This window comes from Panthera tigris, chromosome D3, assembly GCF_018350195.1.
Source record: "Panthera tigris isolate Pti1 chromosome D3, P.tigris_Pti1_mat1.1, whole genome shotgun sequence".
Taxonomy (NCBI): domain Eukaryota; kingdom Metazoa; phylum Chordata; class Mammalia; order Carnivora; family Felidae; genus Panthera; species Panthera tigris.
Window position 1 is genome coordinate 78,142,993 of NC_056671.1, and position 144,179 is coordinate 78,287,171.

At 37.9% G+C, this 144,179-nt stretch overlaps 1 protein-coding gene across 1 annotated transcript; it reads left to right on the top strand.

Moving 5' to 3' along the window:
- Positions 1-49,369: 49,369 nt before the first annotated feature.
- LOC102958633 (glutamate decarboxylase 1-like) lies at positions 49,370-86,336 on the top strand. The gene is given in 16 exon segments (XM_015536799.1): positions 49,370-49,456; positions 58,466-58,733; positions 62,245-62,335; positions 65,652-65,764; positions 66,085-66,200; positions 67,747-67,826; positions 69,403-69,457; positions 70,381-70,445; positions 70,447-70,489; positions 71,694-71,764; positions 71,868-71,947; positions 76,021-76,190; positions 81,990-82,097; positions 83,474-83,541; positions 84,642-84,668; positions 86,171-86,336. Coding segments are annotated over 16 exon segments (1,608 nt in total).
- Positions 86,337-144,179: the final 57,843 nt, after the last annotated feature.

The window sequence follows — 144,179 nt, forward strand, 5'->3', positions numbered from 1 at the left end:
GCCGCAATACATCAATTTGAAAAGCCGAAAGTACTTGGAGGAGTATGTAAACCATGGCAACTTAAATGTAAAAGTATATTTGTTGAGAAGATACAATTGCGTGGAAAATTATATTCATCATTGTCGGTTAAAATTCATGTAAGATAGTGAAATAGGGAGAGAGCCTATGTAGTGTCAGCTATATCCCGACTACTCATTTTACATATTCCTCAGGGACTAAGGGACTTCTAAGTTAAAAGCAGTCTGGGAAGGATTTTGTAAATTATTATTAAAAAAATGTTTTACTATTGAAATATTGTTGGCAACAATGTTGTATTACTTTCGGGTGTGCAACATAGTGATCTGACAATTCTACGCTTTATACGGTTGCTCACCATGATAAATGTAGCCACCATGTGGCACCCTATAAAATTATCATAGAATTATTGACTATATTCCCTATGCTGTTCTTTTCATCCCCGTGATGTATTTGTTTTATAACTATAGGTTTGTACTTCTTAGTCCTCTTTCCCCATTCCACCCACCCTCCTCCCCCTTCTGCTCTGGCAACCACCAGTTTGCTCTCTGTATTTATGAGTCTGTCTACGGTTTTGTTTGGTTGCTCATTTGTTTTGTTTTTTTATAGTCCACATATAAGTGAAATCCTATGGTATTTTTTGTCTTTCTCTGCCGGATTTATTTCACTTAGCATTCTACTCTCTGAATCCCTCCTGCAAGTGGCAGGATTTCATCTTTTTTATGGCTGAGTAATATCCCTGTGTGTGTGTGTGTGTGTGTGGGTGTGTGGGTGTGTGTGGGTGTGTGGGTGTGTGGGGGGGGTGTGCGTGTATACCACATCTTCTTTATCCATTCATCTATGAAAGGACATTTAGGTTGCTTCTCTACCTTGGCTATTATAAATAATGTTGTAATAAATATAGGGGTGCATATATCTTTTTGAATCAGTGGTTTTATTTTCGTTGGGTAAAGGCCTAGCAGTGGAATTATTAGATCCCATGGTATTTCAGTTTTTTGTTTTTTGTTTTTTTTTTTTGAGGAATCTCTATACTCTTTTCCACACTGGCTGTACCAATATGCATTCCCATCAACAGTGCATGAGAATTCCTTTTTCTTTACATCCTCACCAACACTTGTTATTTCTTGTGTTTTGTTTGTTTGGTGGAGTGTGTGGCTGTTTTGTTGTTGTGGTGGTGGTTCATTTTGTTTTTTGTTTTTTGTTTTTGTGTTTTATTACTAGTGATTCTGACTGGTATATGGTGATATCTTGTGGTTTTGATCTGTATTTCTCTAATGATGAATGATGTTGAACATCTTTTCATGTATCTGTTGGCCATCTGTGTGTCTCTGGGAAAATGTCTATTCAGATTCTCTGTCCATTTTTTGACTCTATCATTTGTTTTGTTGGTGTTTAGTTGTATGAGTTCTTTATATATTTTGGATACTAATCCTTTATTGAGGTGTCCTTTACAAATATCTTCTCCCATTCAGTAGATTGCATTTTTGTTTTGTTGATGGTTTCCTTCACTGTGCAAAAGGTTTTTATCTTAATGAAGTCTCAATTGTTCATTTTTGCTTTTGTTTCCCTTGCCTGGGAAGACATATTTAGAAAAATCTTGCTAAGGCCGATTACTGCTTATGCTTTCTTTTAGGAGTTTTATGGTTTCAGGTCTTACATTTAGGTCTTGAATCAGTTTTGAGGTTTTTTGTTTTTGTTTTTGTATGGTGTGAAAAAGTGGTCCAGTTTCGTTCTTTCGCACATAGCTGTTCAGTTTTCCCAGCACCATTTACTGAAGACACCGTCTTTTGCCCATTGTATAATATTGATTCTTTTGTCATAGATTAGTTGATCATATAATTGTAGGTTTATTTCTAGGCTCTTTATTGTGTTCCATTGATCTACGTGTCTATTTTTGTGCCTATACCGTACCATTTAAAAATTTTTAATTTAATTTTAATTAAAGTATAGTTGACATACAGTGTTATATTAGTTTTACATGTACAATATAGTGATTCAACTATTCTATACATCACTCAGTGCTCATCATGACAAATGCCCCCTCTTAATTCCCATCGCCTACATCACCCATCCCCCCCTTACCCACTACCCTGGTACCATACTGTTTTGATCACTAGAGCTTCATATATACTTCAAATCTGGATCGTGATACCTCCAGCTTTGTTTTTCTTTCTCAAGATCGCTCTGACTATTCAGGTTCTTTTGTGGTGGTTCTATACAAATTTTAGAATTATTTGTTCTAGTTCTGTGAAAAATACTATTGGTGTTTTGATAGGAATTACATTAAATCTGTAGATTGCTTTGGTGATCATGGACATTTTAACAATATTAAATGCTCAGCTTTACCTTCTAATAGCAACAGATGAAACTCATAGGAACATAAAACTTATATGAACAAAAACTTTCGGGGATCCTCAAGATTTTTAAGATTATAAAAGTTGTAGATACCAAAACTTTTGAGAACTGTTGGTAGATGGGTTTTCTGAATTGACCCCATTTACTGTTAGGAATGACAAGCCCAAAACTTATATCCAAGCTCAAAACTATCTATGGAAATCATGTAAATATTTTTGTGACACATAAAATGAAGCATATCCAAAGTTCTTAGAGAAGATAAAAATCTACAATAAGAGGGCTTAAGAGATCAAAAAAAATGCAGCACATTGTATCAAGAAAAGAGATTAAAACAACCCATCACCTCTATTTAAATCAGATGAATGAACACACATAAAATGATAACATATCCTAGTTTTATACTTTGCTGCTAAAGAGAGTTCACTGTAGTTCACTACAAACTTCAGCAAATGAGAAGATTCAATCAAGTATAAATTTTATTTTGTTTTCCTTTTACAAATGGAAGTGTTCAGAACTGAACTTTCGGTTCCTCATATACTATACTAACACTCTTCAGTGCTTCCTCTGTGCACTTTATTTAACTAATGGGCAACCCTAATATTTATTAGCCCCCATATAAATTTCATATAAAACAATTTTAGGGGCACCTTGGTGGCTCAGTCGGTTTAAGCGTCTGACTTCAGCTCAGGTCATGATCTCCTGGTTTGTGAGTTCGAGCCCCGCGTCGGACTCTGTGCTGACAGCTTGGAGCCTGGAGCCTGCTTTGGATTCTGTGTCTCCCTCTCTCTCTGGCCCTCCCCCATTCATGCTGTCTCTCTGTCTGAAAAATGAATAAGCATTAAAAAAATTTTTTTTTAATTTTAGCCTTCTAGGCTAACATTGAATAAATTTCTACATTTTTAAATGAAAGGCTTAAAGTAAATTTTGATAGAGTGAAAGATTCCAAAGGGAAAAAAGTGCAAAGAAATGCATTGACTAAGATTTTCTTGGTTTTCTTAGTTTTTTTTTCTTTTTCTTCTCTCTTTTGTTTTATATGTTAACAATGATTCAGTTTAACAGTGAAAATACCAATGACGATGGACAGCATGGCTCAGTATTGCCCTCCTTTAGGTTATTACAATTTCTTACAATCCTCTGAGAGAGAGAATCTATCCATATATGACCATGGACTTTGGCCAGGAGGACCCTCGGTGCCGTGGCATCACAGAGAGCCCATTGGTTATGAAACAGTTGCTCTTACTATATAGATCACTCACTGTCCTTCTGGATCAGGAACAATATGGCACCTTTAACACCTTACAGGGGACTTTTTCATGGCAGGGCTGGCAAATGGACTTGTCATTGACTCTCACTTGTGGTTTCTTAGCCGTAACAGCCACAGTCAAAACAACCAAAGTATTTCTCCTGCCAGGTGTGGTCTTCTGCCTGCATATCATCACTGCCAGTACTTTGAAGTTCCTCACCGTCTCAGTATAGACTACCCCACCATTCACTTCTATTATTTCAGAACTGAATCATGGCAGTGTAGAGTTCTCAGCAGGCGTTACGGATGAAACAAGATCGGTGACAGTTTGTCATACCCAGTCGCCTCAGCATAGACGGTGAGATCAGCTCTCCTTATGCCCACTTTATTGCAAAGCAGGAGTGCTGACTTGTTCTGAGATTTGCAGATTTATCCGCTCTGCTCTCAGCAACTCCCATGCTCCTCTCCTCACCAGCAAGATGGATTCCATTAGTGGCTTGTTCATCCACTTCACTGGGAAATTTCACATTTCCTCTCAGAGTCTCCTTTGGTGTTTTACACGTTAAGCTCCCTCTGTTTTACCTCAGGGGAGGGCAGACACGAGCACAGCTTCTTGTAGGGTCTTGATCATGAGCAGCGAGCTGCCTTCCGAGCCGCTCCCCACAAGGCTAGGCCCTTCTGAGGTAGCCGCGGCAGCTTCTCAGAAAGGCCTGGAACATATTGCCCGGTTTGTGCAGATGACCGCCCTGTAAAAACCAACACTGTGACAACAAAAACAGCAAATGAAACAGAAGCAAACATTCTAAAATTAATACATTTGCCTGTATGGAAGATTCAGAGGCCTACTCATAGATGTATCTGGGAGGTTGGTTGTTTTTTTGTTTGTTTTGAGCATAAAAAGGAACTGCCAGAAGGAAAACAGAAACACCTAAGTACACACGAACACAGACCGGTTGCAAAGGAAGAAATATCAGACTATTAAATTACAAAACTAATGGATACATATAAAGATGCAATCGACAGTTTTTATAGGACATAATGTGACTCAAAACATCTCTAGCTCATCAAGTTGGGATTATTGTGCGATGTAACATAAAGACATTTTCAGTTATTAAAAGATTTAGATAATGTATTACTCTTATTAACTTCATGAAAACAACAGCAGCCACAACAGTAAACACAACACTCATGGATTGGGTAAAGACAGACACATAGAAAATGCAGACACAGACAGAGACATAGAGGTAGGCAAGATGGAGGCATAGACATTGGCACAGGCCAACAGTACAGGACTATGTAAAGGTCAAGTACAACATTGTACAAAGCTATGTACAATAGCTGTCTGCGACATGAAAAGCTTACTGCTGTCCAAGAGTTAAAACACACATGTGCACACACATGCATACAGCTCACACAGTAAAGGCAGGAAGAATAGAAAATAAGGAAGCATGAAATACCAAAACATAGAACAAAGCATAAGACAATGAAATGAGATGAGAAAGACCAAATGTATTACTTTCAAACTTAAAAAAAAAAAAAACAAAAAACTTAAGTGTAAAAAGGATAAAAATTTCCTGTTAAAAGATAAATGTTATTAGTGTCAAATAACAAAACCCAGATATTTGAATGTTTGCCATTTCCTTAAATGAAACACTACAGAAAGTTAACATGAAACATGTCTTTGGAATGAAAGATGTTAATAATAGAAGAAGCTGGCATTTGGTGGAGAGGAGCTCCTTGTATTATGCTTGTAATTTTTCTGTACATCCAAAATGGGTCTAAAATTACAAGTTTGTTAAAAAAAAATAGAATTCTATATACTCCATTGCAATTTGCTATTGTTTTGTATATCAACATGCCGTAGAATGTTTTCCGGTATTAACACTTACAGAGTTACACGATCATTTGTAACACTTGCCATAATCCTTATGTGATGTAGCTACACTTATTAAAAACCCTTTCTTGGGGTGCCTGGGTGGCTCAGTCGGTTAGGCGTCCGATTTTGGCTCAGGTCACGATCTCGCGGTCCGTGAGTTCGAGCCCCGCGTGGGGCTCGGGGTTGATGGCTCGGAGCCTGGAGCCTGCTTCCGATTCTGTGTCTCCCTCTCTCTCTGACCCTCCCCCGTTCATGCTCTGTCTCTCTCTGTCTCAAAAATAAATAAACGTTAAAAAAAAAAACAACAACAACGCTTTCTTGAATCTTGTGCCTCTGCAACAGCGTTGTGAGGAAATATCTGGCACAAGCATTTTCTGCTCTGGTAGTTTGAAACGACGCACATCAAAATGTCATAAGCAGCTACCAAAGGATGGAAAAGTGAAAGTAGTGCTTATTTTCATGTTTGTAATTTCGTGTAGTTTCTCAATTTTTGTGTATTATTTTTTTACCATCAAAAGAGTACATGATAAATTCTTTTTTACAAACATACATACATGTGAGTTGTTTTGGTTAGGAGGTGAAATATATAATAAAAGTGGTTATATTTATGTTGAAAAAGTAAAATAGGCAAGTGCTTGAGTCTCATAGAACATTGCACCAAATGTATTAAATAAACACTATGAGGAAGGTGACCTATACCTGTCAATCATTATGTGTCAATTAACTCTGTGGGCCTCCATGTAGTGGGCTTGGCAAGCCATAACTACCTGAAAAGGCTGCAAAATGTATTTCATATCATTGATTTAATAAATACACACTGACATTGTTCTTTCAAGTGCTTAGAACATTCGTTACATTTGATGACATATGAAACCATATATATAAAACACTTATAAAAACTCGAAAAGCTGAAATCATAAAGGCCAAACTTAGACACATCAATAATAGCACTTTAACTGTTTTCCTATCCCATATGTAATTCATATTGTTTATTTATAAATGGGTTCAGAAGGTTTTTTAATTTTTTTTTAACATTTATTCATTTTCGAGAGACGGAGTGCAAGTGGGGGAGGGGCAGAGAGAGAGGGAGACACAGAATCCGAAGCAGGTTCCAGACTCTGAGCTGTCAGCACAGAGCCCAACTTGGGGCTTGAACCCACGAACTGTGACAGCATGACCTGAGCCGAAGTCGGATGCTTAACCCAACTGAGCCACTCAGGTGCCCCTGCAATACAGTATTGTTAACCATCGCCCCCATGCTGTGCATCAGATCTCAAGAACTTACCTTCCATGATAGAAACTTTGTACCCTTTGACCGACATCACCCTATTTCTCCTTCCTCCAGGTTCCTGGCAACCATTGTTCCATTCTCTGCCTCTGTAAGTTTGACTATTTTAGATTTCATATCTAAGTGAGATCATGCAGTATTTATTTGTCTTAATAGACAAATGCCGTTAAATATAGATATGAAGTTAAATATAGATATGACCACAGTAGAACATAAATTGTCACAAGGGAAATTTTGAATGATTAACGAAGTTTATTTTCTTCTACCCCTCAAATTTCAATCGGCTCCCATTCCACACGTTCTCAGGTGACAGGAATGTCAATCTCAACATCCCAATATTTCCAACCCCAAATATTGTATTGCGGGTCCCTAGGAGATGGATGGAGCTGTGTAGTGAGGGATCTTATATGGCTTCTACTATTTTCTAGTAGTGTATTATTTCAATATTTTCATAACCTGTATAATATTTCAGAACTAGTTGAATACAAGCCCTGATTATTACCAGTCCTGTCCCTTAGGGAACTATATGAATTTGGAATAAGCAGCAGGAAAGACAGTGAGGTTAAAATTTGTTCAAAAAACCCTCAAAGACATGGTAAAATAATATACAAGAAAGCTAAATGAGCAGCAAATGAGGGAAAATAAAATATCTATCCTGATGAACAACATCTTCTCTGATTGCCATTTGGAAACTACAAGACATAGTTATATTTTCTAAAGTTTGGTTTTTATAAACTTTCTGAGAAGCCAACACATGTTTTTCAGTAGAAGATTTTTATTTATTGCACAAGAACACAGAAAACCCTGACCTATGCAATCGTGCTCTTTGTCTGTCTGGAACCCAAACTGACCAAGTGCTTAGCATACAGAACTCAGGCAACTAAAGGAAGGAAAAGCTGGAGAGTCCAGTAAAAAAAGGTGGTGCTCATAAGAGAAGTTACTCTTGATTTGCCATCATTAATTCAGACATTTTTCTTTTGAAAGTTAGAAGCAACTTTAAGAAGTCAGAAAGAAGAGTAGAAAAAGTCATGAAGTGGAAAATAATGGATGGCATTATCAAGAATAAGATTTACAATTGCCCATTTTTATACCGTCAGATCAGATTGCTGAGACTCAGAAAGCTGATTCATACGAAAGTAACCCATAAATGACACCTCTCTAACAGTGAAAACCATCAGTCTCCCTGCTTTTTTTTAATGTTTATTTATTTTTGGGAGAGAGAGAGAGACACAGTGTGAGCGGGAGAGGGGCAGAGGAAAAGGGAGACACAGAATCTGAAGCAGACTCCAGGCTCTGAGCTATCAGCACAGAGCCCCATGCGGGGCTCAAACCCACGAACTGTGGGGCCTGAACTCACCAACCGTGAGATCATGGCCTGAGCGGAAGTCAGACACTCAACCGACTGAGCTACCCAGGTGCCCCTCCCTGCTTCTAATATTCAGATACTGCCCTTTGACACAACCGAAGATTCTTGTAAGTCAATAAAAAATAAGCAACTTATCTATGAGGTCTCCACTATATACTTCAGTGGGGGTGAGCTAAAGTCCATTTTGTCACTGACATAAAGCTACCAATAAATCATGTACCCAGAAATACAGGGGACGTTTCAAATAATGCTATCTATCACATACATTGTGTCGGAAGTCAGGATTCATAGCAGCGGATGAAAATGTCAGCAGGCAGTCAGCAAAAGGGGATGTGTTCAGAATAGAATATTACCCTCACGCACTGCACTATTCACTCAGACACACTATTTCTCAGAACGGTGTAAATGCTATATATTTGCTGCTTTGTGGATGTGGCTTTGTGAGGTGTCATCTCATGGTGTACCCTGAAAGTCAGTCTTAGAGCCCGCCATCAGTTTCACCACATTAGAGTGATGAAATCGTTCCTGTGTCTTCTCCCCCTGCTTTATCCAAGCGCATCACCAAAGGGTGATGTGCCCCATTTGCGAATATACCCACTCACACCAACCATTAGCCGTGGAGAAAAAATGGTTAGAATCTGAGTGTAGCCCCATTTGTTCGCTTCATGGATTTTTAGGTCCCTGCAAACATCAGAATGTTTTCCTTATAAAAATAATTGTAAATCTCCAGGAAATAACAACAGCTAATGAACTGATCAAAAAGGATTTAAATAATATAACAGAAAGTGAATTTAGAATAATAGTCATAAAATTAATCGCTGGGCTTGAAAACAGTATACAGGACAGCAGAGAATCTCTTGCCACAGAGATCAAGGGACTAAGGAACAGTCACGAGGAGCTGAAAAACGCTTTAAACGAAATGCAAAACAAAATGGAAACCACGACGGCTCGGTTGAAGAGGCAGAGGAGAGAATAGGTGAACTAGAAGATAAAGTTATGGAGAAAGAGGAAGCTGAAAGAAAGAGAGATAAAAAAATCCAGGAGTATGAGGGGAAAATTAGAGAACTAAGTGATACACTAAAAAGAAATAATATACGCATAATTGGTATCCCAGAGGAGGAAGAGAGAGGGAAAGGTGCTGAAGGGGTACTTGAAGAAATTATAGTTGAGAACTTCCCTGAACTGGGGAAGGAAAAAGGCATTGAAATCCAAGAGGCACAGAGAACTCCCTTCAGACGTAACTTGAATCGATCTTCTGCACGACATATCATAGTGAAACTGGCAAAATACAAGGATAAAGAGAAAATTCTGAAAGCAGCAAGGGATAAACGTGCCCTCACATATAAAGGGAGACCTATAAGACTCGTGACTGATCTCTCCTTTGAAACTTGGCAGGCCAGAAAGGCTTGGCACGATATCTTCAGTGTGCCAAACAGAAAAAATATGCAGCCGAGAATCCTTTATCCAGCAAGTCTGTCATTTAGAATAGAAGGAGAGATAAAGGTCTTCCCAAACAAACAAAAACTGAAGGAATTTGTCACCACTAAACCAGCCCTACAAGAGATCCTAAGGGGGATCCTGTGAGACAAAGTACCAGAGACATCACTACAAGCATAAAACATACAGACATCACAATGACTCTAAACCCGTATCTTTCTATAATAACACTGAATGTAAATGGATTAAATGCGCCAACCAAAAGACATAGGGTATCAGAATGGATAAAAAAACAAGACCCATCTATTTGCTGTCTACAAGAGACTCATTTTAGATCTGAGGACACCTTTAGATTGAGAGTGAGGGGATGGAGAACTATTTATCATGCTACTGGAAGCCAAAAGAAAGCTGGAGTAGCCATACTTATATCAGACAAACTAGACTTTAAATTAAAGGCTGTAACAAGAGATGAAGAAGGGCATTATATAATAATTACAGGGTCTATCCATCAGGAAGAGCTAACAATTATAAATGTCTATGCGCCAAATACCGGAGCCCCCAGATATATAAAACAATTACTCATAAACATAAGCAACCTTATTGATAAGAATGTGGTCATTGCAGGGGACTTTAACACCCCACTTACAGAAATGGATAGATCATCTAGACACACAGTCAATAAAGAAACAAGGGCCCTGAAGGATACATTGGATCAGATGGACTTGACAGATATATTTAGAACTCTGCATCCCAAAGCAACAGAATATACTTTCTTCTCGAGTGCACATGGAACATTCTCCAAGATAGATCATATACTGGGTCACAAAACAGCCCTTCATAAGTTTACAAGAATTGAAATTATACCATGCATACTTTCAGACCACAATGCTATGAAGCTTGAAATCAACCACAGGAAAAAGTCTGGAAAACCTCCAAAAGCATGGAGGTTAAAGAACACCCTACTAACGAATGAGTGGGTCAACCAGGCAATTAGAGAAGAAATTAAAAAATATATGGAAACAAACGAAAATGAAAATACAACAATCCAAACGCTTTGGGACGCAGTCCTGAGAGGAAAATACATTGCAGTCCAGGCCTATCTCAAGAAACAAGAAAAATCCCAAATACAAAATCTAACAGCACACCTAAAGGAAATAGAAGCAGAACAGCAAAGGCAGCCTAAACCCAGCAGAAGAAGAGAAATAATAAAGATCAGAGCAGAAATAAACAATATAGAATCTAAAAAAACTGTAGAGCAGATCAACGAAACCAAGAGTTGGTTTTTTGAAAAAATAAACAAAATTGACAAACCTGTAGCCAGGCTTCTCAAAAAGAAAAGGGAGATGACCCAAATAGATAAAATCATGAATGAAAATGGAATTATTACAACTAATCCCTCAGAAATACAAACAATTATCAGGGAATACTATGAAAAATTATATGCCAACAAATTGGACAACCTGGAAGAAATGGACAAATTCCTAAACACCCACACTCTTCCAAAACTCAATCAGGAGGAAATAGAAAGCTTGAACAGACCCATAACCAGCGAAGAAATTGAATCGATTATCAAAAATCTCCCAACAAATAAGAGTCCAGGACCAGATGGCTTCCCAGAGGAGTTCTACCAGACGTTTAAAGCAGAGATAATACCTATCCTTCTCAAGCTATTCCAAGAAATAGAAAGGGAAGGAAAACTTCCAGACTCATTCTATGAAGCCAGTATTACTTTGATTCCTAAACCAGACAGAGACCCAGTAAAAAAAGAGAACTACAGGCCAATATCTCTGATGAATATGGATGCAAAAATTCTCAATAAGATACTAGCAAATCGAATTCAACAGCATATAAAAAGAATTATTCACCATGATCAGGTGGGATTCATTCCTGGGATGCAGGGCTGGTTCAACATTCGCAAATCGATCAACGTGATACATCACATTAACAAAAAAAAAGAGAAGAACCATATGATCCTGTCAATCGATGCAGAAAAGGCCTTTGACAAAATCCAGCACCCTTTCTTAATAAAAACCCTGGAGAAAGTCGGGATAGAAGGAACATACTTAAAGATCATAAAAGCCATTTATGAAAAACCCACAGCTAACATCATCCTCAACGGGGAAAAACTGAGAGCTTTTTCCCTGAGATCAGGAACACGACAGGGATGCCCACTCTCACCGCTGTTGTTTAATATAGTGCTGGAAGTTCTAGCATCAGCAATCAGACAACAAAAGGAAATCAAAGGCATCAAAATTGGCAAAGATGAAGTCAAGCTTTCGCTTTTTGCAGATGACATGATATTATACATGGAAAATCTGATAGACTCCACCAAAAGTCTGCTAGAACTGATACATGAATTCAGCAAAGTTGCAGGATACAAAATCAATGTACAGAAATCAGTTGCATTCTTATACACTAACAATGAAGCAACAGAAAGACAAATAAAGAAACTGATCCCATTCACAACTGCACCAAGAAGCATAAAATACCTAGGAATAAATCTAACCAAAGATGTAAAAGACCTGTATGCTGAAAACTATAGAAAGCTTATGCAGGTAATTGAAGAAGATATAAAGAAATGGAAAGACATTCCCTGCTCATGGATTGGAAGAATAAATATTGTCAAAATGTCAATACTACCCAAAGCTATCTACACATTCAATGCAATCCCAATCAAAATTGCACCAGCATTCTTCTCGAAACTAGAACAAGCAATCCTAAAATTCATATGGAACCACAAAAGGCCCTGAATAGCCAAAGTAATTTTGAAGAAGAAGATCAAAGCAGGAGGCATCACAATCCCAGACTTTAGCCTCCACTACAAAGCTGTAATCATCAAGACAGCATGGTATTGGCATAAAAACAGACACATAGACCAATGGAATAGAATAGAAACCCCAGAACTAGACCCACAAACGTATGGCCAACTCATCTTTGACAAAGCAGGAAAGAACATCCAATGGAAAAAAGACAATCTCTTTAACAAATGGTGCTGGGAGAACTGGACAGCAACATGCAGAAGATTGAAACTAGACCACTTTCTCACACCATTCACAAAAAGAAACTCAAAATGGATAAAGGACCTGAATGTGAGACAGGAAACCATCAAAACCTTAGAGGAGAAAGCAGGAAAAGACCTCTCTGACCTCAGCCGTAGCAATCTCTTACTCAGCACATCCCCAAAGGCAAGGGAATTAAAAGCAAAAGTGAATTACTGGGACCTTATGAAGATAAAAAGCTTCTGCACAGCAAAGGAAACAACCAACAAAACTAAAAGGCAACCAACGGAATGGGAAAAGATATTTGCAAATGACACATCGGACAAAGGGTTAGTATCCAAAATCTATAAAGAGCTCATCAAACTCCACACCCGAAAAACAAATAACCCAGTGAAGAAATGGGCAGAAAACATGAATAGACACTTCTCTAAAGAAGACATCCGGATGGCCAACAGGCACATGAAAAGATGTTCAACGTCGCTCCTTATCAGGGAAATACAAATCAAAACCACACTCAGATACCACCTCACGCCAGTCAGAGTGGCCAAAATGAAGAAATCAGGAGACTATAGATGCTGGAGAGGATGTGGAGAAACGGGAACCCTCTTGCACTGTTGGTGGGAATGCAAACTGGTGCAGCCGCTCTGGAAAGCAGTGTGGAGGTTCCTCAGAAAATTAAAAATAGACCTACCCCATGACCTAGCAATAGCACTGCTAGGAATTTATCCAAGGGATACAGGCGTACTGATGCATAGGGGCACTTGTACCCCAATGTTTATAGCAGCACTCTCAACAATAGCCAAATTATGGGAAGAGCCTAAATGTCCATCAACTGATGAATGGATAAAGAAATTGTGGTTTATATACACAATGGAATACTACATGGCAATGAGAAAAAATGAAATATGGCCTTTTGTAGCAACGTGGATGGAACTGGAGAGTGTGATGCTAAGTGAAATAAGCCATACAGAGAAAGACAGATACCATATGTTTTCACTCTTATGTGGATCCTGAGAAAGTTAACGGAAGACCATGAGGGAGGAGAAGGGGCAAAAAAAAAAAAGAGAGGGAGAGAGCCAAAGCATAAGAGACTGTTAAAAACTGAGAACAAACTGAGGGTTGATGGGGGGGTGGGAGGGAGGGCAGGGTGGGTGATGGGTATTGAGGAGGGCACCTTTTGGGATGAGCACTGGGTGTTGTATGGAAACCAATTTGACAGTAAATTTCATATATTAAAAAAGAAAAAAAAAAGAAAAAAAAATAATAATTGTAAAGTTTATAGAGGCAAGCCTTTTTGTTATCACGGACACTTTCACGGAGTTGTCAATTTCTTTAAACTTCCAGGGTGCTCCTACCTTAAGGGTAAACAACTGAGGCATTCAGAGTGGCTTAAAAGAGTGAATGGCTGACTTCACAAGTCCCAGCTCTGGCCCCTCAGGCGCCTGTGTGGCTTAGTAGGTTAACTGTCCCACTTCAGCTCAGGTCATGATCTGGCGATTTGTGAGTTCGAGCCCCATATAGGGCTCTGTGCTGACAGTTGGGAGCCTGGAGCCTGCTTTGGATTCTGCTCTCTGCCCCTCCCCTGGACTCTCTCTCTCAAAAATAAATAAACATAGATTTTTTTTTAAGGGAAAAAAAAAAGAATTCTGACCACTCATTCCTATGTATGTAAACTTTTCTCTCTCATGACACTTCCATGGGACAAGAATATTGATATATGTTCCCCCTTAAAAATGCGGACATTATAATGCTTTGGAATGAAGCACTGGGATTTTAATCCAAGCTCCATCACTTATTTACATAAATAGCTACATCCTGGGACCTCGTCTTTAAAGTGGAGAAAATAGGGGCCTCTGGGTGGCTATTGGTTGAGTGGCCGACTCTTGGTTTTGGCTCAAGTCATGATCTTGCGGCTCATGGGTTTGAGCCCCATGTCAGGCTCTGGGCTGACAGTGCAGATCCTGTTTGGAATTCTCTTTCTCCTTCTCTCTCTGCCCCTCCCCTGCTCGTGATCTCTCTCTCTCCCTCCCTCTCTCTAAAATTAAACAAGTTAATTTAAAAAAAGTTTAAAGTGGAGAATAAACATGTAATTGGAAGAAGGGTGGTGGGTTTTTTTTGTTTTGTTTTGTTTTGTTTTTTTGCAGCTCTGAGGAATCAGTTTAAAATCTAAATGAATTGACTAAAATAAGTTCTTATTGTCTTAAAATTCGCCTAAAATACTGAAAAACAAAATGTCTTTAAAATAGCAATGCCTAGGGGCGCCTGGGTGGCTCAATTGGTTAAGCGTCTGACTTCAGCTCAGGTCATGATCTTGCAGTTTGTGGGTTCGAGCCCCACATCGGGCTCTGTGCTAACAGCTCAGAGCCTGGAGCGTGTTTCAGATTCTGTGTCTCCTTCTCTCTCTGCCCCTCCCTCATGTGTGCTCACTCTCTCTCAAAAATAAATAAACATTAAAATAGCAATGCCTAGGGGATGCCTGGCCGGCTCTGTCAGTAGAACATGGGATTCTCAGTCTCAGGGTTGTAAGTTCGAACCCCACTTTGGGCAAGGAGCTTACTTAAAAAAATTAAATAGCAATGTGTAAAATAATATTTATCTGTTATTAATGTATGTATGGTTTAATTTCAAATTTACCCCTTTTCTACATCTGTGGCTTTCAATTTATGAAGTCAAGATCATCATTTTATACTTTGTATCTACTAGAAAATGTCTATGTCTTTAGGATGCATGGATAAGCATTATAGGGAAATAAACTGGCAATTATAAATAGCTTCGTGATTAGCATTGCTATTTATAGAATGAGTACTATTTATTAGTAATTCAATAGCTGATAAACTAGCGCTAAGGAATTTTTTTAAACAACAATACCCACAACAATTAGAATAGTGAATAGCACAAAGTAATTATTCACTAATTTTCTATCAAATGAAGGAGTGAATGAGTGAATATGGGCATATTATTTCATTAGATCTCCAGAATGATGTTTAAGGAGTACATTAATCTGCGATGTTAATGAAGTTTTCTAAGTGACCCAAATTCACACTGTAAGTCACCGGGTTTTTTTTGTTTGTTTGTTTGTTTTTTGTTTTTTTTTTGCAGTTGCCTATTGAACCATTCTCAAACAAGGGTTCCCTTCCCCGAGGAAGAGGGTTGCTGTCGATGGGTCTGCAGTAGAATCCCTGATTTGGGGCTGTTTCTCTAAGGTAGACATGCACTCTACAGGGTACTGGAAGTAGGTTCTCCCACATCCCTGTGAATTATTGGCCGTCTTTAAAGACTTTGTCTTTGAACACAGTCTGTACTCATGTCTGGTTTTCTTCTCAGTTAACAGAGAACACAACACAAAGTTACTTTGCTTCTATTTGCCATTGTTTCACAGGAATATACATCCCTCAGGAACTCACATGGGGGGCAAGTGAGGCCCTGTAATTTGAGCCAAGGACCTCTCTCAAGCTCACTTCTGGATGTCAGGTTAACTGATTCTGTTAAATGAGATTCAGTTTCTTAATGCAACTTTCAAGCATGTTTATGCAGTTAGGTTGGGCAATCGTTCTTCCTGTCCGTATTTCCTGTCGTGTCTAAAGTAAAAGTATCAGTCATAGATTTTACTTTTTTTTTTTTTTTTAATTTTTTTTTTAACGTTTATTTATTTATTTTTGAGACAGAGAGAGACAGAGCGTGAACGGGGGAGGGTCAGAGAGAGGGAGACACAGAATCTGAAACAGGCTCCAGGCTCTGAGCTGTCAGCACAGAGCCCGACGCAGGGCTCTAACTCACGGACCGCGAGATCGTGACCTGAGCCGAAGTCGGCCGCTTAACCGACTGAGCCACCCAGGCGCCCCAGATTTTACTTTTTTCATTTGTGGTTCACCTAAAGGGGAAAGAACAAATTTGTGAAGCCATTTAATCTCATTATACAAAGTTGTTTTAAATTTGCAAATGGAAGATGATTTCATGCTATGCCAAGAGACATAAATTGGAATTCTTGTAAAGAGAAGATAAGAATTTCTACAAGCTCATGAAAATAGCTTTGCCATATTCCATCATTTTAACCAAGCTAAGGATGGGCTGAGCAGTAATGCAAGGCTTTGTCTCATCCACCATTCATGAGAGAGCTCCAGATGATTTATACGCATCATTATTGTTTGCGCTTGGCAGAGGAAGAAACGTATATTCAGCAAGTCCAAATAGGTATCCGAAGAATTTAAGGGAGAAATCTAAACTAAAATGTTGTACTCTTTTATTCCAATTGGGATTCTCATCAAATTATTTCACTTTTAAACTTTCTGTTATCTCTGACTCTGACACATTTATCCTAAAATGCAAATTTTATTATCTCTCCTGCTGAACAACATCCGATGCTCTACTTTGTTGTTGTTGTTTTTTTAAGCGCTCACACCAAGGCTGTCTACAGTCTGACCACGACTTTTGTGATAAAACTAATGTCCCACTAAGCAATTTCTGGCTTGTTTGTTTCCCCCACACTTTGCATAGCTTTGCCTTCCTAAATGCTATTCTCCTTGATTCTTTCACTTTTGTTCCCCTCCTACTACATCATTAAAAATAACATTGGGCTCGAAGTCTTGATGCCTTTCAATTTTAGTTTCACAGTTTGCAAAATGAAGTTGAAATTAACCTTTCCAAGTTGTTAATAAGATCCAATGAGGCAGCGTGGAGGCAAGCACTTTATAAGTAATAAAGCCCTCTTGAACTGTAAGTTACATTTACTGGCTGTTACTCACATCACAGCAGAAACCTTCCTTGTGGGTGGTTTCTCTGTTTGCTTTAGGTCACACTGACGACAGTAATAATGAACGCTTCTGAATCACTTACTACATCCCTGACTAATGCTACGCCAGGCACAATTCTAACTGCTTCAGATATTTTAACTTGTTTATTCCTCACAACAGTCCTAAGAGGCAGGTTGTATTATCATCCTCTAACTTATAAGTGAAGAATCTGAGCCACAAAGAAGCCAATAGTTTTATACATCTACTAAATGGTGGACTTGAAATTTGAGTTCAAGCCACCTAACGAGAATGCCTTATTCAGGACTGTAATGTTAGTATGATCTGTGCGCCTCCCCCCACCCCGCCCCACTTTGCACATAAACACATGAGATTATTAATAGGACGCTGCAATTATACTGTTTGTCTACCCAGAAAGTTTATACATCCTTGAGAAGAAAAAACACATATTTCTTGTATATTACCCATATGGCAGAGTGTGTAATATATGCACATCAGTTACTTCATAAAATTAACTAATCAGAGGAAGACACTGTCTGAGGATGAGTTCCCTGGGAAACTGGTTATGAGACAGAAATCTGAGTGTGGGAGGTTTATTGGGGAGCACAGTGGGGAACCTCTGTGGAGCGAAGGAAGAGAACTGGGTGGACGGAGAAGATTAATTGTAGTGCAATAACAACAAAGATTTTAGCAAATGCCAAAGAGGACTCCGGGTTGCTCCAATTGAGGCAACGGGGCTAGGACTTCGTAACCCTGCACCCATCAGTCATTAGAGATGGGCTTCCTGTGCCCGTTTTCTTGGGAAGTCTGTAACACGAAGCAAGGAAGTTTTCTCTGGCCAAAGGCAAGTGACTCAGCTCTAAGCCATCGGCTGCCAAGGCTCCCGGCAGCTGGGGTAGTTAGTGTTTCCGATGGGGGCGGTGTGCCACAGTGTCCATTCCAGTTCATCTCTTGCACTCAGGGTGTTTTGTAAAATAAGTTTGCACCATCCAGAAATAGCTTCTTTAGAATTCTGGTTGGTCTCGTGGCTGGGAATCTCTCAAGAGTGATGGTAGAATGTTCTGCTACTCTAAGCACTGAAACTGGTCTGGGGACTGCAACTGCCACTTACCCCCTTCTCCCATTCTACGTGCCTTTCACCCACAGTGGGCACGTCTTCCTCCCTGATACAGTGGCCCAAGTGCTCACAGCTGAAGGCTCTGACACTGACCACAATGCTCTTAGCAGACTCCAGATGCTGCGTTTGTTCTCTTAACCCTCAAAATCGAGCCCGGTTAGAGATGACAGTGGATTACCTAGGCGTTAAACCTATTCCCTCCCCCGACTGTGCCACAACAGACTTAGCTGAACCTGATGATCAAGGTCAATTACCACGGCCAGGGCAGTGACTCCTTTCTTTGCCTGCAGGTTTCATGGCACAAGAAGCCTGAAGGAACCAGGGGGCAGCTGTAGTTGAATGGCATCTTGCTGTGTTGTTCCTTGGTTGAAGCATTCTCGGTCTGGGAGGTAGAACTTCTGAACCTGCAAAGAGTTGCAGGGTAGGAAGTATGACATCCCCAAATGGCTCACTGGAAGGGATGATAATCTGGCCCTTCTGCTTCTACCTGTGTTTCAGAACTTGTGTATTCTAATTATTGGTGACACAATATCATAAGAGGGGTGTTGATTTATGTTGGACACGTTTTCCCAAAGGAGAACACCTTATCCTCACAGGGTATAATCTCCTAGCTACCCATCAGGCGGACCTTCAACAAGCTGTTGCTTTGCTTTCAGAGGCTAGAAGCTGATGGCTGATGTAGTGTGTGATAAGAGTGGGGGATCTCCTGGTTGTATGCTCCTGCTGCCCCTCCTTTGCTACATAAAGTGGGTTCTTTGGTCTGCTGAGATGTTTTATGGAATCCCACGACGATAGAGAAGACACCTGGACCAGTAGTGCTGATTGAATCCCTGTGATCAGGAAAGGAAAACGCTATATCTCTCCCAAACAAAATAAGTCACTGCCCCTTTGAGGTTGGAAGGAGGTCCAAACTGATCTACTTGCCATAAAGAGACTTTTTTTTTAAATTTTTTAAATGTTTATTTGGTTTTGAGAGAGAGAGAGAGAGAGAGAGAGCGAGCATGAGTGGGGGAGGGGAAGAGAGACAGAGATACAGAATCTGAAGCAGGCTCCAGGCTCTGAGCTGTCAGCACAGAGCCCGATGCGAGGCTTGAACTCAAGAGCTGTGAGATCATGACCTGAGCCGAAGTCGGACGCTCAACCGACTGAGCCACCCAGGCCCCCCATGAAGATATTTTTTTAAATCTCTAAAAGTTCTGGGAATATAATAAAGGAGGTAGTCATGAAAATTAAAAACTGTAAGACATTGTGACTGGTGAACGAAGTTCATGTAAGGAAGAAATTATCACTTGGGTTTGAAGATTGAGAAAAGTAGAGGTTTATGAGATGGGAAATTTAATTGGTCAGTACTCTTGATGGAATGAACATTTATGCTGGGAAAATTAAGTCTCTTACATTTTCATACCTGACTTTGGGAATCCATCAGTACTAAAGGTTCTAGAATGTAAACATACTTAATTTAGTGCCAGGCAAGTAGCTGAAGCCAATACAAACAGCCTCCATTTTCTTGGCTATTTCTGCAATACATTCCACTAACAAATTCCTAGTATTAACTAGATTCATTAACAAAAGTGATATCAAATTATTGTTCCCCAAATTGAAAATAATGCATTCTTAAGGTTGGAAATATGATTTGAGGGAAGCTGGTAATGAGAAGGGGCCAAGAAAGTCAACCTACTGAAGTAGAAATTTACTTTTGGCCCAGGATCATATTCTGTGTTGAGAAAATAATTTTTTTAATTTAATTTTGAAGATTTTGTTTTCTAATGTTTTTGTCTGAACTGGAATTTTTAAGATTCTATAGTAGTTGTAGGTGCTGAGTGCAATATGTTATCATGAGTATCCACCTCAGAAAAGTATAATTATATATCCAGAAAATTTAAGAAATACATAAAGCAAATTTAACAAACAAGAAAGAGAAAGACCAAGAACAAAACAAAACAAAAAAAATAGAAATCATCTTTTTTTTTTTTTTTCAGTTTCTTATGTTCAATGAGATGTGTACATTTTTGTGTTCTTAAAAAATCGATCTATCCATTCATCAGTCGATCGACACTTGGGCTGTTTTCATAATATGGCCATTGTAGAAAAGGCTGCCACCAACATCAGGGTGCATGTATCCCTTTGAACTAGTATTTTTGTATCGGTTCTGTAAATAACCTAGTAGTGCAATTGTTACATCATAAGGTAGTTCTAGTGATGAGCAGGGGTGTTGCATGGATGTGTTGAATCGCTATATTGTATACCTGGAACTAATATTACGCTGAATGTTAACCAACTGGAATTTAAATGAAAACTTAAAAATACATATAAAAATTTATTTATAGTATCTGTTAGAATAAGGTGTTAAAAATGCTTAATTAAATAATATATTGAAGCAGACAGTATTGAGGAAAAATGAAACATAGGATCTCAAATAATACCAAATAAATGCTTTAAGGTTATGTATATTATAATTTTTAGAATACATAAATTTAATTTTCAATGGCAAATTTTGAATAGGCAAGCTAAATTGCCATATTTTTAATTTATTGTTTAATTCAACATGGATGAAATTAAATACACATACTTGAAAATGGGGTGCCTGGGTGGCTCAGTCAGTTAAGCGTCAGACAGGGCATGATACCATGGTTTGTGGGTTCAAGCCCCGCATCGGGCTCTGTGCTGAGCTAACAGCATTAGCCTGCTTCAGATTCTCTGTTTCCCTCTCTCTCTGCCTCTCCCCCACTCACACACTCTCTCTCTCTCAAAAACAAGTAAATAAACATTGAAAAAAATACTTGAAAACGTAAAAATCAGATAATAGTGCATTTATAAGATTTTATATTGAAAATTAAACTTTATAAATAAAATACAGTTTTTACGTATGGACTTTTGGTTCATTTATTTTTTAAAATTATACAAGTAACACATGCTTGTTTCTGTAACTTGAAATTCCATATTCAGCAAATATGGAAATATACAAAAATAGTAATCTCTAATTGTATCTCATTGGAGTTAACTGTTTAATTAATATCTACAAGATTTTCTCTATTTTCATGAACATGTACTCATTTTCTTCTGTCTTTTTTTCTGTTTAACTTTTCTGTTAAACTTTTCTGTTTAACTGTTTCTGTGAACTTTATTTTGTCCTTTCAGACATGTATATGTAATAATCAGAGTGCTGCACATGATGTATTTTTTAAGTCATGCCTTTTAAAAAACTACATAATATTCAGTAATATGAAACTACTACTAACTATTTAACCAATTCCAAACTGATGGAAAATTGGGCTGTGTCTCATTTCCTGCCACTAGAAAAATTCATAATAAACACCTTTATAGATTGTGTAAAGTGAAAAGGCATTGAGTCTGTAGACATTCTTACCTACAAATACTCCTTAGTACAAAGAGTGAAAGAACAGAGAAACTTCGTTTTGACTATTAATACCAGAATAGACATGAACAAGAACAATCTCTCCTTTGACAATCTAAAAGTATCTGCAGAATAGAAATATAACCATAGTAATTATATACATTTGAGTGCATAGGGCCAGGTACTAGCCTGTTTTCCTGAAATCGTAAATATGGATAACACCGAGAAAGAAAAATCTGTTTAATTGGAGGTAAAAATTGTGGCAGGAAAAGGAAAACAGGAAAGGGCACAAAATCTTATTTTATGACTGCTATTTATGCACCAGACACATTCCCATGTGAAGTTAGACTTCACAGCGACCTAGACAGGGTGGCCTCATCCATATTTGGGAGACGGGAAACCCCCCCCCCCCCCCGAGCACAGTTTCCAGTTATCACACGGGCTGTGAGTAGTAGAGGTAAGGTAGGAACCCAGTTCTGTCTGCCTCCTGAGCCTTCCTCTTCCACCGATTCTAAGACATCATTTGTGAAGGCCGATAAGGTTGTATTTAAGATTTATAGTTTCACATTAAGATGGGATGAACTTACATCCCATTGCCCAGGGCAGTTCTGATTTATTCCTATGGTAACGTTTAATAATATCCTTTCCATTCTCAGAGTGTTGAAGTGAGAAATGATCTATTTGCTTTACATAAGGAGGACCACCCCAGGTAAAATCCCAAAGTGAGAGCACTCACCTAATGGGAGAGGAAAGAGAAGCCTCTGGCTGCGATCACAAGGGGAGAGTCAGGGGTGCTGAAAATGGAAGATGGTCAAATTCTGTTCCCCTTCAGCAAACACGGGCCCTGCCTGGGCCTTTGGTTGAGAAGGGCTCTTACCTAAGCCCAAGAAGGACCAATTGCAGATTTTGGTTCTGGAGTCTCTAGACTGAGGCCGTGCGAGGGTGGCTCCCAGGAGTCTAGTGAGAGGGTGATACATTTCACAAATAACTGTAAACCACAATAGACATGCCTTGTGAGAGAGAAATAAAGAGAATGTGTGCAAAAAGAGAATTTGTACACCACAGGTACCAAAAGACTTGGGAATTAAGATGAAATATTTGGTGAATATTAATGGTTTGGCAGGATTTTGCAGTAAGGAAAGGGAATGGGGGGCTCAGTCAGTTGAGCATCCGACTTCGACTCAGGTCATAACCTCCCAGTTTGTGAGTTCAAGCCCCGCATCGGGCTCTGTGTGACAGCTCAGAGCCTGGAGCCTGCTTCAGATTCTGTGTCTCCTCCTCTCTGCCCCTCCCATGCTCATGCTCTGTCTCTCTCTGTCTCTGTCTCTCAATAATAAATAAATGTTAAAAACTTTTTTTTAAAAAAAGGGGAATGGGATAAAGCACATTCATCTCCATCAAAGCGGGGTTGGGGGGAGATTACACTTCTAGCACCTACATCACAAAATGAATGTTATGAACAAACTGAAGATTTTACTGGGTATGGATAAAAAAAGGATTTATCTCACTGTGGGAATCCTGGACCAATCATATTTGCTTCTCCCTCAATTTGACTTCTCTGAGCCAGTACGTATCTTCCCCAGAATTGAAATCCAGTACCAACTGCCTCAGGATAAATCTCACCACCTCATTTAATTAATAATGTTGCCAACGATTTCGCTGTGTTGTAAGAAAATTCCTGTATAAGTAATACAGCAATCTGATTTTCTGAATACACTGGAAGAAGTAAAAGCATAATTTGACTACCAAGTAGTTAAAAATACTTTTGTTTTTTGTTCTGGTAAACAAAGTGAAAGGAGCTGCTCCTGCTCAATTAATTCCTTGAATTTCATCCTGCATGGGCTTCCCAGGTCTGATTGTAAGTACAACAGTGCCCTCTATGCCCCGTTCTCTGTACAGAATTCTAGAGTTCGAAAACAACACCTAATGATCAAGGGAACAAAACTCTAGTCTTGGATTTATGATTTCTGTCCTCTATACGAAGAATAATAAGAAAACTTCAGTTATGTAGGCTTTAATCCAAAATACATATTCTCAATTTTTTTTTTTTTAAATAGCAGTATCTTCAGCGGTTTTCTAAGAAAGGACAGATGTCCGGCATAGCCGGACATATTTGCATATTACTTAAGGTTTTTCCAAAGGCGTATCTGAACTATGAGAGATCTTGGAATTTCTTTCTTTAACGATATGATCTCTAAAATATGTCACTGCTGTGGAATGAATGTCTCGGGAATAAAAGGCACAGCGTAAGGAATGCAGTCAATGATATCGCAGTAACATTGTATGATGACAGATGTTAGCAACACTTGTGAGCACAGCACAGGATAGAGAAGTTGAATCACTACTTGTACTCATGTTACCTGAAACTAATGTTACATGTTGTGTCAACTGTACCCAAATAAAAAAGATTATTAAGTTTGTCACTGCTAAGAACTAATGGAGCTGGATTTTCAGAAGTTCGTAAATTTGAAATGAGGATGTAAACAAACAAACAAACAAACAATAACAATCAGACTCTTTTTTTGGATGTGGCATTTCAACTTACTATTTAGTTCTAATCTCTGGTAGATTGAGGGAAAGTGATTTTAATTTTCGATCTGATAGTTCACTCATTAAAAAAAAAAAAACCCACAACAACCTGTTTTTAGCTTTTCAGTTGATAAGTGTCCATGTTGTTGGGTGGAAGGAGTTGAAAGGCGATGTAGAAGGTGCAGTTTGCAAAACTATCTTCCAGTTGTAACAACTTGATCTTGACTGATAGTAGCAAGGACACTGGCTTATTTCAGCAAGATGTTTTGTGTGAGGCTTAATGCATGATCATCAGAGCAGTTGGATCTATACAGTGAAGGTTCTGAACTGCTAAAATACCATTTGGTCAAGTTTTATTTGCATAGCGACTGGTTTCGAGATAAAATTTCTAATTGTGATTGATCTGAAAGGCCCAAGTGGGGGTAGGAGGAGATAATGCATAAAGAATTTGATATCTCCCATGGATTTTATAAAAGTTTGGAATTCAAATATTTTAGCAATCTTTCAATTATCCTTTTTGGGGGTGTGAAATAATTCTTAACTGGATTATTAGAACCACATATAAATGGTTTACCTCAGGTCTTTGATTTGTATTAAATTAGTGTGTTTTTAAAAAATTTTTAATGTTTATTTATTTTTGAGAGAGAGAGAGAGATAGAGTGCTAGTAGGGGAGGGGCAGAGAGAGGGAGACACAGAATCTGAAGCAGGCTCCAGGCTCTGAGCTGTCAGCACGGAGCCAGATATGGGGCTTGAACTCACAAACCATGAGATCACGACCTGAGCTGAAGTCGGACGCCTAACTGACTGAGCCACCCAGGCACCCCAAAATTAGTGTGTTTTAACTAAAGTCTGATAACATACCATAGGTAAAGTTGGTAAATTTAGATAATCTAAGTAAATAATCAAATATCTAATATTCATTCTTGCTTTAATTATCTCGTATTTAGCTTCAAAATAGTCTGTTATTTTTTAAAAGAATGTTTGGGTGTAAAAACCAAATTGACATTATTTGATGTTAACCACACCTGCCCACTGATAAGGTTGTAAGGAAGGTTCTACTGCTCACCTGTAGACATTGTGCTTGATGTCAGCAAAGTTTCTAAGTAAAACAAATGGCGATTTACAAGTGCAAATTTGCAACTTTCGTTGTAAAACGATCCACGGTTTACCTCATAAAGCCAAAGGCACTTACATTTTTAATACATGTTGAAACTGAAGGTTTATAAAAATCAAACTACAATCCCTCATGAAAACCAATAATTTAGTCTATATTTTTCTAGGCTGATAAAAAACATTGTAGCTGTTCTCCAAAATAGCTGTAATCCATCATGTGGAAATTGAAAGTTTCCAAGGGAAGATTGATTCAGCATTTTCACTTCTGCACAGAGGATGAAGTGATTTGGATACTAGAGAAACTAACAAGAAGGCAGCTTCTGGTGTAAGAGAAAATCATGCATTATTTGACGTCAGTATTTCAGAAGAGATACTCTAACTTTGACAGAATAATTCAATGAGACTTGATCTCATGACCAAATGTATTTCTAACATATTTATACTAAAGATATTTGCTATAAAATTTTAAGCTGAAAAACTTGATGAAGTTGATGTAGATGATCTCGTCAAAGTGTTTCAAGTTTATTCTGTTCTATTATTCTCTCTCTCTCTCTCTCTTTTTTTCTGAGATTGGGCTTCAGAAAGTAATGGAATATAAGGCTAATTATAATCACAGGATAATAATGTCAATTATATCTCTCAACTGGAAGACACTTTATTTCCTTTCCATTTGTTAAATTTTACAAAAGAACAAACTTGTATAGTTCAAACAATACTTGAATGAACAATAATTGAATTTCATGCCCCATCAGCCAGTCAAATTTAAGAATATTCCCTATTATTATCCCAGAGCACAAAGCATAGATCTCATTATATTCAACATAGAACAATGTCCTTTAGGGCTGCTAACCTTCTGAGTTCTGAGAGACTGCCTAAGGACAATTGCCTTTTAGAATAAAGCAAGTCTTCTGACCTTTCATCTAACAGTAGCCACTCTGAGAATTAAACTCCACCTCAACATTCATCCTTTTGATGAGGCAAAACTTAAGATAAATACCTGTGTATTTTTAGCGTTGGCTGTAATTTGAAGATAAAATAGTTAAGTTCTAACTCTCTGGCCTTCCAGGCACTCACTGGCTTTCTCTCTGCTGTGTGTGTGTGTGTGTGTGTGTGTGTGTGTGTGTGTGTGTGTGTGTTAGAGGTCCTTTCAGCTTTGGTCTTCTCTGTTCTCATGGTAAGAAAAATGATTACTTTGGCTCTAACAAACAGCCTGCTGGACATCCCACTGTACAGCAGGGAGGGAGCGAGTCAAAGTCAAAGGGAAATGAAGGCTCTTGAATCAGAGGAATTAGAGACCACTAACTGAAATTTGCAGGCTGGGTCCTGTAGATAGAACAGTTTAAATGACAAGGGGGTATTACATGTGCCCGCTCCCCATGCAGACAAGCTTCTGTAACTGAATACACGGGGCAAGGTATGTCTTAGAGCCAAAAGCATGCAAATAGCTCAATCCACATTCCCATCTCCAAACAAGTGCACTTATCACACTGGTGTCTCCATGATTTCTTCGTAACTAGGGCCTTCAAACCTCCGTATGTTTTGATCCAGTCTCCTTTGCTTGAAATACTCTTCTGTTCTTCTTTACAAGTTAACTTCAGAATCTAGTTGTTACCCATCCCTGTGAAAGCTTTTCCAGCTCTCGCAAGCAGGGTAGGCCATTCTCTCTCCCCATTCCCATACTACTTAATATTTATTGCTTTTCTGACTACAGGCTTCCCTCAGAGATATCGTGGGTTTTGTTTAGAGCATCACAATAAAGCACATACAACAAGAAAGTGTGTCACATGAATTTGTTGGTTTCCCAATGCAGATAGAAAATCTGTTTCCACTATACTACAGTCAATTACACGTGCAGTAGTATTATGTCTAAAAAACAATGTGCATACCTTAATTACAAAATACTTTATTGCTAAAAAATGCTAAGCATCATCCGAGATTTCAGCAAGTCATAATGTTTCTGCTGGTGGTGGCGGAGGGCTGCTGACTGATCAGGGTGGTAGTTGCTGAAGGTTGGAGTGACCGTGGCAATTTCTTAAAATAAGGCAACAGTGAAGTTTGCTACATTGATTGACTCTTCCTTTCATGAATGATTTCTCTATTGCATGTGATGCTGTTGATAGCATTTGACTCACAGCTGCCTTCTTTCAAAATCGGAGTCAATCTCAACCCCTGCGGCTGCTTTATCAACTAAGATTATGTAAGATTCTAAATCTTTGTTGTCGTTTCAGCAGTCTTCACCAGGAGTAGGTGCCATTTCCAGAAACCACTTTTTTGCCTCGTCCATAAGAAGCAACTCCTCCTCTGTCCAAGTTTTATCATGAGATGGCAACAGTTCAGTCCCATCTTCAGGCTCTAGTTCCAATTCTAGTTCTCTTGCTATCCCCACCACATCTGTGGTGCTACCTGCGCTGAAGTCTTGAACCCTCAATTTGTAAAAAAAAGAATAATGCATTATCTGCAAAGTGCAGTAAAGCTAAATGCAAAATAATGAGGTATGCCTATATTCCACTTTGAATATTGGATTCAGATTATTTGAAAATATAAGTAGAATGATCTACAAGTCAAGGAGAATCACTCTTAAGGAGAAGAAAGACATTGTGTGATAAAAGTGGTTCAAAATAGAGGAGTTTTTGAAGTTGGAAAACCTGTGCATTTCTATAAAGCCCAGTGAAATCTATATTAGTCTATTATCATAGACTGAATAGCCTAAAGAGTAGAAATTTATTTTCTATCAGTTCTAGACGCTAGAAGTCTGAGATCAAGATATGGATAAAATTTGTTTCTTCTGAGACCCCTCTCCTTGACTTATAAATGACAGTGTTTCTCTGGGTCTTTGCTGTTTCTCTATGTGTTTTTGTGTCCTAATCTTCTTATAAGGACACCAATCATACTGGATTAAGATCCACCCTAGTGATCCTATTTTAACTTAATCACCTCTTTAAAGACCTACTTCCAAATTCGATTCTAACAGAGGTTAGAACTTCAACATGAGTTTTATGGGGACACAATTCAACCCAAAACACTTTCCGTTGGAACTCTGTTTCCAGTAAAGGGGAAGAAGTTGAAGTCATAAGACAAAGAGGGGACTCATGAGGGAATGAGGTCCCTAAAGAACATCGGCTGGAACATGATGCAGAGGACGATGAGCCATAGAGGAGAGATATTGCTTTAGATAATAATGATTGAAAAGTAGATAAATGAAGATGAATTTATGCTTCTAGAGAAATTGGAGCCTGAAGGCTTGTATCATTTTTGGGAGAGGAAGTATGGTAGCGGTCGAGGTAAACTTTTGAGGAAGATTTGCTGAGTGGGAGAGGCTAGAAAACAATAACAAGAAGTTGAGACCATAGGCAAGAAATGAAGTCATGAGCCCCTGGGACCTATGCTGACTGGGGAAGGGACAGAAGATGGAAAGAAGTTAATGAAAGGTAGTGACAAAAGTGTTGAGGGCCGAGAGATCTCAGGATTTAGGATTAATTTGAAAAATAAAAACTGAAGGATGATATTTCTTCTAACTTTTATTGTTAGCTAAATATATCAGTTTTTTGTCTTCTCCAGACATCACTAAACTTTCTATATTAAAAAGTTGCTTGTTCTTTCATAGAGGTCAATACAATCACCCAGGACACCCTTTTATACCAGGTATGGTTCATTTATGATATGAAGCGTGTTTTCTCAGTATGTTAGGATGCTTTGAAAGATGTTGCCCTTGGGTAAAAGAATATAATACTTATTTTGAAGGAATAGAACCAAGGGTTAAAACGTCCATAATAAAATGAAATTGTTGCTAAAAATAGATTGCAGCTAGAAGTGGAGGGCAGAAAAATAATTTTGGGAGAAATGTCTGGAAAAGAAAAGAATGGTGTGTGGGGGTGAACCTCACCGACAAGGGCTCCAAAGTATATCAAATGAGAACTGAAGAGTGATCACAATTATGTCTGGGTTATAAAGGTCTGTTTTAAGTTCATGCGGTTTAAAATGTTTATCAGTTCCCTCTGCCATAAATTAGTACTGCACTATTATTAAAGTCTGCTAAAGTTCATATCCTTTAAAGCAAGAGAAGTAACAGGTGAATTTATTAAATATTCAAATGTCAAATGATGCATTCTGTAAAAAAAGAAAAGCCTTTATTTTCCAAAAGTATAGCTAAAATGTCCTGAGATAAAAAAAAAAAAAAAAACAACTCACCCTGATTATTCATCACTCCTACTATCTTCACCTATTACTCACCACTGCTTTACATGTGATATAAATCCACAAAACTCTGGAATGAATTATGGATCCTTCCTCCATCTATTGCTTCAGCAGCTCCCCTCCTGCTTCAGCTACTCTACAGTGAAAAAGAGGAAATAAATTATTTTGATGATTTGAAATGGAATAAATAAATTGTACACGTTCATGCTCATTCCAGTCTTTCTATCTCAAAGAGTGTCATTCTTTTTTTTTTAAATAGAAAGTGAGCTACACTGTATTGAATTTACACAGGAAAAACCAAGCAGCTTGTAACTCTGATCATTCTCAAAGAGCATCATATTTTCCACCTTCTTTCAAATCCCTTCCTCTTTGTCTTTTCTTTTAATGTTTGTTTATTTATTTATTTTTTTTGAGAGATGGAGAGAGACAGAGCATGAGTGGGGGAGGGGCAGAGAGAGAGGGAGACCCAGAATCCGAAGCAGGCTCCAGGCTCTGAGCTGTCAGCACAGAGCGCACCGCGGGGCTCAGACTCATGAACCATGAGATCATGACCTGAGACTAAGTCGGATGCTTAACCAACTGAGCCACCCAGGCACTCCTCCTTGCCTTTTCTTGGACACTTTTCTTCTGCCTTCCTTAGGCACAAGGGTACTGCAGATCTGACTGTGGAGATAGACACAGGTGGAATCTGAGCCTCAGAGTTAAGTAGCTTTTGAGGGCCAATGTTAGTTTTAAAACATGGGTTTAGGATTTAGGGCCAGATCAGTCTGGACACATCCACATTTGCATTATGGTGGCCAGTTTGAGCAGAGGGGAAGTTTGCCTTGGGATAGATGGAGAAAGCCAGGTAAGACTCATCTCAATAAAAATAGGATGACATAGGGATCCTCCTAACAGCTTCTTTGAAGGGACGAGATTCTCACTGTCAGAGATTCAGTTCTGAGGCTAAGATCATTTTTTTATTCATTTTGAAAGACTCTTAGTTGAACACTTACTATGTGCAAGGCATACACTAGAGGCCAGAAATACAAAATAAAATAAGCACCATTCCTAACCCTGGAAAGATCATAGTCTGGTTAGAGATGTTACTTGGTTTGTGCTTTTTGTTTGGCTTGACTCAATCAGTTATGCGATTGTAGTGGTTCAAAAGTCTCTTGGGAGAAATGGGGAAGATACAAGTTAACTGTGAGAGAGGTCGGGAATCTTCACAAATGTGACACGATTATGCTTTTGGAGTATGAGTAAGTTGGCTCAATATGTAAAAGGGAGAGAGTATTCCTGGCCAATGGAATAATATGAATAAAAACACAGGGAAGTGTTTAACTGCTTAGATATAATTCACATCTGCTCTAAATAGAGAAGATTTTCCCCCCAATGGTTTTTCTCCAGAGAGAAATCACTAATCCTTATGTGACTGTTTAAATACATTAAAAAAAAAAAAAACTTCAAGATGATTCAGTTTTAAACATAGCAGGGAGGGCAAACTGATGGGGACACTATGCCAGACTGGTGAAAACTAAGGTAGAATAAACTCACGCTGATGAGTGCTCTTCTAGAATAAATTACAACTTTATCCCATGTGTACATAAAATACTATCCATATATAGAAATTTATCTCTCCAAAATATAAGGGAAAAAGTACAGCACAATCACTTAAATAATATTTATTACAATTATTTTGTATGTTTTATAATAAAACTTGGCTGTCAATAAAAGCCACAATTAATCTAAAAGTAATATGGGTGGGAAAGTCCAGATTCCATGATTGCGTGAGGGAGGTAATCAAAGAAAATCAGTGTAAATGTAACTTTCACCATTTCACTGATTACAGTGCCTCTGGTTTACAGTAGCAGCAAAGAATTCTATATATTTTATGTTATTTACTTGAAGATTTTGGGAAATCAAAAAGCAAATCACTGTTTTTTGCAAATCTATAGCTTGTTAGGAGGAAAATAACTGCTCCACTTTGCATAAACTCCAGGTCAGTTTCTCATCTGAAGTGCTGATCACTGCTTTCTGTCAAAGTGAGAAATTTGCTCAGGAAGTTTGTCAACAGGATAGTACCAGAGTAGGAAAGCTTTCCAGTGGGAGGATGTGGACGATAAGACAGAACAATAATTGCAGGATGACAAAAGTAAAAACAAACAAAAATTCCATATTTTTTGGTTGCAAAAGAATGGTCGTAATAGTAGATTGGAAGCAATTTTACAATCAGTGCTCTCAGATCCCAAGAGTTCCAATGTGAAATTAAACAGGAAGACAAGTCCACCTAAATTTAAAAAAAAAAGTTTTTACTGTTTATTTTTGAGAGAGAGAGAGAGAGAGAGAGAGAGAGAGAGAGAGAGAGAGAATCGGGGAGGGGCAGAGAGAGAGGGAGACACAGAATCCAAAGCAGGCTCGGGGCTTGAACTCATGAACATGAGATCATGACCTGAGCTGAAGTCGGACACTTAACTGACTGAGCCACCCAGGTGCCCCCACCTTTATTTTTTTAAAAGATAATGACAAAAGTAAAGAGGAAGAGAATTCATTGATTTCGCATTGTAATAACAGACTATTTCCTTTAACCGTTTTTGAGAACAGAGTGTTTTCCCTATCAATTTCTTTTCATCTTGTTCTGTAATACATCTGATAAATTGAAGACATGTTTCCATTTAATGATCTCATTGCAGATTCCAGCTCAGTTTCATTTGGTGCCATTCACAGTAATCAGGAGAATGTTCCATCACAACTTTTAAAATCCTATCTATAAGTTTAATCCTGACTCTCATGAATCAATTTGTTTAGGATTAGCATCTTCAGAACTTGGGAGAATAAAGAATAAGAATTCTAGAACTGAATATGGAATTGGTTCATAATTTTCCATCCTTCCACAGTGTCCTCAGTTTGTTTCCTTCTGACTCACATGTCTGACAAGATCAGTCTCCAGAAGCTTTAATATTCTTGGTTTGCAGGGAACTGTGGAAGGTTGATTGTTCCCCTCCTAAGCCAAACTGACCATGACCCACTTTATGGTTAATATTAATATGGAGGCTATTTTGAATTAAAACCTCCTACAAGTGTCTACAGAAATATAGTATGACCTGGAAAGTCAACATCCAAAGACTGTTGAGGAAATGGAGGGATTGTTCTGAATATTTAATTCTCTTCTTACAATAAACTTGTATTGAGTACACTATGTATATTTACATAGTGGTTCTAATAACTGAGTGGTATATACTTTTGGTTTGTTGGTTTGTTTTTTCCTCCTTTGCAGTATAACAAAATCTCAGGGCATACGGGATTGACATTTTCACCATAAATCCACAGGATTTCCACCATTAGTGTTTAAATTCTGGGAAAGAGGCTCTGTCTAAATTTTGTGGCCTCATATTCATATATATTCACTTGAGGAAAGTAATTTTAAAATTACAGACTGCTTCAAATGTATGGAAAAATACAGACTATAAGAAACATCCATGTATCCACTGCTAGTCTTAACATCGATCCTGTTTGTTTAATGTCTTTTCACAAGTTTGACATACAATATCTGATACACTAAGGGGATATGTGTAACACAAATGTAAGCTAAGAAACAAAATGATTAAACAAACACCTGTTAACACCTGTTAACCTGTTTTCTCCTTCACTGGCTCATTTCCCTGCCTCCGCTCTTTCATCCTGAAAACTAAAGTGTTTCCAAGTTTGTTGCTACCCCCCATATGTTTCTCTCCATTCCCAATCTGTCATTCTGCACTGCCTTGAATTTGTTGTGTATAATTCTCATGCCGACTCTTTCTTTAACCCTTTTATAACAAATGTATGAAAACTAAGCAATGTGTACTTATTTTGCAAAAGATTTATTAATTTGATACTTGGAGCTCCAGTTAATTTTATCTATATATTAAATTAAGATACCAATATTATTTATCCCCTTTTCCATGGATAGTGTTTGGATAGTGATATATAGATATGGATATATTTTTTTCCTGTATGTGTCAATGCTTTGGTGAACGTTCTTATGCAAGTTGTACACAAATGTTGACATTCATCTAAGGTGGAGGGTCTTTGATGCACGTTGAAATCAGCTGGGGAGTAGTCAAAAACTCTGATGCCTAAATCCCACCCCCAGAAATTGTAGCTTAATGGATCTGCAGAGTGTTTTGGGTATCACGATTATATTCAAGTTCCTCATAGTGAACCGATTTGACACAGATTTACCTATCTAGAAGAATTACGAGGTTGTAGGAAATGTGTATAAATATCTTCAACTTCACCATATATTAATACACTGTGCCTCTGGGTGGGGGGTACCATTTTACACTTCCAGCAAAAGTGTGTGAATATTCTGATGAGTGGATAAAGAAGTTGTGGTTTATATATACAATGGAATACTACTTGCAACAAGAAAGAATGAAATATGGCCCTTTGTAGCAACGTGGATGGAACTGGAGAGTGTTATGCTAAGTGAAATAAGTCAGGCAGAGAAAGACAGATACCATATGTTTTCACTCATATGTGGATTCTGAGAAACTCAACAGAAGACCAGAGGGGAGCAGAAGAGGGGGGAAAAAGTTACAGAGAGGGAAGGAGGCAAACCATAAGAGACGCTTAAATACTGAGAACAAACTGAGGGTTGATGGGGGTGGGGGGGAGGGGAAAGTGGGTGATGGGCATTGAGGAGGGCACCTGTTGGGATGAGCACTGGGTGTTGTATGGAAACCAATTTGACAATAAATTTCATAAAAAAAAGAATATATAACAATAATAAATATCTATGCACACCCACAAAAAATATTCCCTTTTTAAAAAAAATTCGTGCCACCACTTGATATTGCCAGGCTTTTACATTTCTGCCAGCTTAATTTGAGTGCAGCATTTTACCTTCTATGAGTTTTAACTTGCCTTTTGTCTGATCATTAATAAGAATGAGTAATTTTTCAATGTTATTGGTATTAAGGTTTTTGTTCTATGGATTATCTTTCCATATTTTTATACATTTCAATTAAACTTTTTTTTTTGCTTAAGTCCTCAGTCAGTTCCATATCGTTATTTGTGTATTGTGTAAAAGATCTAACTTACACAAATTTTCGATTTGAATGACTGTCTCAGCATCATATGATTAAATAGTCCATTCTTTCTCCACTGGTATGAAGTGTCACCTCAATGGTTTATCAAGTGTCCACCTGTGTGTGGATCAGTTTCTTGTCTCCTTATTCTGCTCCAACAGTTTGTGTATCCCTGCATGAGTAAGATGCTTCCACAGTCCTAGCTTTATAATTACCATTTCTATCTGTTAGGATAAATCCCCTTGTCTTTTTCGTCTTTAACATTGCCTTGCCCATGTTTGATTTTTTTTTTTCTTCCTTACTAATTTTAGAATTAGCTGGTCAAGTTAAGCTTTTGATGGTAATTCCCATGAATGTGTAGATAAATTTGAGAAGACTTGCCATCATCATGGGACTGGGTCATCTTAAGATGGGGCAAATAATTCTATAAATTTAGATCTTTTCTTATGGCTTCCACTAAATTTTTATTGTACTCTCTCTAGACTAATTGCATCATTTCATTGGATTTCTTCTTTTGTTCTTAAATTTTTTTAAATGTTTTTACTTATTTTTGAGAGAGAGAGAGCGCAAGCAGGGGGAGGGGCAGAGAGAGAGGGAGACACAATCAGAAGCAGACTCCAGGCTCTGAGCTGTCAGCACAGAGCCTGATGCAGGGCTCGAACCCATGAACTATGAGATCATGACCAGAGCCAAAATCAGGAGTCAGACGCTCAACCTACTGAGCAAACCTGGCGCCCCCATTGGATTTCTTCTTAGGTAGCATGTAATTTTGTTGCTATTATAAATGTTTTCTTAAAAAATATAATTTTTAGTAGTCATTTATAGTCTATAGGAACATAACTGATTCCTGTAGATTGATTTCAAATCCAATAAACTTGAACTCTCTTATTAGCTCTAACAGTTTACCTATATATATTTGATTGGATTTTCTGTATTGACAATGATGTTGTTTGTAACCAGTGGAGGTTTTAATCTTTATAACTTATTTATTCTGTTTGACTATGTGATCTAGGACTTGAAGAAAATTTTGAACACAAGAGTGATAAAATTCATCCTAGAAACATCCTTGATTACATTTACCTTACTCTACAGCTTATTTTGTGTGATATTAATTTAACTACACAGCTTACTTTTAAATGTTCTGCCCTAGTTTTGTTTTGTTCTTTTACTTTTAATCTTTGGTGTCCTTGTATCCTTACATGTGTTTTTTGTTAATAATACATATCTGGATTATGTTTATTATCCAATTTGATTAACCACTGTCTTTTTTAAAAAAGGGTTTCATTGAGATATAATTTATAGAACCACAAAATGCGCCTATTTAGGTGTGCCCGTCATTTCTTGTAGTGAAATTATAGAATTGTGTAGCCATCACCAAAATCTAGTTCTTTTCCCCTAAAAGATCACTTTAAGCTACTATGGGTAGTGCTTCAATGCACATTCACAGACAGATCTTGTGTGGACATAGCTTTTATTCCTTTAGGAAAATGCCAAGCAGTACGGTTGCTGGGGCTGATGGCAAGTGGATGTTTAACTTTTCGAGAAACTTCAAGTTGTTTTGCAAGGTGACTGCACTGTTACATTCCCACCAGTGATATGGCAGGCGCCTTGTTTCTTCACACCCTCCATTTGTCTTTTTGTCTCCATCTGTCTTTTGGAATACAGCCAGTCAAGTACTTGGGGAATAATATGTCATTGTGGTTTTAACTGGAATTTCTCAAATGACTCATGATACCAAACATCTTTTCATGTGTTTATTCACCATTCATATACCTCTGGTGAAATGTCTATTCAAATATGTTCCCTATTTACAAAATTGGGTTGTTGTCTTCTTACTGAATTGTTAGTGTTCTTTCTATGCTTTTAAATAAGTCCTTTGTAAATTATATGATTTGCAAGTCTTTTCTCAGAGAAGGTGGATTTTTTTTTCATCTTAATGGTGCCTTTTGAAGACTATTATACTTTTAATGTTATATATTCAAGAGCCCTTTGCGTAACTGAAGTTTACACAGCAGATCCCGGAAGGTCCTATGTTCTCTAATCTCTCTCTTTGGCTGATGACTTCAGTCCATCTGTTTTTGTTTTTTTCCTGTCAGAGTAGTTTTTAGATCTATCTTTTTTTTTTTTTTTCATTCTTTAGTGTCACTTGTCAACAGTGAGAGGGTTCATGAGTTGAAAGGATATTTGTAATAATATAAGAGATGCCTTTCATTCTGTCACAGTGGGTGCTTAGGTTTTTCAGAGGCCACATGACAGATATTGAGACAGGTAGAAGGCAGAGGTTATCTTCTCTTAAGTTGTAATTAAGGAGATTTGCAAAAATGTGAAACAATGGCACTCTTCTTAGTAGTTTTGGAAAACGTAGTTATTTTTCATGTAAATATTTATGTTAATATGTTTTATTTTTTCCAGTGAATTATCACACTGGAGGGGGTACTGAGACCAAAGTGTTTGAGAATTGCCACACTGCATCATGTTCAGTGCACTGTGGGCTTTGCTTGTGTGTTTATTTGTTCGAGTCCTGCTCAGGACTGCATGTTCTTTGCTTGTGAGGGCCCAGAGCTTTCTTTCATTTCTGAAACATCAGCCATGATCTCTTCTAGCAGAGTCTTTGCCTTTCTCTTTATTCTAGTCTTCTGGCTTATTTACTGGACTTAACTTATTTTTAAGTTTATTTATTTATTTATCGAGAGAGAGAGAGAGAGAGAGTCCACACATGCATGTGTGCAGGGGAGGAGCAGAGAGAGAGGGAGAGAGACAATCCCAGGCAGGCTCCACGCTGTCAGCACAGAGCTGGACACAGGGCTCAATCTCACCAATGGTGAGATCATGACCTGAGCCAAAACCAAGAGTTGGATGCTTAACCGACTGAGCCACCCAGGTGCCCCTTTACTAGACATACTTAAACCCTCAGTGTGCTGTCTTCTCTATCTCTATTGTAGTTTCATTTCTGTGTCTCTGTAATGTATCCACAGTGATTCTTCACACTGTTTTGAAGTTTGTTAATTCATCATTTGTTTTATTTTAATATTTTCTATCTTCGTCGAGATGTAATTGACAATTTTAAAATGTGTACATTTACGGTGTATGCAGGATGGTTTGCTATACACATACATTGTGAAATAATGACCACAATCTAGCTAATTCATCCATTACCCCGAATACTTACCTTTTTTGTGTGTGTGGGGAGAAGAATTCATCATTAGCTGAGCTTTATCAAATATACTCTTTAATTTTTCCACTTGATATTTAATGACTGGGGATTCATTTTTAGAAATAATATTTGGTTCTTATGAAAAACTGGTTGTTTTGGTAGTTTTTTTTTGCCCATCAAAAAAATCTTCTATTTAGTGAATGTGATCCCTTTAAAATAAACTTTAATAACTTAATTGTTACAGTTCTCAGAATATAATCTTCTCGAATATTGTGTCTATGGGTTTCCACTCATGGTGGGCTATTCCCTCATATTTGTTGCAGGTTGAGACTGGGGCTCATCGTCTCTGGGATTTAACTTGGGAATGCTGCGTGGCTGGAGTGAGGAGACTGTGTGGCTCTAAGTGAGCCCATCTCCAATTTCCATCTTGAGGAGTTTTGCATTGGCTTCAGCCAAATCGTCTCCAGTTACATCCGTGTCCAGGGTTTACTATTGCATAAAGCGTTTTCATTGTTATTGCTGTCAAGTGAATTCAAATCCTAAACTAAAACGTAGTCAGGCCTGTGGTTCTGAATTCTCAAAGGAGACTCCCCCCACCCCCCCACCCCCAAAAAAGAGCCCAGGATGAAAAAAAAAACATTTCTTCCTCTGAAGCTGGTGGACAAATAGTCTCTAGTTCGTCTTTTACTGAGGGTGAAAGCTTCCCGGGGTCTCAGTTTTAACTTGCAGCCTTAAGAAGATTCTATCCCTCCCAGTGTATTGACATCCAAACTCCTGGTTCCCGAGATGAGCAAAGGCCACTTCCTTTAAACTTCCTTCCTAATGATACAACAGTGTCCACTCATGCGCTTGTCACAATTCTTCCCAGACCTGCAAAGATTTCCCCAGTTCTTTGAAAGGGCTCATGAGACTCCAAAGAGCATACTTGTGCAAGGCCTTTACTTAAAGGCAGAGAATGTGGTAGGATAAAAGAAAGAGAATGTAGCAAACATTTTGAAGCGATAGACATCTCAAGGGCAAGATGTCCAAGGGTCCTGTTCACTCCAACATGGACTGCGCTGTGTCTCCAGGCTGAACCTCAGGGTCAGTGTGAGAAATCATGACTTTGTGAAAGCTCATAGAGAAGCTTCCAAGGAGGCCCTTCAAGTAATCGAGTCAAGCTTATCAAAGCAGGTAGGCCGATTGCAAAACTTAGATAAAGAAGCTGACCCTGGGAGCCACCAGGGAACTTAAAACAGGATATCCTAAGCAGCGAATCTTAAATTCTGCTGCCTTGATCTTTGCTCAGAGTAAAAGCCAGACGTGCACACTTCTCTCGAGGTAAGGGACAAAGCGTTTCCATTCCATCTGAAAATCAACTTTATCTCTCTTTTGTTGGTTCCTGGAAGTTTCTCTTACTTTCATGTGAGCTCAGTCATACAATTAAATGTATAATTGTTGTATTTTATTGAGAATTTGTAGGTGATTTTTCATAGGGGACTTTCCAAGTTGTCTCAGTGTTACTTAAATCAGTAGTCCTTCATTATTTTTAATGATGGGAGTGACATAATTCATTGGGTTTACTATGTCCCAGTGGGCTAGAACCCTTTCCTGGGTCTGCACACTTTTTTGTTTCAAGATGTTATTTTTAAGTAATCTCTACACCCAACGTGGGGCTTGAACTCACAACCCCGAGATCAGGAATCATATGCTTTGACTGACTGAGCCAGCCAAGCCAGGTGTCCCTAAACTGCACTCTTTATTGTGTGTCTGATCTTCTCTCCAAGGTTACTAGATCCTGTTTCTTATACTTCAGGCCACTGGCTGGATTGCTGTATAAAAGAACCGTTTGCCATTTTACTCAACTTCCTGTTATTGGAACTTGGTCTCAATTATGCTTGTTTCCTCTTTTTTTTTTTTTTTTTCTTTTTCTTCTTTTTTTCAGTCCTTGTAACTAGGACAGCTCCCTCATGCTACCTCTTGGCCTCAGAAGCCTCTTGCTTTCATAGATCACCGCTGCTGATATTTGATTGATTGAGCATACATTATAACAGCGAGTTTAAAAATTAAAGTTTCAACAGAAGCAAAAAGCATACTTCGATCTACATTTTTTCCTATATGAAACAAATGTTTTTCTTCAGTCATTTATCTTGCTGGGAATTGAAAATTATACTAACAAAGAGAGATCCCTCCACATAAATATGGAACATGCATGTAGGATAAAGACTATAGAGCCAGGATAAAATTCTACACAATTTATATAGCAAAGCAGGTACAAAGTACACTTGCGAATTGAGGGAGCTATTTGTTTACTTAATTGACCTTCTCCCAAAGAATAATAAAACTTTTTTTATCTTCCCAAGAAACTGATGGTTACACATGGCACTGTGCACCTAAAGATCAGAGGAGGGAATGAATGGAAATATTTTTTCATACATTTCATTATTATGCATGAGCCTCATGATTACTGAGTAAAGGAGGAAATAGACCCATTTCACGGACTGCAAAGACCCCAAAAAGTTGAAGTGACTTGCTCAAGAACATGCAGTCAGCTGATGGAGTGTTATGACTCCTCTCACTTCCTTCCTCCCTTCCAACCAAACTTCCTTCCTTCCTACCTTGCTTTTTAAATAGTAAGTTGGAATTTATTTTTTTCTTATCAAAGTAGCACACAGGGATGTAAGATTGTCAAAATACTGCATTTGGGGGGCGCCTGGGTGGCTCAGTCGGTTAAGTGTCCGACTTCAGCTCAGGTCACGATCTCGCGGTCCGTGAGTTCGAGCCCCACGTCGGGCTCTGGGCTGATGGCTCAGAGCCTGGAGCCTGCTTCCAGTTCTGTGTCTCCCTCTCTCTCTGCCCCTCCCCCGTTCATGCTCTGTCTCTCTCTGTCCCAAAAATAAATAAACGTTAAAAAAAAAAAATTAAAAAAAAAAAACTGCGTTTGGCCACTCTTCCACTCTTTAGTTTTCTTTTATATCTTTTTTCCTCATTTTTATTCTATTTAGTTAAGTTCATTATAACTTTCTATACATGACTAAGCTTTTAAATTACTGCAGCATTTTCAAGGGTCTTTCTTATTATTGGGGAAATGGAATTTTCCCTGAGGGGAAATCATTATTAACTTGATTACCTTTTATCTGGAAAATAAAAGAAAATAATAAAGAATTATTTTCTAAGTCAGCTTTTTAAAGAAAGCTTGCCCACAACTGATTGAAGTAAGTAAAATGTTAAGTATGCTTTGAGCTCTATATTATTGTTATAAATATTCAAAATTATTTTCTTTATAGTTTTATCAGGAATTTTTTTTGGTGCTCATTGATTCTTTATATCTTCTATTTTATCCATTTTATATATATATATATATATTATCTGCATTATATATATTATATATATATAATTATATATTTATATATAAATGCAGATTATAATGCAGATTATATATGTAATGCAGATAATATATGCAGATAATATATATATAATTATATATATATAATTATATATATTTATATATAATTATATATATAATATATTAATATATATATATAATATATAATACATTATTAATTATACATATATTATATAATTTTATAATATATTATATTATATTATATTATATAATATTATAATATTATATATATATTATCTGCATATATTATCTGCATTACATATACATATTATCTAGAATATGCCAAGCAGAGATTTTGAGTGATAAGTCTATAGCAATACATAAAGGAAAGTCTCAGCTTTCAAAGAACTTATACTTCTGTGGAGAAGAGAGATACAATTAAATATTTAATATCTTAGGTAAAATGCTCTGCAGTGGTAACAAACAGGAGGGAATTACTGCTGTGCTGCAATTTAAAAATAATAGGAATTTAGATAAATTTTCAAGTTTATGCAACATTGCTGCCAGCATATTGGTTTATCAGTCCTTTTAAAATTTTTTTTTAATGTTTATTTTTGAGAGAGGGAGAGGGAGACACAGAATCCGAAGCAGGCTCCAGGCTCTGTGCTGTCAGCATAGAGCCCAACGTGGGGCTCGAACTCCTGAACTGTGGGATCATGACCTGAGCTGAAGTCAGACACTCAACCGACTGAGCCACCCAGGCGCCCCGGTTTATCACTCTTAAGAGAAGCTGCAAAGGAGTCCAGTACCCTCTCTATTAACAGCAATTATCAAGTGCTTTTTCTTATTACTATACACAAGTGCAACTCTGTGAACTCTGAAACACAAATCTGATAATGTCATTTCCATGATAAACTTCGCAATGGCTTCTTGTATCCTATAACACTTTTCTCAAGCTTTTCCACTTGTACCAAAGGAACCAAAGCTTTTGCACAGGTACCAGAGTACCTCAGTGAGAGTAAAAGATACAATAAAGGGTATGATGACCAAAGCTCAAATGATTGTCTCAGATTGTGAAAGTACTTAAATGTTGTGTTTTGATATAAATATACCAGCAGATTTGCACCCTACACATAATATGCTTACTTTAAAGTAATATTTTATTTATAATTATGTATTATAAGGAGAAAACCTACTGTCATTTCTTTGATTATCAGCGCAGTCCTGGTGCATTTTGCCTATTAGTTTTAGAAAATTGAATTGAGAATTGACATTTTATTTTCATTTCAGTTTAAATTTTGATTCTCAGATTTCATATTGCAATGTTGCATTAATCTTTATTACCAAAATTGGGTAACATTCATGACACAGGAATGTATATGTGACATAATGCTCCTTCCAAATACCAAGATTTTACTTTATCCTCTTTTTAGCTTTGCAGCTGTTAGAAAAAAGACCTTCAAGATAATTTATAATTCTTTAGCATAGCAGTTGTTTGAACTACCTTTGTAATAAAAATACAAAGAAGGAAGGGGTGTTGGAAGAATATTGGAATGGTTCACAGAAGGAAGCATTCCAGAAAACAGGGCCACTCTCTTGCTGGGTGAAGTGGGGAGATACCAGGGCCCTGGGGCCTCGACCCAGCCAGATGCAAAGGAGTTGCCAAAGGTTGTTGGTCTTGTCATGAGAAGGAATTCAAGGGAAGACATGCAGTTGAATAACAGGAGCAGGGGAAGTTTATTAAAGCAAAAAGAATACTCTCGAAGTTTGACAGTAAGTAAACCCGAGAGAGAGAGAGAGAGAGAGAGAGAGAGAGAGAGAGAGAGATGCACACCCTGGGAGTTGGATTTCTATCTTTTATTGACAGTTGTCAACTAGGCAGTGGAATATTCATTACTTGGGGTGACATAATGACAGAGTTTCATGCTATTTCTTCCCAATTTGGTCAGGGATTTCCTGTCATGGCACCTGCCATCCTGGACCTGTCAGGTTTGATCTGGCTTATTATGGAGCGTAACCAAGATAGGCCTTGGATTTTCCCCAATAGCTGGCCATGATTTCCTCATTGCTGACCTCCAGGTCTTATTAGAACCTAACTACCTGCCTCCTCTAACAACTCTAGATTCCTTCAAGAAATGGAACCAGAGGTTGGTTGGATACAGAATTCGCTTTCTCTGCCTCTTTTTTTTTTTTTAATGTTGTTCTCTGATAATCAGCTTCATTCACTCTGGCTGATTCATGTGGCAGAGAACACAATTACCAGCCGTCTGGGGTCAGACACTGATATTTTAGTGAAGTAAAGAGGTCTTTAGCACCTATTTCAATTAAAAAATTCTTGGGGAAGGGCTCTGACTGTTCTAGCTCGGGTTATATGCTCAACCCTGGATGAAGGACAATAGTCATAGGGTATGTGATTGATCAGGTCTTGGGAGGTATGTTTGGTCCTCCAGGACCTGTGTGTTTGACATGAAGTGGAACAAAATATACCACCCCAAAATATGCGTCTCTAGTATACTGACCTTTTGAGGATGAGTATTTTTAAGAAAGGGCAGATCCAAGAGAAGCTCTGAAAAATGTGTGGAAATTATTTTTCTATGAGACATTTACACATATATTGGATATCTCCATTTATGAAGGTGTCTCCATCTCTCTACCAGAAAGAGGAAGGTGACTAAATCTTTTGAAACTCTTATCGATAGAGAAGGCAATGGCTTACTTACATAACCACCATACCTTTGTGTGTTGTGCCTTCCTGACGACTTCCCATAACTGGTCTCTGCTCCCTGCACCCCCAACATTTTCTTTTGTCTTTAGCTGGGTTGGGCCATCTGGATATCTCCCATTGTATATAGGAGGTGTGCATGCTATATAGGAGGTGCTATATATAGGAGGTGTTCATTTTTCTCCTACTAATCTGTCTTTTGGTATGGGGGTCTCAGCCAAGAACCCAGAAGAGTGGAGGGGAAATTATTTTCCCTCCTTGACAGACACATCAATAAATGTCCTTTGACTAAACCAAGGTAGAAATGTAAGAAACACTCACTCAGCTATGGTTTGTAGGATTAGAAGAAAACATGAGTACAGAGAAGAAATTCAGTTAGGAAGCTATTGAGATATTGTTGGCAGCTTAGAAGACGAATGAGGCAAAGATGTGATTAAAAGTTGACTCTTCAAAGTGGAACCTTGATGTGGCAGCTGCTGTCGATATCTCACCTCTCTAATAGTTCGTGTCTCTGTATAACCTAATATTTAGTAATTACAGCTTAAATATAATTCAGAGGGAAAAAACAAAAGGCTATATATGTAGCATTTATCTCAAGATTTAAGAACATAGATTTTATATTTTTTCTTTTACAGCAGGAAATATTCTTTAATTCTTATTCAATAATAATACAAAATATGAAGATGGTACTCTTGATACTTCACTTTCCCTGGGTAAAGTTTATTTCTTTGGTCCTCACACCAGGACATTTGAACTGAGCTGATAGAACTTGCTGAAGTTTAACTCACTGTAGTTAATACAAAATAACCATCTACTACATTCTCAGCTGTGCACCAGATCAAGACAGACAAAGCCCAGTCAGACACAAAGCTGAATAAGACACAGTGCTAGGGTGGGACCCCTGGGTGCCTCAATTGTTTGAGTGTACTCTTGATTTCTGCTCAGGTCATGATCCCAGGGGGTGGGATTGAGCCCTGCTTCGGGCTCCACACTGAGTGTGGAGCCTGCTTAAGATTCTTTCTCCCTCTGTCCCTCTTCCCCACTCTCTCTGTCTCTCTAAAATTAAAAAAAGTAAATAAATAAAGACACAATGCTAGTTTACCTCAAGGAGCTGATAATGTAGTCAGTGATGTAAAATGTATATCAATAATTATAGTGCAAGATATTTTATAAGCACTCTAAGGTAAAAACACAGAATAAAACTTAAAATACTCTGTGTTAATACTGAGGAAGCAAAAGATTATTTCATCTCAAGATAGTAAGAAGGAACTTAAGGGAGTCCCGTAGGAATAAGTTGGACTCAAATAATAAAGGACATTTTGGGAAGACATGCAAAGCTGAGTTAACAATTTAACAAAGCTTAATCTCTAATTCATGCGAGGATACTTTCACAAGGAAATAAATATACTTTGGACCCTATCATCTTGGATATATAGATCACACAGGAGACTAAGTGAATGAGTGTTAATGGGTGGATAGAAATCTACCTCGCACCCTAAAAACTAGAGAGATGAGAGATAAATGTACTATCCTCTGCTCTTTCCTAGTTAATCATCATCTCTGACAGTTTTCAAGTTTTCTAATGTATAAATAAGACTCCAACTAATACCTCCTTTTCAAATGGTGTTCAATTATGCAAATCTCTACCTTCCATCTTTGCTTTCATTAGCATAGCAGGGCCCAGTGATTATAATGAGAGAGCACTTTTTTTCAACTATTCAAATGTCATTTATTTAAAGAGCAAAAATTTTGCATAATGAACCTTCTACAAAGGATCAAATAGATCAATAATTCAGGTAATGTTTATGAGTTTATTCCTTTGTTTTGCAAGCCTTGCTTCTCAGTAGGTGAATTAATATGCAAATTAAATATTCATGAGCCAATCTGTGTTATTGGTATATTTTGTGATATCCAGATGTTATTTTTTTCCTTCTCTGTATTCAGTAATGATCACTTGAGATTCAAATGCAAACCCTAGGTGCCGTCGTCACACCTAGACATCATTAAAAATGAATAATAAGGTGCCATATGTGAAAACATTAAACTTATTGCTTCCTTTTAAATAAGACCAAACCATTAGGAATCTTATTTTCTACTTCAGAATAATTTTGTCTCTACAACATTAAAGCTCATGAGGTCAGCATTTTATAATGCAGTAGCTCTAAAACTTTTTGGTCTGAGAATCTCTTTATATGCCTAAGAATTATTGAAAACCTCAAAGAAACCTCAAAGAATTTGTGTTATCTGGGGTCTAACCAATAATTTTAGCTGTATTATAAATATTATAAATTAAAATGGGTAAATTTTTAAATATTTATCAATTTATTTTAAAATAACAGTTACATTGGGATGTCTGCGTGGCTCAGTTGGTTAAGTGTCTGACTCCTGGTTTTGGCTCAAGATCTCACAGTTCTGTGAGCCGAGTCCTGCATTGAGGTCCACACTCACGGTGCAGAGCCTGCTTGGATTCGCTCTCTCTCCCTCTCTCTGCCCACCTTCCTCAAATAAATAAATAAACTTCAAAAATAAAATAAAATTGTATAATATATAGTCATATATTATATTAGCAATCACATATATTAACATTAATAACATCATTTTATAAAAATAATCCTGTTTTCCAAAACCAAAATAAAAATAGTGCCACCATTCACTTGTCAACCACCAGACTGGCTTCTGGTCTCATATTTCTTTTTTTCTTCTTTAATTTTTTTAGTGTTTATTTATTTTTGAGCGGGGGGAGGGGCAGAGAGAGGGAGACACAGAAAGCAGGCTTCAGGCTCCAAGCTGTCAGCACAGAGCCCGACACGGGGCTCGAACTCATGGACGGTGAGATCATGACCTGAGCTGAACCAACTAAGCCACCCAGGTGCCCCTCTGGTCTTATATTTCATTGCAACTTGTTTTGGCAAGGACAACCAATATTCTCTCTACTGCCAAATCCAAGTCCTTGCCCTTACAGTCTTATATGATTGGTTTTGGTTTTCTCTATATTTGCTTTAAACAATGAATTATTTTTTAGAAAAAAAAAAACTTAAAAAGAAGAAAACTACCTTTACTCACATGTTTATCATTTCTAACACTCTTCATTCTTTTGCATAGAGCCAAGTTTTTTTAAAAAAATCTTTTTATCATGTATATATAACCTGAAGAACATCCTTAATGTATCTTGCAGGACTATCAACAAATTCCTCTGTGATGGAGAATGTGACATACAATTCTAGGTTTTAGTGCCTGCTTGTTTTCTTTCCGTACTTTAAAGAAACCTTTTCAAAAAAAAATAAATAAAATTAAATAAATAAATAAATAAATAAATAAGAAGTCTTTTCATTGCTTTCTGACTTACACGATTTTCTGATGAGAAGTCTAGTCGTGATTAACATCAGTCCCCTGTACATAACGAATCTTTACTTGGCTGTTGTAAATTTTTTAAATAACTGCTTTTAACAATTTGATATGATATATGTTTTCTGGCATGGTTTTCTTTCTGTTTGTTCACCTTGGGGTTTGTTGAGCATTCTGGGATCTGTGGGTTTATAATGTTCATCGAATTTGGAATTTTTATAGCCATTATCTCTTCAAATATTTTCCTGTATCTCTTCTTTCTGGAACTCCAGTTAAGGATATGTTAAATTGCATTATTTTGCTGCACATATCATTAGAATTTAGGTCATCTTTTCTTCAGCATTTTTTATCCTTTTGATTCAGCTTGGATAGTTTTGATTGCCCTTTCTTCAAATTCATTAGTCTCGTCTTTTTTTCCCTATAAGCTCTAATCTTCTATTAGGCTGAGCTAGTGAACTTTTTATTCCAGATATTTTCGTTTTTCAGCCCTAGAAGTTCTGTTTAACTTAGTTTTATTATTTCCATTTAGCTTTTTGTTATGTGCATGTCTTCTTTAAATTCTTGAATGTATTTGTAGCAGATACGTTTTAAAGTCCTTACCTGCTAATTTCATTATCTCTGTCATTTCTGGTTCTACTTGTTGATTTTTTTTCTAGGTTGCAAGTCACATTTTTTAAATACTTCTTTGTATATTTTGTCATTTTTATTGAATGCTGGACATTGTGAATTTTTTATTTTGAATATAGATGTCATCCTTCAAAGAGTGTCAAGTTTTGGTAAGTAGTTAACCTACCTGTGGGTCAGAGTTACTTTCAGGTCTTGTTTTTAAGCATTGTTAGGTCTCGAGTAGCCTCTTATTCTGGGGCTATTTTTTAAAGTAAGTAAGTCACACTCTGTCCAATCTAATAGGCAACAATTTTATAATTTTAATTATTAAAATACTGATAATGTATTATCAATTAATTTGTCAATTATTAAAATTTAAAGAATGTATTAAAGGCACATTTATGTGCCATTCCTTGATTTCTTTTGAGATTGACAATTTTTTTTTCATTTGCCTAATGTCCATTTTTTATTTTTTCCTTTTGTTTCTTGTTTGCAATCTTCCTCACATCTTCATTTCCAACTTTGGTGATTTGACCTGGCTGGGAGGGACAGATTGATTCCAGGTCATATAACCTGATAAATACTGATAACCCTCAGTTCCTAAAAATACCGAAAAATTAATTGCTTTAATTATCAATTGTTCTATATATTTTTCATTCAGTTACTGGATTAAGTTGTCTCTAAATCACAATTATTTGTAATGAAGTAGATACTATTTAGCTGTTTTTTGGTTTACATCATTGGGATAACTTGAGATTTGCCTTGATTTTCCAAGACTCCTGTGAGTCAATTAGCACAGATGTTATTTATAGATCTGGTTCAAGCTAGGTTGTACTAAAACCTGTGAAATTCAACTTGGAATTATTTGTCCCTATTAAGTCCATATCCTAACGGCATTCTTCATAATGCAGGCTTTGAGAAAATGTGGGAAATTTTGAGGAAAAAAATACAAATTACATGTATCGACAAATAGAATGTAGAGATACAAATGGCAATTCATTCCCTCAATGTAGAGAGACATTTAGAAATGCCTCAACCAAGGCAGATAATTGAAAGAATTAACGTTGAAAGCAAAGAATGAATACTGCTTTACATATTAATATTTTACATTCAGGGAAAAACATACATTACCTGAAAACAATTTCAGATTCTGATAACAACACACGGTCTATTTAGAAAGCCACCAGGTGGAAAGGAATAGTACGTTATGTTGTTTTAGAGAAATGAAGACATTAAGGTTGGAAGATCTAGTTTTGGCCTAGGGCCAAAACTCTGCCATGACGGTTGTTGGTTGTACTTTGTTGGGCAAACCCTTTTAAGTTTTCCATAGGTTTCTATGCTGTGGATATTTTGCTAGAATTATACATCTGTATAAAGCAAATGGTGATTTGCAAAAACGAAACAAAACTCTTTTTTTCAACTTTAAAGATACGCTAATAAAAGAAAGCTATCCTGTAGTCTAGACACAATAACTACAAAGGAAAATGTATGGTTTCAAGTATGTTCTGTGATTTTTATCGTTTCTCCTTTCGATGTGTACAAACAAGAAGTTTGCAAGTGCTTGTGGGAAAATTAAGCTGAAATGGGAGATCAAAGAATCACATGAATGTAAAGACCAGGTAATGCATGAGTGATTTTCTCTCTATACTTTGTGTATTTAGAATATCATGCTTCATGGTATTGTCAGAAACAATTTCCCAAAGATGAAAAGAAATTTTCCCAGAAGAGAGCAGTGACTTATGAAAACACATGAAGTTAAACCTGACAAAGTAAACACATATCAATATGTCTCCGGGTGTTTATCGAGTTATCATGTCTTTGTGTTCCGTGGCTTTAGCTGTTTACTGTATCTTCAAATTTATCTCTACTTTTGAACCCATATAAACCAGAAATTGTGTGGAAAGAAAGGCTAATACATATGATCTAGGTGAAAGTAACAAATTAACCCTTCTTTGGATTTTTATAAATGTGTAAATAATTGAATGATATTAAGCACTGTGGAGGCATATAAGGAATTGAATGCTACTTTTTCTCATCTTCAAAGTTTACACAGTCTAAGAACTAGAGTATCCACATAGGTAAAGTTAAAAAAATAATAAAACACCAGATAACAATTGTCACAATCTTCTATGTTTTACATGTTGAAATTCCAAACATTTTTTATATCATCATCCAAATATATTTTTTTCAATTTTAGTAGTTAATAAATGCATAAATGTGGGCAAGGCATGTAGCTTTTTTGTGCTTCCGTTTCCTTATCTGAAAAATAGTGCTACAGTATCTGCACATGACCTAGATTGTTAATTCTCCCCAACATCCATCTCATCTTTGTTTTCGTAATGGTCAACGTCCTATTCTCTGCTCACCTCTTTCCTGCCTTATGTACAAAGTGTTAACAAGGAAGATGTCCATCCAGCAGGAGACTATAATTTCTACCCTAACTTCCATCTTTATATGGCCATGTCAGCTCTCTGGTCACATGACTAAGTTCTGACCAATAGGACCTACACAAGTTCTACATTACACCTCAAGTGACAGTCTAATTTCTCTTACTTCCCTTCTCTAATCCCTTGGTGTAGAATTCAGATACAGTGCTAGCAAGCTAACTTTGTGGATGAAAAGTGGGCAAAAGCAATAATTTTCCCCTGTGCTGTCCAGTTAAGTGCCACAGGTGGCTGTTCAGCACTTAAAATGTGATGGAAGAAATGAATTTTTAATTTTGTTTGGCCTTAATTAAATTTAAAAATTGATACTCTAGTTATTGAAGAACTTTTAAGTATGTTTGAAAACATATGTAAATTAATCTACCGTTTTCAACTGAAACTTTCATGAAATCTAAGAATAGATCAAGTATTTCCCAATTAACATGTAATTAAAACACCCATTTAACATCTAATTGAGATTTGATGCATGTTTGAATTATAGTATTTTGGATATAATAGGTTAAGCTGGATGAATTTTTAAAGTTAATTTCACCTGTTTCTTTTTATTTTTTAAAACTATGATTAACAGAAAATTAAAAATTATACATGTGCCTCACATATGTTTCTATGAGAGAGCACTGATCTAGGCAATGGAAAAACTGCAAGATAGAAGGAAGTCAGGTCTTTGGACAACTTCATGGACAGAGTAAAACAATAGCTCTGAGCCATTTACCCATTTGGACTTCTAGCAATAAATCTTCTAATTGGCTTAAGTCACTACTATTTTGGTTTCTATGAAAGCAGCCATATACTGTTTTAATTAATAAACTACTTCATAGAGTTTGGGGAGGATTAAATGAGCTAATCCTCATTAAAGGCTTAGAACAGATCATGCCACATATTAAAGGTTCAATGCCTATAAATTATTACCGTTATTATATCTCTCAATTTCAATGAAATTTTCCACCCCCTTATAACTCTATATCATTTTATGTATTTATACAATATAGTGCCATCATCATTCAAATTCATGCATTTAAATTAGAATTCATATTGAAAAATTTGTCAGAAGGCCTATGCCTCTGCTCTATAATCTGTTCATCTCAAAGATGATAAATAGCTCTTACTCAAAGTTTTACTAATATACTTAATAGTTCAACCACCAACCCGTCACCATTGTTTCTACAACCATAAGGAAGTCACAGTCATGTCACAGTACATCTCAAACCATTCTCTGGTTTTCTATTGCTCTAAGGATAAGCACTAAACACATTCATGTGCCCTTCCCACCTCCCCCAGGATTACTTCTCCCTGTCCATTTTTTGGGCCGTCCCATACTCTGGTTTTGCCTTATTTCTTCAGTTGGCATCTCAACATCTTGTGCATTTGTTTGACGCTTCCTTGAATGTGTTCTCTTCCCTCATCACCTAGTTACATGATTCTTTCCCTTCATATTTCAGCTCACATATCATCCTCTTTAGAGAGTCTTAGATGGCCTTCTAGACTGGGTTAGTCTTCTGCTAAATATGCACAGAGCACCTTGGTGGCACCTTCCTGTACCACCCTGTCCCATGCCTCTTCTAGAATCTATGATTATAATCTTTACCATAAATGTAGCACTTTTCCCATTATTAAAATATGATACTGTTTTCTGTCCATTACCCACTTTTCTCTTAAGTTGTAACTTCCTTAAGGGCAATACTGAATGTACATTTTGTACTTCCCCTCCCACATCAAGACAGAACTTTTTAATTATTATTATTATTATTTTAAATATAAGCTCTATGCCCAATGTAGGGCTTGAACACACGACTCTGAGATCAAGAGTCGCATGCTCCACCCACTGAGCCAGCCAGGTTCCCCAAGATAAAACTCCTAATAAACACATTAAACTGCCAAATAAACTATACAAAGTTGACCAATATTTGGTGTGATGATTCAGATAAGAATAAAGATCACTTCAGCTCAATGGTGGAGATAAGAAAATATATTTTTTTAGTGTTTATTTGTTTATTGAGAGAGAGAGAGAGAGAGAGGGAGGGAGGGAGCATATGCACAAGCAGGGGAGGGGCAGAGAGAAAGGGAGAGAATCCCAAGCAGGCTCTGTGCTGTCCATGGAGTTAGAGGCAGGGCTCGATCCCATGAACCATGAGATCATGACCTGAGCCAAAATCAAGAGTCAGATGTTTAACCAACTGAGCCACCAGGTGCCCCAAGAAAATATTTATGGAGCTACTAAGATGTGAGTGGGACTTGCTAAGATAGAATTCAGGATAGGGGTTAAGAGAGTATATTTAGAACAAGAATGACTGGGATTGAATCCCAGCTCTGCCAGTTAGCTGTGTGATTCTTGGCAAATAATGTGACTTATCGGTGCTTTAGGTTCTTCATCTGTAAAATGGAGAAAGGAAACAGCAGCGGTATCTTATAAGGTTTCAGGGAGAATTAGATGAGTCAATACAAACTTAGCTTAGAAGAGAGTATCAAGTACATACTCAGTACTTGATAAATATGTGTTAAATGTGACCTTTGGATTAGAAGAAAGGGAGAAGGAAGCCATTTAAAACAGGTGAAATTTCACAAACTATAACGCAGGGGATTAAGAAAAGAGACTGACCTTCCTTTTGAGGTGCAGACAATTTCTGTAAATGAGTAGTAGGAGGTAAGGCAAAGAAAGGGTCAGTGAAGGACTTGATAATATAATGGTTGGGAGGTCAGTGCACATTTCTGATCAGAGCAGTGGCATTCTTAAAATTGTTTCCTGTTTGTTTTTGCCTGTCAGCATTGCCAGAGAAGAGAGACATAAATAATTGTTGGAAGCACTTAAGAGGCCTTATCTCTTTTGATATCTTAAAGCCATGAGTAGGTATTAGTACGATGCCCACTTTATTGACGGTGAAATGGAAGCAAGGAGAGGCGTGAAACAGAGCAAGACAATAATAACGTCAAAATCACAGGACTTCTATGAGGATTCCACGTATGAAAAATATTTAGCTCCATACAAAATACGGCAAGGGTCTGGTGAAAGAAATCTATAGGCTTTAATATTAGGATTGCTGTCAGTCAGAAGAGGGGAGTATCGCCCTCCTTTTCCTCTTTTTAGTCCTGTATCCTGTCGTGTAATATAAGAAAGCTTTCACATGCTTTGTCAAGAAAAATTGTGAGTTTTAATTTCAATGTGCCTGTGTTGTACAGACATCTAAAATTAGGGGGAGGTGAAACAAACAACAACATGAATTTCCCATGTTGGGGAGGGCCAGTTCTATGCTCCTATGCTCAGCAGATCTATAAACGAAGACCTAATTGCCAACAGCGAGGACATGAAAGGGAAAAAAATGAGTGATAGCTAGAGAGCACTTCATGGCTCGAAACCCATTTCCTCAGAACAGGGATTGTTTGAGTCTTTTTGAACATAGCGTACTGGTGGTTATTATGTGCGAGAGAGGACGGACAAGGTGGCGAACTTCGGCGGCTGACCTTGGACTATGAGGGCAGTCCCACGGTGCGACCACTGGGGCGAGCGTGGGTGGGTTTATTGACAGAGATGAGTGCGAGTTCAGGAGTCACGAGAAGGGTTCGTCTTTACAAGATGATGCGACAATCTTCCTTAGTGGATGTCGCAACCCCATCAGAGCCAAGAAACTCTGCAGATGGTTGAAAGAAATGGAAGAGCAGCTCCTTGGGATTTATTTATGGTTTTTTTTTTCCCACTTCTATGCCACCTCTACAATCATCAGTTGATGCCTCTGGAAAGCAATGAAAGGAGGAAATGGTTTTCAAATCATCACACTTCTATATTCTTGTTTGTTACAGCCTCTAAGTGAACTTCTTCATGAGGGAAAAGTTACAATAACTGGTTCAAGTTGGATTGGAAGTTGTAAATGGCTTTTGATAAGCCACAGTGTTTGTTTCTATTATTAGAATAAATCAAGTGTTACTACTCTTTTTATAAATTGCACCCAAGTGCCTAGGATAGAAACCAAGGTATCCCAGGTGATTTTCTTATGTGAATCATCAGTGTTTTCCTGCTCTTTCCTTAACATGCTCAAACGTGCTTAACAATGAAAAATAATGTTGACCAGCACATTATTCAAGAGCTGTAAATCCCACGGGATAATTGAACATTTGATAAATTCTGGAGGAAATGTGTCCTTGGAAATGGGGCTCAGAAGTGATGATCATTATGTATTTTTGGATTGTTTAAAATGTTAAAAGTTTTGGGGGGACCTGGTGGCTCAGTCAGTTAAGTGCCGACTTCAGCTCAGGTCATGATCTCGTGGTTCATGAGTTCAAGCCCCACAACAGGCTCTGTGCTGACAGCTCAGAGCCTGGAGCGTGCTTCAGATTCTGTGTCTCCCTCTCTCTCTGCCCCTCCCTTGCTCACTCGGTCTCTCTCTCTCTCTCTCTCTCTCTCTCTCTCTCTGAAAAATAAACATTAAAAAAGTTTTTTTAATGAAATACAATGTTAACATTTTCAATCCAAAGGCAAAAAGTAACACCTGTGTTAAAAGGGTGTGAATTGTATCATTAATATGACCATGCATATTTTTCATTTTCTACCCTGTAATGTTGAGTACCTAATACTTCACCCTGAAGATAAAAGTTGTAATTGTCAAAAGGGAAGTTGAAACCCATTCCTTCTTTGACATGAAATCATACTTTAAAAAAGCCATAATGTTTAAACACAAATACACTACCATCATCTTTCATTTAATTCTCTAAACAAAAAAGAGCATTGTATCCCTGCCCTTTTTACAAATAATGAAATTGCCTCAGATTTCTGTGCCATCAATAAAAAGACTTTAAAAGAGTCTATATTATAAATTACAGCAGCTACACAACTTTAATGGTCAAGTTCTTTTCCATCAGCTAAAAGCACCCTCTGGCTCCACATATTCTTTTAAAGCAGATACTATTTTTTTTTTCAAACAACATGGAGTGTGGAGATACCCTGGCAAGTAAGTTAAAATTTTGTGAGAAGAAATGGGGATTCAACGGGAATTATTATTAACTGAAAGAGTGGGATTGGGGTGTTACTTACCAAAAACTGCAGACTGTCAAACAAGTCTTACTTATCTTATATGACTATTAATCATGCATATTAGTCATATACACGTATTTTGACAAAAATACATTAGCAATCTTTGTCTTACTTAAATATTTAAAACATTCTGTTTTGTTGAAATTTTGTTATTTTTGTTATTAAATATAAATTTAACCGAGTTTTAGGTTGTAGATTCAATGTGTGTTGAGCTATAATGGAGTCTAATTCTTCTGTCAAATCTTTTGGTTTTTACATAGTTTCTTTATAAACATTTGTAATACTATTCCATGTGTAGAATCTTTTTAACTTCACTTTTTCTTGTGGTTTATGTTTCCTCTAATTATTTGAAAGGAGTTATGTTTCTAAAACTTTAATTACTTTAGAATTTATTTATATTAATATGTATTATTCACTGTGTATAGCAGTGAACCTTTCGAAAAGCAATTTTCCTCTAGAAAAAATATTTTACAAACAATTGACCTAATATATGTCTACCGGGCCAACATGTAAAATGAAATTTGTTTTTAGGTACACTGCATGCTTTGCAAATTGTCTCACGTTTCTGTCATTGCTGTCTCATACAGTTTTTTCATGATCAGGATTTTATTCTTTATGGAAAAAGCTATAATAGAACATTTTTATCTATCATACATAAACACATAAAAATGTTTAAACATTATATCAATGCTTAAAAACTAAACTGAATTATTTTTGCTGCAGTATTCAAAAATTCAGTCTGAAATATTTGGGGAGAGCTTATTTTATTTTAAGAAAAATCCATTAGAACTGGAAGAAATTAATACTACTAAGCTTATAAAAGCAAAACTATAAAATTTAGCTAGAAACCATTTTCTGATTACTTCATGTTTTCTCCATGTCTAGCTACAAGTAAACAGCTTGATATTATGAATTCTAGTCTATACTTTCTTTTCTCTTCCACATTGTCCAGAACATTAAAAGATACCTAAGAATGGCTTGTTTGCTTGATTGGATGTTTCGTTCAATATTTTTATTGAAGAGGACCTCAGGACATACTGTTTTTAAATTTAATTTTTAAAGGATAACTTAATGGTCTTTGGATTCAAACATCTGTCTATCAATTCTAGTCCCACCAGATAAGCTCTTTTTTTTTGTTGTTAATCATAATAGCATTTCTATCATAACTATGTTATGAGGATTGAAGAGAATAATATATGTGAGATTTCTGGGCCATCATATGAGTTCAAAAATATCAATTATTACTATTACTTAACTTCTTTAAATCTGTTTGTCTGTGGGGCCCCTGGGTGGCTCAGTGGGTTAAGCATCCAACTTCAGCTCAGGTCATGATCTCATGGTTCGTGGGTTCGAGCCCTGCGTCGGGCTCTGTGCTGACAGCTCAGAGCCTTGAGCCTGCTTCAATTCAGTGTCTCCCTCTCTCTCTCTGTCCCTCCCCAACCTGTGCTTTGTCTCTTCTCTCTGTCTCTCAAAAATAAGTAAAATTTAAAAAGATTAAATAAATCTGTTTATCCACATACTGAGAAAAATGTGCTTATATTGTAGGACTATTGTGAGGATTGAAATGTGTGCAAGGCACGTAGGGCTCTTAATATACTGTAGACATTGTTACATACAGTTAAAAATGTTAATAGCAGGAGCGCCTGGGTGGCTCAGTCGGTTAAGCGGCCGACTTCAGCTCAGGTCACGATCTCGCGGTCCGTGAGTTCGAGCCCCGCGTCGGGCTCTGTGCTGACAGCTCAGAGCCTGGAGCCTGTTTCAGATTCTGTGTCTCCCTCTCTCTGACCCTCCCCTGTTCATGCTCTCTCTCTGTCTCAAAAATAAATAAACGTTAAAAAAAAATTTTTAAGACAGCTTTTTTTTTTTTAACATTTATTTATTTTTGAGACAGAGAGAGACAGAGCATGAACGGGGGAGGGTCAGAGAGAGGGAGACACAGAATCTGAAACAGGCTCCAGGCTCTGAGCTGTCAGCACAGAGCCCGACGCGGGGCTCGAACTCACGGACCGCGAGATCGTGACCTGAGCTGAAGTCGGCCGCTTAACCGACTGAGCCACCCAGGCGCCCCCAAAAAAATTTTTTTAAAATGCTAATAGCAGGATCTTATTATGAAATAAGAATCATTACTTACAACTAAACCATGAGACGTCTTAATTACTAAATTCCTAATCCTGTACACTAAATTGATATGAAACTAACAATCACAAATTGTATCATTGGTTCTCTATATGGTTATAAAAGAGCCTTACATGATTTCAGTAGTATTTCTGCTTCTCCCCAGTTTATAGCTACCCACCAGAGATCATGTGTGAATATAAATAAGAATTTCAATCGTTAAGCATTTCTTGGAAGCGTCTGTGTGGCTACAGATAAAAGCAGTAAATACATATTTTCAGCATGTTTTAATAATCAAAAACTATTTAATTTTTTAACTTAGATAAAGAACAGCTGAGAAAAAAATCTGGTCATGCTTTTCAATCAACTGAGAAAAATGTGACAGAAGGGGCTCACACTGAGGAAGTAATGATTAATTTATCAAATGCTTATGCTTCAGGTATGGATGTCATTAACAAACGTTTCATTTTTTAATAAAAATGTTATGTCATTTACATATTTATTGAAGCCATTGTAAGGTCCTTAAGATTTGATGCTTTAACTTACTTTTAAAAGTGCAACTACCTGGGGCACCTGGGTGGCTCAGTCAGTTGAGTGACCGACTTCGGCTCAGGTCATGATCCTGAGGCTCCTAAGTTCAAGCCCCGCGAGGGGCTGCTCCGAGCCTGGAGCCTGCTTCAGATTCTGTGTCCGCATCTCTCTCTGCCCCTCCCCTGCTCTCTCCCTCTCAAAAATAAATTAACATTAAACAAAATTCAAAAAGTGCAATTACCAGTTCATTTGTTTGACAAGGCAACGATAAGGTCCATCTAGGGGATCTTGAAGGTTCAATTACTCCAATGGTGTGCATCTAAAATGGCTTTTTTTTTTTTTTTTTTTTTTTTTTTTGGTGAAAATTGTTATCCAGTGAAACTTTGAATGAAGATTCTGAGTAAGATTTGAACACATGCTACTTGTTACTTCACATGGCCTTTTAATATCTTTAATGTCCAATGATCAAAACTCTACGCCCATGGGGATTTTCCTTGCCATTCTAGTTACTGACCTAGCTTTTTATCTCTTTTTTTGCTCTAGATTTGTTGCCATCCAAGGATGGTAAAGATTTAACTAAATGTTTTCTGCTGCAAGTGGTAAATATTCTTCTGCATTACATCAAAAAAATGTTTGATGTTAAGAGTAAAATACTAGACTTTCATCATCCTCACCAACTTCTTGAAGGTTTGGATGGGTTTAACCTAGAGCTGTCTGACCACCCTGAATCTTTGGAGCAGTTACTTGTTGACTGCAGGGATACCTTAAAATATGGTGTTAAAACGGGTAATTTTCAAATCAATGCACCTGAACTGGAGACTGAATGAATGGCCTTGAGTTTTTGTGTGTGTTGGAAAACGGTCCCATTTTGCTCATTTTTACTTAAAACATTCGTCTAGTTTGTTTTCAAATTGGTGTTATCACATATAAACTGTTTAGTAGTTAACAAAGAAAAGTAAAGTAAATACAGTGGTTTGGGCTTGAAGCATTATATTCCAATGGCAATTAAACATACAATTTTAACTTACTTCTTTTCATTTGCCCATATTCATTATTAATGCTCAATTGACTACCCTTCTACATCAATAAAATATATAGCAATAAAATTATATATATCTACATCCTATATGTTAGATATATATGTAGATATATATATCTACGTCCTATATGTTAGAAATTATGTTTTCTGATTAATTTATTGTAACTTTATTCTTAACCACTTAAAGCAATGATATGTCCCGGGGTTAACAATGTTTGACTAGGCTCTATGGACCCCTTTTTCTAAAATCTTAAATGTATACTAAATAATGTATTTGAAACAACATAATCTTTGGAAAGAGGCACACACAAAAAAGTGTCCAAATACAACCTGTATCCCTGGGTTTATTACTCATTTCTTATTATGTGATCTTTGAAAATACTTCATGTGCTAATAATTGAAAGTTATTTGTGTATGCCGACTTGCCTCGTATTTGATAGACATTAAACAGACACTTAAAATAATGTATTTTTGACATCACAGAAACTTTAAGCATCACGCATATTTTATCTTCAGACCAAACTGATCAAGCATGCCAAGAAACAAAAATAATTTCTATTTGAGAATGCTCATTTCTGCATTAATTTTAATAACAAAAATAAAAAAGTGCCTCATTTTCACATTTATCTTGTATAACCTGGATTTTCTTTGACAGAACACTATGCAATATTGCCATTTAAAGTCCTGGGAGGGGCACCTTGGTGTCAGTCAGTTAAGCTTCTGGCTCTTGATCTTGGCTCAGGTCATGATCTCATGGTTGTTAGATCAAGCCCTGCATCTGGTTCTGTGCTGGGCATGGAACCTGCATAAGATTCTCTCTCTCTCTCTCTCTTCCTCGCCCCTCCCTGATTCGTGCGCATACATGTGCTCTCTCTCTCAAAAAAATTAATTAACAATTTTAAAACCTATACAAAAAAAAATCCTAAGAAAGTCATGGATGATTTCTCACAGAGTTTTAGTTATTACAAAAAGACATACCACATGGGGAGCCTTGGTGGCTCAGTCAGTTAAGCGGTTGACTTTGGCTCAGGCCATGATCTTGTGGTGTACAAGTTCAAGCCCCGCATGGGGCTCTGAGCTGTCAGCACAGAGCCTGGAGCCTGCTTCGGATTCTGTGTCTCCTTCTCTCCCTGCCCTCCCCTGCTTGCGCTCTGTCTCTCTCTCTCTCTCTCTCAAAATTAAATAAAAACATTTTAAAAAATGCAAAAATAATAAAAAGACATAACACAAAATAATATGCTCAATATGATTTCAATTATATTTAATTGTATTTTAAACTGTGTGAAACTGAACATATATACATGCACATGTATAAAACTACCTGTTCATAATAAATACGTTCTTAACTTATATCTTCCAAGTGTTATAAATATTGTAAGCGTTTGGATAGCTAAGTAGATATTTTCTCTACATATATGCATAAAAATTACTGTCCTGTATGTAATGTTTTCTGGTCTATGCATTTCTGTAACGTGTAATATATTTACAACTGGAAAAATATTATTAAATAAGACAAAAAGAAAGCTTCCTAGGATCGTGAAATAAAAGGCATGTGTCAAGACTGAGTTCAACTGTGTAAATGTGAAGTTGAAATAATTTTTAGTTAGAAATAAACATAGCAAAAGGAAGTTCTGAAAAATAGCAGGGCAATTGAAGCACCGTGACAGCTTTAAATCAAGTTCTTCATCCTTCCCTTACCCAGCAAGGCAAAGGCAGAGGAATCTCCAGGGACCCATTCTCCCCACGTTTGCATTTCCCAGTATCAAGCACAGAAGGAAAAGCAAAGATACTAAAAAAGGGAAAAGTCAATAGTAAAAAGAAACATGTCGTAACACAGCCCCAACTTCCAAACCTTCCATTCCTTCCAATTTAATGAACATTTATTAAGGCCCTACTTTTAGAATTAACTACGCGGGCATAGGGGCTCCGCAAGTAGGGGTAAGTGAGTGGAGGGGAAGGTGACTCACAAAGAGTTGTGATGCTGGTCATTGTTAAGACACGTTGTCAAAGAAGTGCAAAGAACAATCTATTTTGGAGCTCAGGAGGAGATTAATTTGTTTTAATGTGTATTTATTTTGCGGGAGAGAAAAAGAGAAAGAGTGAGTCGGGGGAGGTCAGGGAGAGAGGGAGAGAGAGAATCCCAAGCACACTCCACACTGTCAGCACAAAGTCCAACGTGGGGCTCAATCCCACGAACCGTGAGATCACGACCTGAGTTGAAATCTAGAGTCCCATGAGTAACTGACTGAGCCACCCAGGTTCCCCAGGAAGAGATTAAGTTAAACTGATTGAATATAGAATGTTCAATTTGGTATCTAATGTTTGATGCTTTTTTTTTTTTAAGTTTGTTTTCGAGAGAGACAGAGACAGCACAAGTGGGGGGTTGTGCAGACAGAGAGGGAGAAAGAGAGAACCCCAAGCAGGCTCCGCCCTGTCAGCACAGAGCCCATCGTGGGGCTCGAACTCATGAAACTGTGAGACCATGACCTGAGCTGAAAACAAGAGTCAGGTGCTTGCTTAACCGACTCAGGCACCCAGGCGCCCCTTGATGTTCTTCATTAATACAAATCCTCAAAAATTCTTTGTAAAAAGGACCTGATATTTTGTCCAAAAACACTGAAGCAGCTTTTGAGAAAAAAATTATTTAATCTTTCGGGTGGTGACTTCCCCACTCACTGGGGTAGTTTTATGCATCCCGCCCTTGGTCTTTCTACTTCAGACACAGGATGGGTTCCTCACCCTCAAGCTTACGAGCTCGTTCTCAACTCAGCGACTTGACTTCTCCCAAGCTGCTCTTCATACCCATATTGGGTCTCCTTCACTCTTTGTCTGGAAGCAAACTTTTGATCTGACCTGAAAGATCACTTCCTCCAAGAAGCCTGTCCTAGAGATTAGCTCGCCGGCTCTCCTGATTGTCTTACGCTCCCTGGGAATGGTCTTAAAACATCCTGATCTTTTCTTCTGTGCTTTCTACAATCGCAGTTAAACACATTTGTGTCATTATTTATTTGATGAATACCTTTTTCTTCCACTGGTCAGTAAGATCCACACGGTAGTGCCTTGTTTACTACTGTGTCCCCAAAGCTGAGCACTGTCCCTGCATGTGATAGTTCTCAGCAATATTTATTGAATGAAATAATCCGTTTACGTGTGCTCGATCGATGAATACCTGTTAACTGAGAAACTGCTCTGAAATTGAACCACTCTTTAGCCCTATGTTTTTATTTTGGCTCATTTGTAATTTTGTCTTTTATCTAGGGCATCCTCGCTTTTTTAACCAGCTGTCCAGTGGGCTAGATGTGGTCGGACTTGCCGGGGCATGGTTGACAGCCACTGCCAATACCAACACGTGAGTATTCTCCAGGGCCTAAGGAGTGTGAGAGCCGGAGACGTGCGTAAGGAAGAGTGAAGATCGAGGTTGTACATTTTGCTGGATACGATGCTTGCCGTAACAAATACAAATAGTTGGTACCCTGAGGGAAACGCAAAGAAGCCGCTGCCTGTTCCCCGGGTAACGTGTTTGAGATTTGCTCAGTCCTCTGGACAGCCTCTAGAAACTCTCAGGATCTGAGTTCCCCGGTAAGTAGTACAGGTCAGTTGGTCAGCCTGGGTTACTAGTGTGCAGACCATGAGTGAGTCCAGTTCTGGGGTTGGAATCATTGAAACGCTACCCCAAACAGCCCATAGCACATGTAGCCAGATACATACCCAAGTATTTGGGAAGTTGCCTGAATATAAATTAGAACCTGAATCTGATCAAAGCCTGAAGAAAGTAAACTTTTAAAGGAAATCTAAATCCAGCTCCAACGTGATTCGTTAAAAATTCGATCTTTGGGGGACCTGGGTGGCTCAGTTGGTTAGGCGTCCAGCTTTGGTTCAGGTCATGGCCTCACAGTCCATGGGTTCGAGCCCCACATCTGGCTCTGTGCTGACAGCTCAGAGCCTGGAGTCTGCATTGCATTCTGTGTCTCCCTCTCTCTCTGTCCCTCCCCCACTGGCACTGTCTCTCTTTCTCTCAAAGATAAGCGTTAAAAAAAATTGGACCTTTGCCACAACAAAACTATTGTCCATACAAAAATTAGATCTACTGCTAATGTGTTCTGAAGGAAAGTTAATTTTAGGGGAATATTTTTCAAGGTTAAAAGGACAGGGAAATGATTGGGTATGAAATTGAAAGGAATAGTCTGTGTCAAATGTTAATATAATTTAACTAGCAATCAAAAGGGAGAGCTGGTAGGAATTTAAACTTTAAAACCAAGAACTAAATGTTTATGAGGAGAGACTGCTTCAGAATGTGGAACAACTAAGGCTTGCTTTAACTGTTTAGTTATCATTTGGGTCTTAATGGTGCATAGTTCATGGTAGTAGTCAGAATTTTGTAGATATGAAATGCAAACATAAATGGCTTACACAAATGACTGCTATTTTTAATTTTCATTGCTTGATTATGGTCCTTAAAACATGCATAGGGTAATATGCTACTTAAAAAAAATTTATTGCTTGGGGCGCCTGGGTGGCTCAGTTGGTTAAGCATCTGACTCTTGATTTTGACTTAGGTCATGATTTCACCATTTGTGAGTTCGAGCCCCACATCAGGCTCTGTGCTGACAGCACTGAGCCTGCTTGGGATTCTCTCTCTCTCTCTCTCTCTCTCTGCTCCTCCCCCACTCGTATGTGTGCACACTCTCTCTCAGAATAAATAAACTTTAAAAACAGCAACTTTCTTTGTTATATAGATTATTACATAAACTCAGTTTATACATTTTCCTCCATTGTTTAGAATCCCATTGTTGTGAGACTTAATCATTCTCTAAGTGAAGAAAATAGACATTCTTGATGGAAGCAGAAAAAGAGTAGAAAGAACACATGAGAGGTGGAAGGAGAGAGGTTAATAATAAAGGGAGAGAAAGGATTTCAGACAGCCTTCTTTACCTTCAGGGTGTCTTCATTTTTAATGAATGAAGATCTCTTACCCTAATCTGGGATAGCATAAAGCCTGTGAGGTGGAAATAAGGAGAACCTGATTCCAGTCCCTAATTCTACCACCTACAGTGCTGGGAGGTTTAGTGCATCTCTGTTGTCTGAAAATAATAATGCCCTACTCCATTGAGCTGAGGTAGGATCAGAAAGGCAATGTGCGTGTGTGTTGAGATTGGCATAGCAAATGCTGGCAGAAATGAAGCCTTGTTGAAATACCAGTGTGTGAGATTTGCTTCTTGTTTCTTTTGGAACTAGAATCTTAATTCCCATAGGCAATGGGTTTCCTTCCTGGGTCTCTGTGCACAGCCCCTGGGCAAGAGCTTGTGTGTTACTACTTTTTTTTAGGCCGGGCCATCTGAGAAGAGGGGTTGAGGGAAGATGAAGGGAGTCAGCACGGGACTGAAGAGCAACATGAGGGAAATTATAGACCTGGCTACCCCTTAAGTATCAGCAGAAGCGAATGCTTCATCTCCTGGGGGGTAGTGCCCTTATAAATGACTGCTTCAAAGGGCAGTCCATCTGTAGGGAACAGAGGAAAGAACAGATTGTCATCCAGGTCTCTTATGGCCAAAGGACTGCACTGTGGGATGTTAACTTCCCCATGGTTGGGCATTCTTGGGACTCCCAGAAGATTCCATGACTTGTCATGCATGCCTGGATGCAAAAAGAGACCCTGGGGCTGGAAGTCAGTGCCTGCCTTGCAGGTGGGAGGCGATTCTCTGTTGGGCCGTGGGTGTATCTGAGTGAAAGTGGTCACAGCAATGGCTGGGCCTGAATATTCTCCAAAGGCTTTAGAGACAGAGCAAGCTGAGACCATCTGAAATGGCACATAAATGGAGTCTGAGACTGGTAGCTCTATATAAGAACACCTACAAGGGTCTTTAAAAGGTGTTTGAGGACAAAGAAAAGAATTCCTTGAAAATAACTGAAGCTACTCTTTGATTTCAGAACCAACATAAGTACCTCATTGCTTACTGCATATGGTATGTATAGAGAAAAACTTACAGCTTTCTTTTTGATCTTAGCTGCTGCTTTTTGTGGAAGGGACTCTAATATCAGTGTGACTCAGAGGAGAGTCCCCATCGTCATGCTCTCTGACTTCTTGTTCATGGGGCCATATTGTTCTTGCCTTGAACTATCTACTTGCTTCGAGCTGTTACTGAAAACAGAATAGTTTTTAGCCCCCCCCCCCTTTTTTTTTGGTGTGCTTGCCCAAAGTACAATTCTTAGGTAGAAAATATTTTCCCAGAAAAGATTTCCCCAGAAAATCTTTTTGAGAAAAGGCTTTTTTCTACCTATTTCATGTTCTGCAAAACACTGTAGCTCTAGATCTCTTTTTAACTTGCCATATCTATCTATCTATCTATCTATCTATCTATCTATCTATCTATCTATAAGTGGGCATTTTCTGGCTCTAACAGTAATGTGTATATTCAAAATTCCTTTTAGTGGGAGAGAAATTCCCAGCTACTGCACAATACAATGGAATCCATGATCCTTTCTTTGTAGCACTAATATACTCTTAATCTGGAAGGGGCGATTTGAAGCATACAAATTGTAACTATTTCTTGTACAGTCTGCTATAGAATACAAAAAATTGTATATAACCTTATCTAGCACATGACTTTATTTATCCTTTTCCATTTTATATAATTCACAGTCGAATTTCTATATATGTAATATAGGTTTACATATGAAATAGCTCCGGTATTTACTATCATGAAGATGATTCTTCTTAAGAAAATGTATGGAATTATCGGCTGGGGAGAAACAGAAGCAGACGGAATATTTGCACCTGGTAAGAAAAAGCAAGACATCATTTTTCTGAGCTAAATGAAACATATATTCAGAGACGCTCAAAGTATATTTGAACTAATGCTATTATTTTTAAGAGATTCATAAGTCATTGTGTTAGCTACAGTTGCCAGCAAAATTTCCACAAATCTAAAAGTTATGAATTGTGTGATATTTCTCTCAACACGTTTAAGGAAAGATATTCTTGAAATCACGTCAGTGATTTGGCAACACTTTAGTTTCAGAAAGCACTCAAGTTGTCATGATTTTAGTGACCATTTCTGATTTTTGAAATTGGGTTAACAATCACTATTTCTCTTCTAGGAGGAAGTATCTCTAACCTCTATGGTATATTAGTAGCTCGTTATAAGCAATATCCAGAGATAAAAAGACAAGGCATGACCGCACTTCCGTGTTGTGTGTTATTTGTTTCTGAACAAGTAAGTATCAAGTCTAGATTCTTCCATCTTTTAAGAATCTTCTGAGGTAAACTGTAAAGTTATTGAAAGATGGAGAATATTAGCTTCGCTCTAACATTAGAGAGATTCAGTAATCTCTGTATCTGTGTCTGCCTATTGATATTGGAAAGACTAAAAAACAACTTTCTGTCAACATGGGCTCTAGCCTATAATGGTGCAGATAATTCAAGATTAAAATTTAATTTCAAAATATGAGAAACTAACAAAAATGTGATTATAAATATAAAGCATTCTGCTATCTTTACCAAGAAAAAATCAAACTATGAAAATTTTAAAGACTTGATTTAGTGATTCCCTTTATCACTGAATGAAGAGAACAAGAATGTGATTGATATCTTATTTTTCCAGTGAGGGTCAAAGGAATTAGTAAAAAAGAAAGGCTCATTTTTGTAGACCAGGACCTCAGCCAAATGTTTCAGATATTGACAATGTATCCACTGATGTCTCCTTTGGTTTTAATGTTCCAATCTTGTGCTCCTTTAAAAACAAATTGATTCATCCCTTTAATAAATCTGGTTGCTTTTTTCTTTTCTGCCTAGCAACAGTTGTGAGATTAAAATGTAATAGTAGTCCCACTTTGACAATTCTACCTAAAAGTACCTGGAAACACAGGGTTGTCTTTGAAATGTTTCTGTGTTTGCAATATGCTTCTATGACCAAATTCAAACTGGCATTGTATATATGCATATTATCAAGTTGGAGACCACTGATGCATATTTAATGATATTACTATAAAACTTAATGTAACTTAAGATGCTTGTTTGCAAATGTCTTTTTCATCATTTGACATATAATTTTTATATATAATGAGTAAATATGCTGAAACTCCATAATGTAGATTAAAAAAAAAATCATTTCCTATTTAATTGGTGCATTCTCTGTTGAAATGAAACTGAGTTAGGGTTTTACGTTTGCGCATTTTTTTCCTTTCATATATCTAGTCTTTTCCTGGCAGCTAAAAACAACCAGGTCCAAGTTTGTATCTGAGCTGCTGATACCTTACATCAGGCAGAATGATGCAGGGAAATAGCAGTTACCTAGAAGGCAAGAAATTATAAAGTTGGTGGCAAAGTCAAAATCAAGAGTTCCAGGCATCAGAAGAATCAAGGCATTTCTCCAAGCCTCACGCCTTAAAAAAAGGTCTGCATTGCAACAGGTACAGCTATCTGGAACATGTAAGGTTTTTATTACTGGAGAATATTAACACTAGATCTATATCGGACATGATTTTTTATGTATATGGAGAACTAGCATATTCAAACTCCCACTGCCTGTAAAGTGTGTTCTGTGCTCGTGCCTTCTCAAAGAGGCGTCACAACCTTCTTCACCTGAAAAACTGTCAAGACCAGGGTCTGGAAATACGCCTTGAGACCTGTACGTGTGTATATACGTGTATATATGCACAAACTCATTCAAAGCTATGTGTATAAGCCCCCAAATGCTCTAGTGTAAATGATCATTTAATGCAGAGAAGTTAATACCTTTCCTATTTCCATTTTTGCCCAAGGGTCATTATTCAGTAAAAAAAGCTGCAGCTATTCTTGGTATTGAAACTGACAACGTAATTGAAGTAAAATGTGATGAAAGGTATGTTTCTAACACGTTCTCAAAAATTTATTATTGTCATTATGCTTCACAGATTAAAGAATAATCTATAGGTTTCCTATTCCAATTTTTAGCAAGAATACTCCCCCAGGTTAGTTTCCCCCCCCCCAGGTTAGTTTTAATAAATTTTAACTGCAGCAATTATGAAAGAAGCACCAAAGTCATCTTATCCTACTCTTAAAATTTCTTTACTAAATATAGCCTATACAAGTGGGACTGTCACATATCTTCCCTGTTTTAAGTATATTGAATTACGTGTACTATAAATAAACATAAAAATATAGTAATGTTTGTAGATAAAAATTCAACTGCCTTAGCAATCTACAAAGCAAAAATACATTTATATTTTCTTTGAATACCACCTTAAAACATAAATAATATTACAAATATTGCATATATTCTGGAAGATCATTTTTATGGATGTCAAACTTATTCATACATCAATTCTATGTTGTGTTCTGTAACTTGCTTTAATTTTTTTTTTTTTTTTTGGTTTGGGAATGTGTTATAAATCTTAAAAAAATTTTTTTTAATGTTTATATATTTTTGAGAGAGAGAGAGAGAAAGAGAGAGCGAGCGAGCGAGCACAAGTGGGGAGGGACACAGAGAGAAGGAGACACAGAATCCGAAGCAGGCTTCAGGCTCTCAGCTGTCAGCACAGAGCCCGATGCGGGGCTCGAGCTCACAAACCATGAGACCATGACCTGAACTGAAGTCGGACACTTAAATAACTGAGCCACCCAGGTGCCCCTGTCTTAGAAATCTTATCCCTTTCCTTATTCTCTTTTCAATAACTTTGGAGTTTTCCATTTTATGTATGTAAAATAATTTTATAAATCTTATTTTTAAAGAAATTTAAGGGTTTCCCCCTAGATTTTAATATGTAAGAACAATGATTAAATTAATATGATTATATAAATATATTTGAGAGTCTGTGTTTGAATATCTCACATGAATTCCTAGAAACTGAATTATTGGTTCAAAGAACATCTGCATTTACAATTTCATAAAATTTTTCATTTGCTTTTCAAACATTTTAGAGTCAATTGATACTCTTATCTGCATATCATCAATGTGAATATTATCAATACCTTTATAATTGAAAATTCTGATAGACAAAAATGTTTTGTTGTTTGAAACAATGGCTATTTTTTAAAAAAAATTTAATGTTTATTTATTTTTTGAGAGAGACAGAGACAGAGTGCAAGCAGGGGAGGGGCAGAGAGAGAGGGGAGGGCAGAGGATCCAAATCAGGCCCTGTGCTAACAGCAGAGAGCCCGATGTGGGGCTTGAACCCACAAGCATGAGATCATGACATGAGCTGAAGTCGGATGCCCAACCAACTGAGTCACCCAGGTGACCCGCCAAGCATTCTTTAATTCAACGTGATATTTAACATTGGTTTTTTGGGACTGAACATTTACCGAATATCTGTTTACTCACATATAAATACCTCACTAAAAACTAATTATTTTAGCCTTGCATATCATTTATTCTTCTCGTTGGTAGAATTGGTTTATTTGCTCATAATAAATCGACATATATTTGTATGTTTAAGGGGAAAGATGATTCCAGCTGAGTTAGAGAAAAATATATTACAAGCTAAGAAAAAGGTAGGTTCTATCTACAGCTCCATACTTAACGTGCAAATGCATTTTTATTTTCTTTACCTATTTTCATTAGCAGAAAACAACTGGTAAGGTAATCGCTGAAAGAAGTAAATAATCCCTAAATGAAGGAAATTAAAAAAAAATTTTTTTTAATGTTTATTTATTTTTGAGAGAGATAGAGCATGAGTGGTAGAGGGGCAGAGAGAGATTGGGAGACACAGAATCTGAAGCAGGTGCCAGGCTCTGAGCTGTCAGCACTGGGCCCGACCGAACCATGAGATCATGAGCTGAGCCAGGGTCAGACACTTGACTGACTGAGCCACCCAGGTGCCCAGGAAATTCTTTTTTTTTTTTTTTAATGTTTATTTATTTTGAGAGCGAGAACATGAGCAGAGGAGGAGGCAGAGAGAGAGGGTGGGAGAGAATCCAAAGCAGGCTCTGTGCTGTCAGCACAGAGCCCAATGAGGGGCTCAATCCCACAAACAAAGGGACCATGACCTGAGTCAAAATCAAGAGTCAGAGGCTTAACTGACTGAGCCACCCAGACACCCTAGGGAATTCTTTATAAAATTAAAGTGAAACAAGTAACATGGCAATATTTCTCTAATAGTTTTCTGTCAAATATCAAATGGAAAGTTATCAGGACTAAGTAAAGGAATTGGGTCACATCTATTTTTGTGGTATTATTTTGTGAAAACAAATTTGGAGAGAAATAATAGTAAATGACACTCAGAGGCAGTGATCTGAGTTCATCTCACGGTTTCACTACTTTCCCCAGTACTGGAAGTACCTCGGAGTGTTTGAAATGATTAGATACTTAGTGTTTCGGTCCAGGCCATCCTGCTTCCTGATGCCCTGATGGTGATGTAATGGTAGGATTTCTGTGGACCTCCTGAGACCAAGGATTCAGCTTCTGTCATCACCAGGGCCACATTCCCTTTTGTGTCACCGCCTCCGCTGGCAGCACAGTGTTCGGGGCCTTTGACCCTCTCCACGGATATTTGCGAGGTGCACAGACTCTGGATGCACATGGATGTAAGTCCCTTCCTTCCGTCTGGCCCATAATTTCCCCTTGAGAAAATGTATCCTATGAACAATCCTTAAAATCGTTTAATTAGCATTGCAGGTAAGATGAAAAGTTCTCTGGAAACTAATTTTTATAATGATTCAAAGAGACTTAATACCTAAGTATGGAAAGACCACAAATGTATCAAGTGTTTGAAAAGAGTCCAGACCCCTATCAATATTCAACCTACAATTTAAAACATCGTTTTGAAGAAATAGTTAAACCTGATTAAAAATTTGTTTTTAACATTTATTTATCATTGACAGACAGAGAGACACAGAGCGTGAGCAGGGGAGGGGTAGAGAGAGGGAGAGACACAGAATCTGAGGTCGGCTCTAGGCTCTGAGCTGTCAGCACAGAGCCCGACATGGGGCTCGAACTCACGAACTGTGAGATCACGACCTGAGACGAAGTCAGTTGCTCAACCGAGTGAGCCACCCAGGCACCCCTAAAGCTGACTTCAAATCAAAAGAAGGTTTAGCCCATTACTCTGAATAAACATTTTTAAATTAATACCTACTAAGGAAATCACAATTTTTTAAAAGTTTACTTATTTATTTATTTTTGAGAGAACAAGTGGGGGAGGGGCAGAGAGAGAGAGAGAGAGGGAGACAGAGAATCCCAAGCAGGCTCCCCACTGACAGCAAAGAACCTGACACAGGGCTCCAACTCATCAACTGTGAGATCATGACCTGAGCAAAAATCAAGATTTGGATTCTTAAACAACTGACCCACCTAGGCATCCTAAGGAAATCACAATTTTTGATGCTATTGACTTCGTTCAATGATTTGGGGCAAACCTTTTTTTGGCTTTGATGAGAGATGGACAAATTTAAAGTGACACAGTATGGTAGATTTGTTCATTTTTCTGTGGTCTTGCCAAATTCGATGCCAACTTTTCTTATCTGTCTCTGGAAATTATACAGAAGGTGTTGGAACTCATTAGAAACCTCAAACTTTCCTATGTCACGAATAGACAACGATAATTCATAAGAGGAAATTTTAAAGTGCATTGTTCTTATAAGTAACATAATGATAGCCAAGTTTATAATTATCTAACATAGCAATTAGAGCTTCATCAACCTTTGAAATAAATTTAACATGGGAAAAAGCCACTGATGCTATTTAAAGAGAAATAATTAATATAAGAACACATATCCTTTGTATCTGTAGGCAGCTTGGGGGGGGTGGGGTGGATTGCTGTTGTCCAGAAACCACTCCCATAAACTCAGTGGCATTGAAAGGTGAGACCCGCACCATTTTTTGTGAAAATCAAAATAACATATGCAGGATTCTGTTCTCTTTCATTAGACTCTAAGCACTAATTGGAGCTGTTTTATCACCTAGGGCCCACTCTGTGACCTGGAATCCACATAAACTCATGGGCGTCCCCCTTCAGCGCTCTGCTATCCTGATCCGGGGAAAAAGTAAATGCTTTCTATTTTTAAGTAGAGCTATCATGGATATCTTGGTAATGACTAGCTTCGCCGTGAATGTTTAAAACCAAAATAATTATGGCCTCCCCGAATTAACACAGTGCAGCACAATTTGCCCTACTACAGAAAACGGATCCTTCCCCCTTAATCTTTAAGTAGCAGCCACCGGGTAATGGAAGGTGCCACAAAACCAGAGTGGTAAACACAGGTGGTAACCCAGTGTGTGGATAAGATCCGGGCCGACACAATGGACAGTGATGAGGTCTATAGAAGACTTGATCATTCATGCCCCGCTTATTAAAAATGCCTTGAACAAACAAAATATCTCTTAGGGATCAAATTTGGCCCACTGGCCCATTTGGCGTCTCGGATTATAGGGCCAGAAATATGGCTCATTTTAAATGTAGAGAACGATGAGTAACTGCAATACATTTTCAGCATAGAAAGCACAGATTTATGGGTTGCATGACATGATTTTCTGCTAATATGTTTTTGCATTTTATCTCCATCAATAGTAAATGCAAGGCTACACAAAGAGATAAGCCCATGATCTCCTCCAAGGAGAGATACAATTATAAAATTCAACCTGGGAATCCTTATCTCCATGTAGTTGTCAGAAATGCAAATGCATTTTATGTAGTTTCATTTATAACTTTGTCTTCTTTCGCCCTGACTCACAAGCAATTCAAAGAGTTTGGATTAAAAAACAAAAAAAAGTGTCTGTGTTCCTATTACAAACCGCCTTCACTAGCACGCCTCACTTTTTATTTTTTTTTAATTTATTTTTATTTGGTTTTCAAAAGTATTTAAATTCCAGTGAGTTAACATACAGTGTAATATTAGTTTCAATTAGTGTGCAATATAGTGATTCAACACTTCATACAACAGCCGGCGCTTATCACAAATGTGGCCCATCACCTATTTAACCCGTCCCTCCCCCCCACTTCCTCTCTGGTAACCGTCAGTTTTTCTCTATAGTTAAGTCTGTTTCTTGGTTTGCCTCTCTCTCAAGCATAAAAAAGGATGAAATCTTGCCATTTGCAACGACAGAGACGGAACTAGAGAGTATTATGCTAAGCAAAGAAGTCAGTCTGAGAAAGACAAATTTCACTCATAAGTGGAATTTAAGAAACTCACTCACCCTTGAGTACTCAGCACCCACTTTGTCTCTTCGGAGAGAATCTTCACTGTCTCCTAGCCTAGAAGGTTCTCAGCAACGCAGACTGGAACTTTTAGCTCTGCTTTAGATTCTGTTCAGCTGGCCACATGGCAGCAATATTCCTTCAATATCCCATCAATAAAATGGCAGCTCACCCATGTTTGAAGCCTGCAGATTAACAGGCTACTCCTTCCTGTCCACTCCTGAGTGTCCAGTACCCGGAAATTCTAGTCTGCCTTGCATATGTCTTCTTTAAGACGTGTCTGAGTTTGCTCCCCCTTCCTACCGCTAACAGGTATGTTTTCAACGTTCAGATTTCTGATACCTTTATGTTTAGGACTCAAATACCAATATTTTTCAGTCTTCCCTGATTTCTCCACCCATAGTGAGTATGTTGAAATAATCCATTTTATTCTATTATTACATGTTGTGTGTTCCTCAGAGAAGTTAAGTTGTTGTTTTCTTGTTTTATACTTCTTTTTTGTCTTTTCCTGAAGATAGATAGATGGTCGCTAGAGGTAGAGCAGAACCCCCAAACTACTCAGCTTTTACTGTTTTTAAGGTCATTGCTGGAAAATAAGCCTATTTTAGTGTAGCTTTAAATTAAGAGGGACATTTGATTTTTATCTTTTAAACCATTTGAGTGTCTCAGGTTGTACGTAACGCCATTTTGACTCATGCCTTAGTGAGCAGTGTAAACCAAGTATATTCAATATTAATGAATACATTTTCTGATGCTGAAAAGGCACCTACAGACACTATAAGTATATATATTTTGCTGTAATTGTACATAAAATACAATTAAAACTAATTTCCAATATCTTTTACTTCACTGTTGAAGGAGAAGGCAATGCCATTTGTTTAGAAATGAAGTGCTAATCATGTCAGTCTCTTTCATTCATAAGGACATTTTCATGGTGCAAAATTGAAACTCATTCAGTGGCTTCTCATTGCTTTTAGGATGGGATTAAAATCCCTGACATGATCCCCAAGGCCTGGGTGGTACATACCCTTCTCTGCTCTCCCATTCACCTTCTGCTTTCCTCTGCTTTTTGCCCTTGAGATCCTTTGACTTGCCCTTACTTCCTTTGCATGCATGCAGCCATGCAGCTTCTCACATATGACCTTGGCATGAGTTTTTCCTTCTGTCTATCAGGGTCTGGCTCTGCTTATGTCTCCCACACCCTCCCCCAACATCTTTCTTGTTTAGCTCTTACTGAACTCAAAAATGACTTTTACCCAGAAGACTTCACTTCCTAGACCTTCAGACTAAGTGAAATCCTTGATCCTTAGAATATTAGAATATTCTCTTGTAACACCCTGAAACTCCTCCATAGCATTTATCCTGGGTACAACTTCACATTCACATATGCCCCATTGTGTTTAGTACCGAACTCTGCCCTTACCCCACCCAACCTCCTGCAACCCAGATTGTAAAGTCAGCGGGGTAGAGGATTTTCACCCTTGCTTACCTCACACCCACTGACCCGGCAGCACGTGTCAGATTGTAGGTAAATATGACTAACTATAGCTTAATCGTCACATCAGAATAGATAAAACTTAAATATTGATTATACGGTTTTAAAGTTTTTTTAATATTTTTCCCATATTGTTCATATAAATCTATAAAGTATTTTAAATAGTTTCCAACTCTTGCCAAACATAACATTGAAAGGGGAGTTTGAAGTAGACTAGAGAGAAAATATTTACATGCGTAAGTAGGACACTTAGGATATAAAAACACAATGTACTCTTTTTTAAGGTATCATTTCTATTCCTTTTCCCCCAAATACTTCAATTTTTACCGTCACATTGTGCTCCTTTCCCTAGATCCACAAGCCTATTCTAAGGAAAGAAAAAAAAAAACAAAAAAAGTGTGAGATTTCTCCTTTGAAGTTGGGTTTCCACCAACTTCCAGAGAAATTGCCCTTTTGTCAGATCCCAGATTCATCACTATTTGGATATATGACCTTAAAAATTGCTTAATATGTTAAAGTATCAGTTTCCTCGATCTATAAAATTGATACAACAATAGGACCCATGCTATGAGTTTTCTGTGAGGCTCAAATGATGTGATATTTGTGAAGTGCCCAGTATGTAACAAACACATAATAAATCTATTGTTATTTGCTTCTTGCACAGAAGTTACGCTTGATGTACCTTTAAACGGTCCCCTGTCAGTGCACACAGATTTAGCCTCGCTTGTGCTGTTACAACACATACCCTTTGAGCAAAGCCTCTCTTTGCTGGGTGACGGGAAACATTTCTTTGCTCTAGTGATTACTTCTTAACCATCCGAAGCAAATGTTTCTCCATCCTTCAACACCGAAGAGGAACATTTTCAACATCTTTTACGTGAGAAGCACAAAATTAAGTGAGTGGATTACTTTATTCTCTACCTACCGAGACTAACAGGGCAGTGTGTTGACTGGCACCTATCGGCTGATTCATGGGATAGTTTCGTTCAAGTGAACGAGGCCCTCAATTCTCATTAAGACTTAATAATAGGAAATAATCTCAAAAGAGCAAAACATCGAGGGCTTTGAGAAGAGTTAAAGAAAAATGGATAAATTTTGTGTTAATCCAATTATACCACTTGTTCCAGATAAACCCAAAGAACAACAGGATATACCAAAATCCTAGAACAGTAACATATTTTTTTTATATAAAATAGACAAAATCCTATTTAAAAGTGCACACACTGAGTAATGTATAGAATTGTTAGGTCACTGTCTTCTACACCTGAAACCAATAGAACACTGTATGTTAAGTATACTGGAGTCAAGACACAAAAACTGAATACAGTTTAAAACATAAAATTAAAAAAACGAAGGTAACACAAAGTGCATGTAATTGAAATAAATAATGGTGGTTTCTTACTGAGAGGTATATTACCTACATGTAGACATATTACTCCTTTTTTAGGGTCTTCTGGAAGCATGCAACGAGATGCACGCTGCTTATCTTTTCCAGCCAGATAAACTCTACAATGTTGACTTTGACACTGGGGATAAAACTATTCAGCGTGGCCGACATGCTGATGTCTTTAAGCTATGGTTGATGTGGAAAGCAAAGGTAGGAGTTTGTCATTCCTTGTATTAGGTCCTGTTCATTTGGATGAAGAGTATAGACTATTCCTTTTTTTTTTTTTTTAGAGTTCTATTTGGGTGTCTTTTCCAAAGTTTTGTATTTTTCCACACATCTCTCAAGAAAAGCGCTGTATTTCTAACTGCAGATGACAAGCTTGGCTTCTCAGGTATAAATTCTAATGGGGGTGGAAAAAAATTTGGTATGTTCCATCATTATTATACGCTCTACCAAACCATGGGAATAAAAATCTATCAGGAATATAAACTTGTCCACAACTTTAAAAAAAAAACAAACTTTTTTCCCCCTCTACTAATTGGAAGTGTTAATAGTCAAGTGAACTTGAAGTCAATATAGATTCTTAGAGGTGAACCCTTATTTATCACACAGACGTACAATCTACCTTATAGTCAAGGTCAGCAGATAGTCTCTCCAAAGATGATAACAACAGCAGGACGTGTTCTGTGCCTTTCTCCTGCCCTTTGTTTATAAGCTTTAATTTAAATAATTGGCATGCTTTTAGAAGCTATTTCTATCATTCCAGTCCCAGTGCCCCATAGAAAGATGGACACTGGGTTCTGTGTAGGTGAAAGCTTTGACGTGAACTACCATCACCTATAATATCTTACCAACCCCTTCTACTTAATTTGAAGGTGTTGTTTTGGTTTTGGTTTTGGTTTTCGGTCAGAAACATACTACCACAAAACCAGAGACACCAATTTTTGTACAAGTCACCCAGCAATGACCTGACGTCTAGTCAACACTCTGACTCAAGATTACCAGTAACTCGGGGAGACACTCAGTCATTAGTTCGTCTTGGGAGTTTCACCAGTAATTTTTATTGTTCAAAGATATGCATTCTGTAAGTTCTTTTCCTGAAGATTTTTAAATAGCCAATTTGGAAATTTTGTTAAACTTGCTTTAAAAAATATTCCAAGGTCAAATTTTAACAAACACAAAGCTCCAAATTTTGTGTCGATCTCCCAGGCACCGATAATCCAAATATCCCTCAATCTGATTCGGTAAAGATTTTATTTATATAAATATTTTCATGAACTTCCTGAACTCTGTAAGAGGTTGCCAGTTCTGCCATAGCTTAGCTGTCCGTCACAGCATATACGGTGGCTTAGCTTAAATGGGCACATACACGTAGATATTTGCTATCAGGTCTATTCTTGAAGTCACAAATGCTCAATATGTATCACAACTTTAAAAAAATGATATATTTAAGGGATTATGCAAAGGATCATATAGTGTATCTATTCCTTTATAAAGTAAAGAAGTGGCATTCAAACTTTTTAACACAATCCACGCTAAGAAATACATTTTATGTTGTGGCCCAATAACATGTTCACAGACACATAATTAAAACAAGTTTCAGAAAAACACCTTCTCATATATGAAATCCTCTAATGTTTTCTATTTCACTCTATCTCGTTGAAAGAAAAGCTGGTGTGACCCACTTAACTGGTTCTATTACCCACAAATGGCCTAAGACATGCAGTTCAAAAGGCACAGATAAGCTCGTTTGGCCTGGATTGAGCCAGACCATCGGAGAATTGTGTACTTGAACCACCTCCTTTGGCCCTCTATAAAATAGACATGACCAATGAATTTTTAGTATTCGTATTTATTTCCTTCATCCTTCCTGTAAACACAAGGTTTCCCAGTCAGAGGGAGATCAACTGTTTACTTAGAGAATATCTCAGTGTCAGGTTCCCACACCCTGTTTCCACCTCAGGACAACATGGTGAGGCCATGGCACATCACCCTACATGTGCAAAGGAGATTTATTTTCCAGGAGAGGGATCCTGCAATCAGGCAACTGGAATCTTACACGTGAGCTGGCATACCCACTCTGAGAGAGAGGAAGGGAGGGAGAGAGAGAAAGGAAAGGAAAGAGAGTTTATGTCTACTCCTGAATGTTATGGAATCTTCTTTCGGTGTTGGAAAGAGTCTATGCCATTCAGCCCCAGAATGAGAGCATTTGACTCCTGGAGAGATAAGAAAGCTTTTATTACCCTTTCAATGGGAGCAGATGATTACATAAAACTCAGTATACACTGGAATGGAAATGCTTTTCCAACAAGAAAACATGTCTCACACTGGTAATCAAGTTCAGGAAATATCCATGGCAGGTTTGAAAGGGACGAGTTGACTTGCAAGTCTGAAAAATTCTGTTTTGTCCTCCTTTGCTCTAATTACACAATGGATACCTCATTGATGGTAGAAAGAGGAACCATAGTTAATGAAATTCATATTTTGTATAAGTAAAATTAATTACATAAAACTGTGATAATTTATAAAAATAAGAAGAAAATCATATAATAAGATTCTACAGACGTTAACTATATGTGCAAAAGCAAATATAATGTGAAAGCTTCTTTTTACATGGGTTTTCTACATGGGTTGGACTGGTCTTGGATTCATAAAATCAATGTGTTTTGGCCAGGAGAATGCTATCGGGAGATTAATTGTCCAAAAGCCCCATCTGCTTCTCTTAAATTCATAATTACATCTGCCCTGGGGCTGTTTTCCAAAGTTTTCTCCCAGCCAGTGACTGAGCATGTCAGGGTTTCTAAGGCATTCATTCCATTCCTGAGAAGCACAAGACTCTTCCGACAGCTGACTTAGTGCAAGGTCTCCCGGTGCCCTTTCTGAATTTTCCTACTGTCTTCCACACAGGTATTTTCACTAGTCAAATCCTGGCACCTTTAATCTCTTCATGATGTCTGCATTTTGGAGAACGTGGGCTAACAGAATCCAATCAAACTTAAACTAGAAGTGCCATTGTCTTTTATTATTATTATTATTATTATTATTATTATTATTATTTTAATGTTTATTCACTTTTTGAGAGACAGAGACATAGTGTGAGCAGGGCAGGGGCAGAGAGAGAGAGGGAGACACAGAATCCCAAGCAGGCTCCAGGCTCTGTGCTGACAGCAGAGAGCCCGACGTGGGGCTTGAACTCACAAACCGTGAGACCATGACCTGAGCCAAAGTCAGATACTTAACCAACTGAGCCACCCAGGCGCCCCTGCCATTGTCTTTAATATTCAATCTTTGCAGATTTTTTTTTTACAGAACTTAAAGATGCATTTGCAATATGGACACATACCATGATATTTTTTAATGTCCATTCAATATGCATGATTGCCACCAAAAGTTCTAAATGGAAAATTCTTGGAGATTAGTAAACACTATGGCAACCACTTCAGTGATCCTGGGCCCATTTCTTCAGAATCAAAAGTAGGAGGGACACCTGGGTGACTCAGTCAGTTGAGCATCTGACTTCGGCTCGGGTCATGATCTCATGGCTCATGGGTTCGCACCCTAGGTCAGGCTCAGAGCCTGGAGTCTGCTTCCGATTCTGTGTGTGTGTCTCTCTCTGCCCCTCCCCTGCTCATGCTCTTCCTCTCTCTCTCCAAAATAATAAGCAAACATAAAAAACAATTTTAGGGGCGCCTGGGTGGCTCAGTGGGTTAAGCGTCCGACTTCGGCTCAGGTCATGATCTCACGGTCCGTGAGTTCGAGCCCCGCGTCGGGCTCTGTGCTGACAGCTGGAGTCTGGAGCTTGCTTCGGATTCTGTCTCCCTCTCTCTCTGCCCCTCCTCTGCTTATGCTCTGTCTCTATCTCTCTCAAAAATAAACATTAAAAAATTTTTAATTTTTTTGAGAAGTAGGAACATTCTTCATCAATAATTTCTATTAACTTTTCTGCAAGGTTTTCTTCTCTCCTTTTGAACTGTTTATAGCTTTCCCCTGAACCAAACTGCCCTCCGCGAAAAATCTCTTGCATAATATCAGATGATGAAGTGGTTATCACAAGAAATTAGCCCATTGATACTTAATCATTCCTATTCTTACACGTTTCAAATGCTAACAATGTCTTTTCCAAATGAATCTTTGCTTAAAATTGTGAGAGTTGTTGGTTCTAACTACATATTCATATAATTAAATTTGTTACATATATGTGTATATATAAATATACATATTATACATATGTACATATTACACACAATATACATATATATTTGCTGTAGAGAAAGGCACTGAAGGCATCGAAAAGGACAAGGAGTGAAAGAAACAAATTCTGCGGGAAGCCAGTTTTGGTTTCAACATAAAGTGTGGCCTCTTGGGGCTCTTAGCACCCCCTCTTACTCAGTTGTGTTTACCTTGTACTTGCATCGAGAGTCCCAGAGCTCCCACATACCATAGGACCAGTGGGGTTCTGTGCTCATGGAACATTGCAAATGCTGTGCGTGAAGGGGATGGCAGACAGGGAAGTTCCATGTATCTCCTTAGCTTACATGCACGACCCATTGTCTCCTTAGGGACCCTTGACTTACTTTACTTACAAATACAAGTCCAAGGTAAAATGTTAAAGAATTTCAGGACAGCAATAGCGGAGAATTAAATTAAACGCCAAACCCTTCTGGAGTGTAGAGCCTGGGTGACTGCACAGGTTGTAAGCCCATGAAGCCAGCTCTGATTCCAAAGGCTTATGTATTGAGAATCCTCTAGAATAACTGTGAATGCATCTCAACTTTGGCAGTAGGTGTAAAGACCAAAGCAAAGAGATGAGTGAGGGAGCAATTTGAATAATGTGGGAGAGAATGACTGGGCCGGCAGAGCGGCAGTGGGTAGGTTAAGGTTTATTAGATTCTAATTACATTTTGAAGGTAAACATAATGAAATTTGCCAAAACATTAGATGTGGGGTATGAGAAAAAGGGGATGATCAAAGATATGAGAGCTTTAATGTTTTGGGTCTTAGTAACTAGAAGATCAAATTGACATATTATCGAGACTGGGAAGACTTTGGGAGAAACAAAATTGCGTAGAAAGATCAGGAGTTGACATGTCATTTTGAGAAGTTCATTAGTCATCTCAGTGGAGATTTGAATAAGCAGTTGAATATATATGTCTGAGGCTCAGAGATAAGGTCTCAGATGAAAATAAGTGGGAGAGTCACCCCCTGTATAGTGCTTAGTGCCACGAGACAAGCAGAAGTAACCACAGGCAAGCAGGTGGATGGAGACACAGACTTAGCAAGGTTTCTGTGCCTCGATTGCTCACTATATAGGGTTCTTCTAAGAGTAAGTTAAAACAAGTGTATAAAGCACTAAACTACATGCCTGGGATAGAGCAGAAGTTCAACAGCTGTTGACTTTTTTTGAGTTTGTTTATTCTGAGAGAGAGAAAAAGAGAGAGAAAGAGAAAGAGAGAGAATGAGCAGAGGAGGGGCAGAGAGAGAGAGAGGATCCCAAGCAGGCTCCACAATGTCAGCACAGAGCCAGATGAGGGGCTTTGTCTCACGAACGTGAGATCATGACCTGAGCCGAAGTCAGATGCTTAACCGACTGAGCCACCCAGGTGCCCCTGTTAATTTTTAAATACATTCTGCCTGTAAGTATGCCAAGGGCTTTATTTGTAGTATTTTCCCATTCTTTATTACATTACATATCATTTTTTAAAATTTGTTCTACATAGTAGACAGATGAAAATTACATGTCAAAATATTTAGAGAACACTTGTAGATCTAGGCAACTGAAGTGTAGAAAGCTAAGTAACTGGCCTTAAGTTCATGGACAGTAGGGCATCAAAGTGGGATGATGATCTGGAAATAAAAAGGAAGTGATAATGGAGGACACCTACTGGTAGGAAGATGATAATCACATTATTTATTTCAATAAGTACATTTAATTAATGTAAATCAATTTCAATGTAACTTAAAGGAATTTACATGAATGGAAACTTTATTTTGATTTTTTTTTAATTACAGGGAACCTGTGGCTTTGAGGCACAGATCAGCCGACACACGGAACTTGCAAAATACTTCTGTAAGATTTTAAAGAAAAAAGATAACTTTAAGCTCGTGTTTGATGCAGAGGTAAAGATGCCTTTTTTTAAAGTTTTTGATAGTTTAATGGATTTATACTTTTCTTGCTGAGTATTCTTACCTGAATCTTACCTGAGATCATTTTAAAAGTATACTTAACGATTATCATAAGTATGTTGTTTTATCTAAATGGAAATCATTTAGGTTTTAAAACCTTTTTCATATAAGTTCTATGTCTTACAAGCCAAAGGTCCAAAAGACTTATCTGGTGATTATATTCAATATTTTCATTTTTAGGACAATTAAAACTATTTGGTTATAATTGCTTTTCTGATTTCTCTGGCACAGAATAAGAGTTATGTAATTGTTCCTAGCTTTTTTCTTGTATGTTACAATATGCAGTTGGGTTTCTGGACAATAGATGATATGAGAGAAAGTGGACTTTAAATTATGATAATCTTTGGTAGATCATTATTATCAATACACTAAGGGGACGTTAATGAAAAAACAGATTTTTGCCAGCATTATGGCCATTTTCCTCTCTAAGTCCTAGTCAACCATCCATTGGCTTGAAGCCATGCGAGTAAGAGCAAATGTTTAGAAACAAACGTGCTTGGTCTGTCTTCAAAATTGTCTCCCTCTGACAAAACTATGATCTTAATTTCTGTGAGTCTCTTGCAGTCTTAAGTGGAAATTGGAAGCAAAGAAGTCTGTTTGTTTTTAATACTACACATGCTCTAATAGTTTATTTCCTCTCCAAAATAAGCTTAAATTTAAGTCAAGTATTCTTATGTTTTTAATCTATGTGAAAGGCGTCCAGACATTGAAGCCGGAAAACTTGAATTCATCTTGTAGGGCTAGCAGAGGTTAATTACATCTGTTAAAGATTTTGGAAACGAAAAGCCTCCTATCTGTCCCCACAGCCACTGCTTTAGCGAAGTCTTCTCCATTCTCTCCTGACTTACTATAACAGTTTAGGATTCTAATATCTAATATTCCTCTCTCTTCACTTGTTCTCTCCTCTAATCCACTGTCCACATCTCAACCCAAAGGATCTTTCTCAAATATGAAACTGGAACTATCATTGTTTAGTTAAAATATTTTGAGGAATGGTCATGGAACAGATGACTGAAGATCTCTGAGAGAACTGATAGACCAGGTGAGAATGATCTAACTAGATCGGAAAATCATCTAGAATTGTGGTATGAGGGCTTTTTGAGAAAGAAAGCAAGGATCTGAGAGAGACTGGGCACTCTGTGAGGACAGTGACGATTTCTGTTGTCTCTGTCTAGTGCCTGATGTCTACTGGGCCCTTAAAAACTATTTTTAAAAATATTAACAATGAAATTCATTAAAATACCCCTGAAATACTTAAGGAATTAAGTAGAATTTTAAGGATATTTATAAAATCTTTATGTTTGGTTTAGCCTGAGTTCACCAATGTCTGCTTCTGGTATTTCCCACCAAGACTTAAACACATCCCACATCCCAGAAGGTTTTGAAAGAGATCAAGAACTCCAAAAGGTACATGCGCATGCGTGTGTGTGTGTTGTTTTTAATTTTAATAATGCCTTTTAAATACTGTGTCTGCATCCTTAGTTTGATTGGTTAGTATAAGTGGTCATGTGGTCCCAAGCCACTGATTTAATACTTGTATGGAGATGAGCTTAATCTCAACATATCAGCCATTTTGCAAATTAATCCAGTCATAATTTATATAACTGAAAAATATTAATTAAGTTCTCAATATGCAACAGGCTGAGTTTCCTACCCTTTGCTTAATCCATTCATCGGTTAATGTATGTCAGGTGTTCTAATAGGAGTTAGAGGTATAAAACGAAATGGACAGAATCCCCGTCCTAAATTGGCTAGAAAGCTTAGTAGGAGAAAAGACAAGAATAAAAATAATAACAATTCCTAACAGCAACAGAAGAGGTAGTTGGAGAAGTATTATAAAATTTGAGATACTTATCATAAGGTCATCTGAGCAAGAATAAGATTTTAGTAGAGAACAATGAACGATAATAGCTGAAAAAACAAATCCAAACAAACATCATAACAAGGGGGATTTTGTTCTTTACTTTAATGATATATGTTAAAATGAAGAAGATCACCATTATATGTAACTTACCACATATATTTGTTGTAAGTTTTCAACCCATCTTAAGCAGACATCACATAAGCATGTTTTATTTTGAGTTATACTAACATCACAACCACTTCTCCTGGGTTAATGTGAGGTGCCCTAGGATAAACTGAACACTGTCTGATATCAGGGTTTAAGGGCTTCAACTTTAAAAAAAAGATGCTTATTTCTGTTCGGAGAGAAAGCACGTGCAAGTGGGGGAAGGGCAGAGAGAGAGGGAGAGAGATCATCTTCTAAAGATTTTTCTTTAATGTTTATTTATTTTTGAGAAAGAGACAAAGCACGAGTGGGAGTGGGGCAGAGAGGGAGGGAGACACGGAATCTGAAGCAGGCTCCAGCTCTGAGCTGTCAGCGCAGAGCCCGACGTAGGGCTCGAACTCACGAAGCGCGGGATTGTGACCTGAGCTGAAGTCGGACACTTAACAGACTGAGCCCCCCCAGGCACGCAGAGAGAGAGAGAATCTTAAACAGGCCCCGTGCTCATCTTGGAGCCCAACGTGGGGCTCAAACCCATGACCACGAGATCCTGACCTGAGCTGAAATCAAGTCTGGTGCTCAATAGACTGAGCCACCCAGGCACCCCAAGACCTTCAACTTTTTATATCATCAAAATTCCCCTGGGTTTGTGGGTTGTCAATTAAGCATCTGACTTTGGTTAAGGTCATGATCTCACTGTTCATGGGCTTGAACCCTGCGTCAGGCTCTCCGCTGTCATCAGGGAACCCTATTCAGATCCTCTGTCTCCCTCTCTGTCTGCCCCTCTCCTGCTCCCTATCTCTCAAAATTAAATATTTAAAAAGAGCACTCACGGGGCTTGTAAGCCCTAAGTGAAAATAAATATTTTTTTGTTTTTTTTTTGTTTTTTTTTTTTTTTGCTTCTCATATACCCCTTATTTAAATATTTTAGTTTGAGACAGGTATTAAGTGAAGCTTTTCATTCTTTCTTTTCTAGATATGTGTGATCTTCCACTCAGGCAATTACTACCGATTGAGAACTAGTGAGGCACGTATTTACACAGACTTGCAAGTGGGCTCCTGAGGTACACACAGCTCGTTTAGCAGACAGCTGACCCTCCTAGGGCTCTGTACATGCTCCTGGATGGAGGGCAAGGAGGAGACCATGAGACGATTCTTTAAATTATTGTCTGCAATCACTAATATCTATTATTTTATGATCATCTTGCTTGATTAAAATATTAAATAGGGAAGGACATTACATGAACATTATATATATGTTTGCCTCTGCACTGCCAGTGTATTAGACTTATGGGGAAGTTAAGTCACGGATGGCATCTGTAGCATTTCAAAAGTAAACTGTGTGCGGAAGCCGAAGTTACCAGCAGAGGAGCAGGTTAAGTAGTTAGAGAATGCCCTCTTCTGACTTTCCCGACTGTCAGTGCTACTTTGCCCTATAATAACAACGCAAGAGTGTATTAATGTGGTCCACCGCCACACGCATGCTGTCGTCTGAGGAGCCATACAAGACAATGACACTGACAGAATTTGTTTCTGTGCAATTTACAAAGAAACTATGCTTTGCTGCAAAACAGTGACCTTGCAGAAAAACTCAAGACGTGGTATAATCCTTCAAATGATGAAAGTCATAATACCAAAATATGCTACTATTTTTCCGTTTCCTACTTCATCTCACCTCTTTCTCGGGTACTTCTATTCGAATTGCCATATAAATGTAAGCAAAAATGTCACACCACCTTTTTTTAATGCATTCTAGCACACATCATTTTATGAGTTTGGTCATTGTCAATCACGGAGTAATGAGAGCCACAATATGAATATAGAACATGTTAGAGTTTTTTTTTTTTTTTTCCTGTGCTAAGCCTCTTCTTAAAAATTATCCCTGATAGTTTAAATTGCCTGCAGTTTACTTGGAACTGATGATAGTCATGTAGCCATCTAGAATGTGGGAGGGCATATACTTATAAAACCACCTTTTAATAATATTTACATTTACACACAGATTGCTCCAAAGACAGTTGATAGAGAAAGCCACAGCCATGATAAGCTACCAGCCATGCGGAGACAAAGTAAATTTTTTTCGAATGGTCTTTTCCAACCCTGCCACCAGACGAGCAGATGTTGACTATCTTATTGATGCCATTGAAAGGCTTGGAAAGGATTTATGAGACTTCAGTGTGAGCTTGAATACAAGTGTGAATAGCCACTTTAAAAAAATCTTTTGCTGAAGATAACAAGAAAGGAATACCACAAATGTATCCTCTCTTTTAGAACTTTTGATTCTCTTTTATCCTTTGCTACTAAGATGATGAAAGGAAAGCCGGTTCACTGAAGATCACAGATGATTGATAGATAGATAGATAGATAGATAGATTCAAGTTTGTTGATATATTTGTTATTTTCATTAGTTCAATCAAAACTATTGAAAATCTGTCAAATATCAGCTACTTCTCTTGGGGTGTTTACAGCACACTAGTAAGTAAGAAAGACAAAAGAAATCCCTCCTCTTGTAAAGAAAGACATTCCATTGTGGACATTCCGTACCTTAGCATATATTTACATGCTTGAATTAATTGGATAAAGCCTTCCTGAATGGAAGTCATTTTCAATATCATGTGGTAGTATTCTGTCTCCGTAAAAAATAAAATGAAACATACCATGTTTCTTTCCCCTTTTCAAACAAATCAGGTGAATAAAATGGTCTCTATTTTGGAGCCAAGAGTCAGGAATGACAGAGGCTGAGATATCTCCCTTTTGATCCTTGCCTTTTTATTTAGAAGGGACTGTGGGCCTACCATGTTTCTGTGCAATAATTTAATTCATTTTTTTTACACAACACCATTAAAAAAAAATATTTATTTTTGAGAGAGCGCAAAGAGGGGAGGGGCAGAGAGAGGGGGGCAGAGGATCTGAAGAGGGCTCTGCGCTGACAAGCTGAGAGCAGCCAGCTAATGTGGGGCTTGAACTCACGAACTGAGAGATCACGACCTGAGCTGAAGTCGGACGCTCAACCAACTGAGCCACCCAGGTGTCCCTCTGCGACACCATTTTTAATGTCTTTAAAGATCAATTGCAGCTCATCTTTTACAGTTCTCCAAAAGTGTATCAGCCATATTTCATAAAATGGAATCAGGCAGCTCCATATTGATGATATCATTAGCGTTTTTCAGCTCCATTTTTGAGATAATAATAGCTAACATTAATTGAGCACTTACTGTATATCAGATGGTATGCTACGCATTTCAACTTGCCCAGTCTCATTTAGTTCTCCATTAATGCTATGGTTTAAGTGATTTATTATCTCCAATTCACAAATGAGAAGACAGAGATTTAAAGAGTTTAAATAATGTGTTTAACATCATGCTGCTGCTAAGTAATGAAACCAAAATTTGAAGCTAGGTAGTAGGTCTCTTCTCAAGTGTGCGTGACGAAGAATCTGGCAAATGCCTTGCTGCAATTAACATTCACTACCGACCAGTCGAACGCTTTGTCAAATCACTTGACTTAAGCAGTTCTCTTTGCTCTTCTCTGAAGGAATAATAATGATGCCCATGCTACAGGTTTTCATCAGAATAAAATGGTTATGTTAAATATTTTTTAAAATCGTGTTAGATTTTTTCTTTTACAAAGTGTACATGTATCAAACCACCGTGATGTACACTTTAAATATCTTATGATTTTGTCAATCATACCACAATAAAGCTGAAAAAATAAAAAGATTTTCTCAATATAGAAAGAAAAATCAAAAGATTCTGTAACTTCAAAGGAAGCTGAAAACTTAAAACTTAATATCATGTACTGGGAAAAGTAGAGGGAAATACAGGGTTGAATCTGGAGAAAAATATAAAGAGGGAAAAAGCTTAATGTTGTATACATGTAACTCCTTCTTTATAGCCTGTTGACAGTTTGCTTTCCTCCAGTAGACAAAGAAGAAGCTGGAACCAGTAAGAGACCCATAGCCTTGGTTGTGTATAGGCTCGGTGCATAATTAATGTTTGCATGGCATATCTGATTTTTTACTATGTCAAATAGAACCAGAGATTTAAAAATATATACTAAGTAAAAATAAAGTTCCATAACATTGTTTGTCTCTTCATTAATCATTCAGGGTTTCAATCAAATACTGTCACGTTTCTTTATTACAGAGGACATTGTACCCTTCTGGTTTCCAAGCTGTGTAGTGTTCATGCAAGTGAAATGTGTAAGAACTTCTATATTTTAGAAATAAAAACACATGAATTGAGATAGATATTCTTTTCAATTGTTTTTCTACCAAATAAATAAGACATTTCAGTCCAAAGTTTTTCTCAGAGGAAACATAAAATTGATTATGCTACAGACTTTGATAGGCTGTGTCTTTGTGAAGTATAGGGGATGGCAGTTTAATTATCTAAGTGCAATGTATCCCTTGATAAGAATTACTGCTCTAGACAGGAGGGTTTGTTCCAAATGTGATCTGGTTTGTCAGGCTTGGAAACATAAATCTGCTTCTTCCCTATGCATTATGCATGATTGCCTATCATTACATAAAGGTTATCAAAGAGAGATTCAACTTTTCCTTATCCAAAGTGTGCCTCAACTTTCTTTGTCCCTGTATTCACGATTGTAGACACTGGTTTTGTTTCTTTTTAATTTTTTTAAATGTTTATTATTTATTTTTGAGAGAGAGAGAGAGAGTAAGCTGAGGAGCTGTCAGCACAGAGCCTGACGTGGGGCTGGAACTCACAAACTGTGAGATCATGACCTGAGCCGAAGTCGGATGCTTAACTGACTAAGCCACCCAAGTGCCCCTGGTTTTATTTCTTAATAAACACTTGAAAATAAGAACATAGTAAATCATAATACTATTTCAATATAATATGCACATCGTGTGGGTTATATGAAAAGTTAGAACAGTGCTTTCTTCCAATAGCAATTCTATGAATTAAGAAATATCTTTTGTAGAGTTTCTAGAAATCTACAGTCTGATTTATTCAGTAGTGCCCTGTTAATAACAACTAACCTAGTAAGAATTGTTCTATCTATTATTTTGAGGTATGCAGCATTTTTGATGATTTGGATATCTATTTTACACCGTGTTGAAAACTTGTGACATTTAAATTAAAGAAAGGATAACATTCATTAACCTATGTCACCCCCAACCTCCTTGACCTCTGATTATTTTTTATTTTATGGCCAATCAAAATTATTTTAGTCATAGAACACTTAACCATTTTTCCCACAGCTATGTTCCCTCAAACAAGCATCTGGCATTAGCCTTGAATTACATGAAATAATGTGTGACTTTGCCTTCCATAACTTACAGAAATTTTATAGAAAGAGCCCCTTTTTTTCTGCTAAGAGATTTAGTTTAACATGAAATTTGTTTTTTTATTTATTATTTATTTATTTATTTAATGTTTATTTTTGAGAGAGAGAGAGAGACAGAGAGACAGAGAGGCAGAGACAGAGACAGAGTGCGAGCGGGGGAGGTGCAGAGACAGAGGGAGATACAGAATCCAAAGCAGGCTCCAGGCTCTAAGCTGTCAGCATAGAGCTGGACACAGGGCTTGAACTCAGGGACCATGAAATTATGACCTGAGCCAAAGTCTGACACTCAACCGACTGAGCCACCCAGGAAACCCTAACATGAAATCCTTAAAGGAATATTACCAAATTGATTTTTTGAACTTTTACCAAACATATTTTCAACACAATGAATGACATTCATTTAACCAACAGAGATGCCTACCAGAGAGACTGTTTCTCTAGAATTTAGGGTACAGTGGGGTAGACCAAAAAAAGAAGTTAATGTATTTCTTACAATTGCATTTTCAATTCAAAGTGCTGCTATAGACTTGTGCATAACATATAGGCATTTATTCTGATGACAGTTTCAAGGATGTGTTAGAGGAGGCACAAGCCTTGAGCTCAGAACCCTAAAGACTATTGCAATAATCTAAGGAAGGGTAAGGGCCTATCAGTGCCAACCAATAGGGAATTAAGAGCTATTTAGGAAGTAAAATGGCCAAAATGCGTTGGGAACAGAAAAGTTCAAAGAGCCTGAAAGGTTCAAACGTTCAAAGAAAAGCTCAAAGTTCAAAAGTTTAATTTCTAGCTTGAGAGACAGCTTAGATCTTAGTAGCACAGAAATCCAGAAGGGAGAGCCTTATTAGTGTGATGTCAGTGGTCTATTTATCTTGCATACCGTAAACAAACCAGAACTTACCGATTTAGAGAGCTTAGCTCTCTAGAAAATACCACATAAACTGTGTACCTGAGTATAAAGTGGAGATGGTTCACGACTGAACAAGCTCCCTTCTGTGTAATTAATGTAGAAGCATACATTACTTAGAGACTTGGTATGTTAGTGTAGGTCACAAAGCATCCTGAACCAGCATGAAGGGATCTAGGGAACCATCTGACAATTCCATACCTCTTCCTACTTTGTGCTTCACAATTACTTCCGTCCTCAAGATTCTTAGCACAGCTCACACTGGACAAGATCTCGGGTTCCTCTGAGTCTCATTTGACAGTCGGATCCCTTGATTTATCTCGGTGATGATCTGGACCAGGAAACTGAGAAGGAATATTTGAAGACTCTGGTCTAGTTAACTCTTACCTATTTCCAGGCAAGGCCCGCAGGTGTGGGCCTGGAACAGGGAAAAAGCACGGAAGCCCTAGGTTAAGTATGAACAATCTCTGTTGCTGAATCAGGTTGCTCGATACCCTTGCCTTCTTCCGCTTTCTGTCCGCCCTTGGTTTCAGCCCAGTTGGTCCTTTAATGACCCTTGATGAAGGGCCAAGGCTTTGGAATGTTTTTCCCCCTCTCCCCCTCAAATGTTTGAGTTTGACATTAGTCCTCCATCTAGGACTCAGCTTTTAGTGTTCATTCTTATCAACCAGTCCCTTGCTTTTCCTCATGGGCTGTTGTCAGACCCTTACCCCCCAGCCCATGATGTGGAGTGAGGAGTGTGGAGGACCAACCCCAGCCAGTATCTGTGCCTCATCTGTCGCCTTCATCGTTCGCTTTCATTTGGATGGTGCCTGACGCTTTCCCTCAAAAGTGCACCTATCCTGCAAGATTCAACTCAAGGTACTTCCTCCTAAGTCTTTCCCCTAGTCCAAAGCCCAGTATGGAATGTGACTACAAACTCAACAAATATTTTACAAGAATATCGGAACTTATTCCTCCAATCCCATGTGAGAGGTCGTATCTCTAGCTCCCCATTATAGTTTTCCTTTCACAAATAAAGTAGTTAATGGACATTAAATCTTTTTGATCTTCACTCCCATGTGGGATGTCTTCTGACCTAGAAAACAATTTTGCAAGAAGCTTCCTTGATATGGTGATGATAGCAGCTATGCCAATGTTGTTTAAATTACAAATAGGAATAATGGATATCCCATTAAGACATACCTATATATTCTCAAATCAGTGAACCATTTCTAAAGAACACAGATATGCCTTAAATTCTGCACCTCATTGGGTATCACAGTCTTATGATCTCTTGACTTCCACCCAGCATTCTAACATTTCTTGTTAACAGTACCTTTTAATTTTCTTTAAAATTAAGTTTGGTACAACTAACTGCAAACCTTGCCATGTTTTTAATTATAAAATAATGAAATTAGCTTTGGTAAATAAAGTATAACAGAACTGTAGGCTACAGTTCCTTGAGAAACTGTGTATATTTTTGCTATTTTTACTTTTATTTTTTTCTTAATCTAATTGAGTTCTACAACTGCCTGTTTAAATCACTGGTAAATTACATTATGCAAATCCTATGAGACTACATCGAAATAAAAAGGTTTTGTATAGCAAAGGAAAACAGCAAAATACAAAGGCAACCTACTGAATGGGAGAAGATACCTGCAAATGATGTATCTGATAAGAAGTTACTATTCAAAACATATAAAGAACTTGTGCAACTCAACACCAAAAAACCTAAACAATCTGATTAAAAAATTGGCAGAGGACCTGAATAGACATTTTTCCAAAGAAGACACACAGATGGCCAGCAGACACATGAAAAGATGCTCAACATCACTCATGATCAGGGAAGCGCAAATCAAAACCACAATGAAATATCACCTTACACCTGTAAGAACAGCTAAAATAAAAAATGCAAGCAACAACAAGTGTTGGCAAGGATGTGGAGAAAAAGGAACCCTTGTGCATTGTTGGTGGGAATGTAAATTGGTATAACCACTGTTGAAAACAGTATGGAGGCTACTTAAAAAAAATTAAAAATAGAAATACCATATGATCTTGTAAATCCACTATTGGGTATTTACCTAAATAAAATGGAAACACTAATTCAAAAAGATACATGCACCCCTATATTTACTGTAGCATTATCGATAATAGCCAAGATATGGAAGCAACCTGAGGGTCTGTCGATAGACGAATGGATAAGGAAGATGTGGTGTGTATAATCGCGCCCAGGTGGTTCATCTCGTTAAGCATCTGACTCTTGATCCCAACTTGGGTCTTGATCTCAGGGTTGTGAGTTCAAGCCCCACATCAGGCTTCACATCCATCTTAAGTGGGCCTGAAGCCTACTTAAAAAAACAAAAAACAAAGATGAGATCATGCCATTTGAAACAGCATCGATTGACCTGGAGGGTATTATGCTAAGTGAAGTAAGTCAGACTGAGAAAGTCAAATACCATGTGATTTCACTAATATGTGGAGTCTATAAAAACAGAACACCAAATGAATAAAACAAAAAGCAGAACCAGACCCATAAATACAAAGAACAAACTGGTAGTTGCTGCAAAGGAGGCTGAGGGTTGGGCAAAATTGGTGAAGGAGAGTGAGAGATACAGGCTTCCAGTTAGGGAATGAATAAGTCATGGGGATAAAAGGCACAGCAAAAGGAATATAGTCAAGGATATTGAAATAGCAATGTATGATGTATGGGGACAGACGGTAGCAACACTTGCGGAGAACAGAGCATAACATGACCTTACGGAATCACTGAGTTTTACACCAGGAACTAATGTAACATCGTGTGTCAACTATATGCAAATTTAAAAAAATCCTTTGTAACCATTTGATGAAAATGTGATAAGGGCTAACAGTAACACCTAATCTTTGATAGCTGTTTTCCAGTTTAAAATCACCTTGGCATAATTTATTGTATTGTAGCTGATCCTGTTTTCTAAAGAAGGCACGGTCGCAGACTCTAAAGAGGTTAAGAGCATGGATGCCAAAACCAGATTTCCTGGGACCAAATCCTAGCTCTGCCCCTTATGAGCAAGGCAAATCAGGCAAGTTCCCTGCTGTTCACTTTCCCCATCTCTATACTAAGTACTGACGGTACTTCCTCACAGGTTGTATGAGAATTAAATTAATCAGTTTGCATATGTTGCATTCTTTAAATACTTCCTGGAATGTCATAAGCCCTCAAAACATGTTAATATTATCGATACCACAAACACAGGCTTTACAGGTGGTTTTTTTTGTTTGTTCTTTTAGGTAGGTTTCACACTCACTATTTTGCTTCAAATCTCATAGTCTTTCTAGTTCGCCATTCTGCCTTTCTGTGTGCAAAGATTTGGGTTAAAGGCATGATGTGGAACAAATAGTCTATAGTTGGGCTTGGAAGCCTAGTGGAAACTTGACAGGTGGCAATGTCAGGAAAGGTATGACCTGGAACAGTCTAAAGAAGAAAGATGTAAAGATTATAAATCTGTTACTTAAGTGAAAGGTAGTTCAAATAATTCAACAACACCCCTAAAATTGAAACACTTCTCATCGTACTCTGGTGCAAAGAACACCACCTTTCTGATAAAACGACCTGACTTTATCAGAAAATGTAACATTAATCTAGAAGGAAGACCTATATCCTTATCTGGGGAAGAAATTTTACATGGATTTCAGCCTGCACTATCCTTGATCCATGGTCGGTTTGCCTGTCTGTCTCTTACATTAGCATGCATCATGAGCTTAGTGTCTAACAGTCTGAGATAACAGCAAGAAGAAAGGCTAGTTTTGAGGATTCTACTCCCGACGTGTACCAATATAAAGAGATGTATGAGATAATTTATGAGAGATTCAGGGATTTTTGAGACAGCAGGCAAAACACTTGGATCAAAACAATCAATGCTACATTGGCTGAGGTTGGTCCTCTATTCCCAGGCAGGCTATATAATCTCAGCTACAGAGACTTCGTATGTATTTGGAGCTTGTACTTGGAACCGACCCGTGATTTCAAATTTTCTCTTGGCAACCCTGTAGTCCTGTCTGAGAGCGTTTTGCCACCGCGGTCCCTTGGGAGTATTTCATGCCAGAGTTAATCTTTCACAGATAGTAAACACAGTATTTCCAAGTCTCAGCTCCCTTATTGACATTCCTCAAGCCATTTAAAGGTAAATAGGAATAGAAGTGAAGTCATCTCCAAATTATCCTTGGCTTAGTCAAGAGCTAGAGGTATGACACAATTCATAGTTTATGTTAATTCCCTTTGCCCAGATCACATATCTCAGGAAATAATTGGCATAATTAGAAGTGCAACAACCTCATTCAACACAGTTAACTTTAGCATATGCACTCTATTTCAGTGATTTATGGGTAACTTTGAAAATCAACATTACTCAGCCCCTCTCAAATCCTCTGGATTGATTTTTGTATAATTATAGCAAATGCATTCAGTAACTGTGTGATAAATTAAAATTTCCTCGGAACAGATGACTTATGATAATTCAACAGTTCCGGATTTTTGTTACAAGGACTGTATTGAAAATGTAAATGCCCCCAGGAAATAAGATGACAAAACTGTGAAAATGCTATATAGAGTTGTTTTATAGCTTTGTTAAATGTGGTCTCTACTTTTTCCCTCGATTTCCAAAATGAAGAACATTTCTGTGGTTTGGTTTTTCTCTTATGTGAGAGGAATAGTTTTGTATCCTTTTTCTTTTCATTTTGTGCTCACCTTTCACCTCCTAACTCCAAGACCATTAAAGATAGAGACTTCCTGGTTGAGTATTGTGAGACAGGGTTCAGGCTAGAGCAAGTTTTCCTTCTGCTTTGATTTGTTCTGGGGTGGTCTTAGTTAGGCGTAAGAAATATTATAATAGGCTGCTATGGGGGAATAGTTAACTCCAGGCTCCCCTCATTCATTCGATCTGGCTTCCTCTGTCTTGCATTGTCAGTGAGGTAAGGTTAATGCTCTCACCTTGACATGACTTCATTTATTGGTAAATCCATAATTCTGTATTCTTGCATTCATTCAGCCCTTACACACGTCTCTTGGAACTTCAGAAATTTCAGGGGCTTTCCCCACACCATGTTAGTGATGCTGGACTCTCTCAGAGAATTGAAACATAATAAGATATGCCACAACTTTTGTGTGTGTGTGTGTGTGTGTGTGTGTGTGTGTGTGCTTTGGCCTTTCCCTACACCGGTTTGGGATTTTTCTGCTCTCTGCATTCACCATCCTACTTTTGCAAGAGAAGAATGTAGACATTGTTCTGGGAATGCAAAATAGTGCAGGCATGTTGGAAAACACTTTGGCATTTTTGTAGAAAGTGAAGCATGGACTTACCGTAAGACCTAGCAAATGCCACTCCTAGGTATTTATCGCACAGGCATAAAAACTTATATTCTTATAAATCCCGCATGCAAATATTTCTTTATAACAGCTTTATTTCTTTAGTTCGCCAAAAATTAGAAACAACCCAGATTCCCTTCAACCAGTAGAGGGGCAAACATACTCCATTGTCCATTCTCAGCAAGAAAGAGGAACCAACTAGTGACTCCATTCATAACACAGTTGACTCTCAAATCCATTTTGCTAAGCGAAAGGAGTTATATACGAATTGTAGAAAAAGGCAGAATTACAGAGACAGAGGTCAGATGTACGGTTCCCAGAGCAGAAGGTTGGGGGAGGGCTTGTCGCTAAAGAGGCAGCAGCTTGAAGGAATTTGGGGGTGAAGGAATTCTGTATCAGGACTATAGTGGTGGACACATTACTCCATGCCTTTGTCAAAACCCATAGAACTGTATACCCCAAAAAGTAAAATTTAAAAGAGCCTCTATTTTACAACCAGAGCCACATGAATAATTTCTACTTTGGCAGAAGATCTGAACATCTACTTTGACAGATGATCTGAATATGAAAATAACAGTGAGCCACAAGAATTTAGGAGAAATCGGTGTTGAAAAGGATCCCATTTAATGGGCTTCTGAGTGATTCTACTCAGGCAAAGGAAAATGGAGAAGCTTATATCAAGTTTCTCTCCTTAATTTCAAATGACTGATCCCTCACTGGGTCTTTTACATTTGTTGCCATGACAACAGAGATGTGGAAAAAGAGAAAATGCTAACCATGGTCCTTTAGAAATTACATATTTGATAGGATGATGTAACTAAGAAAACATGATAGTGCAACATATTGCTTCATAGGCTCAGCCTGGGTTTTCTTTTGATGCAAGCTGTCTTCCTAACCATCCCATCAATTTTTATGATCTCAAACCCTGGTGAATCACTTGCCCTTGATCCAGTGATCCTCACAGGCTATGGTTTCTTTAGACCACATAAGTCCCTGCAGTCTCTTCCACTAAAGAAGCTACCCTGGTCCCCTGTACACAATTTTTACTGGTTTGATAGTTTTCCTGAAGCTTCTTCATCTGCAGCAGAAGAGAAAGTCATTGCCCGACTGGCCTGTGGAGACAGACAATCCTCAGCGTTATGACTTCTTAACTCTGTCTTCATAGATCTATCCCCACTTTGGGTGTTGATAACACATAGGAAATCTTTTCCCAATAATGTCTCATTTAATAATAGAGATTTCTTATGTTTAGCCAGACTATTAGCTCCACAAGGACAGGGACTATCTCTCAAAGACCACTTTGTAACCAGCGCTGATGACATGAATGCCAAGAATACAATTGATACATGTTTTACTGACTGCTAAAACTGAATACATTACATTGAAATGGTATGTTTGGCAAACTGGCTCTCTCACTGGACAGCAAACTCTTCTGGGTCAGGGATGATATCCTATTCTAGTCCTGGGAAATAATGGGACTACATTGACGCCTAGTATATCAATGAGTGTCAGGCACTCAGATGGGCACAGATAATACTTCAAGATTTTGAGAGCACTATAGGGCGGTGGAATTTGGGATTGTTTTCCATATTTGTTTGTACCACATTTTTAATGTCTCATCCCCTGTTCACAGTAGAGAAGTGATAGAGGAGTGTAGAATAATTTAACACAAAGAGCATATAAACCACAGACGTATAAAAACTGCATTAAAACCAGGAGTTATTGGGGCGCCTGGGTGGCGCAGTCGGTTAAGCGTCCGACTTCAGCCAGGTCACCATCTCGCGGTCCGTGAGTTCGAGCCCCGCGTCAGGCTCTGGGCTGATGGCTCGGAGCCTGGAGCCTGTTTCCGATTCTGTGTCTCCCTCTCTCTCTGCCCCTCCCCCGTTCATGCTCTGTCTCTCTCTGTCCCAAAAATAAATAAAAAACGTTGAAAAAAAAATTAAAAAAAAAATAATAAAACCAGGAGTTATTTCTTTCATTAACCATCAGATATGGCCCTAAACGAGTCATGGAATGTCCTGAATTCCAAGGTCTTGGGTGGGTGTATCATAGGGAAGCAAAATCAGAATTTGTAAATATAATGACTTTATCTGATTATTTGCTACACATTATCTTGCCAAGGTTGTTGTGGCATTCTCCTCGATCATAAAGCAGTTTTCTTCAGTGCGCTGTTAGAGAAAGATTACTTGCCTGAAATTTAGTGCTTTGGGTGTTTGAACCTTGTTTTATTTCTGGGAGTTCTTTTACTCAGGGTCATGGCCCCTACATGTTGGCCCCATCCAGGGATTCTCCAGGGGAGCTTTTTAAAATAATAAAAAAATGCATGAATCTACCCGAGACAAAATAAATCAGAATTTCTGAGGTTGCGATCAGAATATTGGTCATCGTTGTTGTTTTTTAAGCATTTCTAGTGATTCTAAAAGTTAGAGTGGAATCACTAGTTTATAAGCCAATAAAGTTAAATAGAAAAGTCTGACCTCCCTGAGTTCTACCTCCAGAACAGCCACCAAGAAATTGGCTAGTTGCTTGAGAGAATGAATTTACACATTTATCAGATACAGTATCTTGCCCTACCATATTTGATGAGAGATCAAATATTTACTCTGAGCCTAAATAAAGTACCTAATTGCCCAAAAGAGCTCATTATCTAAGCATTGAATATGTTAACACTATGATCTGTGATGTTTGGATACAGGTTTTAAGCAGAAAAATATATGTTTGTTCAAGAAAGTCTTATGAGATTGAGAGAAACAGTTATTCACCCTGGAATGCAAATTGTGAAATCTTATTTCACCCATCTCTTTTCTCTAAACTACACAGAAGCATGTCTTTTGTAAAACTATAGAATTCAAGCAAAAAATTTTTTAACGATACCTAAAGGTCTCAAAAAAATGACTTCTAGGTCAGTTAAAGGGATGGCAGATGGCCTATTTTGTTTCTCCCTCATCTACTCATGTGTATCAAGTAAACTGAGAAAACTTAGAACCAGCTGCTTAATAAGAAATAAAAAAAAAGACTGATTTAATTAAGTGCAGGAAAAGAGTAAGAATGCGACAACACCCCTCATCCTCTCTGTAAGGCCATTCGCCAGGTAACAGAAGATCATGGGGGAGGGGAAGGGGGAAAAAAAAGTTAGAGAGGGAGGGAGGCAAACCATAAGAAACTCTTAAAAACTGAGAATAAACTGAGGGTTGATGGGGGGTGGGAGGGAGGGGAAAGTGGGTGATGGGCATTGAGGAGGGTACCAAAAAAACCACATCCTAAAGTTAAAAAAAAAAAAAAAAAAGGTGCCTCAGGGTTGTTTTTCTCTCCTGCCAGAGGAAGAGCAAACAATAAAAGAAAATGATGCCTCCTAGACTACAGCTCAGCTTTAAATCTGGGAAGAGCTGAAGGAATGGTGTGCGATCTCCTGGGATTATCCAACAGAAAATATGGCATCACTACCTAGAGCACTTGATGTTCTGGCTAAGACTGAAAACATTATTTATTTATTTGTGTTTTTTTAATGTTTATTCTTTTTATTTATTTTTTTTTAAGAGAGAGAAAGAGACAGAGTGTGAGCAGGGGAGGGGCAGAGAGAGAGGGAAACACAGAATCCGAAGCAGGTTCCAGGCTCTGAGCTGTCAGCACAGAGCCCGACGCGGGGCTCGAACCCATGAACTGGGGGATCAAGACTTGACCTGAAGTTGTACACTTAACCAACTGAGCCATCCAGGCACTTTTGCAAACATTTTTAAAATGGTCCTCACATTAATTTCTCTTTTGAGAAACAACAGCAGCTTGTTACTCATGGACTCATTTTATCCATTAGGTGTCACTGGCTGTATGTGGCAGGGTGGGAGTGACAGCTATTTTCAGGGGCTTACATTACCTTTGGATCAACTCCTTTACTGCACTTAGAAAAATAACAGTATAATTTTTTTTTAATTTTTAAAATTTATTTATTTATTAACATTTATTTATTTTTGAGACAGAGAGAGACAGAGCATGAACGGGGGAGGGTCAGAGAGAGGGAGACACAGAATCTGAAACAGGCTCCAGGCTCTGAGCTGTCAGCACAGAGGCCGACGCGGGGCTCGAACTCACGGACTGCGAGATCATGACCTGAGCCGAAGTCGGCCGCTTAACCGACTGAGCCACCCAGGCGCCCCTGAAAGTTATTTATTTTGTGAGAGATAAAGAGAGAGGGCACAAGCAAAGGAAGGGGCAGAGAGAGAGAGAGGGAGAGAGAGAGAATCCCAAGCAGGCTTCGCACCGTCAGCACGGAGCCCGATGTGGGGCTCAACTCACGAACTGGGAGATCGTGACCTGAGCTGAAACCAAGAGTTGGATGCTTAACCGACTGAGCCACCGAGGAGCCCAAAAATAACAGTATAATTTAAAAGAACACATTTTTTTGTGGATTTTTTTATTCTGACCCATATAAATTAATATGAGTCTCTAAATAGCTTGAATAAAAACATACTTAATATCTTACTGTAAATATTTTCATTTTACTAGTTTTGGACTATTTGCCTTTACCGTTCATCTGGAAATTTCCTTCATATAGGCTAAAAGCTGTTCTTCTCATCTTTCATGGCAGGAGGCTTTGCAGTGTCTCCATAAGTATGTTAGTAAGCAAGTAATTTAATTTTCATAAACTCAGGTTTTGGATGTACACTAAAGAATAGGTAACATTTTAAGAGTTTAAGCATTTGAGTTTCAATTTGTCCTTTTCTGAACTTACTTCTCACAAAGTGCTGATTCTTGGAGTTTTATGTCTTCAATCCTTAAAGCTTTATATTTTGCCAAATTCTCCCCTGTATCCATTGGGATAGGTAACAAACAATCTCAAAGCCTTAGTGGCTTATTATAACAAAGTTTTATTTCTTGTTTATACCACATGTCCATTGCAGATCATCAGGGTGCTTGGTCTCCAATGTCTTATTCTAGGCCCTGGGCTGACAGAATAACCATCGTCTCTAATGTTGTTGGTCACCATGGTAGCAGAAAAGAGACAAATCACACATGGGCTCTTAAAGTTCCCTGGCAGAGTTGTCCATCACTTCTGTTCAGATGTGTGGGCCAAAACAAGTTACGTAGCTATGCCTCATCTGAAAAAGGGCAGATCAACACAAAATTAACATCTGTCTGGAAAGCAAAGACCTGGAAATATTTGGTCAATGGCACTAATTGCTATCCCATCTTACTTTCTCATTACCTGATTGGACTCTATTTCCTTTCTATGGACAAAATATGCTCACCCTATCTCCAGGATGTTAAGTCAAACAACAACAACAACAACAACAACAACAGCAGCAGAAGCAGCAACAACAACCTCCAGTTTCATTACGGGATCAAGATCAAAGTTCAGGATTTGTTGGGTAAAGTGTGATAATTTCTACTTGAAGAAGTGATAAGCCCAAGCCTGTAAACAAGAACCAGATGTGGCATGTCTTAATTCAAAGACTAATAAAATCCAAAGACCCGTCATCTGTCCTGAACAAACCCAATCCACATTGGCTGGAATAAAGATAGGATTACCACTGTGACACTCCCTTTCTGAAACAGGAAAAGGACACACTTAGCTGTATTAGTACGTAACAATTCTAAAATTTCACTGTGAAAATGTCTGGAGCACCTTCTATCATGAGGGCAGAGAATATCCCTAAATTAGATCCCCATTAGATTCATTGCCCTGACTCCTCCCCCTACTGTTCTCAAGACTCCTTGGCTCTGCCATTTGGTGGCTTTTATTTTTCCATTCCCCACCTTACTGCACCTGAACCGCAAATTGCAGAATATGACCTCCTTGCAGATGAGTGGTTTTCTCAGCCCACTTCCTGTCTATAGATGCTTGACAACCCAGGGCTAATGTAATTGCCAGGTAATCACATTTCATCTATAATGCAAGTAGTGTATCTCTCTCAAAAACGTACTAGGCTTCTTGAATGTTCGATTCCCACAGTTCACAGTGTGAGCAGCTTCATCCACTTATCTTCTCCAGACCTCCAGAGATGTGATCTATTCCTCTGTATTCTCGCCTCAGTACTTCCTCTAGAGCTATGTGTCTCTATCTCTTTTGACTTAGTTGTAAGTACCTGAGAGCTGTCCGTCCTCCATGGGAAAGCTGTCCCATTAGTCTCTTTCCCCTGAGCTATTTTGACCAGTTTAAAGAATTTACCAGAAACTACTTTATTCCATTCTTTGATTTCAACTAAATACTATTAGAGGAAACTTGCTAGAAAAACGTCCTTCTGTTTTCAAAGCATAAAGAATGAGTCTGAATTTCTGGAGAAACCTGGAATGTGCATAACCCGTCTCCATTGAAAGGCCAAAACTCTAAAATCAGAGTTTGATAAAAGAAATATTTATATGAAAACTCCAATCTCCAAAACAACTCAATTTCTATGTTGCTGACATGTTCAATATTTATTTTAAAAAATGGAATTCTCTCGTCAAATGAAGTATCCTCCAGATATAAATAAGTAAAACAAACCTCTAGCAAAATGATCAATAAAACCATAGAAGTACAAGTCAACACCGGACATGAAACAGGGCCTCAAACATAGATTCTACAGAGATTTTCAAAATCATAAAGAACAAGAAAAACGATGCTAGTAATTTTGAAAGTTATATTACCACCATTTCCTCAAGAAGAAATGGAATAATAGAAGAAAGTGAAAACATTAAGGACTTGATTTAGTAGCTCTTTTGCACTGTGAATAGAGATACATCAGGCCCTGGTGGCTTTATGGATGGGTTTCACACCCTTCAAGGAACAGATAATCCCAACTTTATACAAACTACTTTATCATAGAGTGAGAAAAGTAGGGCAGTTTTCTGTTCACTTTACACGTGTATTCTAATTATTTTAATAAAACCAGGCAGGAGTAGTATAATAAAATCACATCTTCTCCCAAACATCTATGTGAACACCGACGTGTATGTCCTAAACCAAATGCCATCAAATCATATTTGGCAGTGTATGCACATTTATTTGACATTTTTATTTCATTTTTTTGAGAGACAAAGACAGAGCGCTAGTTGGGGAGGGGCAGAGAGAGAGGAAGACACAGAATCTGAAGCAGGCTCCAGGCTCTGAGCTGTCAGCACAGAGCCCGACGCGGGGCTCGAACCCACCAACTGTGAGATTGTGACCTGAGCTGAAGTCAGCCACTTAACTGACTGAGCCACCCAGGTGCCCTCGCAGTGTATGTACATCTAAAAAAGAAGACTCGGTATCTTAAAACAGAATGCTCTGTTAATCTTTAAATTCAAAGCAATTTTGATCAACGTCTTACAGGTGTTTTTTTGTGTGTTTTTCAAAACATCACAGCCTGATCTCAAACTTCTTATAGGAATAAAGAGCCAAGAATAATTGAAGTCAGTTTGAAGTACAAAGAAGAACTTGCCCTACAAAACTAGCTGCAAAACTGTAGTAATTCAGACACTGGAGTAATGGATCAGGGGTAGATCAATAAATCGCCAGATGAGTAGAACTGAAATTGAGAATTCATACAGGATGGGCAAGAGGATGCACACCAATTCAGGGAAAGCAGGATGGGCAAGCAGGATGCACACCAATTCAGCACTGATACTTTCCTTCTTGAGAAGGAGAGTGAGTAGTGAGATGGGAAATAGTTCAAACGGCAGTTCAACAAGATACGGGCAGTTATGTTTCTTTAAGTATTCTTAAGCAAATATGAACAAAATAGTAAGTTTGCTTATCTACAGGATGGGTGAGTGGATATTTGTTAAATCATATTTTATGGGATTGAAATATTTCATAACTGGGGCGCTGGGTGACTCAGTCAGTTAAGCATCCGACTCTTGGTTTGGGCTCAGGTCATGATCTCGCCGTTTCGTGGGTTTGAACCCCGGGTCAGGCTCCACATTGACAGTGTGTAGAGCCTGCTTGGGATTCTCTCTTTCCTTCTCTCTCTGCACCTCCCCGACTCATGCTGTCTCTGTCTCTCTCAAAATAAATAAATAAATAAACCTTTAAAAACATGGAAAAAAAGTATTTCATAACTTAAAAATTCATTTTGATATAGTTGACAGCATTAAGTTGACAGAAAACTTGACACCCAGTCCCTCCTCAGCCTTTAACTGTCTCTACAACTTACCTGTCTAAATATTAGGTTTCTCATTTATAAAGCCACCAGGATAGATATGTGGTTTAAGGTCAGGCACACGGTCCGTGCCCTTGACTGCCAAATGGTAACATCCCTGGCTGCTCGAACCCATGTTACTCCCAGGAATTTCAACGTGCTTTAAATTTTAGCGGGATTTATCAGTCAGTCTGCATTTGTCAAGGAGGTGACAGCAGTGGTGAACCCCTCCTTAGCCTCCTCCCTCCGCCCTCCCCCCAAGGCGATTATGATGATATCACCAGTGTAATATGCTAACTGGCTCCCAATGTTTATCATTTCCAATCCAACCTCACTTGCTTATGGCAAATGCCCATAAATTCAAATATCCCTGTGGGAAAACAGTACATGTATCCTGGGTTCCATCCAACAGAAGGTAAACAGAGCCTAGAAAGACTCCAGTTTTGAACTGAAAAGGCGTCGGTGAGTTTTTCAGGGCACACGCGTCCCTGCGGATCTCTCCTACCTCCGGGACACAAGCCTTCCTTATCTGATACAGAAGATGCAGACACAGAAAGAGGTAACCCTACTTAATCCCCTCTGGTCTTCACCTCCAGAGTTTGCTTGACTGACTCACCTGCAGGACTGCTAAGTGGGACTTGAAGGTAAGAAACAAAACTCCTTCAGTGACTTCCTTGATAAGAGTAGTGATCGCTTGCTTAGAACCCGCAGGCGGTTCTAAAAGCTGTCAATTAGCATTATCTGGAAAAAGGGGGCGCAAAGCAGACTGAGAGGGTATCTCCATGGAAAGGGTGAGGACAACACGACCATTCTCTTCTTACATCCTTCCCACTAATGCATTCCGGCAATGGGACTTCAGAATAATCTTTCCGGTTACACTTTCCAGTTTGTACCCCGACCCACGCCTTGATAGCCTCTGGCCTGCACAGGACCCCTCCACCTTGAGCCCCCACACCCCACAGAAGTCAGGGGTCCTGCACAAACCACTCCCGGTTGGCTTCGCTCACAGTGTTACCTGAGGCCTAAATCGGCCTCACCGGGGCTGGCGCTCAGGTGAGCCCATTCTATGCGCTCACTGCGATGGTAAACTCAGCCCTGATTCAAATGTTGCATTCAAACCGCAGTCCTCATACGTGAATTTGAATTCCTCAAGGCCTTGCAGGTATGAGAAAAATGGATTATGTCATCCTCATTTAAAGAGGGCTGAGTTTTGTTTGGACAGGCACTGAGTTAACGGAGTTGCGTTTGTTTGATCCTGTCAGGCTTGGTTTTACTCAGCATCGTGGAAGATGCATTTCAGTTTTTAACTTACTCTGGCCTTTCTAATGCCCGCGGGCCTCGGCAAGGCCCTTCCTGCGCCTGGAGCTCCAGTCCTGGTTAGTCCCAGGGCAGTTCCTCTGCCGAGACTCTGGGCGCCTTCCCAGCTCCTGCAGAGCAGGTGGGAGCCCAGGCGCACCCACACTCGGGCTTCTAGACCTTTCTGCGGGGCGGCCCCTTCCCCGATACACTGCCCGATGCCTCCCAGCAACTCCAGAACTTCAGCTGACTCTCTCAGTTCACAGAGACCTTGTCCATTTGGGCTCTGCCTCGGGCCCCATTGCGGCCACCAGCTCCTTGCAGCAAGGGTCACGGCTGTTCCTGGTTCTCGTCTCTCAAGGATCAGGTCTGGCGCTGCCTTTGTTCCGCGCCAGGGGACCGCTGCCCCAGACTGTTGCTGTCTCGTTTTATAGTTAACTTGTGACCGGAGGACGAGCTCAGTACTCGTTACTCCGTCAGGCCTGAGGGCAGAGACGCCTGTCTTTTTTTTTCTGGGATGATCTTTAAAAATGGCCAAATCAGTATATTTTCATGAAAGTGCCAGCAGATGTCAGCAAAAGGCAAGGCAGTGATATATGAATTTTGTATTGGGATGTCAAAAATTTCAGTATCAAAAGTCAGGGTTTAGTCCAACATCTCAATTTTTTAAACCTAGTGATGCCACCTATAATTTCCTCTTGTTGGGCAGGGGCGTGAGATGGAGAGGTGTGGAGAGAGGAAGAATCTGAGCTCCCAGGGTAGCTGTGGTTCTGCCAGTCATTCAGGTTCTGAACTATCCCGTGACCCCGGGAAGACAAACACAGTACGTCTTCCCCAAGAAACCTTACACCTTGAAGGAGCCCCTCTGACCAGCGTTTCCCTCAGCTTGACTAAACTTTGCACACGTTTCTTCCTGACTTGTGGCCCTGACCTTCCTTTCTTAGACCACTTACTTTGGAAAACTTGTAAATGTAAATTCCTTCTCCGGTCCCTTTGAGATGTAAATCTTGCCAGTTTTAGAGCCCAAGAATGTCTTTCTCAAGGGCTTGGAAGCCATGTCTTGGAAATGTACACATCAAGAATGATCACGTCCCTACCTCCCAGTTTCTGTGGGGTGGGGGGAAGGCTAACTTTGGGGGGCTCTTTGCTCCGAGTTTTAAAACGACTTCCTATCATGAAGACATGAGAATATTTATTTTTCCTGTAGGTGAGGCCAGTTAGCAAACACAGATGCCCTGTCATCTTCTCATTCCAATTCTTAAAGAACTTGGTTTCAGTGGAGAGGGGTTCAGACACTTCTGGCCTCTCCTCGCTATTGGAATAACCTTGAATAATGTCTTCCTTCTGTGTTTATCTTTGTCTGGTGCAATTTTTGCCTTGACATTCCAAACCAGAATTTATTTAAAACTCTCTAAGCTATGCTTTGCAGTTTTAAAAAGTATGTTCTTCAGTATACTTACTATTATACAAACAATAGACCTTCGAATATAGGCTCAGGGTTTTTTAAATGTGAAGTACGTACGTGTGAGGGAATGCATGAGTTTTTTGTTCTGACAAAAATAATTCGTATGACTGTAATGACAGTTACACATATCTGTGAATATACTAAGAATCATTGAATTGTACATGTTAAAAGAGTGAATTGTAGGGTATGTGAATTATACCTCAATAAAGCTGTCATAAAAATAAAGAATGGCAGGAAGCTTCTAGGGAGTATGGTACTTGTCGGCTAATTTGATGTCAAAAAGAAAGACAAAATAAGAATTCTCCCGGTGTTAAGAAGGTCACAGTTTGTGTTTCTCTTTCACACATTACAGAATTCCTTTGTCTTTTAGATGTTTCCTATGTTGTAGAAACAGTGTTCAGCTAATTGTGCCATCCATAAAACACAGATTATGGTGAAATCTGAGGATAACTAAACTTGATCATGCTAAGGAGGTCAGCTTACAAAGCATTCCAAAATACACTGTATTTTTAAAAATGACAAAAAAAAAAATCATAGCTTTAAGCAGTTTTCTAAAAGGTCCTCAAACTCCCAAGAACTACTGATCCACCGGAACAAAAATCATATTTCCCTTAGTAATTGCTCTATGTATATGACTTAAAAACATGTATTTGCTAAAATCTAGCTAAGTGAATTTTGTTGACTCCGTGCAGGAAAGCAGTATTAATACATACTGTGAATCTAGCGGTATAAATCACTTATTAGATAACCCAAGACTTTGTAATAACCACTTTATAAAATGAGATTCTTTCATGTATGAAAAAGTCAAAATGTAGCTCTTTTCTAGAATATATTTGTTAAAAGCAAACTGGAAAAAAGAGCTAAAGTTATGCAGGGTAGCCCATGCAAATAGTTGTTCCTTTAAATTTTCACTTTGGAATCAACGTTTTAATAGTTGGTTATACATCAGTTTTCACTAGACCCTGCATACAGCGAAAGGTAATGTTTGTGTGACTTTATTTGTATTTGAGCTCGATAGCATTCTAAAATAATTTAAGTACCTTAAATCGTATCGTACTTATGTTATAACTGTAAGTGAAGACACTGTTCCTGCCATTTTTTTAAATTACAAGTTTTATATACACGTACGTATACACGTATACACGTACGTGTATACGTATACACGTATATATACATATGTATGTACACACAGATATATACTCTAAATTAGATACATATTTCTATTAAAACTTGAAAAAAAAATTTTAACCTTTATTTATTTTTGAGAGAGAGAGAGAGAGACAGAGCGCAAGCCGGGGAGGGGCAGAGAGAGAGGGAAACACAGAATCCGAAGCAGGTTCCAGGCTCTGAGCTGTCAGCATAGATCCCGATGTAGGGCTCAAACTCACAAACTGGGGGATCATGACTTGAGCCAAAGTCAGACACTTAACTGACTGAGCCACCCAGGTGCCCCATATTTCTATGAAAACTTTTCATGGACTCATTAGTCTGTGATATGATCATGAGGAATAAAAGGTGGCTAAATTGTTCTTTAGACAATTTTCTGTTTAAAATTTTTGAAAAATAATTATTAAAGTAATGTTTTATTGCAGAATGTTGAAGTGTAAAAACATTATATATACATATATAATTATAAAGTAATTATTTTGTATACAGGATACTCCTATAATAAATATAAAATCTCAGATTTTAAGATTTTAACTTCTCTCTATAAATGCCTCAGCAACACATAAAATCATACCTGATAACAATAAAAAAGAACTTCCTTAATAATTCAAGAAAGCTTAATGTTCATCTGGTACCAGAGTTTGATTTTGAACACATTTTTTTTAATTAGTTAAAAATTATTTAACATCCTGTTTAAAGAAATAAAACTAAAGTGTTCTCTTTTTACAGTGCTGAGTTCTATTCTAAATGTCATGGAAAGACAAGATACTTGTACTCGAGAGCTGTTAACCAGGTTAGTGGGTAGTTATGACTAAAAAATTGGTGCTTAATTCCACTTGGATGAAAATGACCTTCTATTAATATAAAGCAAACCATTTTGTAAATATATCAAAATAATGCTTGTGGGAATAAAAACATCAAGTAATGGGTTATTATTTAAATTTTTGATATGGGCTATTATTTGAATTTTTAATAGTCATTCAGTATAACCAGCTTTTAAAAGCATCATTTATTTAAAATTTCAACAGCTATAATAAGATTTCAAAATTTCAAAAGTTCACTCAATTAGAGAAAATTTTTTTTAATTTTTTGATGTTGTACCAGACGACTGAAGTTTTCAGAGCAGGTGATAAGTAACTCTTTAAGCAAATGGAGAGAATTCAACTCCCTCATAAACACTGAAAATCTAGAGGTTTTTTTTTTTGTAATGCTTATTTATTTTTGAGAGAGAGAGTGAGAGGCAGAGAGGGGCAACGAGAGAGGGGAAGAGAGAGGGGGGACAGAAGATCTAAAGCAGACTCTGCTGTCAGCACAGAGCTCAAAATGGGTCTCGAACTCATAAACCGTGAGATCATGACCTGAGTTGAAGTTGGACGCTTAGCTATCTGAACCACCCGGACACCCCTAAAAATCTAGATTTAACTGACTTCCAAAAGTTATTTTACACTATGTGCTAAAATATGAAATATGTATAATATTAAATATGAGAGTAAGGTTGTTATTTATATAGAAAGGAAGAACAAAAAGAATTAAGGAATGCTATGTAAGCTTAGATTCGTGGATGTTTCTACTATTAGCTTGTGCTTTTTCATATAAAACTGAAAATAATCTGTTAGGTTATTTAAAAATTCTGATTTCTGTGTAAGTTGGAATGATATGTAAAAAATAGTTTGCACTCATACTTTCAGGTGTGATAACGACACTCAACTGTAACAAGTTGAATTGTTCCCCATAGTTGGGCATTATATCCAGCCACTCTTTCTATTTATGTTTACCCAGACGGGTTTTAACCTGACTGTTGAATATCAGCATGGCTAAAATTTACATGGAACACTAAAGTCTGGAACACTCCAAATGCCGCATTAGTGCGTTTCAGATTTTGTTTTTGTTGTTTGAAATGCGTGTATGCTAATTTCAGTTTCAAAGAAATTTGGAATTCAGTTTGACTCACAAATAATCCAACATGCTTATTACCAAGTATCTCTACTCCTCCTCTGTCAAGTCTCTCGTGTAGCCTGATCAATCATAGGCACGGTTTCGGTTGCTAGAACCCTCACAGACAGAGAAACCTAGAAATATCTAGGTTAAATATCCGTTAAATTCATTAAACAAGGAGGCCATTAGACTGAGCTGGCTAAATGCAGCCGTGGTCTATGTAAGCAAACCAAAATCTAAACTGTAAACGCCTCAGGGCTACAAATTCAAAACCCAAGGACAACCAATCACAAATAGCCAACTAGGCTTTAAGCCATAGGCAATCAATGACTTCCTTACTTTGCTTCTGCCTTTTCTCTATAAAAGTCTCTCTGTGAAAGTTCTCTCTAGAAGTCTCCCCTGGGTGGAGTGCTCCTAACCACTTCTGGTTTGGCATTCCCCAATTGTAATGGAATTTTGCTCAAATAAACTCTTAAAATTTTTTTTACCATTCGTCTTTTAACAAATCCTAACATCCAGTTTTAATCAAAGCTCTCCCTGTCAGCATCTAGAGATGCTGGCTATCTTGGTCTCTGGCTTTGTTAGTATCACTGGTTTGTTTGAACAAAGCCTGTATACTATTTTACTCTTGGTTACTCTTTGTTCACTCATTCATTTTCATTTATCAGTTTGGGGAGCAAATCCTCTTTCGTTTCTTGGATTTTTAGATTATCAGACCCTCGAAGCTTTCACTGTTCTTCCATTTGAAACACATTTCCTTCTTTGGCATTCTTCAGCATCAACACCAACACCTCCAATCATTATCTGCGTGTATATAGGACAAAGCTTTAAATGAGGTACAATCTGCTTTCCACATTTTGCACTGAGGAAAATGGCAACCTCTGCCTCAATTACAGGTAAATTTAGTTTTGCAATCTTTCGTGTATATTAAATAGATTTCAAAGTAACATCTGCAAATTTTCAAATTTCTCAGTGCTGATTTCTCTCATGAAGAAGGCACACTGCACTGTTCTCAGAAGTATTTTTCTGCCTCTAAGTTAATTAAAAGGTTTGGGTGAGGACAATCCTTGCAATGACCGTGACATTTGGAGAAACTTTATGAAATTCGTTGGTGGCATAGAGGTGGACACCCGCTGAACAAAGGGTCCAGTTTAATTTATACTAACACTCATTGGTTGTATGTCACTTTGCCTAAATGTCTCTGGTGTTTCTATAGAGCACAGGATAAGCATTCTTACTGAGAGCATTTTGATATCTCAGCCTCCATTGACCTGTCCCCACGAGGGGCTATGACTTGCTTTTTAATCTTATACTTTTATTTTTCCTACCCAAATGGTACAAATTTCTTGAGCATTTCACTTAAAAGTACTCAATAACGAACTGTTAAAATGCCACAAGATCTATTTCTTCACATGGAGGGTAGCTATAAGTTTGTGTTCTATCCGTGGAAATTCAGTGAACTGTATACTTACACTGTGTGCACTTTTTTATATGTCTGTTTACCTCTATTTTTAAAAAGTTAAAGAAAAAACACCACCACTCTAGGTTACTATGTGGTAGTTTATACCAGACTAATACTCCTGTGCACCTACCAAAAACAATTAGAAGCCGTGAGTAAAAGACAAAGAAAATGCCATCTCTTTGAAGGCTTTGCAGAGCCGCCGAAGCAGCCAGACCTCGAGGAATCTCGTTACGTTAGAGTAAAATTAGGATTCCACTTGTGTCCCAGGAGCATTTGGTGACTCTTGAAGTACATGGGAGCAGCTAAGAAGTCATCAGGGTTTTGAGCAATCACACTGAGCTAACGTGCAAGAGCTGGCATTCGGGATTGGCGCGGCTTCTGTCCATGTTGGGGGAGTCGAGCTTCTGGAGCAAAGGGAGGCCACAAAGACGTGCCCCTGACACTTGGAGGTTTTCCCCTCGGAGCAATTGCTCTTCAGATAATAGGTTAAAAAACCAAGCTGATGGTGGGGAAACGGCAAGATACATACATGTATTTCTACTCTGTCTGCCAAGAAGGTCTGGAAAGTGATAACCCAGTAGCACTGGGTACACCTAATACCCAGATCTTGATATCTAAATACCATTCTCCAAAACGAGGAAGCAGGGATTCTTGGAAAAGCGGCCAGTTCTAGGGTTAGGGCAGGGAAAATACAACAGGAAGCTGGTACATCTTGTGGTGCCGGAAACGAAGCAAATAGATTAAAAAACAAAACAAAACAAAAAAGCCATGTCTGTTGAAAGGGCACAGAGACACAGTAACTCACTTGAAGGGCCTTCCGGTCGCCAAAACTGAGGTAATTTGAATATTAAATAATGATAGCATTAAATTTTAGCCTATAGAATAAAATAGATCTGCATGAACCTCTTCTGATATAAATGGATAACTGAATGACAATTAAATGGGGAAAGAAAAGACTTTTACTTACATTTGAACAAAAATGAAGAAAATAGAAAGTCATTATTAAACAAACACCACAAGAGCTCCTGCAGACGACGTCAGTGGATGCTGAAATTAGTGGACAAAAGTATGATGAAAAAACAGAATATTTCCACAGTCTCGAAATATTTTCCCCATGTACTTATTAATTACAAAGAAAAAAATGTGAAGAAACCTGGCACATACCACCTTAATCACGTGATCAAGGTGAACCTCACCCAGTAATAAGATATACCAACAACACATGATGTGCTGAAAAGGCACATCACACATTATTCAAATGTGCCCAGGAGATGAAAAACGATGAAGGACTGAACATCTGCCAGATATTGAAAGAAACCGAGGAAACATGACACTCAAGCGCATTGAGGGTTCCTGGACATTACTGAAAAAGTGGGAAAATCCTATTCAGGTCTGAAGGTTAGTTAACAGTTTTGTACCAATGTTAATTTCATGGTTTTGCTAATTACACAATGTTTATGTAAGATATTAACGCTGGGGGCGCTTCAGGAAAGAGGAGAACTCTGTATGAGTTTTGTAAGCTTTCTATAAGTCCAAAACTATTTCTAAATAAAAAATTTAAAAAATTAATGTCCCAGGATGTTTTGTCAAGCAATTTATTCATGAGAGTTTTGACTCTTTTGTTTAGAAATATCTGGGGCGCCTGGGTGGCTCAGTCCGTTAGGCGTCCAACTTTGGCTCAGGTCATGATCTCACGGTGTCAGAGTTCCAGCCCCACATCAGGCTCTGTGCTGACAGCTCAGAGCCTAGAGCCTGCTTTGGATTCGGATTCTGTGATTCTGTCTCTCTCTGTCCCTCCCCCATTTACTCTCTGTCTCTCTCAAAGCAAAATAAGCAAACATTAAAAAAAAGAATATTTAGAAACATCTTACGCTCTAGTGTTCTAAAGCAAAGGTCAGTCAACCTGTGCTAGATGGTAGGTATTTCGGTAAAACAAGAAATTTGATATGTACTTTAATATAGTTAAATAATGAATTCTCTATTCCTTCCAACTGGCTTCCTACTTTATATTATGCTATTTTATACCCTATTTACCTTATTTAAATTACACTGCTTAATATTGTAATCCCTTATGTTCTTTCATAGTAAATTAAATTACAGCCTGAGACATAAATTGGATTATGGTTGTTTATCCTTAGAAAAGTGGGAAGTGTGACACATTTTATTATATTTTAATATTATAATAACAAAAACATTAATTTAGTTTATGTTGCTTTTCCTTCCAAGAAAATGAAAATAAAAAGTGTATCAATTATTTACAAGAGAGGATTTATTTAGAGTGCCTAAGGGTACTATAATAAGGGTATTTAATTTATATTTTAACAGTTTTGAAGAATGATCTAAAGATCTGAGAAGACCCATGTTTGAACTACACAAGCATGAATGTTTTTAAAGCCATTCAGGCAGTGCTAAGCAGCATATAATTTTTGCAGGTCCAGAAACAGACGCTGAGCATGTGCTGAGTCTGCCTGGGAGGTGGGGGGAAGAACCTGGAGGGATGTGCAGAGGCGGCCAACAAAGGGCACGAGCCGGCCACCACTGTGAGTGAACGGACTTGAATCCCACTGGGATGCCATGAAGGTCCACAATTATTGGTTGTGGGCTGCTCTGAAGAATGGTCATTCCCCAGAACTCTGGCTCACTGTATGCACAGCAAAGCAGGCTCCAACAGCAGGATAAAGCCCACATGCAAAGAGATGCGGGTGCCGGCAATAAGGAGTCAGGCCAGGGCGTGCCGAAGTATGAGGGGGCGTAGGTAGGACACGGACAACATCTACCGCCATTTATTTAACTGATGAGCCTACACCAGCTTTTGATGCCTGGGAAATTGTCGATGCTATTTTTCCTCCTCTTTTGTTCTTTGGGGCAGGGTAGAGAGCAGAATATTTCTATTTCCTTCTCCTTCTTCCCCTTTTTCCTCTCCTCCTCCTTCTTTTGCCTCTTCCTCTTCCCCTTCTCCTTCTCCTTCTTCCTCTTCTCTTCCCTTTTCTATTCCTTCTCCTCCCCTTCCTCCTCCTGCTCCTCCTTTTCCTTCTCTTCCTCCTTCTCCACTTTGTCCTCTTCCTCCTCTTCCCCTTTTTTTTAGTTCCTGTAAATTTAATTATCAAAAAAGGTGATCACACAGCAGCGAGGAGACACGTTTTCCATCGCACATGACATTGCTGTGCACTTGCAGCTTATCTCCAAAGCTTCATTATATCTTTCCTTAGTCGAGAAAGTGCTTGTTTGTTGGAGAGGACTGCCCACGTTAGCTACGAGGCTATCCATTTATGACAGCACAATGCTGAGGAATGCTTCAGGGCTGTCCTGCAGAGAACACATCTTGAAAGAATCTGAGAGATGGCAGACGTGATCTTTAGCCGCACAGTCTCCAGGCTGGGCTTGAACCTGAACCTACACACCTTGCTCCCTGGAGCTCATTACTGTTTCTCGTTGCGAGTGATATGGTGGAACACAGTTTGTTCCAGATGCTGCTGGTGTCTGTAGGTCCAATTTAGTTCTTCACCGTATTTAACCTATGAGTACACCAGGAAGAAGATACATCACAGGCTAACTCACTTTGAACCATTAACCTAGATGGATGGCAGAAAAGAGAATTCCTTCTTCGTTTCAGAAAACAACGTAATAACTGTTTGAACACTGAATGTAGGGCCCCATGATATTGAACTTAGATAAGGTAGGCTTAGATAAAGCGTGAGTTTTCCTCTGAAATAAAAGAAAAGAGACTTTGGAGCTGTGTTGTGTTTCTGCTTCTAGAAGACGAAAGAGGAGGAGAAAGGGAGAGAGGAGAAAAGAGAGAAGGGTCCAAGAGAATGGGGGGACCGGTAACCTAACAGCAGGCTGCAGCCTCAGGAAGAGCATATCCCCTGAGAAGTTCCTTGTGGTGGAGACTAACCAATGACTTTACGGGTGTAGTAATATTTTACATGCAATTTAAAACTGTCTTCATCTGTGATGCAATTATTCACTCTGACCCAAAGTACGTTCCGTAAAAAATCTAACACAGACAAAAACTCTGGCCGGTAGAATTTGGGACATGAAGACAAAATAATCACAGTTCTGTATTTCCAGGAAAAATTCCGCTTAATAACATAAATGTCAAATATTCTATGAAATAACTGGTGTAGACTCTTTTAAAGGTCAATGTTGTTGGGCGCCTGGGTGGCTCAACTGGGTAGGCGTCCAACTCTTAATTTTGGCTCAGGTCATGATCCCATGAATCATGGGATTGAGCCCTGCGTCCAGCTCTGTGCCGACAGCGCAAGGCCTGCTTGGGATCCTCTCTCTCCTTCCCTTTCTGCCCCTTCCCCCCCCCCAAAATAAATAAATAAACTTAAAAAAAGTCAATGTTAAAATAAGAAGGGAGATCAGAAGGAGAGGAGGACTTCTTTTCATTATTTCTCCACAGGAGGGAAACACCTCCAAAAGCATTGCTTTGAGGCAATTGTGTTAGCAAAGGATTTTATAAATTTGGGGGGAGGGAGCGATTGTGGCAGCAAATGACTGAGACATTGGGGACAAGACCCAGAGCAAGTTTCTAAGCACTCTGACCTGTACATTTTCAAAACAGGATATCTGGTTGACATGAGCAAGAAAAAAGATTCCTCTCGTTTCCCCAAGAAAAAATGAGTGGTCATTCTCAGTGACTGGCGTTATCTTAGGGCCATGTAGAATTCCCCAGTTGGGGTATCTAGGTAAAATTCTATTAGGTTAGGGGGCATTCCGGATAGTTCAGGAGCATGCGGTATTTCAATGGCACGAGAGACTAAATAAATCAATGTGCTGTAAACTCTCTGTCCTACATTTAGAAATGAAATAACTAAATATATTGTGCAAATCTTAATTGGATCTTTAAATAAATAAAACAACTAAAAAAGACATTTTGGGGGCAATCAGGGTGTGTTTAATATAGCCTCCATGTTATATGATGTCACTGAACTAACATCAATTTTATTAGGTGTGATAACAGTATTGTAGTTATGTAAGAAAATGTTTTTATCATCAAGAGATGTGCATGCTGAAATATTTAGGAGTAAAAAATAGCTTTACCAGAAGATGTGTGTGTGTGTGTGTGTGTGTGTGTGTGTGTTGTGGTAAAGGAAATATGGAAAAAGGACAACAATTGGTCATTCTAGGTAAGGGTGTCATGTATTCATAATACTATACTTTCTTCTTGACTGTAGGTTTGAAAATTTTCTTTTTTTTTTCATGTTTATTTTTGAGGCGGGGAGGGGCAGAGAGGGAGAATCTGAAGCAGGCTCTAGGCTCTGAGCTGTCAGCACAGAGCCCAATATGGAACTCGAACTCACTAACTGCATGATCATGACCTGAGCCAAAATTGGACATTTAACTGACTAAGCCACCCAAGCTCAAACCCCAGTTTAAAAATTTCAAAATGAAAGTGAGTGTGGAGAAAAGAGTCTTGAACTGATTCTTGTTTTTTTAAAAAAAACTGATTCTTCGGTGGCTCAGTTGGTTGAGCAGCCGACTTCAGCTCAGGTCATGATCTCACAGTCTGTGGGTTCGAGCCCTGTATCAGGCTCTGCTTCTGATTCTGTGTCTCCCTCTCTCTCTGCCCCTCCCCGGCTCTCTCTCTCTCTCAAATAATAAACATTAAAAAATAATACATACATACATACATACAAACTGATTCTTGATTACTTCAAACATCAAAGACCAGATGAAGTCTGAGCCAGCAGAAAATGAGAAATAGCTTGGAAGGTATAGAGGAAAGTGGACAAGTATGGGGTCATTGTTGCCAAGAGGGAAGAAAAGAACGAGTCTAGAACAAGGGACCAGTACAAGTGTTCAGAGCTCCCAAGAGATCATGTAAGGCATGGGCTGAGGAATAGGCATTGGATTAAGTGACATGGCAGTCACTGATCATAACATATAGCTCAAAACTCAGTTTCTAGTTTGAAAGAGGAAAAAAGGGAGATACAGTGAATTAAGTTTTTAAAAATGGAAATAACGTCATGATGGAAGTGAAGGAGAGGCAAAGATGACTTAAGATCAGGACAACTGGTGTCCCTACGGAGAAGCACAGAATTGAAAAAGCCCAGAGAGGAGGAACTAAAAAATTCTGCTGAAATGTGTGATTACTTTATCAGCAACTTCCTAGTTGCATTCAAATGAACAAGCTCATCCCTGGTTGAAGTTCTGTCTTCAAAAGAAGACAGAAGGGCAAGGAAGGCTGTTGTCAAGGTTTTGTAGATCAGGGGCACCAAGTCTCAGAGGCTTAGGCTGTGAAGTAAGAGAGGAGTCATCCAAAGGATGTGGCATTAAGTAGAGGTATCCATGGACTGGATAAAGAGAGAGAGGTTTGTGTTGAAGGGCTGTTTCTTTTGTTGTTGCTGCCGTGAAGTTCATTTATTTACTTTGAGAGACAGAGCACAAGCAGGGAAGGAACAGAGAGAGAGGGAGAGAGAGAGAATCCCAAGCAGGTTCTGCAAGGCCAGCCCAGAGCCCAATACAGGGCTCGAACTCCTGAACCCTGAGATCATGACCTGAGCAGAAATCAAGAGTCGAACGCTCAACCGACTGAGCCGCCCAGGTACCCTAGAAATGCTTTCTTGAATTAGTGATTTGAAGGCGGAACAGTTTTCAATGATAATAAAAAAAGGAAGACGTGTAGAATAGATACGAACTTAGATGAAAAAGGAATTTCAGAATTGAGGCACTTCTGTGATTGTGGCTCTAGCAGTCACTCCCAATGGCTATCTGAGAAAGCAGTCAGTTTAGGAGTGAATTGTGTGACAAGGGCATTGTATTTTGTAGGGATTTAGGAAAATATTTCTGAACAAATGTAATTAGAAATTTGGGGGAAGGGTGGGAAAACATGACATAAAAGGATATGTTTTGATCCACTGAAAAATATTTATCCAATTCTTATCTAAGTATGCAACTTTCAAAACTCTTTCTCATTAAATGTACTGTAGTTTTGATTACACTTTATTTTTTTTTTTAATTTTAATGTTTGTATTTATTTTTGAGACAGAGAGAGACAGAGCATGAGCAGGGGAGGGGCAGAGAGAGAGGGAGACACAGAATCGGAAGCAGGCTCCAGGCTCTGAGCTGTCAGCACAGAGCCTGACACAGAGCTCGAACCCATGAACCAAGAGATCATGACCTGAGCCGAAGTCGGACCCTCAGCCGACTGAGCCATCCAGGCTTCCCCTGACTACATTTTAAAAGTCAGTGTTTATCCATTCTTTTCTATGAACATATAATAGTTATTAGATATACTCACATTAAGAAACATTTAAAAATTTTTTTAACGTTTATTTATTTTCGAGACAGAGAGAGACAGAGCATGAACGGGGGAGGGTCAGAGAGAGGGAGACACAGAATCTGAAACAGGCTCCAGGCTCTGAGCTGTCAGCACAGAAGGAAGCATTTTAAGAACTAGTATGTGCCCACATAAACATCTTAAAAGTTCTTACAGAAATTTCGAAACAGATTATTATAATTCCAGTAAAATTTTTCCTTGGGTTGATTCCTAATTATAAACAGAATATTTGTTTTGAGGAAAGAGATAATTTATATTAAATCCATTATCTATGAAGAGCAAGTTGGGAAAATGTATTGGCATGTTGAAAATACAGGGTATATTTCTACATGTAAAAAATACAAAAAAACCCCACTTTAAACATAAAAGGAAATGTTCAAGTAAAAGCAATCTTTTTTTTTAAGGGAAGGCAATTTTCTGTTAATTAAATTACTTGTAATTTAACTTTCACGTATAAGTAATTAGCAAAACGGGAGTGTCACGTCAAGTTAAAATTAGCAATATTTAAATTTATGTATTTATGGTGTTTCATTTTAAAATTCTTTTAACCTTGGATTTATTCTCTGACCACATACAATCTATAGCAATATCCACAATGTACTTTATACATCTAAAAAGTACCTATTTTAAAAAATTTAATCTTCCCATCTTACTGATTAAATTTGCTCTCTAATCTACAAAAGCACAAAATGTATTTATTTTTGAAGCTCTAGATCATTTGGCTGATTCAATATCTGAAAACCAATTAATGTAATCCATCATATCAGCAGACTAAAGAAGAAAAATCATATGCCCATATCGATAGATATAGAAAGGACATTTGATAAAAGCCAACATTTATTCAGGATGGAAACATTTAGCAAACTATGAATACAGGGGAAATTTCTCAACTTGATAAGGAACCTTTACAAAAAAACTACAGCTTAATAGAATGCGTAGATAAGCCACAGACTGGAAAATAAATGAAGAAGACATAGCTGATAAATGACTGTTATCCAAAATATACAACAACTACCTTAAATCTCAACAGTAAGAAAATGAACAACCCAATTTACAAAATGGGCAAAATACCTGAACAGACACCTTACCAAGAAAGATACACAAATGGCAATTAAGCATAAGAAAAGAAGATTGACATCACATGTTATTAGGGAAATGCAAATTAAAACAACAAGATACACATCTATTAGAATGGACAAAATCCAAAATTCAAAAATTAAAAATACCAAAAAATACTGGCAATACCAAATGCTAGTGAAGATGTGAACTAATAGGAGCTCTCATTCATTGTTAGTGGGAATGCAAAATGGTAAAGCTACAGTCTTTGGCAGCTTCTTACAAAAGTAAATGTATTCTTACCATATGATCTAGCAATCATACTCATTGGTACTTACCCAAATGAGTTGAAAACCTATGTTCACCCCAAATCCTGCACATAGATATTTATAGCAGCTTTGTGTGTAATTGTCAAAATTTGGAAGCAACCAAGATGTTGTTCAGCAGGTGAATGGATGAATAAACTGTGGTACGTCCGATTTAGGGCTAAAAAGAAATGAGCTATCAATCCATGAAAAGATAGGAAGGAACCTTAAATACATATGAATAGGTGAAAGACGTCAGTCTGGAAGGCGATATATTGTATGATTCCAACTACATGACATTCTGGAAAAGGCAAAACTATGCAGATAGTAAAAAGATCGGGGATTTCCAGGGGTTGGGATGGCGAGGAATGAAGAATAAGCAGAGCATGGAGAATCTTAAGGGCAGTGAAAATCCTCTGTATGATATTATAATGATGTTTACCTGCCATCATATATTTGTGCAGTCTCACGGAATGTACAACATCCAGATGAATCACGACATAAACTATGAACTTTGGGTGGTATTGATGTCAATATAGATCCATTGATTGTGAGACATGTACCATTCTTGTGGGGGATGCTGATAGTGGGGGAGAATGTGCATATGTGGAAGCACTGAATATATGGGAACTCTGTACGCTTTCTACTCGATTTTTCTGTGTGAACCTAAAACTGTTTTTAAAAAATCGGTTTAAAAATAGACAGCTAACAAGGGTGCCTGGGTGGCTTAGTCTGTTGAGCGTCTAACTCTTAATTTCAGCTCAGGTTATGATCCCAGGGTTGTGGTATTGAGACCCACGTCGGGGTCCATGCTGAGCATGGAGCCTGCTTGGAATTCTCTCTCTCTCCCTCCCTCTACCCCTCTCCCCCGCTCATGCTTTCTCTCTAGAAAAATAAAATGAAATAACATAAAATAAAATAAAATAAAATAAAATAAAATAAAATAAAATAAAATAATAGCTATCATTATACTTAATTGTGAGAAACAAGATGCTTTCTTCCTAAGATGGGGGAAAGGACAGGATACCTCCTCTCACCACTCCTATTCACCATCGGACTATTAAATCCTAGCTAGTGCGTAAGATAAGAAACGGAAATAAGATGTATAATGATTGGGAAGGAAGAAATACAGCTGTCTTTATTTGCAGATGACATGATTGTCTATGTAGAAAATTCTAAATGATTGACAAGAAAAATATCCCGAAAAAGTCCTGCAACTAATTGGTGATTGTAATAAGATTGCAGGATCCAATCCGATGATACTAACGTCAACTGTTTTCCTATGTACCAGTAAAGAACTCTTGGGATTTGGAAAGAAAAAAAATACTATTTATATTAGCACCAAAAAATGAAATACTTAGGTGTAAATATAACAAAATATATATAGCATGTATATGAGGAAATCTATATAACTCTGATGAAAGAAATCAAAGATCTAAGTAAGTGGAGAGATACTCCATCTTCATGGATAGAAAGATTCAATAGCTAATATGTCAGTTCTCTCCAATTTGGTCTACATATTCAGTCCAAATCCCACCAAAATTCTGGCAATTTGTTTTGCAGATATCAAAAAACCTGATTCTAACATGTTTTGGAAAGACAAAAAACATAGAATAGCCAACATATTACTGAAGAAGTACAGAGTCAGAGGGTAGTCACTAAAAAAAGATTTATGTTGTAAACCCTGATATAACCACTAAAAAATAAATAAAGACGTAAAACTAATGAACTATTGAGGGAGATAAGTGGAATTTTTTAAACTACCCACAATCCTTAACTCAAAAGAAAGAAGGGCCTGGTAAGAAATAAGTGGGGGCTAGGGGGCAGGCAATAGAGAAAATGGAGAAAATAGAAAAATGATTAGCAAGATTGCAGCTTTAAACACAACTACATAAATAATTACATTAAATGCCAACATTCTCAATGCCTCAACTAAAAGACGGAGATTTTGATATTGACTTAAAGATGTGTGCTAGTTAAGTATAGGTTGAAAGTTAAAGGTGGGGGAGGAAAGGAGTAAAGAAACGACAAAAGGGGTCAATTCACCAAGAAAACATAATTTTCCTCTATGTATATTTACCTAATAGAAGAGCTTCAATATACAATAAAAATGATAAAAATTTAAAGGAGAATTAAATCCATATACAATTAGCATTTAAGACTTAAATTTTCTCTCAGTAATTTATACCACAAGGAGACAGATGATCAATAAGGGTAAAGAAAACCTAAAACCAATATAACCAATTTGATCTAATTGACATTAGAGGAACCTCCATGACAAAACAAGATACAGGGCTGGCAGATGGACACATGAAAAGCTCATCACCATCTTTAGTCATTAGGAAAATGAAAAACAAACCATAGTGGAAAACCACTACAAATTAGAATAACACACACACAAAATTGACAATACCCAATGCAGATGAAAATGTCAAGGAAGGGGAACTCTCAAAATTGCTAATGGGGATACCAAGTTGAATGATCACTTTGGCAAGCAGTTTGGTAGATGTTTATATTTTTACATATTGACTATGATTTAGCAGCCGCACCTGTCGATTTCTAACCAAATCAAATCAAAGTGTATGTCTGCAAAAAGCATCTTTGCAAATGTTTATAGCAGCTTTTATCCAATAATAGTCCCAATGAGCTACTCACCAAGTGATGACTGAATAAATAAATTGCGATGCATCCATACAATGGAATACTATTCAACAATAAACATAAAAACCACTGATACATGTGGTGATACAAATGAACCCCTTAAGCGTTATTGTAAGTGAAAGAATCCAGACACCGAAGGCTACATGCTGTTTGATCCTCTTTATATGACATTTTGGAAAAGACAAAATGATAGGAACAAAAAGTATAGCGGGGGTGAGTTGCCAGGGCTGAGGGTTGTGTAGAGGGGACTATCAGGGGGACAAGGAAAATTTGGGATAATGGAAATCCTCTACCTCTCCGTCGTGATGGTGGCTGTGTGGTTGCACATATTTGTCGAAACAGATAGAAATCTACACCTGACAGAGTAAGCTGTGCTTTGTGTCAATTATACTGCAAAAAAAACCCTGAATTAAAGAAATAAGGAAAAATGCTAAGGAAGAGCAGGAGCTACCCCTCCTCCATGGCTGAGTCTTCATGCAGGGTTGGAAGGATGATGCATAGCAAGCAGCCGGGCAGCACACCCTGAGGGATGAAGGAGAAACCTTCACCCTCAACACAGTTCGACTCACTCCCAGGGTCTCAAAAGCCCTGGCAGTTCAGAGCAAAGAGCAATTTGCCACCCTCCCTTCCTTTTCTTTCTTTACTTTTTCTTTTCGACATATGCCATCTTTCTCTAGAGACCACAATACAGGCTTCATTTTCTAGTCTATGTCCAATGGAGGTGGTATCTGATTTGGTGATGTCTTTGTTGACACAAGCTTTGTATATGTAAAACCAAATGAAACAGAAATCATTTTCTATGTGTGAAAATTTCTGAGGAAACAGGAGACTGTGGGTTTTTGTGTGCCATTTAATCAAAATTCTAATGCATGAATCATATTCAAAGGGTTGATAAACTGGGAGGATTACCTGCTGTAGAAGGCCTAATTTGTTTCAAGCCACAGAATTTGATTTCTCATTAAAAAAAAAAAAGAATATTAATATACTCCATGCAGTGTTCTCTTGTGAGAATTAACTGATATTATGGATGTAAATTATCTGAGACTCAGAGAAATTAAGCAATTTGCTTAAGTTTACCCTGCATAAATGACAGATGAGGGATCTGGCATTAATTACTAGTAAACCTTGTTAAATATATGTGGGAAGAAGTTGAATATCACGGCTCTTAGGAACTGATTTTTTTATAGGTTCAATTGAACATGCTTTACTGTGACTTCACACAAGAAAATTCACTATAATCCCTTTACTACACTCACACACACACACACACACACACACACACACACCGCGCACGCTCACCTGGAAACCTTGCTTGCATTTAATTTGTCCACCAGGTGGCACTATCGGTCCACAGGCGGTCAGATAGTCTTGTAAAAAAGGTTCTTGTAAAACTTACCGCCTGTATTTGTTCTGAGTTAGGGAAACCTGTGCTTTCGCCATACTTGTTCCCACACATGTTGACATTCCGTTTACCATTCTCAAATGAAACATTACTGAGAAATCCAATATGTTCAGTTGTTTTACCTGCGTTGTGGTGGCGATGCATGGTGAGGCTGGTGGAAGTTCAAGAGAGCCACCAGAGAGAGAGTGCTACACGTGGATAACTCCAGGCTCCCTGGGGAGAACACAGAACACCAGCGCGGGACCACTCAGACACCACCAAACTGGGGCACCAGACAGAGGGAAGGCAAGTGAGCTGTGAATAAGCACTGTTACTGTAGTTTGGGTGGAAAAGAAAGTGGAGACAGGGCGAGCATGTTTGGGATTGGCTAATTTGAGTAACATCAGCAGGCTCTGGGGATGAGGGCTGTCCCTGGCTGTCTGGTACCTGGCCCTGGGGCCATAAGGGAGTTGGTTGGGGTGTGGACTGAATGTAATGGTCAAGAAGAAGAACTGACAAAAAAAAAAAAAAAAAAAAAAAAAAAAAAAAGAAGAAGAACTGACTGATTTCTCAGCTGATGTCAAACCTGGGTCAAGACGACACACACACACTCACACACACACACACACACACACACACACCACGAGTGATATAAGTATCCATTAAGTGTTGTGGTAAGTCTATTCATACTTCATGTAAGTGATAGCCATTTGGATCTATCTTGTTAAAAACTTGAGACTCCATTTATTCCTAAATTCCTGAGGAATTCTGGCAGAGAATGTCTGTGGAGCAGGAATGGAACAGAGCAGGAACAGGACACGTAAGCCTGGGAGTTTCCATTCTCTGAGGCTGCCTTTGGATCCACTTAATGTGAGGTTTTACCTGGGTGTCTTACATTCCTTGTGTACAAAATTAAAATGTTGAACTAAATAGCGAAGGCATGGTGTTTGATACATAGGACTTTAAAGAAAGAGCCTGAAAGAATGGTGGTGAAAGCTAGACAGGTTCTGGTAGTGGGGGCCAATTAAATAGCCATGTATTACACAGTAAAAAGCAAATATTGGGTAGCTCAGTTGGTTGAGTGTCTGACTCTTAATTTTGGCTCGTGGGATCAGGTCATGATCCCAGGGTCTTGAGATGAAGCCCAGTGACAGGCTGGGAGCCTGCTTAAGATTCTCTTTCTCCCCCACCCCGCCCCTCCCTCATTCTCTCTCTCTCTCAAATAAAAAAAAATTAAAAAGCAAATATTGTGGATTCCAGTGGCAAAATGATTACAAAACTGGGGCCAGGGCATAAAATTCAAACCTAAAACATAAGTTCAGGCAAAGGGGGCACAGATAGTAAAATGTACAAATCGAAAGCCCAGGAGTAGCAGCCCAAGTCTGTAACAACCCCCAGACCTTCCTCTCCACCTCCAAAACCAGAAAGTACTACTTTCTACTCCCATGCAGAAGTAAAGAATCTCCTGGAAAGAAGGCCCTTTCTGAAGGTTCTCCACTCCAGCCATCACCATGATGTTGACAGGTGCTGGGGGGTTGGTGGGTGGACATTCAAATTTATACCACCTCTGAACCAAGCCAGGCAAGTTCTCTCAGGGCTTATGACCAAATAAGCCCTTTCTACAGCAGCTCTCAAGAACAGTGCTCATGGATTTGCCTGAAGCTTATCCATCAGGCAGACTGGCCTGTTCGATATGAGATGAAAAGAAAGAATACAAACAGTATCTGGTTGGCTTTTAAACACTGTGGGGGTTAGGGGCTCTGACCCCTGATGCATTTGAAAATCCAAGTATAACTTTTGACATCCCCAACACTGAATTACTGTTGACCAGAAGCCCTACCGATACCCATATTTTATATGTCACATGTTTGATCTACTGTGTTCTTACAATAAAGTAAGCTAGAGAGAAGAGAAGGTTATTAAGGAAATCATTTATATACATAAATGTGTGTATAAATATGTATAAATGATAAATGTACACATGTACATTTATGTATTTATCTAAATCATTTATGTACATTTATAGTACAGTACTATTTATATATAAAAACATCCATGTATAAGTGGACCTGGATAGTCCAATCCTGTCTTGTTCAAAGGTCAGCTGCCTTTCAAGATAGTATTGTTCTGGGAGATATTAGCAAATTAGGATAGCGCTGTCACAGCTTACAAAGAGGAAGGTGGCCCACAAGCAGCAAGATAAACCCAAGTAGAGTGACTGGATGGTCAGTTCCAGGAGATACGTTAACGAGAAACGTGTGGAACATCTTAAAATATACAAAATGGCCAGCTTTTCTAGTGTTATGATAACATTTCTAGTGTTATAACAATCTGAATGTTCCTTTTTAACCGGTTTGGGGCAAAGATGAAATTGGATTCATTTTTCTCTATATTAAGCATCTCACGTTTTACAAGTCGAATGACAGGTTGGGGGATTAATTGTGTAGATTTGTGTGAACAGCATCTATTTACAGCCCTCCCAAGCTTTCAAATAGAGCTAATTGAAATAGTTTTGAAGCCCTCGTATTGTTAGCTAGCCCCTCTTTCATTCTTCATCTTGACTCTAAAACCACTTGTCCACAACTTTCAACCCTTTACCTCATTAAAATTTATTACATTTTATTATAAATTCATACCTTTATGACTATGGTCTCCACTAGGCTATCAACTCCTAAAAAGAAAATGTTCATTATTTTATATTTCCCAAAGCCTAGGATATTAGATGGCATGCAATACAATGGATAATTAAAATAGGCCGAGGGAATAACAGAATATACAGATTTTGATTTTCTAGGGAAAGAAATGGGAAGTGGATAAAATATCAACACTGAATTATCACTGAAAAAAGAAAAGGACCCTGCTTAATGTTGTGTCCTGGAGAGTTGCACAGCCAATTTTTAGTAGGGAACAGAATGCTCACCGGTGAAGAAAAAATGAGAAAAGGTAGTTATAAATATCAAAAAAGGAGAGGTTCTATTTATTTAAATTTTGGGTACAGTAAAAGCATTGCACTAAGAACAAACTATAAATAGTTGTCTTGTAAGAGATAAGCATAAGAGAAATCTTACTGGAGTGCCCAACACTCCAGGAGGAAAAGACATAAAGAATACGTAGAGAAGAATCCAATGGCGGCGTCTTTTTGCATATTTAATTTTAAGCATAGATTTCTACCTTATCCTAATATGTTCCCACCTTCATTTTTTAATCATGTCTCACAACGTGCTGTCAAATATTGAAGTTTTAAAGACATTTAAAATAGTTCGCCATGATTACATTTATAGGTTTTGGTTGGGGTTAAGATTTTTATTTTACCTTTTATATTTAGTTATTTTGTGATCACATAGATTGTATTTTCCTGGCATGGCCCAGTCTATACTGATGCTTTTTAAAAAATTTTTTAATGTTTATTTTTGAGAGAGAGAGAGAGCGAGAGAGAGAGAGAGAGACAGAGCATAAGCAGGGGAGGGGCAGAGAGACAGAGAGACACAGAATCTGAAGCAGACTCCAGGCTCTGAGCTGTCAGCACAGAGCCTGATGCAGGGCTCGAACTCGTGAACTGCGAGATCATGACCTGAGCCTGAAGTTGGACGCTTAACCGACTGAGGCACCCAGGTGCCCCCTCCCTTTTCTAAAATTTTTTTTAATGTTATTTATTTTTGAGAGAGAGAGTGAGCAGCTGACAATGTTTTCTTAATGAGCATGGGGGATTTTCTAGACACAGGCACACCATCCTGTTGCAGTTGTATTTACTCAAATGCCAAAGAAAACTGTATATACATAATAAACAATATGTAAGCTTTTTGAGGCAAGGATGCTTGTTTATTTTGTTCATTTCTTATCTGCACTGTTCAGAATTGTGAATGGCCCTGTTAGATCATCAACACATTTATTTCACTGAGTGCATTAGAATCAATTTCTTTTGTCTACAGATTACTGTTTGGAAGGAAGCAAAAAAAAATTAAGGTTGAGTCACTGGAAATTCACAAGAGGAAAACGTATGCAGCTTCAAATCACACACAAAAATTGTGTTTGGAGAGTGGAAACTGTAGACTTTGGAAATGGCAGTGTAAAAGAAGAATGCTTCTCAGATTCTGAGACGAATGGTCAGCTCTAATAAAGACAGCTCAACTGGTGCAAAATTTGACAAAAGATTTGAATTTAGATGAGATTCAGGTTTGCTAAAAGAGCTGAATTTGGAAGAGAATCTTAAATGTTTGGTTTCTTTTTGTTTCCCCAGTGTTTGGAACAGTGCAGAGTATGTGGCACATACACAGAAATAATGAGTTTAAAGGAGATTAAAGATGAGAGGTTGCATATATATTGCATATATATTGGCCCTTATCCTTGAAATCTTATGCTAATGAGAGATAGGAGACTATCCTGAAAACAAATGATTGAGTTCATGGTTGGAAACTCATTGGCAAAGTAGCAAGAGAAGGAGCCCAGTAATGAAAGGGGGTAGGGAAAGTCTGGTTGTCTGTGAGCATATTTTTTTAATAATAAAGGGTCCATCAAGGACATCAGTCAATTGGGAATATCCAAGAAAGACTGGATGGATTGTTTGTATTTCTAATGTAACATCGTAAGTTCCTTGGGTTTCTTAAATCACTCTGGGATGATATTTTGTACTTCATTCAGTATATCTTACACATCTGTTTTTCCCATTTCTTCTAGATCTAGATATTTCTGTACTAGTAGATCTTTTTCTGAACATTGTGACTGCTCTTTTCTGAGGCCAAGGCCAAATTATACATGCATCTTTTAAAAGACAATAGCTCTGTGGTTGAAGAGTAATTACTTTTCCAACTTTCATAGTAAATTTTCTTTTAAAACACTATCTGCAGTGTGAAATTGAGTAGACATCTGATGGAGCTCAACCCATTTATTTCTCCCCTCAAAAAATCATTAAGTTTGAGTCACATTGAAAGCTGTACTGACATTAAATAATGCATTCTATTGCTTTAAATTGCTTTTCTACCTACATATTATCCAGGTACAAAAACACCTCACAGTCTTCCACATTTTGAGCTTGTGTGCTTTAAATACACACACACACACACACACACACACACACACTTACACCACTTCATTATTAATAGATAATAGCAACACAAAGAGAACAACTTGACATAAAGTTTTGGTTTTTGGGGTATAATCAGTAATTTTTGTGATCAGGGATGTTATTGCCATTGGCTTTTTTGAGTGTTATTTAATTTGGCACTAATTTTCCAACAAAAGTGCTTGCTATGTTATAATTTGTTTTGCCTTTTATGAAGTTATCTTAATTATGCAGAAAATGTTAGCACTATGGTTGACTTTAATTAGCATATTCCAAGAAGAGAATTTAATCCAAGCAAGGATATAAGGGTATTGATTCTCTGTCTTCCATGTTACAGGGTCAAGTATAATGTGGATGCTGTTTGTATTAATATAAATTCCTAGCAATAGCATTGAAATCTGTCACTATTATTGATTCCTGTTTTAAATGGCCAATGCCCATTGATCTGAGCAGAAAAAATATTGGGATGGATTTAGCACTTGCTTGCTTTGACTTGTAGTCAATACATGACTTATTGAACAGACATTCATAATATTGCACTTTATGCATACCCATCAAAAAGCATGCAAAAAGATACAGTGGATGGGTATATTCGAAGTGGCTTGTAGACCACATGTCCTTGCTGGTTATTTTCTGATGGATTTCCAGGGAGAATGGAGAGAAATTGTGCATAGATGTGGGTATCTTGTAAAGTGCATATAGCAGAAGCTATGGTATCTGATATATTATCATGGAAGTATCTGGAATTTGTGAGAAAATCCCAAGACACTAAGAGTATTAGAATATAAGAGACTTTCTGGATACCTATAGACAATCACAGAAGTAATGACAATATAGGCAGTAATGAATATGTGGCTAAGTTTGAAATTCAACATTTGTAGATCTAGGAGCTTATGGGGTGAAATAGTCTATTTCCTATTTCTTAACAAATAATAATTTTATCAATTATCTCCGAACTACCCCATGTCCAGGGGAGTTCAGATCTAGAAAGCAGAGGTACCACACCACATGACCTATCAAAGAGTTATCCCTGTTTTAACTAGGCCTTTATATTCATTTAATACCAACCCAACCTCAGACTTTTTGATTTAGCCCTTTGTCTTGTCTCACTATTGTACTGCATTCTGTGGTCTTGAAGCTCATATTTTTTGGTTTGTCCCCATTTTCTGTTGTTAACTCTTCTGGTTTTACACAACTTCTCCTGGCTATGGTCTGTCTGATGCCTATGTGAGCCTGATTTTTACAACTTCTCATAATTTTCCAAAGGGTAGAGAAAAAAACATACATTCTATCTTCAAGAAAAGCACCTACAGGTGATCCTGGGACCTGAGCTAACTTTGAATGTCATGCCTTCATTTCCATAGCTCCTGTGATGTTTCTTGTTTCTTGAAACAAGTGTAATTGGGAAAGAGACTTAGGTAACCTTGAGCAAGTCACTTCATCTCCTAAGATCCACCTCACTAATTTGTATAATGATGATCTTGATTTTAATTTTCTGAGTGATACTGATCTGTAGAACCTCTATTTAACAACAGTAGTAGTTCAATAAAATTTCATTGTGAACTGGGATTTCTTGTGGTTATAGCTTGGTATCTGCAAAGGACTTAGGTAACTGGTTGATAAGTATTTGAGTTTGGCTGAATCTTAAGGCATTATGTTCTCAAATATTTAAGAATGTTGAATTTGGTCGTTCTTGGATGAATTACACTCTATACATTCCCCAATGCAATAATCTTCCTGGTTTCACCCTTTAAAAAAAAGACCCATCCTTTAAAAGAAATCACAAAATCGTGGGGGCATCGATCCAAAGCCAGTCTCTGGCGTTAGTCTACCTTGATCTAACACTGGATTCCACCACTTAGTGACTGTGAAATTCACCAAGTCACTCAATTTTCCTAAGGATATTTCCTCATCTGTTAAACGAGGATAAATAAAAAAAGTGAGGCTTAAATAAAAATGTGCACATACTTAAATGTGACATATTTGTTTGCTGTTATGCCATTACTATTATCAGTATTATTTTCATCACTATTATTATTAGCTACCTAGTTTCATCAAACCATGATTTGACACTAGTAAGCTGACCACAAATCATTTACAGTTTGATGGGTATGTTTTAACTCCAAAGTACATTCATGTCCCAAATGACTGCCTTACTTTCACAGTGGGAAGGGATAAAATCTGTACAAGGCATGAGATTGAGCACATCTCTGTAAGTTCAACGGGGCAAAAATGAGGCCTAGAAAATAACTGTAAAATTTTGTAGGAGTCAGAATATAAGAATGTTGCTTGCAGAATCCAGTTCCTTGTGGTGCAGAACTAAGGTCTGTCTTTTCTCAATGGATGTGAGCAGAGCCCCAGCCGGATCGGACCTGAGGCAGACCCCGTGGAGCCCTGCAGACACAGTTCACAAGGCTGTGCTTTCTCCCAGGCCCGAGAGTGTGTCTGCTGCCATGTCTTCTGCTTTTCAGGACCCATTTGATTAGGTCCTACCCAAGATAATCTCTTTTGATTAACTCAAAGCCAACTGATGAGGGACCTCAATTCCATCTGCAAAATCTCTTTGGCCCTAGAACAGACCATAATCAAGGGAGTGATGTCTCGTCAGATTCGCAGGCTCTGTCTGAACCCAAGAGGAGGGGAATATGCAGGCAGTGACAATCTTGGGGGCTACCATGGAGTTTTGCCAACCGGAATTCTCCTTGAGTGACAAAGGCATTAATAAAAGGACTACTATTGGCTGGACCTGTCAATAACCTTTTCATGGAAGCAAATTATTATATGCAAGAGGTTGAGATAAACCCGACTTTGGATTATAGAGAAGCTGGCGATCCACGAGGGCATATAGAGCAAACAAAGATTTGAAACGGGTGGAGAAAAACGGCAGAGGACCAGAGATGAGACTAGTCTGCCTGGAGAAAGGCTTAAGGAAAAGTAAAGTTCAAAACCAAGATAGAACCACTTGATAAGGAGGTCTATAGATTTGTAGAGCAGAGAAGTTTATGTTTCCTATAAACTTTCAAGCACAAAAAGGCAATATTTATAAATAAAGATATTCCCTAAGATACATAAAGAGAAGCTAACAGGATGATTTATTTGTTTTTCCTCCAAAATGAGGTAAAGACTTTAGGAGAGCGTATGAGTTCAAAATGTATCATTTATAATTAAAAAAATTAAATATTTAGCAAACCTCAGAGAGTGAGATACAAAATTTTTTAAGGTTAAAATACCAGATGAAAAGATAAAACAAGTAAAGTTAACTACATATATATAAATAATCTGTATAAAACTAAAGTTCATGTTTGATAAACATTTATAGTAAAGGAGATTGAAGGTTAGTAGTTTTACACAAACTCATCATCTAGTAAGTGAAAGATAGTCTTTCAAAAAACAGTGTTAAATACCTGAGGGGTATAAATTGACCATACCTACCATTTTCTGAATGTTTATCATATGCTGCTGAGCTCAGTGATTTATATCCATTCTCCTAATTTTAATGTTTAGTTTGATATTGGTACTAGAGTTTTCAGAATGAATATGATGATTTATAGAGGTTGACTGCCTTAAGTCCCCAAGACAAGATGACAGAGCCCTCCCCAGTCAGTGCCAGGGCTGACTTCAAAGCTTCTTCTTTCATTTTTCTGCCTCCCCCCATTCTAGTACCCCAAATATAAGTAGTTAAGAAGCAGGAAGTTTAGGTAGGCCTCAAATATGCAGAGTACAATGCTTAATCTCTTTACTAGTGAAGGAGTTTTTAAAATCAGATGTCATTTTCATTTATCAAACTATAAAGATCTTTTTTTCCCTCATTTGTAAAGAAGTTTATTTATTTATTTTGAGAGAGAGAGCAGGGGAGGGGCAGAAATAGAGGGAGAGAGAGAATCCGAAGCAGGCCCCAGGCTGGTAGCAGAGAACTCCAGAGCCCCAAGCCAGGCTTGATCTCACAAACTGTGAGATCAAGACCTGAGCTGAAACCAAGATTCAGATGCTTAACCGACCGGGCCACCCAGGCGCCCCTTTTTCCCCCTCATTTTAATTGCCACTTATCAAGTTGGCTGGTCCTCAAATGACAATAGATTCAAAACTTCATTTAATAGCCTTGGTTCATATCTGAAATCACTGTGAGAGTATCATGCAATAAACATTCTAAAACCTAGCATTCTGTTCATTGTCTTTAGCCACCGAGGAACCTGAGAACATTTTCCTTAAAAATTTTACAGGCCTAATTCTTGGGTCAGTGCTGTAAAGATTAGGACATGGGGGTTGCAGATTGTCTAGTCACCCTCATGATAGGCTGAAACAAAATTTAGTCCTTTAGTGCACACTACATATTTGGGAGGTAGCCCCCAGAAATGCTGGTAAGAGAGTAAGAGAGTCAGGGAAGAGGAAGGAGCCAGTGAAGACAATATTCTACACCAGCTGCCACTGGGGACTCTGGAGGCGGAGTAGACCATGAGCTGGGAAGAGTAGATAAAGGGCAAGGGAACAGTGGTATTTATCACCAACTCCCACCAGTCAATGTGTGACTACTGTTCCTACAGCATGTTAACGTGCTGATGACACTTTGGACAACTTAACAAACAGTTGAGTAGGTTCTGGACACTGGAGAATGCCCTCAGACAAAGAGATGTGGGACCCAACCTCCCAGTACATGACAAATACTATAATAGTAAGGCTAAGGGCTATGCGTGGGGTCTTGAGACATGTTTTTATCAATATTTATTTGTGCCTTAACTTTAGGTAGCTTCTGTATTATGACTAAATAATGATATGTAGAGAATGGCACATCAAACATATTAATATTCATGAAGAAAATGTGTTAATATGATAATGTTTATTATATAAAAATTTTATTTTATGTTATTAAAAAAATTTTAATATTTATTTATTTTGGAAAGAGACAGAGACAGAGTGCGAACAAGGGAGAGGCAGAGAGGAAGGAGACACAGAATCCAAAGCAGGCTCCAGGATCTGAGTTGTCAGCACAGAACCCTATGCGGGACTCTAACTCATGAACGGTGAGATCATGACCATGAACGGTGAGATCATGACACAGAATCCAAAGCAGGTTCCAGGATCTGAGTTGTCAGCACAGAACCCTATGCGGGACTCTAGCCCATGAACGGTGAGATCATGACCTGGGCCAAAGGTAGATGCTTAACCAACTGAGCCAGCCAGGTGCCCCTATTATATACAAATTTTGTTTGTAAAAATATTGTTTAATGTTTATTTTATTTTTGAGAGAGAAAAAGAGAGTGTATGGGAGTAGGGGAAGGGCAAAGAGAGAGGGAGACACAGAATCTGAAGCAGTCTCCAGGCTTTGAACTGTCAGCACAGAGCCTGACCTGGGCTTGAACCCACACATTGTGAGATCATGATCTGAGCTGAAGTCGTATGCTTAACCGACTGAGCCACCCAGGCACCCCTATATAAAAACTTTAAAATAGAATCCAAATTGTATATTTTATCATTTAATGCAGTAGGTTTGCAATGATGTTAAAATACCAATAGGAAAATCTAAGAAGAAAATTCAACAAAACATACATAGCTGTTATCTTTAGGTATTAATTTTTCTCCATATTTAATTACTATATTTTTATATATCCTTAAATATGTAGGCATTCTTTTTATATTAAAAATGAATAATTACATTCTTATTTTTAAAAACTGGTTTAGAAATAAATTGTGATTAAATAGTTTTGAGAGATATGTGATTATTTTCATAGTGATGAGTTCTTTTTTTTTTTTTTTTTTTTTTAAGTAGGCTCCACGCCCGGAGCAGAACTTGAATTCATGACCTCAAGACCAAGACTCGCATGCGTTACTGACTGAGCCAGCCAGAAGCCCCCATAGTGATAAGGTCTGATCATTTTCTCTCACAGGCTGATACCTATCTATACCACTTACAATATCTGGGGTAAGCATACAACGGAGGACCACATATAACGGATCTAAATTTTAAAAGTTGTAAATCGAGAGCAAGATGATGGAATAGAAGCTTCCAGTTCTCACACCGCCCATAGAAACATCAATTTTAACAACTGTTCATGGACAAGAATACCATTATGGGAGCCCAAGAATACAACTGAGAGATTCCCAAACTGAAATGGAGCAAAAAATCTGAGAAGAACTTCATTTTATGAGGCCAGCATTACTCTGACACCGAAGCCAGGTACAGCAATTTTGTTTGCAATATACAAGCAAAGTGTAGATTGTGTGAACACGCACATTCACATACATGTATACACACACACACACACACACACACACAATCTCTTCTGTATGATCAGATTGCATAAATCGCTAATTAGACATTTGGATGGATAAAATGCCCAATGTGTAATTCTTGTTGTGCTGCTGATCAGCAGCACAGAGGATTGGTCTCTGCCAGACACAGAGGATTGATCCCCAGTTCCATCAAGCTAATAAAAAGCCAGTCCACTGCTTCACTCAACATGCAATAATCATCCTGTGTAGACCTATCTTCTCTCCTCTAGGTCTCAATGAAATTTGATAATTGTGTTACTTTGTGTGTGTGTGTGTGTGGGGAGGGGGAAGAAAGCCATTTCACAGCATTGTGCAAAGGGAAGCAGTGCATCAACACTTTTGGATGCTGAGCATTTGGCAACATTTTTCTCTTGGCCTGTGAGGCATGTATCCTGGAAAACCGATGTACTTATTATGTGTTTTCCAATTGCACGGCATCGTTAGACATAAGGTTTTATAGAAGACATCAGGTCAGAGATGTCCCTTTCTGTGCTTTGGCTGCTTTACCTTTTTTCAAGACCATTCACATAATAAGAAGTTATTTCGAAGCAGCATTTTACAAGAAAAAAAATACAAATGCATTGTAAATAGCATTTAATTTCCTGCAGGAGAATAGCTCAAAAATGGTAATTATCTAAAGCACTGAAAAAAAAAATCCAGCAATCATTAAACAGGTTTCAATCTTTTGATAATAAATAGATGCACAGGATCTAACTGGCATTAGAAATAATGAAACATTTCATAGTTGGCATAATATTTTTGTTGTATCAATATTTCAAAATATTACAAAAATCAAAATAACAAATTATGAACAATTGAGCTTGAAAAACATTAAAAGAATTACTGCATATCCACAATAATGGGGATGAAAAAGAAAGTTATTTTACATATTTTTCACACAACATTCTTTGTTGTCTGGGCTCTATCTGTCCTCAAAAGCAGAACAGAAAGGCAAGAATATTTCTGATCATTGTCAAGAATTGCTTTAGGATTTCCAGTTCTCTTATTGCTTTTAATCTCTTTTAACACTTACTCATTTTTGAGAGAGAGAGACAGAGTGCAAGTGGGGGTGGGGCAGGAGAGAGGGAGACACAGAATCCAAATCAGGCTCCAGGCTCTGAGCTGTCAGCACAGAGCCCAACGCGGGGCTTGAACTCACAAACTGGGAGATCATGACCTGAGTCGAAGTCAGATGCTTAACTGACTGAGCCAGTCAGGCACCCCTCTTATTGCTTTTATATTAAGCAAGTGAAATGAATCTGTTTTATTTCTCAAACTGTGAAAGTTGTTCCCAACTGCATCTACTCTATAGTGTTTATGACAAAACGTCTAGTCTCTTTATCAAATATGCAAATGTTTATTTTAATTTAATGTGATGTTTCCAATTCAGTTACGAGTTTCCTGCAAGGGTGAACGGCTTAATGAATTAATTCTGATGCCCGCCCATTTCTTACTATTTTGGGTCTCAATACGTACTACAAGGAAAGTCCTTTAAAGTCTGCAGTGTAATCATTCTGTAAAGAAACTTACGTTATGCATACTCGTAGGGTCACAGTAGTCTCATGGTTTCTAGTATCACAAAAATGCTTTGAGATTTTGATGAAATCTGTGTGGATCTATGGATCATTTCCTTTGATAACATACAATAAATGACAAAAATAAATATGCAATTTTGGTGGATCTCTGTCCTTCTAGAGTGTAAGGGTTTCATTTGAGGACCCCCAGTTTATTTTTCTCCCCTATCTCCCCAGTGTGGTGAATGGGAATTTACAATAAGCAAAACGGGAAAAACAAGTGGGCTATTAAGTTTGAAGTGTGATGATGGCTTCACCTTTGTGCACCTCTGTCCCCTTTGGCAAAATGAGGCGATTGAATGAGATGATCTCGGAACCCATTCCACCTCTGACATTCTATAATTATATATAACAATTATAATGATGTTGATCATTTCTCTAGAATAGCCATCCTCAAACTGTGCTCTTCAAGCCATGGGGTATTAGGAGGTGCTTAAGAGTTATCACAAGTTTGTTAATCAATGCACTGCATCTAAGACTGGGTTTAAGTGCTCAGATACTAACTAGAGCAGTTCCTCTTGAACGTAATTAGGCATCTGTGTGTGAGTTCATTTATATATTTAAATGCTGTGCGGTATGCTAGCCACCGGTCACAGGAGGCTATTGAGCACTTGAAATGTGGTCAGTGAGACTTGAGGAACTGAATTTTTAGTTTCATTTAATTTTAACTTAAGCAGCACCTGTGGCTAGTTTCTAAGATGTTGGACAGGGCAATTCTAGGAATTTCTGAGCGAAATAACCTGCCTCAGTTTCTTATTATTAGAAATCTTTTTTTTTCTTAATTTCAGTCCCAAATCTACTTTGTATTTATGTCTGATTTACTTATTATTGTAAAATTGAGATATAATTGTCATACGTTATATGAATTTCAGGTGTCCAACATAAGGTTTCAATATTTGTATATATTGTGAAGCAATCACCATAATATAAAATAATTAAGTCATGGGGATGTGATGTACAGAATGGTGACTATACTTAATAATACTGTATTATATATTTGAAAGTTGCTAAAAGAGATCTTAAAAGTTCTCCTCATTAAACAATCTTTAAACATCAGCTGATGACTAATTTAAAGAGTTATTTAGAGGCAATCCAAGCATCAAATGAATAATTGTACTGGGTGACTGAAGTTTTTGAGTTAAAATCTTTTGCTCAGATTATAAAGTAGGCACAGACTTTGACTCCTAAGATCCGGGGTGAATTCCACCTCTGCAGGGTAGTAGCGGAGTGTTCTGTCAAGCGAGTCACTGACATCTGTAACCCTCCCCTTCTCTGGTTAAAGCAAGTACAATGATTCCAATCTCACAGGATTGCTGTGAGGATTAAAGACAATCATTTGTATGTAGGTCCCAGTGAAGGGCGTGGCTCATGAAATTTACTTTCTACGAGTGCTATTTCACCTCTCCATGTAGTTATGTAACGTGTAAGCCAGGCATGTTTAATTCATCTTTTGAAATGTACAGGTAAAATACATCTTTAACTAGTGCTGAGGATGGACAAAATAAAACAACGATACAGATGCTGCTAAACCAGTTTTACTCTTCCAAATGTGACTTCTAATTTGATGGCCGACTGTCCTGGTATATCCCAAGACTGAATAAGGAGATTGAGGATGAAGATTTACAGTTATAGCTTAATGTAGACAGTACAGCTTTGCATCCAGCAAGTATATCCACTGACACTAGCAATAACATTATTGTCAACTCCAGAGTGGGCTTGTCAAGCAATAACATTACTGTCAACTCCAGAGTGGGCTTGTCACTGAGTCTTGAAAGACCTGTGCGTGTGCTGATGGGGCTATACATTTCTTCCTTGATTTGACTTCTCCAGAGGGACTAAGTCACCTGTAGTAGAGGCATGTTGATTTCCCAGGAAGACAGTTCAGGTGAATAGCATTGTGATCGCCTCTACCCTCGGGGAATTAACCTTAGGAGAATGATCCAACTTTCTCTTCATAAATCAAAAAGATATTTCTTGGGATGCCTGGATGGCTCGGTCGGTTGAGCATTGGACTCTTGATTTGGGCTCAGATCATGATCCCAGGATTATGGGATCAAGCTCCGTGTTGGGCTCCACACTGATCGTGGAGCCTGCTTAAGATTCTCTCTCTCTCCCTCTGCCCCTCTCCCCCACTCACACACCCTCTCTCTCTAAAATAAAAAAAATAAATAAAGACGAAAAAATATTTCTTGGGCAAATTTCTGAGTGAGGAACACTGAAAGGAGACTCTATTTTCTGTTACTTAATAAATGTAGTGCTCCCAGCATGCCCTGACACCCACAAATGTGAGACGTGAACACAAATTTTCCAGTTATATGTATTTTCCACTTACGTTTTTCAGTAGCTTTTTAAAATTTGAGTATAGCTGACACACAATGTTACATTATTTTCAGGTGCACAACCTGATTCAACTTCTCTATATGTTATGCTATGCCTACCACAAGTGTGAGCTACCAACTGTCACCATGCACTATTACAGTATCATTGACAATATTCCCTGCACTGTGGCTTTTATTCCCATGACTTATTTATCCCGTAACTGTAAGCTTGTATCTCCCACTCCCCTTCACCCACTTTGCCCATCCCCTACCCTCTTCCCCATGGCAACCATCAGTTTGTTCTCTGTATTTTTAGGTCTGATTCTGCTTTTTGTTTTTTCATTTGTTTTGGTTTTTAGATTTCACAGATGAGTGAAATCATATGGCATTTGTCTTTGTCTGACATATTTCACTTAGCATAATATCCTTTTGGTCCATCTGTGTTGCAAATGGCAAGATTCTGTCCTTTTTGTGGCTGTGTAATATTCTGTGTGTGTGTGTGTGTGTATACATTGTATATATATATTCCATTGTGTTCCTTATCTACTCATCTATCAATGCAGATGACATGATACTCTATGCAGAAAACCCTAAAGACTCTACCAAAAAACTGTTAGAATTCAGTTTTTCATACTGAATTTCATACTGATGAATTCAGTAATGTTGTAGGATATAAAATGAATTCCCAGAAATTGGTAGCATTTCTATAAATTAATAATAAACAATTGCACCAAAAATAATAAAATGCCGAGGAATGAACTTAACTAAGGAGGTGAAAGACCCATACTCTAAAAACTATAAAACATTGATGAAAGAAACTGAGGATGACACAAATTGAAAGGTATTTTCCACTTACTCTCGACTCTAAATTCCAATTCACAGATTTCCACTCTAAATGTGCTTAAGGGGAAAGAGTTTTTCAAAAATTTTAGTCTAGGTGATTTATTCCCATGCTCCATCAAATTCTTGAGTTTCCTTGTAGTTGAAAGCCAGAAACCTAAAAATAATTCTGTTTTATAATAATCTAGTTAACATACTTCTTTCCTTAGAAAGGATTGTTACTTCTCTATTTCTTTGGGTGACTCCAAAATCTAAATGCCAGCTCTTCTCTTGGGACTCTCTTTGAACCCCTATGGCATAAAACAGATTTGTTCAATGAATCTCAACCAACTTACAAGATGTTTTACTGGATCAACAAAAAAATAATATTTTTATGGTGGAGGTACATGTTTTTCTGAGGACTAATAAAGGTCTGGACTTATTTTACCATTAAAGATATATTAGTAATTAGTGGCCTATTTGCAGGTGAAGACCTTCATTGACATTTGGGAAGCTGTGTCCAAGCAGCCAGTTCTAATTGACTTCAAAATGTGAAATGGCTCCACAGTGAATTACTGAATTATAAAACCTCACCTCCTCCACTAGATAAATTTTATGTAAAAATCCTGGGCATCTTCTGAGAGGGCCTGACCTGCAGGGAACCTGTCTAATTCTGATGCTCTGCAAAACTACATAATGCAAAGCCCTTTGCTTATTCTAAAAATAGTGAGTATAATTAGTCTTGCAAATCAATGTTTCCACTCATCAGGATGACAAAATAACTTGTTAAATAGCATGCTTAATTTACATATCCAAGAGTCAACAAAAGCTTCATCTACCATTTATTTGATTATATCCTTTTAGGAGAAAAAAATGCAGTTCATTGGCCGGCTGCCACTCTCCAAAATATAGGAGGTAATTAGAACCATACTGTTGTCATGTTTTCATAGCAAAATACAATCTGCTTTCAGAGCAAATATGCCATTATCTTATCTGGAGCTCCTTTATTCATAATTATTATGTTATTTACGCTTATGGGCAAAATTAATAAAAATATGAGTAAATTGACAATGGATTTTACATGTACCATCTTGTGTTTATCTCAACAAAATTTTTAGAAATAAAAATAAATATCACATACACATGCATATATTTGTAAATACTTCACTTTTTTGTATAATAAAGGACAAAATAATATGCAATGATAAATGTTTAATAATTAAAAATCTTTCATTTTTTCAAGGGATATGAAACATAGTAATGTAAAGAATTTTACTGATACTAGAATTGTACTATAATTAAAACATTTGGGGGCCCAGCAGCAAAAATCTACCAAGTTTATGAGAACATGTGAAAAATTTAAAGAGAAGGATAAATTTAGGTGTGTATTTCTTTTGTATTTCTACTTTCATCTCTGGATGTGGGTTACTATTTTTTGGTTCATTTTAAAACAAAGTTCCAGGGCGCCTGGGTGGCTCAGTCGGTTGAGTGTCCGACTTCGGCTCAGGTCACGATTTTGCGGTCCGTGAGTTCGAGCCCCGCGTCAGGCTCTGGGCTGATGGCCCAGAGCCTGGAGCCTGCTTCCGATTTTGTGTCTCCCTCTCTCTCTGCCCCTCCCCCGTTCATGCTCTGTCTCTCTCTGTCTCAAAAATAAATAAATGTTAAAAAAAAAATTAAAAATAAATAAATAAATAAAACAAAGTTCCTATGACATTTGTTTATTCCCATAATAAACAAAATACTATTAATATTACTATTAATCTGCTTAGTTTTCAATCATCATATCATGATCAGTTGACTCAAATCTTTTGTGGATAGTAACTCTTCCTCGATCATCTGCTTCCCCAAACCAAAAGTGTTACGAGCTTTTAAAAGTATGATTTCACTCATATGTGGAATTTAAGAAACAAAACAGATGAACACAGGGGAAGGGAAAAAAAGAGAGGGAAGCAAACCATAAAATACTTTTAATTATAGAGAACAAACTAAGGGTTGATGGAGGGAGGTGGGTGGGGGATGAGCTAGAAGGGTGAAGGGTGTTTTTTTTTTTTTTACATTTTACTTATTTTTGATAGAGAGAGGCATAGAGCACAAGTGGGGGAGGGGCAGAGAGAGACGGAGACCTAGAATCTGAAGCAGGCTCCAAGCTCTTAGCAGTCAGCACAGAGCCCGATGCGGGGCTCGAACTCACAAACCCACAAACCGTGAGATCATGACCTGAGCCAAAGCTGGACACTTACCCGACTAAGTCACCCAGGTGCCCCTAATGAACTAGAATTTAAATAAAAACTTGAAATAAAAAAAAAGTATGGCAGTTTTCCAGCAATAAATGGACTCGTCAAAGAACTGGAAAAGTTGAAATTATTGACACCAGTGAATTCTTGTTGACAGATCTCACTGGGAAGAAGTTCATTAGAAGACATTAGCTTTAGTAGCATGACCTTAGAATTAAGAATGAGAATTTTTGGCATCAGGATAGAATAGCATCATAATATGCGTGCTATTTGCAAGGAAAAATGTAAATTTAATTCAATTTAAAATCATGAAATACTTGTTGAATAGATGCATTGAGCTGGACTACTGTGTTTCAGGTTCTATTCAAAGGTTTGAAAAACCAAAGAGGAATAAAGCCAAAATGGTCACTTCCCTTATAAAACTTCCACTTTAATGAAGAAAGGAGAAGAAAAACCAGTACTTTCACTATAAGGGGAAGGGTATATTGTGAAAATACCTAGAAGAATGAGCTAGCCTTGTCCAGATGCCCTTTAAATTTTTAATATCTGAGGATATTAAATATAAGTTAAAACATGAAGGATTAGTAAAAGTGTTAAAAAAAATTCCTATTTTACTCTTGCTTCCTCGGCTTAGTTGATTTTTAATTGCTTTAGGTCAAATGTTGCATTATTTTATGTTTAGGTTAAACTACTACTAAGCTTACTTAATAATACTCATGGCATAATAATACTTGTGTATTATTTGAATTTACTAATTAAACATGATAAAAATGTATTTAACATCTGAAGTTTGAAGAATGCATCATTCTTTCTAAATAGAATATGAATTGCATAAAATTCTCACTTATTACAAGTACGTGAAGGAAAGGAAAAGGAATCAAAACATTTAAAAAGTAATTATTCTGCAGCAAGCCTTTCCTAGGTACTATAGCATCAGGATAACAATAGCATAATGACAAATGTTATTGTTTTTATAAATATTCATACATAACAGATACTTATATATGATTTATACAGATGATAAATTATATAAGTTTATAGTGTAATGATTGATACAATTATTATCCCTGTACAGAATTTTCACTACATGCATGGTTTTATATTAAGTTCGTAAGAAATTAAAAATGAGTTACAAACCACTTTATGTACATTCTACTTGTTACGATGATTATCCATACATGACAATTACGTTAACTTATTTTATCAACAATTATATGGCACCTATGTGCTAAACCCCAAGCATAGAAAGAATTCAATCCCTACCCCAGTCCACAAAGAGCCCACAATTTAGAGAGGAAGTTGGACACGTAATGGTTCCATATGTAGTTCAGGAATGAGCAAAAACTCTTACATCTGTAATCTCATTTGATCCTGATAAGGTAAATAAGAAAAGTATTCTTATCACATTAACTTTAAATTATTTTTTAATGCTTATTTATTTTTTGAGAGAGAGACAGAGCATGAGCGGGGGGAGGGGCAGAGAGAGGGAGACACAGAACCTGAAGCAGGCTCCAGGCTCTGAGCTGTCAGCACACAGCCCGACGCGGGGCTCGAACCCACAAACTGTGAAATCATGACCTGAGCCGAAGTGGGATGTTCAACCAACTGAGCCACCCAGACGCCCCTGTCATGTTAATTTTAAAAGAAGCAGTTAAATGACTTCCCTATTACCACGCATTTCGTAAATTACAGAAGCGCACTATGTGGCCGCAGATGACGGGAATTCACAAAGCTAAATAAAAACCACTTGAATCGGGTCCAAAAATCAGAATAAAATATAGAATTTTTAGATAAAAAGTTATCTAGATAATGGTCTCTAATGCAGCTTCTCTCAATTCCCCACTAAAAAAAAAAAAAAACAATTAAGAAATGGAGAAGAGATGAACATTAATCTAAGAGTGGCAATTAGCTATTACCAACATCTGGGGCTGGAGAAGAGATTCATTAATCACAAGATGTGTGGATCCCAATTAACAATCATAATCAGAAGTTATCATTCATTCATTATTAAATGTTTGCTGTGAGCCATTTTGTTCTTCCTTGAAAGAGAGGTAGTAATATGATTTAGCTTTTTATCTCTACTATTCTGGATCC